This window comes from Phyllostomus hastatus, unplaced genomic scaffold (genome assembly GCF_019186645.2).
Source record: "Phyllostomus hastatus isolate PE091 unplaced genomic scaffold, TTU_PhHast_1.1 phas_scaffold_182, whole genome shotgun sequence".
In the NCBI taxonomy this organism is placed as follows: Eukaryota; Metazoa; Chordata; class Mammalia; order Chiroptera; family Phyllostomidae; genus Phyllostomus; species Phyllostomus hastatus.
The window spans coordinates 4,912,262-5,051,174 of record NW_025334013.1 but is presented as its reverse complement, the minus strand read 5'-3'; the positions used below and the strand labels follow the sequence as shown (position 1 = coordinate 5,051,174).

The 138,913-nt window shown below is 61.2% G+C and overlaps 2 protein-coding genes across 7 annotated transcripts; both read right to left on the bottom strand.

Moving 5' to 3' along the window:
- Positions 1–35,865: 35,865 nt before the first annotated feature.
- On the bottom strand, positions 35,866–93,500 carry SPSB1 (splA/ryanodine receptor domain and SOCS box containing 1). Of its 3 annotated transcripts, none has more exons than XM_045859004.1 (3): positions 93,318–93,500; positions 45,318–46,123; positions 35,866–37,877 (listed from the first exon to the last, which is right to left on the bottom strand). In XM_045859004.1, exons 2-3 carry the CDS (start codon positions 46,009–46,011, stop codon positions 37,750–37,752), a joined length of 822 nt encoding a protein of 273 aa, XP_045714960.1. In that variant the 5' UTR covers positions 46,012–46,123; positions 93,318–93,500; the 3' UTR covers positions 35,866–37,749. The 3 variants fall into 3 exon arrangements, with proteins under 3 accessions (XP_045714960.1, XP_045714961.1, XP_045714963.1); XM_045859005.1 differs by lacking the exon at positions 93,318–93,500 and adding an exon at positions 78,960–79,199; XM_045859007.1 differs by lacking the exon at positions 93,318–93,500 and adding an exon at positions 60,446–60,618.
- A 12,829-nt stretch (positions 93,501–106,329) lies between these two features.
- On the bottom strand, positions 106,330–137,266 carry H6PD (hexose-6-phosphate dehydrogenase/glucose 1-dehydrogenase). Of its 4 annotated transcripts, none has more exons than XM_045858994.1 (5): positions 136,698–137,266; positions 127,040–127,685; positions 125,851–125,968; positions 113,061–113,330; positions 106,330–112,261 (listed from the first exon to the last, which is right to left on the bottom strand). In XM_045858994.1, exons 1-5 carry the CDS (start codon positions 136,709–136,711, stop codon positions 110,895–110,897), a joined length of 2,415 nt encoding a protein of 804 aa, XP_045714950.1. In that variant the 5' UTR covers positions 136,712–137,266; the 3' UTR covers positions 106,330–110,894. The 4 variants fall into 4 exon arrangements, with proteins under 4 accessions (XP_045714950.1, XP_045714952.1, XP_045714951.1 ...); XM_045858996.1 differs by lacking the exon at positions 136,698–137,266 and adding an exon at positions 134,336–134,451; XM_045858995.1 differs by lacking the exon at positions 136,698–137,266 and adding an exon at positions 134,206–134,330.
- Positions 137,267–138,913: the final 1,647 nt, after the last annotated feature.

The following is a 138,913-nucleotide window of genomic DNA, read 5'->3' as shown; positions in this document are numbered from 1 at the left end:
CTGTGGTAAGGGACTGATACATGTTAACCGTTAGATGCACAAACGTGTTTGAATCTTACGACAGCCGAACTGCAGGTACATGGCTATTAGTTCCATTTCTCAGGCGAGAGAACTTCAGACAGACGAAGTGACTGGCAGGTTCACACAGGTAGCAGGTGGTAAGGCTGAGACTTTTCTCCAGTTTTCTCACTCTTTCATGAGAAAGACTGAGGTCTGAACCACCTCCCCCAGCTGCATTTTTTTCTCCTTCTCAGAGTCCACACCCCCAACCCCGACCCCGACCCCCACCCCAGGATGCTCAGCCTCCTCCTGCATCCAGGACTTCACCCCCTGCGTCTTCTAGCTGGACATTGCACACTTTCAGATCAAGGTCTTGACTCACCGTTTCCTTGCAGAAACGTACTTTGCGGAGCGGCTTCTTACAGGCAATTGTTTTTGCTGAGAATAAACCTGAGTCACTTCGTGAGAAGATTTCAGGTGTCTCTGGGGCTGTTCTATTTTAACCCGAAGAAACGGTACTCTGGGTGGCTTTGACAAAACAGTCTGGCCAGGGAGACACACATTATTGATTTAATGGGGGAGGTGGTCCCCCCGATTAAATCCATTGCTCTGGCCCTGTCTGATGGGAGAGGCAGCGTGGTGTGGTGCGAGTGTCCTAGTGAGTAGAGCTGTTGCCCGAGGAGCTTTGAGAATGCGGGTGCCAGAGCCCCACCTCAGAGTCTGTGAGCTACGCTTTGAGAAACACTGATACTGTGTCAAGAGACACGAGCCCTAAGTTCAAGTCCTGTAGTCAGCTGTGCGACCTTGGCAGAACGTTACATCGGTCTGAGCTTCAGTGCTCACGTCTGTGAAATAGGGACGAAGCGAATCTCACTTGCTCCATGCCCTGGTCAATGCCTTGGAATGTGGGAAAGGACTGTCCTTATGGCAGTGTTCAACCAAGTACTGTTGGGAGAGTCAAAGGAAGGCAGAGACCCAGGCCCAAGGCTCAGAGAAGTTCCTGAACTCCTTGGTGAGACGGGGAACCATGGGGCCCCCGAATGCTCGCTCATGGGCATTCCTCGGGTGAAGGCTGTTGGCCAGAGGGGAGCGGGTGTCGTCGCCACCTCCTGCACACTGGTCTCTGCGAACAGCATGGTGAAGTATGCCGGAATGTGTCAGGAGCTTGAATCAGTCAGGGCAGGCCGCGTAATGCTGCAGTAACAATCGGTCCTGGGTCTTGGTGCCTGAACACAAGCAGAGTTGATTTTTCACCCATGCTGTTGGGCCCAGCCAGTCTGCAGGCGGCTCTGTTCCACAGACTCGCTCAGGGACCCAGGCAGGCGGAAGCTCCACATGGTGGCCACGCCATCCGGAGCCCCTCCCTAGTCACAGGGGCCTGAGCGGGGCTCAGAAACGGCCTTTGTACTGCCTCTGCCTGGCAATGACATGCATCGCTTCTGTCCAATTTCATCGGCTAATAAAGGGCGCACGGCACAGCTGGGACGTGCAGGGGAGCAAATGGCACATTTGGTGAGCTGGCTGTCTCCGTCCCAGGATATCTGCACGACGAGGGAGATCTGACAACTCCTGGCCCAGCTTTCCAGCTTGGGCACCCAGACCGACGTCTCTTGGACAGAAAAGGAAGGGGCCCTTCTCCGCTGAGCGCCTCTGGCACCCTACGATATGAGCAGCTCAGCTTTCTGTCTGGTGGAGTGGGGTTTCCTTTGTTTGAGAATGTGGGTTTCCTCCCGACTTTTCCCTCATTTTTGCCTACCCTCAAAACATGGGGAGAGAAGCAGTCTGCCTCAAGCAGCCTGCAGCCTGGCCCGGGCTCCCGAGGGTGGAGAGGAGCCATTTCCCAGCTGGCCCAGAAATGGCCCAGGAACTCCCCAGGTCCTGGGGGCATGGGGCGTCGTGAGGCTGACACAGGGAGGAGGCAGAGTGTCCGGCCCCCAACGTCCCCCTAGTCCTAGCGCCCCGTGCAGAGCCTAGCCTAGCCGAAAGCAACCCAGATACCTTCAGAGATGGAGAACACTGGCCTGGAACCCAGCAATTTGGGGCAGCAGTATTTCTGGAGCACGCAGCTTGGGAATTTGCCTGAAGAAATCTTTCATTCCTAGAGCGTTGGTGGGTAAATGGCACTTATTTGTTTAACCTCAAATCAAGCCGCAGCCCCCATTTCTGAACTGCTTTGGAAGGGTTGTTTTAAAAAAGCTGAACCAGCTGAAAATCGTGGGTCTGGGTTGCTGGAATGGCTTCTCAGAAGGCGGCGGGCTCAGGAAGTGCCTTCGTTTTCCACAGAATGTGACTGGCAGTGGGGGTGGGGCTTGCGGGAGGGCTGGAGGCCTGGCCCTTCTCCCCGGAGACGGCATACTGGCTGCGGGTTCAGCCGTGGCCCTAGTCAGTGTCCCCTCGGGAGCTCAAGGTGGGAGGAAACTCAGGCAGAGTCCTCTCTGAGACCCAAACTAGATCCCAGCTCCGTATTCAACAGAGTGGAGTTCCTGTGTTATTTCTGTCCGGCCGGCCTCTACTTCCCCTCTTTTGGTAACAGAATGAGTCTTTCCCCAGGAGAACCTGTTGCATCGGTTCCTGCTTCGACCTGTGCCCTGGTTTTTAGCCACCCACCCACTTACCCCCTGGGACTTGGAAAAGAAGTGGGAGAAGGAAGGAAGGAAAGAGAGAAGGGAGGAAGGAAAGAAGAAAGGAAGGAGCTGGAAGAGAATCTTCCCAAGCGCCTTGGAAACCAGCTGCAGTGACTGTTCCGCTTTGTCCAGAGGAGGCAGTGCTGCCCAGCAGCGACGCTGACAAAAGCGAACAGGGCGGCCCAGCAGACCTTCGCCTGGTGCTCCTTTGAGAAGGAGCCGGAACAGACTCTCTGTGAACCCATTCTCCCTTGATGTCTCTGGGGTGCAGGGCGGGCGGGCTCCAGGCTGCAAAGAAGGGGAGAGTCTGCGCCAGGCCTCGTGCTCGGGCCCCACGATTCAGCCCCGGCTGGGGGCTCTGAGGCCCGCCAAGCTGCCGAGGGGCGCGCCTGGTGCGGCACCTCGTCTCCCACGCTGCCAAACGGGTCGCAAGTGGGGCTGAGAAATAACGTCCACAGCAGCGGCTGCTGCTACTTCTTTCCGACGAGACCGTTTGAGTGCCCACCCTGTGCCTGGCTTTGTGAGCGTGAGCTCGTTTTATTTGCACGATCCTAGAGGCGAGTTCTCCGACGATGGCCATGACCCAGAGGAGGGCGCTGGTGCTCAGAGAGGGGAAGTGACTTGCCCAGGCCACACGTGGGGGAAGAGCCCTCGCTGGGCCTCAGACTCCGGCCCCTGGCCTGGCCTCGTCTCTGTGCTGAATGTGAAACAGAGAGAACTGCGTTCTTCTTTCTCGCCTGCTGGCCCCAAGTTCAGACTAAGTGTGGCAGGTGTGCCGTGCCGGGACAGGCAGGGGACCTCAGCCATGCACCTGCCCCCACATGCACCCCTCAGACAGCCACCTGGCCCCCGGACGGAGGGAGTGCAGAGCCAAGCAGAGACCCACGGCCATCTGGGTCTCCGGGCAGGGTAGACACAGGGGTGGCTCCCTGTGCCCAGTCCGCTCTGGTCATGCCCGGCTGTGGTGCCCTGAAGCTCCCGTTGGAATCGCCCCTTCTGCAGCACCGCAGCCCTAGTCTGTGGAGACTGCTTCAAGGAAAGGACCCTCTTGGGTTGACATTGTAGCTGGCTTCCAGGAACACCGGCTTGCTCTGATTGGCTGGTGTGGACGGAGGTGCTGGTGGACTGGCAGGGGGTGGCGGGTGGGGGCGGGTCACAGGAACACTGACTCATACTCCACGCCTTCCCACTCGCCCGCCCTCCCGACCTCCCTGGTGGCGTCTCAGAACACCGTGCCCTCCCTGACCCTCAGGGAGGAGGGGCGGCAGGAGGGGGAGAGGGGAGACAGGGGAGGGGATGGCTGTGAGGTGGAGAAGTGGCCCGGAAAAGGGGGTCACGAGGGGAGCGTGCACCCTCGGGCAGGAGAGAGGACGAGCACCAGAGTGAACAGAGCAACGAAAAAGAGAGCAGAGGGGGGCCCTCAGATGGTTTTGGACATTCGTGACCAGAGCTGTTAGGCGGAGGCCCGGAGGGGTCCCAGGAGGCGAGGGCTGAGCTGCCCCAGTTTGGGGACCCATGTCGGCTTTTCAGTGGCTGCAATGCCACTGTCCGGGTGTGGCAGGAAGCTGGGCAGGGCCTCGGCTTGCTGGCTTCGGGCTTGGGTGTCTGTGGGGCGCGGAGAGCTGCTGCAGGTCGCCCCGCCCCTGGGGCCCCGAAGCTGTCCCAGCGGGTAGATTGAGGTGTTCTGATAACGACGCTGCGTAAGCTCTCCCGCCACTCAGCCTTTGCAGCCTGTGCGACTTGCGCAGCACTGACATGCATGACGTCATCGAATCACCCAGCCTTCCTGTAAGGGGGGTGCTATGCCCGCAGATGGGGAAACTGAGGCTCAGTGTGCCGTCTCATAGGAAGTGACAAGTGGTGGTACCAGGACTTGGGCCAGGACCATTCCCCTTAAGCAGTGTGTCACCCTGTCTCCGGGGTGGGGAGCAGGGCAGAGGCAGGGGCTGCGGCTGCTGGGGGCAGAGGTTGCCGGGGAACCTCCCAGGTGACCGTGGGCAGCGGCTATCTGCCAGCGAGGCCCCCGCCCTTCGCCAGCCAGCTTCTCCTGGTCGGGTAGTTTCTCCTCCTCCTGCAGGTCAGCAAGGGCACAGTGTACTCATCCCCAGGGCAGGGAGGGAGGCCGAGTGGGAGCACGCAGTGGGTATGGGTGTGTGCTCAAGGGGGCGTGAGCGTGCCAGTGTGAGTGCGAGAGGGCAGGGCTGCGTGGGGGGCGTGTCAGTGGGCCCCTGTGGGAGCGTGTGCACGTGGGGCGCTGCTCCAGGGAGCCCGCTGCCTCTCTCTCTGTCCTGGGCCCCGCCGCCGCCCAGGACAGGTTGGCCCTGCAAGACTCCGGCTGTGGCTTGGAGAGGGTGCCACAGTTGAAAGGGTCAGGCCAGTTCCCAGCTCCCCGGGCTGCTCCTGACCCCATCAGGCCAGTTTCCCGACCCGCCGGACTGCCCGTGACTCAGCTCTCCCGACTCGCTCGACAGCCCGAGGCTTAATCCAAACTCTCTCCTACCACAAACGATAGACACCTGGCCCCAGCCGCACCGGCGGGTGGTCGGACTGACCCTCCTGCACCTGGGAGCAGCCCGGCCTTTACCTGACTCGTTGACCCGGCTCACATCCTGGAACTCTGAGGCATCTGCCCGGAAGACCAAGAGACTAACCCCTCTCCTACACCCCACAAAAGCCTCCCTTTTTCTGCCGGGGGCTGCAGTGGGTCCCAGCTCAGCCTGACGCAGCCCACCTGTGGGAGCAACATCAAATAAAGGCACTTGGATCAGGCCATCTGGTTCCTCCCGCCGAGCCTCTATTTCTCGTGCATTTCTCACACCGGTTGCCACAGAAAAACGGGAACCTGGGAGGGAGCGGGGGGAGGCAGTGGCCAAGAGAGGCTGGGAAGGGTGGGGTGGCAGACAGGCCTGGCGACCTGAAGGCGAGTGACGCGCACGCCCCCCGGACCGGACTCCATCCATCATCACCGGGGCACCGCCTGCTCTCCACCTCCTGGGTTCCTCCACACCCGCCCCGGGACGTGCCTTCCGCCGCCCCACCTGCGGCACCCTGCCCAGCTTTGAGGACAGAGCTCCACCTCCGAGCAGCCGTCCCACCCCGTGGTGCAGGGGTTTCTCCCCTGTTGTCCCAGCTGCTCGCTCGCACAGACCTCAGCTCCGCAGTGACACCCGGGAGGCTTTCAATTCTCGTGTCCCTCCGCAGCACCCCGTCCCATAAGGCCGGGGCCGGCTCACAGACGACACCACTGCAAACAGGGAAAACCACGCGGGTGGGGGAGGGGAAAGCCTCTGTCCCATTTTCCCTTTAATACCACTTGTTAGGATTAAAGATGGGGATTTGGGAGTGAGACTAACTTGGGTTCAAGTTCACTCTGTTGCTTCTGCAAGAGGACGTCACCACGCCCTGTTATTTATGACAGCGCAGAATTGGGAGCTACCTATACATGCTAAAACAGGAGAATGGTTAAGTGAAGAGTGGCATTACCCACTGCGTAAATACTGGATAGGCATTTTATTATTTTTTATTTTTTAAAAGATTTTATTTATTTATTTTTAGAGAGGGAAGGGAGGGAGAAAGAGAGAGAGAGAGAAACATCAATGTGCAGTTGCTGGGGGTCGTGGCCTACAACCCAGGCATGTGCCCTGACTGGGAATCAAACCTGTGACACCTTGGTTCCCAGCCCGCGCTCAATCCACTGAGCTACGCCAGCCAGGGCTGGATAAGCATTTTAAAGGACGTAACCCTCTGATGACTCGGTGGTCACAGAAAAGCTTCGTCACAATGTACCATGATCACAGCTCCGTTAAACAACCAACCACCCTCTGACCGAAATGTCCGCACGAGAGAAACAGCAAGAGAAAACATCGCGAGATGTACTGAGGGTGAATTTAAAACTTCTCCTTTTCTCTTTTTATAATGAGCACGAATACTTCTATCAAGATTAATTATACTTTAAAAATATCTTTTTCCTTATCTTGGGAGTCGTATTTATTTTTTTGTAAGGCAATACCCATAAGGAAAAGAAGAAAAACATGTTAGCAGTTCGTGTATTTCCTTCCAGTCCTTTCTCCACGCATATTTCCACATCTATAAATAGACACTCGGTTGACTGGGGAAGCAAAAGCCCAAGGAATTTTGGAGGCGTTCTCTCTGGGCTTGGAGGTCCCAGTTCCCTGGAAATTGCCTGCAGCTGGGGGGAGAGCTAGGCCGCGGGCCCGGGCTCTTGGGGTGAGGCCTGCTCCCTGTGCAGACCCCAGCCAGGGGGTGGGTGGGCCCACCCCACCTTGGGCCCACCCGCCCCAACCTGGAGCTGCCCCTCGGACAGCTGGAGGACCAGCCCTCCTCTATGCCTTTCTAGGGACCTCTGTGCCACCAATTTGCCAGTTAATCCTGACCTTTCCGAAGTCTGAAGTCTCTAACCAGTGGGCGACTTTCCCTTTTCAAGTGGTTTGAGCAGTTGTTGGCCACGGGTGGGGGTTTCCGTCTCGGTGCCGCTGGGGGGCCCAGTCAGCAGCCCGTTTGCGGGGCCCAGCCCCACCCTACCTCACCCTGCTCAGGTTCTGACGTTTGCCCCGCGGCTTGGCCAAGGCCGCTTCCCTGGGCCCCTGGGAATCTGCTAGCAAGGTTCAGGTGGCTCCACAGTGCTTGCTGGTGACTCATGCACCCCCACACACTAGGTCAGCTCACCGCTGCCGGGCCTGGGGCCACGTCCACACACCCTTGGTCTGACAGGCAGCATTGCCTTCCTCTCCCTAGGAAATGCCACGTGCTGTGGGGGGCGGCAGGGGTGGGGGGAGGACGCAGGTGGGGGTGACGAAGGCGGTGCCTACCCCCAACATAGGACTGCCTCCCCCACCCCCGAAGCGTCCCATCCTGCAGCCACATCTGCCCCATGAATAAGATCCTGTGATTCAGAACTTCTCTATTCTCCCTCCCTCACACCCTCCTCCTTCCCAGGTTATGGAGTCTCAGGGGGTGGGGGTGGGGGGCACCTGACAACCACCCCCAGGCTCTCAGCAGCTTTCTGATAACCACAGCTGTTTCTCCTCGGTCGGCTGTGAACATGAACCCAGAGTCACCGGGTTCTGCCCTGAGCTGACTTGCCTTCGCAGCAGCCTGTCTCCACTTAGAAGGCAAAACAGGTCAGGCTGGCCAAGCCCTGCTTGCTGGGTCAGGCTGAGGACAGAGTGGGGAGGCTGGGCTGGGACCAGAGCAGGCGTGGGGGGCGGGGGTGGGAGGAAGCGCCCAGGGGCCGCCCTCCCGCACTGCCCTCCGGTGCCCGGCGCGGGACCGGGCCCGCGGCAGACCCTTCCGAGTGTTTGTGTGCAGTAGCTGCTCTTTCCCGAGCCCCCGGGGGAGGTGCACAGGACATGGTCACATGTTTATTTTTTAAGGATGAGAATTATTTTGGTTCCATTCTCTAACAGCCGAGGTCCATCAAAAGGCATCTGCTCAGCACCCTCTGGATGCAGAATATGGACTTTGTTTTCAAAGGACATAATGTGTCCTCCGGCCGTTCAACCCCCAGCCCAGACTTGGGGCGATGCTGTCCCTCACGTCTCAGGCTCTCGGCCCTGCTGGGGGAGGGAGGGATGCTTGGTGGGACCCGGCCTCGTGTCTAGGCTGGTGTGTCAGCATGTAAGGGAACCTTCTTAGCAACACTTCCTTTAATTCCCTCAGACACGCATTTTAGGTTGAGATTGTACATCCGACATCACTGTTAAATAATATTGGGTAATAAACGGTAAGGGGAGGCCTCAGATACAAAGACGCCCTGGACACTGATGGCTGAACCCACGAGGTGGCCCCTTGCCCGGGGGAAGGCCTGAACCACCCTCCGTGGCATGGTGGGACTCTTCTGATTTGGGGGATGGAAAGGTCCCCTCAAGGCTTCCTCAGAGACCGGGGGTCCCCTGGCGGGCTAACGGTGCAGCTGAAGCTGGGCGGGGCCCAACCAGGCCACCCCGACCAGGGGCCATGCTGTTTTTGTAGGCCCAGCGCCCCGGCCTCCTCTAGTAGCAGCACTCCTGTGTCCCCAGCATTTCCAAGACCCAGGGCTTCTCTCCTTGGGGTGGGGCCGTGACTCAGAACCTGCCAATCAGGGTACACACCCATGTCTCGTGCAGCGATTGGCTTAGGAATAAGCACATGCCCCCGGCTGGCCGATTAGAGCCCTCCCAGGTACTCCAGACACTTTTTTTTTTTTTTTTTTTTTTTGCTGGAGGTGTCGGGCACTGCTCTCTTTTCTGGGGGCTGCTGAGCTGGGAGGTTGGAGGGCTTTGAGTGTCCGATGACCCTCATTCCCTGCTCATAGAGAAGACTGTCTCAGGGATGTGAGAAAGATGGCGGCCTGAGGATGCCATTTCGAACTCCTGGATCTTGATGTACCTGAAGCTGTAGCTAGCTCTTGTGTGAAGTGTTCAGATAAAAACGAATCTGTTTCTCCGGTTCCCTTACGCTAGTAGGAGTTGGGTTCCTGGCACCGAGCGAGAGACAACCTGCAGGGGTTACTGCTGCTGCTGCTCTGCCCTGCTGGGAACGGTTCGGGCATCCTCCGGAGGAACCAGTTCAAGCTGATTTCTAAAGACGAGGCCCAGTATACCAGGTCTTGGCCCCCAAGTCTGAGCACACGTCCACAGCCACGCACATGAGCTTCTCTTCGGCTGAGCTCTGTGTGGTGGGCGGAATAACGGCCCCCTGAAGACGTCCACACTTCCAGAGCCTGCTGCTGTCGGCCTTCCGAGGCAAAAAGGATTTTGCAGAGGTGACCGGAGTCGAAGACGTGGGGTTATCGCATGTGACGTCAAGCATCCTTGGGAGAGGGAAGCGGGAGAGCCCCAGTCAGAGATGGAGCTGTGACAGCGGGCACAGAGGCCGGGGTGGCTGGAGCAAGAGCCAGAGGCCAGGAGGGCAGGTGGGCTCAGGCAGCTGCCAAAGGCAAGGCCACGGGTTCTCCCACGGAGCCCCCAAAGCAACACAGCCATCCTGACACCCTGACTTTATACCCGAGTGTTGGTCTGCCTGGCCCGCCAGAACCACAGACTAGGAGACTCAAACAGCAGAAATGGATTTCTTGCGAGTCTGGAGGCTGGAAGGCCAAGGCCAAGATGCCAGAAAATCCAGTTTTTGATGCGGTCTCTCTTCCTAGCTTGCAGACGGCAGCGGCAGCCTTTTCACTGTGTCCGCACGTGACATTTTCTCTGTGCACGCTCGCGCGCGCGCGGGCGTGTGTGTGTGTGTGTGTGTGTTCCCCTTTGGTGTCTCCTCCTCTTCTTATAAGCACAGCAGTCCTGTTGGGTCAGTGCCCCACACTTGTGACCTCACTTAACCATAGTTACCTCCTTCAAGGCCTTTCTCCAAATACAGTCACAATGGAGATTAGGGCTTTCACGTATGAAGTTCTCGGGGGCCACAGTTCAGTCCGAAATACCCTGGGCCACTGATTTTAGACTTCTGACCTCCAGAAGTAGAAGAGAGCAAAGGTACATTGTTGGAAGCCACTGACTTTGTGGTGATTTGTTACAGCAGCGATGAGAAGCTAATACACTCACCCAGCAACGCTCCCTCTCTCGCCTGCACGGCTGCCTCAGGACGTGCCTTCTGCCCGGCTCTCTCAGCGGTCCGGCTCCTGCCGGTCCTTGGGCGCCCAGCTCAGGTGTCCCTGAAGTTTTCCTTGGCCCAGTATAACTACCCATTCATATATCCGTTCCCCTGCCCCCAGCCGGGCCGGAAACTCTCGTCTCCCACTTGTTCCACCACGGACAGGCATGTATCAGGCACCTACTGTGGGCCGTGCAAGAACCAACACTCTTGCTGTGTGGGAGCTTTGTCCTGGCAGGGGAGACAGGCGTGAGGACAGAGGGCAGCATCCCCACCTCTCTCTCCCGTGGGTCCCCAGCACCCGGCAGAGCCAGGCTCCTGGCGGACGCCACAGCCGTTCAGCCAGTGAGAGGCACCGCGAGTGAAAGAAGGAGTGGGCGCCGGTCTGACAGAGGAATCCAGCTCCAGGTCTTCCTTGCACAAATCCCCACAGCTCACACGCTGGGAGAAGCCCAGACCTTGAGTCTCAAGGCTAGCGTTTGGGTTATGGAGACTCGACCCCTCCTTTAGAAATAGGTCCGTTTTGCGCTAGGGTGGCGTCCTGGCCAAGGACTACCTGCCACCGAGTTATCTTGGGAAGGCCTCCTCTTGTAACTTTGTTCTGGTGGATTCTACACGCTGGGGCTCGAGGTCTGGAGGCCACCCCAGACCGAGAGCAGTGTGTGCGCTGATTCCTGGCGCAACGACAACCCCCCCCAACATACCTGGGGTTCGGTCCTCTCTCACCTTGGCCCAGCTCAGGGCAACTGGTGCGGGTCTGAAACCTCTGGGCGGCACCAGAGCCGCCTGTGCTCAGGCCCCGCCCCTCGGCGGCTGAGCCTCAGCGTCCAGATCTATAACGGGGACCTAAGACCCGCCAGTCCTCCTGGGGCCCGGGGGGATGGCAGGTGCGTTCCCCGGAAAGGTGGAGGCAGCTGGGACCAGCTCGTGAGAGCTGGAGGTTCAGCGCTCGGGAATTTTAGGAACCAGTTGATAAACAGCCATCGTTAGTAATTAAATTCAACAAACTTATAATTAAATAAATGATATTAGATACAACGCTAATCAACACTCAGACCTTACCACGTCCTAATTATTTTTCTGCCCTTGACTGTTACCTGTGCTCCGGAGGTGGCTCGCATCTCTGGGGTCTCTCTGGTGGAAACACCGTGTGACAGGGAGTTCACACTGGCAGCTGGAAGTCAGCCACAGAGGTGTTTACACCATGGAAACGGACAAAATGCTCTTAGTCAGCGCTGGCTGTGTCCTTCTGTTGATTTTTTAGATTTAAGAGAGTGGTGGAGGAAACGTTCATGCAGATTAAACTCGAAAGCGAGTTGTGTTCCTAGTCATTACATTGCAAATCACACACACAAAAAATGTAAGAAAATATTCTTCCAGTATTCAAATACTGTTATCCAATACAGCAAAAAAAAAAAAAAAGGAAAAAGTTTGAACAAACATCTCCATTGTCTCACTTCCCCTGTTGGTTACTGTAGATGCAGCCGTCAGTCAGCGTGAGCGTGGGAACTGTGCTCACCCTCCAAGGACAAGAGCTGCCATTTTTCCCCCAGTTGCGTAGCACCCAAGCCTTGATTTGTAGTAAACGCATGTACGTGTCATGACGCGTGCATTCCCCGCCGGGGCGCCGGCTGTTCAACGCCGACCAGCGCAGCTCACCGTGTGAGCGTGGACGCGAGGTTTCTGAACGCAGAGGGCGCTCAGCGCGTCAGCCCGGCCGATGGCCCTGCAGCCAGGGCCCGGTGGGAAGCTGACGTGTGTCCGGGGTGAGGCGAGGCCTGGCGGTGCAGCCCCCCTGCCCTGAGGACACCTGGGGCGGGCACCCTGGGGGCTCCTGGCACACAGGCTGTGTCCCGGGTGTGGGTGAGGCATTTGAGAGCCCAAGATGAGACCCTTCCTGGGGTGGACACATCCACCCACATTGGAAGAGGGTCCAGAAACCCCAAGTTTAACCTGGGTTGAGCAGGTCGGAGTGGGCCCAGGCAGCCTGTTCTGGGTGGCAGCAGAGGGGACCTCAAGGGGTGCATTCAGAGTGACTCCAACTTAGAGGGCAAAATTTGGGCATCAGGTCATTTGTGCTGAATCATGCATTCAAACAGCATTTGAAAAGCATTATCATACAGCTTTATCTTTCTTGATAAACGTTGTTGATTATTTTTTGTCTTTACTGATGACTTACTGATAAATACTGTGTTCTGAGCACTGCTCTGTGGGGAACAGGACCTTGGGTGGGACACTTACAGGCTAGTGGGGGACAGTGAAGTGACCAGGAAACACGGGATCGACCTGGGGGTCTGTGAATGGGGTGGGAGGGTGTGTGCATTCTCTGAAATGGGGACTCTGTGTGTGTGTGTGTGTGTGTGTGTGTGTGTGTGTGTGTTTCAGGAGAGGGTTCCCTGGCCAGGGTCCCTCAAAGCCCAAGCACGTTGCAATCAGAGAATAAGTGTCACAGCAGAGGAAGGACAGGGTGCCAGGGGGCAGGCCTGGGGGGTCGGGAGGGGCTGGGGGAGGGCAAGGGTGGAGGGAGAGAGAGCGTGGTTGGAGCCGGTGGGGCGTGGGCTGGGGTGGAGACGGCGTGCAGGGCCTGATCAGGAGGAAGCGTCACCGCAAGCACTTGCTGAGCTCCAAGCCGGGTTCACACATGACTCCTCCTCGTAAAGCTCAGAAGCAACTGCGGGTTGGGTAAAAACCCCCAGGGGACAGGCAGCTGACACTTGAACTTCTAGAGGGAAGGAAGAGGGAAAGGTTCTCAAATGTCTGAAAATCTGCACTCGCGTGATTCCTATGAGGATAAGCCAGGTGCGAGTTTCAAAGCCTGCAAGACTCTCCCCTCCCTCCCACACCGGGCACAAGCTAGAACATCCTCTGTTAGGAACCCCCACACTGACCTGCAGGCCCACCCTGAAGGTGGCCAGATTTGGCGAGTAGCAACAAGACACCGAGTTATGGTTGAGTTCCAGGTGAACAGCAAAGTGCTTCTTAGCCCAAGCATGTCTCTTTCCTAGCACTCGCAACTCTGACACTTGTGCCGACGCCCTGGTCCCTGGGCCAGCACCCGCTCTCTCCCATCACCCCGAGGGCAGGCTAGCTGCTGAGCAAGCCGGCCTGAGCCAGCACTGATGCCCGGACCACCTGGACCACCTGGACCCCAGGTCAGGTCGGGACGAAGGAGGAGCTGGGATCTGCAGGACACAGGAAAGAGACCCGGTCCTCTGAGGGCAGAGCGATAATGGAACCAAGATCCAGCCTCAAACCCCTTAACTTCCACCCGCCGAGGGGTGAGCTGGGGTCCCCAGGAAGCCACAGGCCTAGAGGTCGGAGCTCGGGCTCCAGGTCTGGGCTTGAACCTCGACGCTGACATTTAAAAGCTCTGTGACCTTGGGCAGACACCTAGCTTCTCTCAGTCCTCGTTGTCCCAGCTACCCAGCGGGGTTACTATGCTACACGGAGCTGGCTGTGAAGGTCACAGCGGACAGAAAGTTCTCGGCACAGTACCTGGCATGTCCGGAGTGCTCAGCGAATGCAGCCATGGCCACACAGGCACCACTATTATATACATTATACGTGATGTGCTACTGTCTCGTTACACAAGAATGACTTAGCACAATGATAAGTTATCACGACAGGCTGGGCTTCGGTTTTGCTCGCCAGTGTCTTGACCGGAGCCTGGAGCATGGTGGGGGCTCAGCCGCCATATGCCGAGTGACTAAACGATGGGGGAAATGATGGTTCACCTGCCGGAAGCTGGGAAGGGACCAGGCACCCAGCGTGCCGGAGGTTGGCCCAGCCCACTCCCACCCGACTGGGCCACCCGGCATGGCCGCGGTGGGAGGTAAACGTGACACACGGGGGCGTGGACAACCCAGGCTGGAGTGTGTTTCCACCGAGTTCTGGGAAATCAGACTCCTTCCGAACAGTGACAGGAGGCCGTGGCATATCAGAACCCTGGCTCTGGTCCAGGGCCCCGTGGGGCTGAGGAGGTCGGGACCCCAGCCCTGCCCATCCCTCCGGGCGGATGGAGAGGACCTGGGGAGACGATGCAGGATGGGCGGCCACAGTGTCTGCTCCAGACGTCCCCCTCTGTCCTGCCCAGGCCGCACCTCTGCGGTGCCCAGCGGGCCTGGCTGGCATCACTGAGGTCAGAGCGCTGGTGTCGTGGTCATTTGGACAAAGGCACTTTCGAATCGCTGGGACTCAAACTGACACGCCCCACAAGCCCCAAACCCGGGAGTCTGCACCGAGGCCCTGACCGTCTCCCACTGGGGACCTGCTTCTCCCCAGGTCTCTGCCTCTGACAGTGGCACCTCTGTGTGCCTGGAGGTCATGTCACGACCCAGGAGTTCTCTGGACCCTCTGGCACCCTCTCTCCCCACGCACAAGCCAGCACCAAGGCTTGTGAATTCTGTCACCCGAGTCGGTCCCGAGTCCCTCCACCACCTGCCCTCTTCCTGGTCCCGCCCAGTGCTGACCGCCAGAGCCCCCGGAGGCCTCCTGGCCCCACCCATGCGCTGTGCGGCCTTCCCCGCGTGCGGGCCTGGGCCAGGCGGCCCTCCACCCGCTGCGCCTTCTCCCCTCTCCTCTCAGCTCCTCCTTGCTCAGCAGCCTGCAGGCGCCTGCTCCTCGGGAACAGCCGAGTGTCCGCGTCCCTTGCACACACGACGACATTTCACTCCTGAGTGTTGACACAAGGGTCTTCTACGATCAAGGGCAGTCTCCTGTATGAACAAATTCCATGTTTATTCCCAGGAACTTAACGGCAATGCAGAAGCATTATGTAACAGGCAATGCACAATTTAATTCTCTAATAGTCCCCAAAGTTGGGTGCTGTCCTTATTTTGCTTTAATTCGGAATCCAACCGAGAATGACACGTGGTGTCTGGTGGCACATCCGCTTTGTCTTCACCACCCCTCTGCAGCCCTTGAACTTGCCCTCCGCAGCCCTGGTCCTGCTCTGCAGAGGCAGGGCCAAGCCCGCCTTGGGCTTGGTTGTATGCCCCAATTCCCGAGAGTTCCCGGCACAGTTTTTGAACTTGAATCAAGGAGACAACCCAGGCTCGTGTGCTCGCAACTATCCTTTCCTTCCTCAACGAAACCTGTCACCTGGTGCATGGGACACCGCTGAGGACATCCTTCGAACTCTCACTCAGTCTGAACCTAGAAAGTGACAGTCATGGCAAGAGCGAGGGCAGCTTGCCTCCACCTGTCCTGTCCACCGGAGACTTGAGACTGTCCTTCTATAACACAGACGGAGGCCAAGGGCCGCCCAGGCAGGGGGGTGGGAGGAAGGGCAGGGTCCCAGGGGAGCACGTTTCCGGCTCTTCCCGGGGCTCAGCTCCCACTGTTGCCCGTCCCTCTGGGCCCAGGCTCTTGGCTGGGCTCCCAGGGGGCCTGAGCGGTTCAAGGTGAGGATGCAAAGCCAGGACGCGGCCGACAAGCGTTCCCGGGATTATCCACTCCCGGGGCCCTTCCTCCTCCGAGGTCCCCCCGCGCCGGCGAGGACTGGCGCACTGGCTGGAGTAACAATGGCTCGGGAACAGTCTCTGGAAATGCAGGAAGGCCCAAACGGCCTTGGGAGAGGGAGAGGTCATTCCGAGTCACCGATATTTACTGACACAGCCATGACTGTTCCTGGGACAGCTGTGAATCAGAGGAACTGCCGGGAATAGAACTCAAAGGCCAGACTCACACTGTCTGACCAGCAGCCCGCTGGTGTCCCTCCGTCACCTCTGCCCGGCAGGGCACCTGCTCCTGTAGCCGAGTGCACCCTGCCGAAGACGGAGTCCGTTTCTCCAGGCGTTCAACACATTCGAGTGTATCGAGTGCCTACTGTGTGCCGGACAGAGTTCTCAGCACTGAATGTGATTGTTTGGTCTACGTTTTTTTTGAACACCTACTGTGTGCTAGGCTTTGTCTAGATACTGGGTTCCAGTTATCTGTCCTTCATCTTTTTTTAGCATGCACTGTGTGTGTGTGTGTGTGTGTGTGTGTGTGTGTGTGTGCGCGCGCGTGCCAGGCAGGGTGGTAGAATGCTCAGCCAGGGCAACCCGGGGCAGTACGGTGAATCCCAGAGCCCGGCCCTGCCCCTACTCCCTTGGGGTCCTGAGGTTAGCTCGGTGGAGGGGCAGCCCCTCGGTGGGGGCAAGACTGGGCGATCGAATTCCAGCCCAGGCCGGGTGTCCAGGCCCAGCTGCTCACAAGCCGTTCAGCCAGGCTGGCTGTGGCTCTCACCTAATCCAGGGTACCCCCCCTCCACCAGAGTGGCCCCGTTGCTGGGAGACGCCGTGCAAAACAGCGCTGGTCGTTCTGCCGACCTGGCTTCGCCCCTGGCCCCGAGGGCCACTGCAAGGAGCCCAATCCCCTAATTAGAACCGGCCGGCTTGGCCCGCACCCTCCCCAGGCCTGAGCTGACTTCAGTGGCCATAAAACTTGCAAAGTCTTTCCTGTGTGCTCTCCAGGGATGCAGCCTGCAGGAGCCTCGGAGGCGAGTCACTTCCCCTGGCTGCGGGGCTGGCGCTCTTGCTCATGCCCCCCGGGGCCTGGCATGCTCTGGGCGCTGGGAAGGGACTGCTGAGCCAGAGAGCCCCCCCTCCGCCATGCCTCCCTCCTGCATCCTTGCCCCTTCCTGTTGACCCAGCCTGCCCCAGCTGACTCCCCATCCTGCCAGGCCGAGCCAGGGGGCGCATCCCCGGTGTTCCCAGCTTCTCAGGGCTTCCGGGCATCTGTGCAGACAGGTCTGGCCTGGAGTTTCTCCAGGGCAGGGGCTGAGATCTGTCTCTGCACCTCTGCACCCCAGCACCCACCCCGGGGTTCGGCACAGAGTGGGCTTCAGGGACGCTTGTTGATTGGCTGAACGGGAGGCTCGGGTGATGGTGTCAAAGCCCGTCTTGGGTCCCCTGGTTTAGGCAGGAAGTGCTCACCTCTCTCCCCCCACCCCCGGGGCTGGAGATATCAAAGGCAAAAATCCCTCTCCCTGCATATCCCAGAGGCTGGGGTGGCCTGGCCATCGGTGTCCCCAGCCAGGTGGACCAGACTGATTCCAGCTCCTAAGCCAACCTCTGTTCAAGCCCGGGCTGAGGTTTCCACTTGGAGAAGGTCCCCATGGCCGGACTGGCCGAGGACCCAGCTCGGAATCTCTGACTGATCCCAGCTGTCCGACCTCCCGTCCCCCGTGCAGAGCAGCGGCTGGCACTCAGTGGCCTCCCCCAGGTCTTCCTCAGCTCCGCCTGGGTGCGAGGAGGCCGGGTGGCCGGGACCTGGTCTGGCCCGGCACCCCAGGCTCTCCTGGTCCACCTTTGCACTCCAAAGCCCATGCCAGTGTGCAGAGTGCCAGGGCCCCAGCCCCCAGCAACAGCGGGCAGTGGCCTCCCGCAGGGCCGAGCCCGGCTGCGTGTTTCTTAGGAAGAAGGCTGCTCGTTCGTTCCCGAGCTCTGGGGGTGTTTGTCCACTCAGGAAGCAGCCTGGTGGGAGGCCGCAGGGGAGGGCTGGCAGCGAGACCAGGCTTCAGAGGGCTCCTCTGGGCTCCCCACTCGGGCCTCCGGCTGCGGGAGGCGCTGAGCCGCCAGCCTGGCAGCTGGCAGAACATGCTCTGCTTGCCTGAAGCTCTGAGCGGCAAACAAGGACGGTGCCCAAAGCAGCCTGCACATCGGCGGGACGGTGGGGTGCTCCCGGGGTGGCCGCAGGTTGCCGGCACAGGCAGGTCCGTGTCAGCATCTCCCCTGGGCAGGGTGGGGCGGGGACTCCCTCCCGACCCTCAGTATAGCTGGCCCTGGCTCATTCACAGCCACCTGTTCCAGGGACAGGCAGCCCGGCGCTTGCCGGTTATTTAGTTACTAATTTGTGAGAGCTCCTCCAGGGATAAAGTGGGGATTAGGTGGCCTCTGTGTCAGGATGAGAAGGAGGCGGGGAAATTCGCACTTTTCAAGCACCAACTGTATGCCTGATTGGCGCTGCGTGTTGGGGACCGATGAAGGAGAGCAGCTCCCGAGGGCGGGACAGAGTGAGGGGGCTGGGAGTCCAGGTCACCGCCCCCCGCCCCGCCCACCGCCCTGGCCCTGTGGGTGGGGCCCAACAGTGTGTCTGGAGAGTGGGGTCTTCAGTGGGCCGCATCCCTGGAAAGGAGAGGGGTGGGGAGAAGAGGTGCAGCCTGGGTGGAGCCTGAAGCTGTGCCCTTCTCCCAGCCTCTTTCCAGCTTCCCCACACTGGCTCCAGGCCCCCTGGCCTCTGTCCCCACTGTGATCCCAGCAGAGGCTATGAAAAGTCCCCAGCCCTCCCCCAGCCACCTGCCTGCCGGTCTCGTAGGTTCTCGCGTGACTCAGGAGGGCGGAGAAGCAGCCTGGATGCGTCTCGGCCTCCTCCCCGCTAACCTCCCTGGCCGCGGGCCAGGGTTCCCCACCTTTCCTATGGGGCCCGGATGGCCTGCCAGCTTGCTAGGTCCCGTAGGGCACATGGGATTTGAACCCTGCTTCCACTCAGGAAAAACCTGGTACGTCTCACTCAGGAAAAACCTGGCCTGCCCGAGGGTGTGGCCAGCGGGCCTTGGCCGGGGGCTCCGTGCCGACGGAGCCGCCACCGCCGTGCCTGGGCTTGCGGGGCCCACGCGAGGGCCACCTCGCAGCCTCGCCGACTTCGCCGGAGAATCACTTTCAATCTCCCTGGTTGCTGGGTCACTGGGGCCTGGACAGAGGACTCCGGGCTCTGGAATCCATCCCTGGGGACCCGTCCACAGGGAGCAGGAGGTGGCCTCCACCCCCAGTCCCACAGGACCTACTCCTCTTCCAGGAAAGAAACGGCCGGGGTCCAGCCCGAGCCTGGTGACTAAGCTGATGGGGCCTCAGGCCCCTGGGGGCGAGGTTGGTGGGACTCAAGGAGGCCCTGGCCTTTCGTGGAGTCGCCCCTGCCAACGACAGCGGGCCCCAGCACCCACCTCTGCCGGACCCTCCTTGGGCAGCGCTGTCCTGCCCTTCCTCCTGGGGACCGCAGAGACCACCCCAGGACACGCTCAGCAGGGCCCAGTCCCTGCTCCGCACACCGCACTGTGGGCCCGCCCCCCCCCCCGCCCCCCGCCAGGCCAGGGGAGGCTGCCAGGAATCTGCTGAATGTGTGAAGAGTCCCGAAGGTGCCAACTCAGGGAAGGGTGGCTGTCGGAGCCCAGCCCTCCTCTCCTCTCGTAAATCACTTCCCCTTTTCTAAAAAAAAAAATCTTAAAGCTCTTTATTGTGTCTGGAACGCTTCCCTGGGAGTCCACACAGGTGGGTCTGAGAGAGCCCTTTCTGTCTCTTCAGGGGACCCTCCTCCCCTGTGTCACCTTCCCGTGACTTCCCGGAGAGCGGGGACACTTCCACGCCGGGGCACAGAGTCCCCTGGGCTTTCTCCGCCCACCGGGCCTCTGCTCCTCTTCCCCTGGGGGCTTCTTAGGGCTGCCACTGGGCTGAGTGTGGGCCCCGTTTGCACAGCTCAGAGGGAAGGGGCAGCCTTCCGAAGGGCAGGATCTAACAGGCCAGAGGGTTCTCTGAGGGAGGGTCCAGTACTTGGCCACCAGGAGGAGGCAGGTCTTGAACGTAAGTGCGTGAGGGTGGATACGAAGCAAGTCCGTGCAGGGGCTGTGCCGGGCAGAGTAGCTGCTGGCCAGAGACGGCTGCGTCCTGTTAGCCAGAGCCTCTGTCTCTGCTACCTGGCACGGCAGGCCAGAGGGGCTTTACAGGTGGGACTAAGTTAAGGCCCTTGAGATGGGAGGCCATTCTGGGTTACCCAGAGGGGCCCGACATCATCAGAGGGGTCTCTGCGGCAGAGAGGCGGGAGGGTCAGAGAGAGACAGAGAGACTCGCGGCCTGGTGTTTGCAGCCCCCAAATCCCTACATTGGAGCCTGTGTAACCCCCTCCCCCACCTCATGTGGCTAAGTTTGGGGACGGAGCCTCTGAGGAAATAAATAAGGTTAAATGAGGGACGGTGGGGGACGTATATGAGATATACATGTGGTCATTCAGATGACCACATACGTGTTTGTCATATAATATATTTGTTTTCCTTCCCAGCCCCTGGCTCACCGCTTTGGGCATTCTTGGAATTTTCTAAGCGATGAGAATGAAACAAAAAATGTGTCTTTTGTTGTTTAAAGAGGTGACTTTTGGGAGGTGCTTGAGGGTGGGGGTGCTGGCTGCCCGTGGACTGGCCATGTCGTTCGAGGGTTAGGAGTTTCAGTCCCGCCCCTGACTCTGGGGAAGGGACGGGTTACCGATGGCCATTGATGTAATCAACGACACCTGTGCAATGGAGTCTCCATAAAACCCGAAGGGGAGAAAGTTCGGAGAGCTTCCAGGCTGGTGAGTGCGGGGCGGTGCGGGGAGAGCGGTGGTCTGGAGAGGGATCAGAGCGCAGTGTCCTTCCCCGTACGCCTCGCCCTGAGGGTCTCTTCCATCCGGCTGCTCCTGAGCTCACTCTTTCTACAATCGGCCCGTGGGCCAGAAAGGAGCGTGCTCCTCTGAGTCCTGCGAGCCGCTCTAGGAAATTAGTTGAACCCAAGGAAGGGGTCATGGGAGCCTCTGATTCACAGCCAGCCAGCAGGTCAGAAGTACAGGGGACGACCTGGACCTGTGATTGGCATTCTGAGTTGGAAGTTGGTCATTGGCACCTCCAGCCTTTAGCCAGGGGCTCAGAGGCACAGGTAACCTGGGCTCGTGCCTGGCACCTGAAGTGTGTGTGCGTGTGTGTTTGTGGGGGGGTGGGGGGGGGGGGGGGGGGGGGTGGGGGGGGGGAGTAGTCTTGTAGGACCGAGCCCTCACCCATGGAATCTGCTGCATTTTCCGGGCAGGTAGCACTGAAATTGGGTTGAATTCTCAGCCACCCTGCTGCTGTCTGAGCATTGTTTGTGGGTGGAGGAGAACTTCCCCCAGCCCCATCCCTGCGGTGGGACTGGGTACAGGAACCCAATTTAGAGGTTATCAGCGTGGGGCCCTGATCCGATAGGACTGGTGTCATTATAAGAAGAGATGTCACAGAAGTCACGTGCGTGCACGAAGGCTCTCTTTCTCCCCGCAACCCCCCCCCCCCGAGTGGGCGCCCGGAGGAAAGGCCGTGGGAGGACCAGTGAGAAGGTGGCCATCTGCGAGCCAGAAGGACGGTTTTACCAGAAACCGAATCCACCAGCAACTTGATCTTGGACTTCCCAGCTTCCAGAACTGTGAAAAATAAACCTATGGTTTAAGTCTTCCAGCCAATGGGATTTTGCATGGCAACCGGAGCAGAGATGGGGAGAGGGAGGGAGGGAGGGAGAGAGAGCGAGGACGGAGGGACGGAGGAGGGGGCCATGAGCCAGGGGATGCAGGCTGCTGTCTCGAGAGCTGGAGAACGCAAGGAAAGGGCTTCTTCCCTAGAACCTCCAGAAGGAACGCAGCCCTGGCACCTTGACTTTAGGACTGCCGGGCTCCGAACTGTAAGATAGTAAGTGTGTGTTGTTTTAAGCCATTTTTTTTGGCAGTGTGTGGCAGCAGTCACATGAGGTCTGCCAGCCCCGTCTGGCCTGTCTTCCCCTGTCCCTGGCGGCAGCTCCTGGACCTTCCTCTGAGAACCTCCTGTCCCGGTACCCAGGTCCGGGGCGGAGCAGGTGACCAGAAAGTAAGAACGTCAGAAGAGTGCATCTTCCCAGTGTGCACAGGCAGGTGGCCTGGAGCCCACCAGGCTTCCTTCTGGGACTTTTGCTGAAGCTGGGGAGGAGGGAATCACTCTTCCCACTGAGGTGGCCGAGGATGAGCGTAGCCCGGAGCGGCTGGTGGCCGCCATCTGGCCACTGCGGAGTGAGGACCTGCCTGGAGGCGGAGCCAAGCAGGGAATCAGGAACCCAGAACTGGGAGGGAGGGGTCCCGGGGGCCTCCTGACCACCGGTCAGTCCTGAGCCACCCCATCCTGAACTTTCTGACACGAGAACCACTAGATCCCCCATTTAGCTTAACCCAGTCCGAGATGTGTCTCTTGCAACTCCGAGTCCTCTACTAATGTCCCTCTTGCCATTTGTCCTGAGGTCTGTGTTCTCCGGTGGAGAAGAAAGGGCCAAAGCTACAGCCAGCAGCGGGGAATCGCCTGTAACCCCCGGCCTGTCTTATTTTGACTGCAGCTTCTTGAGAGCGTTTGCTGGGGGTGATTATGAAGTATTGCACGAGTCCTCCCAAGTTTGACTTGGGACCTTCCATGGGAACCCGGGATTGCTCCCTGCTTGAACGTCTTGCTCCCATCGCTGTATTTCTGGAAGGAAAGGAAGGACAACCCTTCCCAGGAAGCCCCTCCCTCACTTCCTCGCGACCCTCTTCTGCAAATGGAGACCCTCTGTTGTGATGTTCTCTCCCCTGATGGCCCGGGACAGAGGGAAAGAAAGCGCGTGGTGACTCTCTGGGAAGTCACATGGATGCCCACGTGATGGTGGGCAGAGAATAAGTGTGCCCTGATGCCAATGTCACCGTTATCGTCATCAGTACAGAAACGGGATGCAGCCTGGGGTCCGTCAAGGTCTCCAAAGCTTTGGTTTTGTATTCTTGGGGACAGAAGAGCCACAGTTCTCCCTTTGGGACCTGGGCGGGATGTCACTGTAATAACGATTATCTCGTGTCTTCCACTTGCCCCTCCAGACCCTGCCCCCACCTTCCCCTGCTCCCCGCCTCGGAGGCTGCGCTGTTGCGCTGACCGCGGGGAACTCCTTGCCGTCCATCGTCTGCTTGGGGAGCCGCCGCTTGGCAGGCCAGAGCGAGGGAGGGAGGGAGGGAGGGGACTGAGGACAGGGTCTTCGTTCTCCTGGCTCCCTCCCCTCAAGGCCTTGGTTCGTTCCCTGGAGCTGCCGTAACACAGTACCATAGCCTGGGTGGCTTAAAAGAACAGAAATGTGCCCTGGCTCGTGTGGCTCAGTGGATTGAGTGCTGGCCTGTAATCCAAAGGGTCGCCGGTTCGATTCCCAGTCAGGGCACATGGCTGGGTTGCGGACCAGGTCCCTGGTTTGGGGGCATGGGAGAAGCAACAACACATTGATGTTTCTCTCCTGCTTTCTCTCCTTCCCTTCCCCTGTCCCTAAAAATAAATAAAATAACAGAAATGTATTCTCTTACAGTCCAGGGGGACACTGAGTCTGAAATCGAGGTGTCGGCAAGGTCTCGGACTCGCTGAGGCTCTGGGTGTGGGGGGCGGTTCGCCCATCCTCTGCCAGCTGCGGGGGCTCCAGCTGCGGGGGCTCCAGCTGCGGGGGCTCCAGGTGTGTCTTGGCTGGTGGCAGCATCACCCCGATCTCCGCCTCTGCCTTCCCACGGCCTTCTCCTCTGCCCATCTCTCCTTGTGTCTTCTCTTCTTGCACCGTCACCGGTCCCAGATCAGGACCCACCCTGAATCCAGGACGACCTTTTCTCGAGATCCCTAACTAATCACGTTAGGCTGCATTCTGAGTTTCCGGGTGGACCTGAGTTCGGGGGGATACTGTCCAACACGATACCGAGGCCTCGTGGACTGTCGTGTCCCCGGACCAAAGGTCACCGTTCTCCTCAAGCTGTCCTGCTCTGTCTGGCTTATCTTTCCTCCTGGGCTCGGGGTGTCGCTGTCACCATGGTCCTTTCATGCTTCGGGGAGCCCGCCCTGGGCCCTTACTCTCTCCTTTTCTCTCCCGAGGTTCCCTCCCCCTGCCCCCACGTGAGGGATCCTGGAGGGGCCGCCTGTGGGGAGGCAGGCGGATGCAGGGACCCACCGGAGCCCTTCCCCTGCCTCCTTCTGTCCGCACGGCTCTCACCACCCCCATTTGCAGGCAGGCGCAGGCTCCGTGTCATCGGCCCGCAGCCCTGCAGAGGTACCCCGAGGCACTCCAGACCCCTGCTCCTGACCTTTGGGCTTCCTGACCACGGTCAGTGCCCTCCTTCTCTCAGGAAACCCCGTGTGCCTCTGAGAGGAGTCCTCCAGGGTGCGGGGACTCGAGGAGACTGAGGCCTGACCGCGTGGATGGCGCCAGACGCTAGTCCCTGCAGGGGACAGAAACCCAGCCCCACTGGCTTCCGCAAAAGATAACATGTATTGGCTCCTGGGCCTGAAGAGCCCTGGGGGTGCCTGGCCTGAGGTGCCCCTGGATTCAGGGGTGTGAACAATGACCCAAGGCAGCCCCGCGCCCTCTGGTCTCTCGGCTCCGCGTCGGACGGGGCTGGCTCCCTGCTATGGTGGCTGCCAGGCGGGATCCCGTCCTCAGCGCCGTGTGCCCCCGCGGAAAGAGAGCGTCTTTCCCAACAGGGGCTGCAAAATCCCAGGGAAGACATTGGGTGGGGCCCCCTGCTGGGCCGGTGGCCCCCACGAAGGAGTCGGGGTGTATCAGAGACTTCGGGACAAAGCAGGAAGGGCAAGCTCCGGCTTGGTGGGGGAGAGTGGACGGAGGTTGTGTCAGTCGGCTGCAGCCTCGAGGGGGGAGGGGACAGGCAGGTGTGCAACTGGGGCTTCTGCCTCCTCGACACGAGACGAGGTCCCCTGTGCAGAGGGCTGGGAGGAAGGCGGCGGGCGGCCTGTCTGGCAGGGGATCCAGCACTTGGGTGCAGTGTGCGGACAGACACCCGATCTGGTCCCAGGACTTCGGCCCCGTACACTCCCGAGGTCTGGGGCTGCCCTGCAGCCGGCCCAGCTGCCCCCCACAAAGGCTCCAGCGTACTGAGTGGGCAGGCCGGGGGCCTGTCTGCTGCACCCTCCTGTGTGACCTTGGACCAGCCCCTCCCTCCACCCTTTGGACCTCAGGGTCCTTTGCTGTCCTTTGTGGAAAGGACCACATGGAGTTTGGGTGTGAGCAGGTGGCCCGGGCCCCAGCAGACAAGGAACAGCACCCTGCCCAAATCTAAGGTCCCAGCCTCCGCGTCTCAGCCTCAGGCCTGGTACCAGGGCCACACCACAGTGGGCCCTGTGTCTCCCTGTCTCCTTTGTGTCCTCTCTGGTCACCGTGAAGTCCAGGCCACCAGTCCTATGCTGGCATTGCCTCCCTCAGCATCCTCAATAAATGCTAGAGACTCGGGAGCAAAGCAAGGAGGGCTCTGTTCTCTCCCGGTCATGTGTTGAATAAACATATTTTGTGCCAACGCGGTGCCAGGCAGCGCAGGACACGGAGAGGCGGAGGAGGGGCCGGACCAGCTCGGACTCAGAGCGGGCTCTCTGCGGACTCAGGCCCCGCCTCCGCCCAGTGAGTTGCCCTTTGGACAGACCTGCCCCCGGCTGTGTCTCAGTTTCCTCCTCTGTAAAACGAGGAGGGACGGTCGACCTCCTGGGTGCGCTCCAGCGTGAGCCGAGGCCGACCTCCCCGCGCCCTGCCCGGGCCTCGCTGCTAAGTTGTGGGCTTGGCGGGTGGTTTATGCAGCCGCTCCGAGGGGCCCGACTCCGTGGGTCGCTGCCCCCTGCTGTGCTCGGTCAGGCTGCTCCTTGCTGACCGTGGACTCACGGGTCTTCAATCACTTTTATTTTAAAAGGCGGAGGAGGCGTCTCTTACGTGTTTCCCCTTTGCTTCGGTTCAGCTCCTCCTGCGAGCTGCACTGTGGGAGGGGGAGGGAGACAAGACATGACGTGTGTGGCCTCATCTGCCCCAGTCCTTGCTGTCCTGTCTGGGGCCAGTGGGAGGGCAGTGGTCTCCCCTTTCCCCGCAGCCGCTGTCCCGGGCAAGGTCCGCCCGCACCCTCGCTCCTCCCTGGGTGCAGAACAGGAAGGACGGCCCGTTGCCTCCTGCAGCTTTGGTTTGCCCCCCGCCCGCCATCTCCCGGACGCCCCTCCTGCCTCTGCCTCACGCATGGACAAGTGGGAGGTGTGAGGATCATCCCAGGGGACAGGAGACCTCTTGTTCCTCCTCAGCACTTCCCCGACCCCTTTCCTTGAGGCCAGGGGAGGGAGATGCCTGGGGGGGGTGGCCTCCTGGTTAGGAGAGGGACAGTGGCCCCCAGAGTGTCTCTGTGTCACTGAGATGGGAATCACTTGGGGTGTAGGAAGCGTCTTGCTCACTCTCCACTTGTCACAGTGTCGTTACTATCGAGGGCTTGGGACAAATCCTCTTTTTGCTGCTGTCGGCGGGAGCGGGGAGGGAAGGGGAAAAGAGGAAAAAAAAATCCCAGAAGTGCACAGTCCCTTCCCCGAAGGCCTGGCCCGGTCTGAGATGGTCCCGGCCGGGGCTGGTCTGCGGCAGAGGCCCCGGTGGGAGAGCTCCCCTGCCCCCGGCACGGGCTGCTTGTCGTCTGGGGAGTTCCTCACCGAACATCTGGCCTCAAGATGCCATAGGTCGGCAGGGACCCCTAGAGAAGACGCAGGCACACCCCTGGCTGTCACTCCGGGGGAGGGTCCGGGCACACTGAGTTCACCCGTCCTGCCTCTTGCCTCTGTCTTGGCTCCCAGGGGCCCTGCCTTCTGTGGACGGAGAAGCCAGTGATTCCTCCTGGGAAGGCCTCCCCTCCCTGGGGGGCTGGGGCACTGGATCCGGAGTCCCCAGCCCCCACTTACTATCATGTCCTCGGCGAATCCAGCCCACCGCTTCCCCGTGGCCAGGATCCATCTCAAAGCATCCACCTCTTGGTTCTGTGCAAATCTCGTTCTCCTGCTCAGCCAGCGGCCCCTGGGGCTCCCCGAGCCCACACCAGAGGCCGAAATGAAGACCCCTGGCCGAGAAAGAGCCAGTTTTCTGTTCCAGAAACCTAATCGGGCGGGGCCTGGAGGAGGGGAGGGAGTGGCAGAGGGCTGCCTTGTCCAGGTGTCCAGGTTGCGCCCGGCACAGAGAAGCTTCTCCCACGGAGGCCTGGACACATTCTGGGGTCGGGGGGAGGCCCCTGCACGTTCCCGGCCCCCACGTGCACAGCTGTGCTCAGGGACACCCTGAGGTCCCTCCATCAGCCTGCTGCTCCCAGCCCCAATCTCCACTGTCACCGGGCAGGGCTTCGGGAACAAGCGGAGGCCACATGAGCGAACGGATGAAGGTGGGGCAAGGGACTCGGGGGGCAAATGGGTGACGGAAGGAGCGGACGAGCGGCTGAAGGTCTGCCTTGACTTCCCGGGCTGAGCGGGACCCAGGGCTCCGGCCAGCTCTGGGTCTGTGCTGGGTGCAGGGAGCGCCCTTGTTTCTCCCTTTAACCCAGGGGGTTCTGGTTCAGCGTCTGCAGGCTCCCCAGCCCAGGGACCCATGGGTGGCACGCTGACTTTGGAGTTCAAAGTTAAAGCCCCGCTGGCCACCTGGGTGTCTGCTGCCACGCCAGCCGCCACCAACCGCGTGGAGGGGGAGGTGCCAAGGAGCGGGCGGTGGGTGCTTTACTAGGGTCCCAGTCAGCCCCTCCAGGGACGCCTGACCTCCTTCTTGCCACAGGCTGTGTGGGCTGGTCGGGGCCCCCCAGGTTCAGGGCTGGGGCCTTGGGGGCAGGGAGACCAGCAGCCCTGCCCCAGTGAGCCTGCGGGGAGTCTGCTCGCCCCTCCCCGGGCTCTGGCGGGAGACTGGAACACAAAGCTATTTTTATTTATGATAGTGTCAGTGGGCTGGCCTCTGTCTAGACAGCTGGTGTTATCATTCGAGGCCATCCTGGAATGCGCAGCCCCATTTATTGAGAACAGAAGACAGTGTGCAGATTAAGCAGCTCATAAAAATAAGCTGGGAACAACGCTGGCCCGGGGAGCCCAAGGTAACCCGGCTGGGTCAGCTGTCTTGGACGGGGGTGTGTTTTCAGAGAAAACAAGGAGTGACGTGGCCCTGGGGAAGCCAGCATGTCCTGCTGGTGTTCCTCCGCGGAGATGCGTGTGGGAACTCTGGAGTCCCTCCCTCCCTTGCTAGTGGGGTGGCAGGGAGAGGGGAAGGGGGTGCCACCTCGCCTGGGACAGGCCTTGGGGAGCAGCTGAGACCGTCTGCAGAGACCAGCACAGTGGCCATTGCTGGTCAGCCCTGGTATCTAGGCTTCGAGGGAGAGCCAGGCTCTGGGGATGGGTCAAGACGATGTGTTCTGGGTACACATTTACCTCGTCATTCACTCACTCACTCATTCATTCATCCACTCATTCATTCATTCACTCACTCACTCACTCACTCACTCATTCATTGGTTCCTTTGTTTATCCCCTCAGTTAACCCACAAATATGTACTGAGCATTTACAACATCCAGGCAGTGACTCATGACTCAGGTCTTGTCTTCAAGACATTTTCAGAGGGCCATGGGGGGAGACAGACGTGAAAAGACAGACTCAGGTCCTGGAGTGACATGCTGGGGACTCGGGTACCGGGGCCTGTGAGGGACAGGCTGGCACCCCAGCGTGGACTTCCCTGCTGCCGGCCTCATCTCTTGCCGGTCCCAGCCTCTGGCCTGCTTGTCTGTAGCTTCAACCCACCTAGGGGTGTCGGGGCCCTGTCCCTGCCGCTGCTCCCTATGGCACCACAGCAGCACCACTGGGGTGACCCACCGACACCCCCAGAGCACCTGGGGGGGGCGGGTCACCGTGCGCAGAGAGGTCTGGGAGCACAGACCCCCTTCCGGGGACACTGCGCTGTGGGCTCCAAGTGGGCTCCGAGCGGCCACTGTGACTGCTCTCCCAGAAGGAAGTGGGGCTTGGGGGCCACGCAGATAGGCCCAGGCTCGTTTCGGGAGCAGAGAGCGCTGCTTGGTTTCGAGGCCGGAGCGCCCAGGGGAATTCAGAGCCGGGCCCTGCACCAGGAGCTGCCCGCAGGTGGGAGCACTGTACGGAAGCAGAACGAATGACCCAGAGCTCTGAGTATAAGCCTCCTTTGAGCGGCCGCCCGCGGGAGGCAGGGAGGCTGTGTGCGCAGACAGCACTGTTGTTTCTAGCGGAAGCAGTGTTGCCGCGTGCACCCCCAAGGCACGGGCTCTCGCTGGGCGCCGGACACGGTTCCCAGCCCCTGGCACAGGGCCGCCCAGTGAGGCAGGTCTATAGCCATCCCTGTTTTACAGAGGAACCTGCACCGCCGGGCTCAGTTCCCTCCACCTGGAAAACTCCTATCCACCCTTCAAAACCCTGCGAGGGCATCCCGTCCTCATTACCCGGTAGAGCCCATCGCACCCCCCACATCCCTCGAGTCCCACCTCCCACGTCTGTTGATCCGTGCCTACCCCTGAGGCCTTTGCTCAAGAGCTTGCTTTTTCTGAGTCTGAATCCCTGGTGTCCCCGTGTGTCTGGCAGGGACAAGGGACAGGATGTGTTTGCCAAATGGTGCAATGGATGCTATGGCACCTTTTCTCCTTACTCCCATGGGGCCTCCTGCAGGAGGTGACCTGTCTGCCTTGCCGGTGGCTAGGGCGGCTCAGGGACAGTCGGGCCCCCCCCCCCCCGAGGGGAGTCTGGCCTGAGCTGCTGCCTCAGCTCCTCCCCAGCGCACCCTTCCAGGAAGCTAGGGGTGGGGCATGCTCAGAGGGAGCCCCAGACTCCAGGGGTGGCTGCAGGGTGCTCGAGGACCAGACACAGGCCCGGAGGGAGGGCGCGCTCTGGCCCGTCTCAGTGCTTATCTCCCCCCTTTCCCATAAACAGATATTATAACAGTAAAACCTCGGGCATGTGTGGGCCTTGCAGCTTTTTAAGGCATTGCCCCATACCCAGGCCCGTTTGATCTCAGTGACACCACCGGCTGGGCCGGAAGTATGGTTATTCCCATTTTTTGGAAGGGGAAACCGAGGCTCCCAAAGGCAGTGTCCTGAGCCACAGGATCGGCGACTCACATTCTGAGTCCAAACCCTAGCACTTCCTGTCCCCTTGCCTGGGTGTCCTTGTACGTCCGCAGGGTGCTGTGGGCCTCACCCTGCAGCGGGCCGGCCTGGAGCTTCCTAAACCCCACCACCGTTGCTGGGAACCCCCAGCTCCTGGGACAGGGTGCCCTGCCCTGCTTTCTCTTTCTGGTTCTCCAGAGGGCTCCGAAGGGGAAGAGGGGGCGGGGCCTGGGCGGGCGGCGCAGAGGAGTCGGGGAGGCGGGTCCCCAGGGACCCGCGTGGAGCCCCCCGCCCCGCAGCCTCCAGGCCCTGCAGCGTGTCCCATCTGAGGGGGAGCCAAGCGCCAGCACGTTAGCGGAGGATGTTTTCCTGCCCAGTGGACAAAACAGTCCTGGTGCTTTCAGGAGGGGACTGAACACTGTGTCCACTTGGGCGGCGTTCAGGATTCCTGGACGGATACAAGTGTGCTTTCCCATGCAGCGAGGCTAATTACACAGGCGCCCCGCCCGCCCCGCCCTCGTCCCCACCCCTTTTCCCTTGTCACCCACTCGCTCCAGAGCAAACATCTGAGAAGGCCGTTCCAAGTGGCCTCAGGAAGTGGACACTTGAGTCATATGCCTCTTGTCACAGGCCTCCTTGGTGGGGGGAGGGGCCAGGACACACCCCCATGCCCGAGTCCTGCGAACCCCAGCAGTCTCACTTTGGGGACCTCTCTGGCCTGACAATGCTGGCCTCCATCCAAAGATCGGACCTACTGGTGCCTCTGGAAACTCCCTGGTTCACTGGGATTTCCAGAGGTTTGGGAACCTTCCAGAACCCACTGGATGAACTGGTCTCAGCCCTGGTCCCCTGTGGCCTCCCGTGCCCCATTTAAAGAGGCCGCGCCAGGTAGCCAAAGTGGAAGAAGTGGGTGGGACCGCCTCCCGGCGGGCGGCGCTGGCGTGTAGGGCCGGCTCCGACAGGTGCCTCATTGCAAAGCGGTCTGTGGGGTCTCACGGCTTGTTTTAGACCCTGCCTGTCCCGGAAGGTCCAGCAGTCGGAACATTCCACAGACTCAGGGTGCTCGCAAGACTCCCTGAAGCCGGGCCAGCTGCCTCCCCAGGAAGGTTGGAGGCTTTGGAAATGGACCTCCCACCCTCGGCTCCACGCGGGCAGAACAGGCTTGGGCGGTGGGGGAGGGAGCGGCAAGGACGCTGAGCAAAGGCCCCGTGGGCCAGTGCCAGGGCCCTGAACCCGCCGGGGCAAGCTGAACTCCGGCGGGAGGCAGGCTGCTAACCAGTAAGCAAGTTGTAAAAACCCAGCTCAGACACAACATCTGGCAGCGGCTTCAAATACTTCTCTGTCTGAAGCTGGAGCCGCTCGCGGCCCTCCAGTAAATCAAACCATGTGCAGAGAGGAGCCCCGGGCCGACCCGAGGCACCCCGCTCTGCCGGGGCCCAGCCCTGCCTCCAGTCTCCCCGGCTCTTTAAATAGCCCGGGGTCCGCATTCCATTTCCTTGTACGCTCAGTTCCGAGCGGGCCCGCCTGGGGCAGCTGCAGGGGTGCGGCTGCCACCCTCCGTCCCAGAGAAAGATGGGGGCGGGGGGAGACGGGCACTGAGCCTCCACGGGGACCTTGGCGTGTGGGACATCACGTCCCCGGCTCAGCCCCTTTCTGACGACTCCTGAGCCATGCCGGCGCCTTCCCAGTCCCTGGAGCTGCTCAGAGGGACACCCAGAGAGAGGGCTGCCACACCCTCTGTCCGCTCACGAGTGTCACGTTCACCGCACGCCCTGGCCAGACACTGACCCTGTGGGTCCTGCGCACAGCCCGGGTGCCCGCCCCGGAGAGGAACGTCCGTCGCTTCCACAGTGGATCGGCTCCCGTGGGCACGGCCGACCGCGGGGGCGGGGGGGCAGGAGGAAGGTGATGCCGACGGGGAGGCCTGGCAGCCGGCTGCTTCCCACCCTCGTCGTTTCACACATCCTCGCGGTCACCCCGCGGTGGGGACTGTTTGGATCTTGGCTCTAAAGGTGTGCAGGGGCACCTCCGGGTGCTCACCCCAGTATCCGTGACCGTGACCTCTTTGGAAGAGGGTGCTAGCCGATGACACTGAGTTAGGGGTCTCGCGATGACTTCATCCTGGTTGATCCACGGTGGGGGACCCTCATGCAGGGACAACAGTCCTTCTACGACAGACAGGGAGACCCAGAGGGGAGAAGGCCACGCGGCCAAGGTTGGAGTGACGCGGCTGCAAGCCAAGGGGGAGCCACCAGCAGCTGGAAGGGGTGGGAAGGGTTTTCCCCGGAGCCTCCCCAGGGGGCATGGCTCTGCCCACACCTTGAGTTTGGACCTCTGGCCCCCAGAACTGTGGGACTGGACACGCATGTCTGACGCAGCCACCCCGTGTTGGCAACTGGTCGCCACCGGAAACTAACGCCGGGGGAAAGCGGGAGTCAGAGAGCCTGGCCCAGGAGAGGCCGCACAGCCCCCCAGCCTCCAGGCACAGGGCAGTGAGGACGGGCTGCGCGTGAAGCCCGGGCCCCCTCCCCCACCACGCAGCCCCCACGCGGCCCCCACGCACGGACCCGCTAGAAGGAGAAGTTCTTTGCTTTTTGGCCGAAATTCATCCCACCTGTGGTCATTGGCAACCGGGATGGCCGCTTTGCTTAACCAGCCATCGGGAAGGACCTTCACGAACGTGCTTTGGTTGAGAAATCTCTCAGAAGGTGGGGCCCGGGGTGCAGGTGGGAGGGAGGATGGAACGTCTGCGAGGAGACGGTTGCAGGGAGCCACGGTCCTGGGTGGGTGCTGAGCGGCTTCTGTGTGGACGGCCCCGCCGGACAGCCCCTGGGCAGCGGTTCTAAGTGGTCCTGCATGGCGTCTCCGAGCTCCGGGGTTCACCTTCCAGGACTCACTTCCTCGGGGAAACCGAGGGTCTGGGGGAGAGCCCACAGCGGAGGTTCCCTACTCCCCCTCCAGGAGCCCCCCTTAAATTCACCTTGCTCATCCCTCCGACAAGCCCTTCCGTGCCTGGGGAGATGCTGGTGGCGCAGCCCCAGCTCTCCGGGCCGTCACCTGTGCTCTGAGACCCGGTGCAGACAGAGCCGACTGCCACCCCGGTGGTGGGGGGGGGGCTCCAGGCTCCTCGGGGCCACAGTCCCCCTGAGGGCCTCTGAAGGAAGTGGGGACCTGCAGGGGGTCTGTGTGGGCACAACTCTGCATATAATTCCGGGGCCCCAGGGACCCCCGGGGCAAAGCGTCAGAATCCGTTCCGGGTGTTTCACCGTGCAGAGGCCTGGGCCCCACCACTGCATCAAAGTTTCTGGGGTTTGGCTTCCCCCCCGCCAAGGTCTCCCGGTGATTCAGGTGCAGGAGGTACTCGTGAAGTTCAAGTTAAGGCCCCAACGCAGGTCCTGTCCCTCTGACGTGCTTCTCTAAGACGCCTCCCTAGGGACGGCTGTAAGGTCCACCCTCAGGAGAGTCAGGGAAGGGACACACGAGGCCTCTCTGCTTTTCCTGCCTGTAAAGCAGACCAGGGAGAGGGTGCAGCCGGGCCCGGGGGACAGACAGACCCGGGGCAAGGTCAGTGCCGCCTTCCATTCAGCCAGCTGCCCTCAGTCTGGGCTTTTCCACTGGGAACACCCTCTGCCCAGGAGAATCATTATCAGACGGGCTGGCAGCGGCAGCAGCTGCTTCTCCAGCCCGGGAAGAAAGGTTCAGAGAAGTGTTAGCTCTCTTAAAACAACAACAACAACAACAACAACAACAAAAAAACAAGAAAGAAAGAAAAAGAAAAGAAAAGAAAAGTAAAAGTCAGAGCCCTGCTGAGCAGGAGGACACGGGAGGTCGACGCTGGAACAGGATTTCACTAGGACCCCGGGAGGACGGGAGGGCGGGAGAACAGCCCGGCCAGCGCCCGCCCCGCCAGCAGCTGGGCCCCGAGAAGCCCCGGGAGGGCCGTGAGTGGCTTCCTCTGGGCTCGTCGGGCCAGGACATCATTTGTTGATTCTAGAGCCCAGTCCCTAGCTCATGATTTCCTCTCCGGTTGCCATGGCCCCGTACAGAAAACACAGCAAACGCCTGGCCCCGGGCAGCTCATTTATTTCAAATATTCCTTGCAGCTGGACTCCAACCATGCCTGGGTGTCTGGACTGGAGCATGAACTAATTGCTCTGTCTTCGGCCCTCTCCCTGGCTCCCCCGGCATACTTTATGGTTCAGTAAAGTCCACACTGCTCATCTCACCGAGCGGGGGGGCGGCAGGAGGAAGGGTGGGAGGGCCGCCATGTGCAGGACCTGGGCGGTGGGGTGCGGGGGGCTCTTCCCATCGATGGCCAAGCCCGAGAGGCTGCTACCTGCTCGAAGGCAGAGCATTAATTGCATCCACATGGGCCAGGATGCAAGACGGTTTTATGAAGACCGCTCCCTCCAACACAAAACCCCGCTCCCCCAGAAAGTCTCCAGGCTGCACAAAGGCCCTTATTTTCCATGTGCTTCCTACACCCTCCCTCCCTCCCCCCACCGCCTGACCCCCGCTCCCGCTGCCCCCCCGCCCCGGCGGCCCCCTTCAAAGCAAGTCGGAGTTCCAACTACAACCCAGACATGAACTCCAATCTAAAAATAATTTCAGACCACCCTTGTCCTCCAAACATGTCTAGGGGAGGCATCTGGGGGTCCGTCTCCCAATGCCCACCTTGGTCTTCGGAGACGGTACCCAGGACGGAAGAACGTGCATCCGAAAGTGGGTTTAGGGTTGTTTGGTCCGTTCTCACAGACCAGTGCCAGCCTAGGCACTGCCATTTTTCCAGAACAGAAAGCAGTGCAGGAGCCTTGAAAGCAGGTGTTTGCTTGCACACTCGCTAGCACGCCTGGCCGGTTCTGAAACCTCATCTCACCCTTGCCACCCGCCCGGGAGACCGGCCCGTTCTGACAGCCGTCCGGGGAGGCTCGTCCGAGATCAAACAGCTCGCGAGGGCCGGAGCCAGCGTCCGGACCCAGGTCTGACTCAGGAGGCCGTGTGCTTGTCGCCGGGCCAACCCACCGCCACGCTGAAGGAATTTCCCTTTACCCAGCAACTTTTCGGGAGAAAGAGCTGACGCGGTCCCAGGGGTCTCCAGACCGCCTTCGGCAAGGCCGCTCGGAGAGTTTGAGAAAACAGCACATTCCTGGGCCGGCCCCAGGAACATCGATGCGTCTGTCTGAGGCAGGGCCTGGAAACATGCGTTTCAGCAGACGCCTCCCAGGTGGCGCCGGTGCAGGTGGCCTGGGGAAGGCTGGCCGGGCGGCCCTCAGAGAGAGGGACACAGGACTTTGGTCCCAGGGGTCTTGGCCTCTGGAACCAGGACACTCCCCCCGGCACCAGCAGACCCTGACATGCCTTTAGAATTAAAAATGCCCACGGGGAGCTGGATGCACTCTTAATTCTTTGGAAACGAGTCATGGCATGTGATCCTATCCAGCGCATTTCTGGACCGTTCTCTTTATCACTTACCAATCCTCTAAATAAGCCAGACTTCCCTGCTTTCTCTGCTGAGGGGTGCGTGTGGGGACCCTGCACCTCCTCAGCGTCGCTGTGCTCGGGGACAGACGCAAAGGTGTGTGACCGTCTCCTCCCGCCCACTGCCCGCACGCAGCCTGGGCTCCCCCACGGGCCCCCGTGCCGGCTCCTACACGCCCACCCAGGTTTCTAACACCTGGACAAGCCTGAGGCCCCTGTGGACACGGGGCCTCCTTTCTGTGAGGTCACGAGTCCCCTGGTCTGGGGGGCCAGCTCACAGACTTCTGATAAGGGATGGGACATTCTGGGATCCACCTCTCCAGGATCTTCCTGGTCCTCTGGGTGACTCTGGCTGGCATCCCTCCTCCTGCCAAGGGGCGGGGCAGGGGGCAGGTGATCACCTCGTTATCTGTCGAAAACTGTGGGCAGCGGAGCTGGCTGGACCCAGGCGGGCTCAGCTATGCCTCCTTCCCTTCCCGCAAGGCACAAAGGAGAACTCAAATGTGGCTTTGTATTTTAACAAACTTTCCTTTATTAGGTTACTGACTATTATCAACCATCATAAAATAGAATGGGAGTTTCCAAACTGTACAGGCCCCAGGGCTCTGGGCTGAGAGGGGAGAAGGGTGGGCTTGGGGTGGGGGGGGAGGTGCCGGGGCGGCGGGAGTGCCGAGAGACGACCGAGCGCCCTGTGACGCGGCCGGTGGCTGCGGGAGGTGCTGGGTCAGGGCCACCAGGCTGGATCTGCGAAGTGAGCCTCTCCCGTGTGCAACATTCATCAGAACAGGACCCGCCCTGGCACGGGAGCGAGGAAAACCTTTACGAGTCTTACAGGTAAGGTCCCCGTGCCTGGAAATAAAAAAAAAAAAAAAAAGCCAAAACCCTCACAATAATAAGGGGGTAATTTACATTCCTCACCCAGTCTTGGCACCAATTTTGTGCTTTAAAAAATATATTCCACTGGAAGACTTTTTTTTTTAAAGGTACCCTACAGCAGCTGTTTAAAACATAATTCTTACGGACAAATATATATGCATATATATTAAACACTTTAAACAAATAAAGTTATCTATTGTACCTGTACAGAAATGAGCTGAAGCCAGACTCTCAGACAGAGTTGACCTCGAGATACAGAAATGCGGTGGCCGGGGCTTGGGGTCTGCTACATGGGGGGTGGGGGGGCTGCGGCCGGGAGGGGGCCTCCCTCTCCAGCTGACCTCCTGTCCCTAGTCCACCTTTCCGGCGTGTGATGTCAGGGGCGCTTAGCAGAGACTGCGTGGGCTCCCATGAGCGCAAGTGCACCTCCCCCAGGGTCTCCCCCCCTCGCCCTGCTCCTGGCTGCTCAGAAGACAGACACCCCCACTTCCCTCCTTGGTTCGGTGCTTCTATGGGGTGCAAGGGGGAAATCTCAGCAGGGAAGCAAGACCTCCCCCCTGCCCTTAAAGCCACGCAAGACCACGGAAATAAAACCGCGTGCAAAGGTGGACGAGCCGAAGTGTAAGTAACCAGCAGAGACACAGAAGCCGCGCCCGCTGTGGAGCCGACCCCGGAGGCGCTCCTACTGCACGTGAGGCTAACGCTCCCCGAGGGGCCCACTCAGGGACTCGGAGCAGAGCCCCATGGAAACTGTAGGTCAAGGGACCCAAACAGAGACACCCACGCCCACGTGGGGACACGCCATAGACACACAGCCCGGTGAGGAGGACAGGGCAGGCACACACATGCGGGGTGGGGGGGAGGTGCGGGGGCAGCAGGTGGAAGAAAAGCAAGAGAACACTCCGGAGAGGTGACCACGACGAGGCCCCTTTCTAAATGGAATAAATAAATGGCTTTTCTTATTGTTAAAAGAATAAATACGGGGTCTGGGGGCGCCGGCGGCGGCGGGGCTGGCACCGAGAGCACAGCCCACGGAAGGTCCACTTCGGGTTGCGCCTGTTGCTCTGTCCTTTCTGACGTCCTGAGCTTGGCTGCTGGGACATGACTCCTCGTCGAAGCACCTCTTAGCACCCCTGGGGTCTGCGCACGGTGCCGGGCCCCTCTCGCCGGCCCGCCCTGGGACCCGGCAGGTGGAGAATGCCCGTGCGTCCCCCGGGAGCAGATGGGCACTCAGCGCCGGGCTTCCTCGGAGTCCACTGTGTCTTTCCCCAAGGAGGGGCGGTGGCGCGGCACGCAGGGACCTCCCGCCAAGGTAGGGCGGGGGGGCGGGCGGGGGGGCCTGTGTCCAGAGCTGTCCGTGTTTGTGTCCCGAAGGATGACGAAGAGGAGGAGCGGGGCCTTCCTCACACGGCAGCAGCAGACGGACGCCCGTCCAAGGTGCAGCGGCGGCGGCGGCGGCAGCTCAGTGAGTCCACCCCAGGTGGCTGTCGTGCGGCGTGCGATCCTGGGCGGAGGGTCACTGGTAGAGGAGGTAGGCCTTGAGGGAGGCGGGCAGCGGCAGCGCGGGGATGTCCCCCAGCCGCTCCTTCCCCAGGGCCAGGCGCACGGCGCGGCGGCAGAGATCCATGAGCGGCACGGGCTCGGCTGCGGAGGGGAGGAGAGAGAGAGGTGGCGGTTAGCGCGGCTGTGCACGGGTCTGCGAGCAACACTCACAACAGGGCAGCGCCACCGATGGCGGCTTCAAGGCACAGCTGGTCACTCGATACTTTTCATTGTGAATGAACTATTAACAGCCAACACAGAACCCGCTCTGGGCCAGGCACCTCGGTCAGCTCCCAGCAAGCACTAATGTAACTCATTTAGTCCTCACAGTGGTTTACAATGGCTGCAGAATGCAGCAGAGGGGGGAACAGAGGGGCAGAAGGCCCGGGGTCGCATTGCGAGGAGGAGGAGACGACAAAGCCAGGACCCACCCCAGGCCGCCCCTGCTTTTCCGCTCAGGACGCCCAGAACCCCACACCTCCAGACCCCACGCCAGCTCTCGGGTGGGGACTCCTCTTGTGTCAGCCCAGCCGCTGGCGGGCACTGCTCTCATCTTCATTTTACAGCGGAGGGCACTCACGCACAAAGCGGCCCCGGCACGCCAGGTGCCTGGATTTGAAAGAAGCTTCTACCTGCAGCCTGCGAGGGCACCGGCGTCCTGTGTCCCTGGGGCTCTGTGTGGCCCGGTCTCAGGTTAGCTCTCCGCCTCAGGAAGAATGTGGGAGGCGTTCCCTGCGAGGCCCGGGGCTCTGCTCGCCCTTCCTCCCACCGCTGACTCTTCCCTGACCTCTTCTCTGAAACCTGGAGCAGGTGAGCGTGGCCGGAGCTGCCCGGGGCCACCCCACGGTGCCCAGGACAGAGAGTCGCCAGGAACGGACCTGTGTCTCCACCCACAGTCTCCCTGGACCCTCAGTCTCCTTTGTGAACCTACAGAGATGAGACCAACCCCCCGCACCACACACACAAAATAAAAAACAACAAGAAAAACCCCAGCATTTCCCTAGAGAGTCCATTCCACCAACAAAAAGTGGATTGAAGCTCTTTAATATCCACACCGTGTCTCAGAGTATTAAAAGTAACATTTAACATTGTTAAAGACCAAATTATCGAAGACCGAATCCTGCGGCCCGGGGTGGCGAGGAAAGGGGGAGTGGCTGTGAATGCGTCTGGGTTTCTCCAGGGCGATGAGCGTGTTCTAGAGTTGACTGTAGCGACGGCTGCACAACCGTGAACGTGCTGGGGGCCGCCGAGCCAGGCATGTTACGCGGGCGAGTGTGCGGTGCGCCAATTACATCTCAAGCCAATTACATCTCAACCAATCTCGAGATGTCATTTAAAATGCACTAGCTTGAGATATTTAAAAAAAAAATCTTAGAATTGATCGCCTATTTGCTGAATTCTAGGCTTTAAAAGAAGACCACCGTTTTTCATCTCTCGTGGGCCCTCGCGGGAAGGCATTGAAGGAGTGAATGGTTTTCACGGAGAGCTTTGAACTGGGGCCGCGGCTGGAGGCAGGAGGATGAACGAAATGACCCTGCATCCTTCGAGGCCAGGGTCCCACAGACTCGTGATGAGCAGAGCCGGGGTTCTCCCCCTGCCTGCTTGCAGAGCCGTGGGCCTCCCTCATCACAGAGCATCCTTTCCTGGGTGACCCCAGGTCTGGCTCCTCGCTTTGGCTCTACACAGAGGATGACTCCTCCCCCTCTGTCTCAGCTTCCCCCTCTGTGAAGGTGTGTAGTTGGTCTCCAAAGTCCCATCCAGCTGAGATCCTGGAGGCGGGGAAACAGCAGCCCTTGGCTGCTGGACCTACTGGACCTGCTGCTGAGGAGCAGCGCCCCCACTAGACCACGCGGGGGAATTTGGAGGCGCATCCTCTCCCCGCCCCTCCCCCCCCCAGGGGCTCGCTTCCCTCTTCCCCCAGCCCCGCCCTCCCCAAGGATGCAGCTCGGCCCCCATGGGGAGACACAGGGGCTTTCCCTGGTGGCCTAAGGTACTTGAGAAAGCGTCAAGAGCCATTGACCGTGCCCGAGAACCTGCCAGGCTGTGGAGTGAGGGCTGAGGGGTAGTTCCCATCACAACCTCTCGGCTTGAGGGGTTGCTGGTCAACTCGCGCACAGCCTTACGGAGAGACACCTCCAAACAGCAGAGACCGCCCCGGCCGGCGTCCCACCCCCTCCCTCAGCTGGTTTGCGTCACAGCACCAGGGACAGCTGTGGCTTGTGGAGCACCTACTGTGTGCCTGCCGGGGACTGCGGTCCCCGACCTGCAGAGGGGGAAACAGGCGCGGGGATGGGGGAGTCAGGGTCCAAGGTCTGAGAGCCAAGGGCTAGAAGCGGGGCACCAGTCCCCGAAATTCTCAAGCGCGGCTATTTCCATGCCAACACGAAGAGGGAGCTCCCGGCAGCTCTCCGCCGTTCACCCAAAGGGGCGCAGACCTACCGCCCCCTCTGCTGCCCCTCTGAAAGCAGCGGTGGAAGGGGGGCTTCCACAGGCTGACCAACTTGGTGCCACCCTGAACAGCCAGTTCAGGAGAGGGGAGGTCTGTGCAACTGGAAGGGGCGTGTCCTTCCATGCCAGGTCTTCCAAGATGGGCTACGGGGGTGGCAGCTGACAGCCACACTGATGTTACGAGCTGAAAATATGACCCATCACCCACACATCCCCAGGGTGGGTCTATGCTCAGGGACCTCAAGGACAAAGAGGTCACCCCCCCCAGCCCCGGCCGACCTTGTAGGAGCCAAATGGTGACGCACGGGCCACGGTCCGATTACTTCTCAAAGGCCGGGCAGGCCGAGCACACTCTGGCCGCAGAAGCAGACGTGGGCACCGTGCCGCGGACCATGTCTGTCCCGTGGGATTTGGTGGGTCGCTAACAGGACCCAAGAAGTGCCCCCTCTCCCCTCAATCCTTCTGCCTGGGGGGGCTGCGGCCTCTGTATCCAGCCCCCTCCTCGAGGCTGGGGGCCCACTGAGATTCCCCCGAGGGTTTCCAAACACAGGGCAGAGCTGACCTGATGACTCCTGGCCGCTCTGCCATCTCCCGAAGCCTGTGGCGGGGGGGGGGGGGGGGGGGCTGACTCATTTACATAGTTCAAGTGAGTCACTGCGGGGGGGGCGGCGCCCAGTGCAGACACCAGGAAGTAAGTCAGGGAGCTACTCCTGGGAGCGGAGGGTTGAGGAACTGGCCAGTCCATGTGCCGACTTCCTCGTGTCTAGCAGACACGGTTACTTGGTGGCCCCAGTGCCGCAGCCTGTGGCTCTCGAAGTCCCCTGAGACCACAGCACAGCCTGAGCTCCAGAGCCCGACCCTGGCCTAGTTCTTGGCTAAATGAATGGGCTTTGGGTGGGCAGGTGGGGTCAAAGACCAACGTCTCACGTCAGGAAGTGCCCCAAATTCAATGATGTCCCCGCCCTCACCTTCTCCACTCCAGTCACTGGCGTTGTGCTTATTCCTGCAAGCAGCAGCAGTGAAAATGCTCCCGGAGACGGATTCTAGAAAGTTCCTACGGGGCAGCCATCCCGGGATATGTGGGCATTTCCCTTTCCATTTAGCAGCTCTTACAAAAAAGCAGTGAAACAAAACACTAACCCTTGCGTTTGCCAACTAGGGGAGAATGCCTGACACCCAGCCGGGTAATGTGGGCGCCCTTGTTCTCTGGCCTCCAACTCTGAGAGCCCACCGTCCCTGTATGACCAGCCTTTTGGGGGGCATAGGGTCTAGAACAACCCCGTCCCCCCACATGGCCTTTCCCCCCAGAAAGAAGCCCCTGCAGGGTGGGGTGGTCAGTCTCCCCAGACAGGATCCCCCGCTAGACCCGGCTGGACTGGGGGTGCAGCAGGGAGGGGCCGGCATGGAGTGAGGCGCCCCGGGAGGACACCAGGAGGAGGCCACCAAGTCAAAAGACTCCTGAGGAAACGAGCTGAGCCTTGACCGAGCCCGAGGTCACGACAGACCGCACCAGACTTACCCGGGCGCCTGAAAGGGAGAACTTGAGAATGTCTAACTCAGCGAAACCGCTCCCGTGGTGAGGACGCCTGCTCCCCGTGGGGGCGGGCAGGGGGACTCGCGGGTCAGGGACTCTCCCTTGGGTGACGGTGGTCTGCTGCTTGCAAACAGGCCTTTTCCTGCTGCATCTCCAGGGAGGGGGGCAGGCGGTCCTGGGGCTCCAGCTGGGCTCTGTCTCCCCACCCCAGGGACACCCCCTGCCCTTCTCCCCGGGAAATGACATCGCAAGCTGTCTGGTGGCGGTCTGAGCCCCAGAGGTCTCAAGCCCCGGAGGAGGAGTCAGAACAAGCGGCCTGTGGTCAGAGCTGCCTGGGGGGTGGGGGAGGGTCCCCGGCACGGGGCAGCGACTCTGTCGGGAGCGTCTGCCCGGCGTGCAGCGGGAGGTGGGCTGGGGGAACCATGCGCTCACTGCAGTCCCAGGCAGGGTGCACCCGGGGGTGACTGTAGCTGGCCTGCTCCACAGACAGCTGCTCCCGGCTGAGGTGAGGACCCAGGTCCCAGGTGGCCGGGGTTGGGTGCGGTGGGGTGGAGTGGGGGAGGAGGGTGCAGATGAGTTCCTGGGTGTCCCAGGGCGCAGTAACGGATCAGAACTACCTACCTCCAAGGCTTTGAGAGCAAAGCCCACCCCAGGCCTGACTCCAGGAACACCTGGCCAGAGCTCCCACCTGTCGTGCCCTGCTCCCTGGGTGGACCCCAGACCCAGTCTAGCTGTGACGTTCCTCCCTCCTCACCTGCCTTGGAAGGTAAAGCACACCCTTCCGGGCAGAGGACTTAGGCACCCTCTGACCTCACCTGACCGGACCCCGCCATCCTAGTGCTGGGCTGTCTCGTCTCCCCCCAGGGCAGTGGCATGGGGAGGGGCAGGTCTCGTGGGAATGGGCTCTATCTGCTGTCTGCCCGACTGTAGAGGGTGGACTACTGCCCGCCCCTCACCCAAATTCAGGACCACCTGGAACCTCCGAAAGTGACCCCATTAGAAATAGGTTCTTGGCAGGTGTCAGTGGGTAGGAGGAGGTGACACTGGAGTAGGGTGGCACTGAAGCCAGTGGGCGGTGCCCTTAGAAGAGGCTGGGGCGGGAGGAGGCGCAGAGGGGACGGCCACGTGACTGAGGAGGCGGAGGTGAGCGATGCGCCTGCAGGCCAAGGACTGCGGGCAGCCGGCAGCGGCTGGGGGAGGAGGCATGAAGGGGAGTCTCCCGGGAGCCCCCAGAAGGAGCCGACCCTGCCAACACCCTGACCTCAGACTCCTGGCCTCCGGGTCGGTGAGAGAAGGCACTGCTGCCGTTCCCAGCCCCCCGGCGGGTGGCCTTTCATTCCCACAGCCCCCCGACACGAGCACTCCACCCTTCCCGCTCCTCTCTAAACCGCCGCTCGGCCGGGTGTTGCACCCCTCCCCCCCCACCCCACCCCCGCCCACGCGCCTCTCGTGGAGGTTTCCAGGGACCTCCTCGTCCCCGAGTTCATGGACAGTTCTCAGCCACCAACACACCCCACCTGGCGTCGCCTTGTCCTTCCTGAAGTCCTTCTCTACTTGGTGTCCAGGGCACCCACCTTGCCTCCAGCCCCACGGCTACTCCGCCTCCCCTCCTTCCCGTCCTTCTGACCTCGAAGCACTGACGCACCCCAGGGCACGGCCTGAGCCCTCTCCGTCACCCCTAGGGGATCTCAGCCGGGGGTCACACCTCTAAACCCCATCTGGCCATAGATGCCTCCCCGCTGACACCGTCCCAGACCGTGTCTGCAGACTTACAGGGCCGTCTGGACCTGTCGAGTGAGAACCAGCCCCCGTCACCTCACCCCTGGGCAGTGGCCATAGCTCCTCCCTGGGCAACCAGTCTTCCCCCAACGTCCATGTCCCAACAGCAGCCTGACCCTTCCAGGATACAAGGTGCCCTCTCAATAGAGAACCGAGGCGTCAGGAAGAGGCCGAGGCTGGCAGTTCTGACGCACGGCCCCTCATCCTACCCCCCACGCATGCAGTGGGCTGAGGACGCTGCCACACCTCATGGGTTTTCCGGTCAGGATCCTCCAAAGCTAACACCGTGCAGAGCGGGGCCGGGCCTGGACTGGGGAAGGCGAGAAGCCACGCCTGGCGTTATGGTTCTGCTGCCGGGGAGGGGAGTCCTCAGCGCTGGTCACGAAAGCCGGAGGTGGGTCCAGGCCACGGGCACTCCCAGCATTCCCCCAGGGGCCAGCTCATAATGGGGTGCTCGACAGCCCCCTCCTGGCGCACCCCCTCCCCTCAAACCTGAAGGTCTGGAGACTGCAAGCCCAGAGTAAGCGTCTGTGCTCCTGACACCGGGGGGGCCTCCCCACCATCTGTCCGGCAGCGGGGGTTAGACCTTGGGGTACCAGGCCAAACCTGCTGCTCAACAACAGTCAGTACACGTGGGGGCGAAGCTTTGTAGCCCACCCGCTCTGCAAGGCGAGGTCTGCGGACGCTAGGAGGGACCCACGGTGAGGGGCGTCAAGCATAGTGGTGGACGGCTTCGGAGTTCCAGGACCACCTGCCACCATGGGCTCCCAGCCAGGTGGCCCCAGAGCCCTCCACCTCCCACACGAGGACAGTACTGTCACACGAGTTGTTTTCACACACGGGCTAACAAAGGCCACTCCCTTCTCCGAAGGGACAGGCGGGAAACGCTGCCGACTCGGCCCGTTTCTGACTCACGTTCTCCTCTCCAAAGGCCCCCAGATGCCACGACCGAACAAGCCCATCTCAGGGAACAGTGCCCCGGGGGAGCCCACGGAGAAGCCTCCAGCTTCTACTGGGGGAGAAAGGCCCTAAACCTGCCCAGTGAGCACGAGAAGCTGCTGGCCTACAGTTACGTGGGAGGACCGAGAACTGTCCAGGCTGCACCCCGCTCCACGATACCCCGGCCGCTGTGCTGGGAGTCGGTCAGCTGCAGAGTAGACCTCAAGACCGGTCAGCCCGAAACACCTGACCTTGGCCGAAAGGCCGAGAAGCAGTGGGTCACGTGGAAACAAACCACATCTATCAAAGACCATCCATCATTTATTTATCGTTTTATTCACCATCCGTCCACCTATCCACCCACCCATCTGTCTTTCATTTATTCATTCATTCATACACCCACCCATTCACTTACCCACCTACCCATCTATCTATTCATTTATCTATTCGTTCATCCATCAACCCATCCATCCACCCGTCTTCTGTGTATTCATTCATTCATGCACCCACCCATCTACCTACCTACCCACTCGCCACCCATCTACCCACCCATTCACCCATCTACTCATCCATCCAACCACCCATCCACCCACCAAACCTTCCACCCATCTCTCTGTCCAGCCCCGCATGAGGTGCTGCCAGGTTATCTGGCAGACTCCAGCTCGAATTTTTCACTTAACCAGAGGCAGGCAAGAACCACCTCTGAGGATCTGAACGAGTTGGGATGTTTGCCCAAAGACATTTTAATTCCAATGACCGCCCAAACTCCTGGCCAGGCCCCCCCCGCCCCCCCGGGACCCCAGGGACATAGGCAACCTGGGGACAGTGTAGAAGACACTTACGGTCAAGTCCGTTCAAGTAGCGCATGCGGATCTCGCAGTGGCCCCAGACGGCACTCACAACAGGATACAGTTTTTTGCCCTTGAGTCCCCGGAAAGCCACTCCCATGTACTGTCCGTCCACAATGAAGCTCAGGGTCCCGTCGTCCATGTCCAGGGCCACGAGGAAGGAGTCGGGGACAATGAACGTCTCGTCCGGCTCCAGAAAGGCCGGGTACGTTTTGCTCGGTTGGTTCTTGCCGTCGTGGTAGAGCCGGTTGCGCCCCAAGTCCCAGCCCCAGGACTCGTGGTTGTTGCCCACGAGCGTCGTGTACCCGACGGAGTGCAGGGGGGCGTCGGCCGTCGCCACCCCCACCACGGCGTGCGTGCCCCGCTGCCTCATGGCCCACGTGATCTGCCACACGTGGAGCCCCCGCGTGTACCCGACCTTGCCCCGGATGGCGTCCGTGCTCTGGGCCACCGGATGCCGGTGGAAGATCAGCTTGTCGTCCTCCTTCACGAAGACGTTGAGCGAGCGGTCATTGTTGTTCCACGAGTGGAGCAGCTGGACCTCGTAGGACACGGGCGGCATGTCCAGCAGCAGGTCCAGGCGGGTGGGCTTGCAGTAGTCCAGGCCCTGGAGAGCCTGCTTCAAGGGCCGGTACGTGGGGTCCCTCATGTCCACAGTCTTGATCCCTCCGGTGACCTTCTGACCCATGCTGGCCCGCTTCACCTGGTCACCGACGCCCGAGGCAAACTCATCAATCGCACGGCCTCTGCTCCCGAAGGCTGCCAGGCGCCTCTGCGCGTTGCGGAGCGGTCAGGACGGCCTAGTGGGTGGACAGAAAAACAGGAGGCGGGGTGAGCGGGGGCGCGGGGACATGGCGAGGGAGTTAACGAGGAACGCAAGGGCCATACAAACAGGCTGCCCGCGCTGTCACGCCCCAGCGGTCTGGGCTCTCAGTGCACCGGACACGGGGCAGGCGGGAGCCTGGGCGCATCTGGAAGCCCTGCTCTGCCCCTGCAGCTGTGTCGTCCTAAGGGAGAGGGGCTGCCGGCCCGGCGGTCCGCATGGAGGGAGGGAGGGAGGGAGGGAGGCGTGGGGGCTGGCGTTGCACCCCACTGTCGGGTGCACCACGCACCTAACTGTGGCTCTTCAGGGCAGAAGGCCACGTTGGCCCAGATCCGGGAGTCAGCCCATGCAGTGGGCATGTCCCCTGGTCCTAGCAATGGGGAGCCTATTTCCTGTGCCTGCTGCTTCGGGAAGAGGCGAAGCCCCGGGAGGCAGCAGAAGCTCTTTGGGATGCCAGCTCCCTGCTCTTCCCTCTTGCAGCACGGCCGCCTCCCACAGCCTCTGGCTCTCACCAGGGAGGGGAACCCTGGGGTGGACAGCAAGTTCAACTCGGGGGAGGCAAGGGGGCTCAGCCGGCAGACCCCGAGGCTGCAGCAACCTCCCCTGGAGGTCCCACGTCCCACCACATGGACCATAACGGGGAGGACGAGAGGTGGGAAGAGGGAGGAGACGATGGGGTGCAGGGTGAGAGAGAGCAAGGGGGAGGGAGCTCTCAGGCTGGCAGGCCTGGGCCTGGGCCCACCTGTAACTCCTGCTTGGGCCGCAGCAGGGATCTGCTTTGTCTGTGCAGCGCTAGAGAGCAACTGTCTCAGGCCGTGCCGACGGGACAGTCTCCATGCAGCCACCCAACTCTGCCTTGTAGCACGAAGGCAGCCACAGGCAGTGCGTAAGTAAATGAGCATGGCTGAGTTCCAATAAAACTTTATTTACAAGAACAGGCGGAGTGCCGGCCAACCCCTGAGCTAGACGAAGGTGTCCCCCCCGCACCAGCACCCCTGCACATGACCTCTGCTGCAACGGCGGCAGCAGGAAGCATAAGACGCCTACGAGGAGGAATCTCGAAGCAGCAACATCAGTCCGACCTTGGAACAAGTGATGAGGAAAGACAGCGTGAGCTCACAGGGGTGGGCCCTCTGTCTGTCCAGGTCAGCTCCACAAGAGCCCGCCGCCTGCAAGGCCGGCTGCGAAGCAAGTCCACAGAACCGGTCCTTGTGTAAGCTCCTACCCTCCCAGACCCCCGTGCCAGGAACCATCCGGGAGGGCGGGCCCCTTCCTGCCCCTGCACTGCACAACCTTGAGCGGAGGGAGTCTCTGGGAGGAAGAGGTGGGAGGGCAGATGCGGCATCACCGGGTGCCTCCACACAAGGGCAGCTCAGGGCCCAGCCAGGAGCCACGTGGGATCTGCTGCTTCTGGGTCATCTTGCCATCTGAGTCACCTCCTAGGTGGTCAATCGCTGTGGCAACCTGAGGGCCATTCTTGACTCGCCTGTCACCTGCCGGTCCCCACCCTGTGTCCAAGCCAGGGTCAGAGCCACCACTTCCTTCTTGCTGCCTTCCTGGTGTCCACACCCGGCCGCAGGCCCGAGAGGCCCCTGAAGCCATCCAGCTGCCTTCCCCTGTCCATCTCTTCTTAAATGTGATCTGTCCTTCTGCATGCCCCCCCCCCGGGGAGCTCCTGTCACCCCTTTCTTGGGGACTGCGGGCACACCCACAGCCATGTCCCCTGGGCACACGGGGGCGGAGACACCTATTGGATGCACCCACTGTTTTTCTGCACAAGCCACGGAGAAGTGGGGCGCTGGCTGAGAGCTAGCGGTGAGAGGGGACGAGCCGTGTGGGATCCACAGGGTTAAAAAAGGTCGAGGGACACGAGAGGATGCGGGGTGAGTGTCTGAGACACACAGACAGATCCCCAAACTGAGATGTGCTTCTCGGCTCGCAGGTGCCATCTGGGTATAAAACAGCCGGCATCACCTGCCACCCACTCTTCCGGGGTCTACGGAACCTCATGGCTCTGCCCGGGGACATGTGGACAAAGACACGCACTGAACCACGAACTCCAGCAGACTCGGAGAGGAGGCCGCCCTTCAGATGTACTGAATTAACATAAAGTGTAACGTGATGCTGCTACATGTTAAAAAGCAACTCGGAGAACAATACACAGAGCATGACCCCATTTCTGTAAGAACAGGGTTCTTAAAAAGCTTAAAAAGCTTCTCTCTGTGGGCTTTTTTTCTTCTCGTGGGCTCAGGCTGAGGGCTGGAAGCATAAGCCCCAAACTTCTCACGACGGTTAATCCTGCACGGCGGGGTGGGGGAAAGTCGGTTCCCTTCGAATACTTTTTGAACAGAAACTTGACAAAAATGCACCTATCACGCGCATGGTAATGATGATTTTTAAGTACCCAAAAAGGAACGCAAGGCTGAAAAACACTGATTGCACACCCTGCCTCCACAGAAACCAGTTGTCCCTGGCGCGATTCCTATCGGCTGCCCCGGCTGTCCGCGCCTTTCAGCCAAGCACAGGCGCAGGTTTCATTCACCCACCAGGATGCACGCTGACTCCAGAGTCGGCGAGGGCGTTTAAACGTAAAAGTGGGAATTCCCAGCTGGAGCTCCGAGGCCATCCGAGAGAGGGACATTCTTTCCGCAGTGATTTCTCCCGGGACATCCAAGGACACTGTTTTCTAAAGGACAAGTGTCCATTTGCCCAACAGCAATGGGGAGGCTGTCCGTCTCTGCCAGCCCCATGCGAGAAAAGGGCACACTGGGGAATCCGAAACCCAGCCGCACGGGCTGCACGGCGGCCTGCGCTCCCCTCTGCAGGGCCAGGAGTGGGAGGGGGGCCCGGGGGCGGGGGGAGAGCAGTGACTGGGGAGGGGCACGAATTCCCACCCTGGGCTCCAAGAGGACGGCAGGCTCAGCAGCACCTGCCCAAAACTCCACGCCGTCCCTTTGCCGGAAGCCCCAGCTCTGCAGTGCGCCTGCCTTCCGAAAAAACACCTCCTCAGACCGATTCGCCCCGGGGCCCCGCCCCGCCTAAAACCGATCCTTCTGTTCTGCGAGAAAGTTCACAGCACGAAATGTGCGTGGGGACTGGCGACCACACAGCCTGGGGGACCAGCCCAGGGCACGTGTGGCAGAGGGATGGCGTAGGGGTGGGGGCGGGGGACACTCGGAGGAGGCAGACACCCAATCACCTCCTTTTGGGCTCAGTTCCCCCCTCAGGGCGACTGACCCCAGAACAGTAAAACCATTGTTTTGACTCAAGACGGGGAAAGAATGAAATTCAGGATGTGGAACAAGGTGACCTATTTATAAAGCCGCCTTTCACCTGAAGATCAAACGTGCTCCCTCCCTCCGCCGCCCCACCCCGCCTCCCTCACAGGTGGTGGCGGCCCAGGATTTTGCAAGAGAAGCTGCCCCGGGCGGGCGATCTGTGATTAGAGCAGAACCTGGGTGCCGCTGGTCTGCCTGCTGGTGAGGGTTCCGGCCTCCTGGGAGCCGTGGCTCGCCAGCACGCTTCAGTGTGGGAGCGCACTCAGGGCGTGTTCCGTGCCAGCCGGGCCGTGGGCCCCCCCCCCCGCCCCGCAGAAGGTGCCACCGACAGACAGCGGGGCGAGTGCTCTGCCCTTACAACTCCCTGCCCCAGCCCACCTGTCCACGGAGCTGTGTCCTTGCTCAAGCACAGACACAAGAGCATCGGCCCCTAGAATCAACAAAAAAGTATCGGACCCTTCCGGAAAGTTCTGACGAGTGATTCTGGAGAGAAAAAAATCCCACACGGCCGGTCCAGAGCTCTAGCCTCTGACCTCAAAAGACCAAAATCGCACCTGCCGTAAACACCTACGAAAGGACCCAGATTACTCATACGGCACTTTCAGAAAGGGCTCGAATCGGTTGAGCCGCGCCCCTGGGAAACCAGCCTGACATTCATACAGAGACTGAAAATTAAAGCACAGAGTCACGGCTGCGGCCTGGCCAGGCTTGGGACGGCCACGGGCTGTGCCTCCTCCGGACCAGCCGCCCTGGGCTCAGAGGCCTTCAGTGCCACACAATGACCCACAGAGACCTTCCAGAGGGGCCACCCGGGCAGTGGCAGACAGACACGCCTGCAAGTGGCAGGGGGGAAGGGAGTCTCGGTTGCGGGCCCCCGACATCACCCAGCCTGGGGTTGGGCGTCTGTCTCGCTGGGCCTGTGTGGTCCACCCCACAGAAAGGAGGCAGGAAGACAGGGCAGGGGGCAGTGCCATGGCCACCTCCATCGGAGCCCAAGGGGAAAGGCTCGGGGACAAGGGTCCCTCCTTGCCCCTTCCTGGCTGGGGACAGACACCCTCAGTCCCCCAGGTGGACTGGGCGGCCTCAGTGAGCTCACTCCAGGTGCCCGTTACGTGAAGCTCCTGCCCGCTCCTGCCTCCCTCTGACCCTGGAGGACGCCCGAGAGGATGCGATCCTGAATGCCAAGGGCAGGAAGGCGCTCAGCCAGGGGAGGCCCAGGGAGGCCCAGATTAAGGCCTCACAGGGCGGCCCAGGGAGCCCGGCCCCATCTTGGAGGAGCATTTTGGGAGGGGAGGGACCTAGGGGCATCCTTGCACCTGCTGGAGAAGAGGGCGGGGAGGCAGGAAGTCCCCCATGAGGCCACAGCTCCAGCAAAGCTGCCTGTGGGCACACAACTTCAGAGCCCCAAATTAGATACCCCCCTAGGTCCACAGCAGCTGGGGCAGAAATCCCATAAACTTTCTACAGCAGGGAGAGGCTGTAGGGACATTCTGAAGTCAGGTTCACAAGAGTGGTTCTCAAAGTGCGGTCCCCGGGACCAGCTGATCAGCAACACCTGCTGGAGCGGCAGTTGCTCTGGCCCCACCCCGACCGATGCATCAGAGACTCTGGGGGTGGGGGGCACCCAGTGGTCTGCATCCCAGCGAGCCCTCCAGGGGCTGGGGGCATGGCTGGTTGAAAGGAAGAAAGGACTCCAGCTCAACACGTGGAACCTGGAATCCACGTTAGGTGAGAACAGTCAGGCTTGGATTGATAACCACGATGTTTACAACTTCTTGTTCTATCTTGATTTGAAATATTTCACAAGTTATATATGCTCCTGTAAAAGCTCGATCCAGAAATGGAAGAAGTATAGACGGAAGTATCTGCACTTCCACTCGGGTGCGTGGACACCGGCAGACACAGCAAAGGATCCGCCCCACAAAATACTCCCCGGCCTGCTTTCCGCGGGTGGTGACACCTCAGCGCCTGGGTCGGTTCCACGCACAACATCCCATCATCAGGGTTTCTGGAACTTTCCCTTACAGACGGACACCTGGCTTGTTGGACGGTAATGGCGTGGAGTTAAGAAGTTCTCCATAACGAGATGGCCCTGGCGTAGTTTCTTTTTGTGTAGTTCATGGCCACCTCTCCTCTCCTCCCCCTTAAAATCTTGGACCTCAGCAACACCCCGCTCCTGCGCCCCACTGTCCATTTTTAACAGAAGAAATCGCATGTCCAGGCGACCCACCCTCAGGCTTCCCGGTCTTCGAACCGACCGTGGCGGGCTGACGGCGTTCAGGAGCTTCTGCACGGCCAGTTGGACTGCAGGTGTGTCCACTGGGCCTGGAACAGACCGCAGCCAGTGAACTTGGAAAGGGTTCTAAGAGGACTTGGGCAGTGTGTCTCCTAGTGCAACCTGATCGCCACTCCCTGCGGGGTTTTTCAGAACTGGACGGGACGCCAAGGGCGAGGTGAACCCCTGGCCTCCGGGGCCAGTCGGCACGGAGAGGACTCGGATCCGGAAGCCACCGGGCCTGCAGGAAGCTCCCTCTCCCATGCGGCCGCCCCTCCCCTCCCACCCAGTCGACCTCGACCGTCCCGCACACCTGGGCTGCCAGCTTGGCAAGGGGTGGCCTCGGCAGGTCCAAAGGTAGCAAATAAATGATCCTGAACTTCTAGGCAAGCAGAAGGGTTTGGGTGCCAGGTTCCCGTGGCACCAGCTGGTCCCACGGGGGGCGCAGCAAGGACACAGGGAGAGGCCCCCCCCCCGCCTCCCCGCTGGCACGTCTGTGGACTGGGACGCAGCCCCTGAAGGGGCTGGCCGGAAGGGTCCCTGTACTCGGGACGAACAGGTTGGCTGCGTCAAACGAACCGAAGGACACAACTGTATCTGCCCCCAGGGTAAAATCTAGAGAAACTTTATACAGGCACACTCAGGGAAAGAGATGAAAAGGGACTGGAAAAATGAAAATGTCTGTGTTTAGAGTGATGAGCTTGAGTTTCCTTTTCTTTCAGATCTCCTTACTATCATGTTACTATTGTTGCAGAAAACACACATGAATGAACTTAAATGTCCGTCAACGCATGCACGATTGGATAAACCAACTGCGGAACCCACGTACGGGGGAACATGATTCAGCCACGAAGAGGAGTGAAGAGCTGACGCACGCAACAGTGCAGGCGGATCTCAGAGACTTGCTGCCGAGTGAAAAGGGCCAGATAGAGCCCTGGCTGGCGTGGCTCAGTGGATTGAGCGTGGGCTGCGAACCAAAGTGTCCCAGGTTCGATTCCCAGTCAGGGCACATGCCTGGGTTGCAGGCCATGGCCCCCAGCAACTGCACATTGATGTTTCTCTCTCTCTCACTTTCTCCCTCCCTTCCCTCTCTAAAAATAAATAAATAAAATATTTTTTTAAAGTTATAAAAAAATTTATTATATTAAAAAAAGGCCAGATAGAAAAGGCCACGTTGTATTATTTAGATGAAATAACCAGAGTAGGTAAATCCATGGCGATAGGAAGCAGCTGAGTGGTTGCCAGGAATCAAGGGTGGGGGAGGGGCCACGAAACGGTGCGTGAGTGCTGATGGGGTCTGGGCCTCTTCTGGGGGGAATGTTCTGGAACTCGATAGAGGCGGCGGCCGCACAGCATTGTGACTACTAAATGCCCCTGAACTGCACTCTTTAAAGAGGTTCGTGCTACCTTCTGTGAATTTCACCCCAACCAGTAAAAAAATCACAAATAAGTGAAAAATGTCCATCTTTGCAAACCCTGCCTGGCAGGAGGTGCGGTGGGAAGGGGCCGCCGTGCAGAGGGAGGCCCCAAGGTCGCCAGGACCGGGAGGGCGGTGGCGGCGGGCCTGTCAGCAGGGTTACACGCAGGGACCGGCTAACGAGGTTCGTATGTGCGGAGAAAGCCTTCCAGAGCTGCGTCAGCTCCCCGCCCCCGCCCCCTTCCCCTTCCTGCAGGAGAAAAGTGCAGAGCTGTGGTTTGGCAGCCCCGCGGCCTTGAGACGGCACCTGTAGATCGCATTTCTCTGGAGGAATCCGGAATGCGTGCCTGCATCTCCGCGCCTGCACCCAAAATGTGGTCTAGGAGGGGCCGGCTGACACGCACCAGGGCCACGGGCCAGAGCATGTGGACATGGAAGAACCTCTGTCATGGTGCATCATGTGTATGCACACTCCCCACTCCGGGAACAAGGGGGGCTGGGATTCCCAGGCCCTGCTTGTCCGCAGAGCAGGTCAACACCCCGAGGGCGCCCGCCCCCAAAAGCAAAGGCCCCACCTGGTGCTGTCAGGAAGCCATCAGAGCCTTCAGGTCCCGCTGGTCCCTCTGCCCATGACGCCTGGGGCTTTCTGTCACCGGTGATGCCACGGCGTGGGGCTTGGGCCAGGCTAATGCACGTTTTGCCTGCACCTGTTGCCGCGTGGAAACCTGTCTAACGGGGTTGGGTTTCTGTGTTCTCACCGAGATCGCGCCTCATGGACCCAGAGCGACCCATGCTTCTCGCGCCTGGTGCCGCCAACTCCCACAGGCCCCTTCTGGCAGACTCCCTGCCAGACGTGTCTATAACAGACACCCGACAAATCCCAGGCGCCTGCTCACCCACCCCACAAGCACCTGCGGGGCCCCAGGGGGCTAGCATGGGCTTCCCAAGGCCCCTTCTCTGTTCCTTAGCCCCTGAATATCTCAACAGAGCCACGGCTCCGAACTGCAGGCCCCACACACCCCACCGGCACTCGCAGAAGGCACCTCCTCCAGCGGAAACCGGTAGGAACTGACAAAATCGGCAAGGGGGGGGTCACCTGCGGAAGTGATCCCACCTGAGAAGTGGTCTGATAAGCGCTTAAGAAACACCTGGGTCCGAATGCAACTCAGGGATGTAAATCAGTCCACAGACGTCTGCCAGGTGCCTATCACACACACCCAGGTAGAATGTGTTGCCCTCCTGGGGCCTGTGGGCTGGTGGGACACAGATAACCATCCAAACAATTAACACAAGCTTCCGGGGCAGAGGCTTTTATCTGGTGAGTCCACTGTGGCGGCCCCAGAGCCTGGAACAGTACCTGGAACAGAGCAGGGGCTCAGTAAACGAGCACTGAATGAGTGAATGGCTAATACAGGCTCAGGTGGTAAAGTGTTCAAGAAAAACGAGGCCACGTAGTGAGGGCAAAGCAAGTGATGGGGGTGGAGGGCAAGGGGAGGCTTCTCCGATGCCGGGATGTGTGAACAGAGACCCGGATGAAGGGCGGGGGAAAAGCATGGGGCTGTTGGAGGAGAGGAGCGTCCTGGGCAGGAGGAATAGGACGTGCAAATGCCCTGAGGTGGACGCATGGAGGACGGAGAGGCTGTGGGGGGGGGCGGGGGGGGCGGGACAGGATGAGGGCGGGCGCACCAGGTGCCGGGGGCCAGGAAGGGTTGGATTTTGTCTACAGTGCGACGAGAAACCAGCTGAGGGCTCTGAACAGGAGGGCTCTGATGCAGTCTGACTTCTGTGCCAACAGAATCCCTCTAGGTCGCTGTGTCGAGAACAGGCGTGACCAGCTAGGGAGTCAGTGCTGGGGTGCACCTAGGACTGGGGGGTGGTGGAAAGCCAGGATCCACAAGGATGGGGGCCTGATCCATGGGCCTGAGGACCCCAGCTCTCGTTAGGTCTGCCCCTGTGGTGACAACAGAGATATCGGGCCACAGAGCTAGAGGCACAAGTCACGAGCGCCACTTGCCAGTCCCCTGACTCTGTCTCGGTGCCTCCTACGTGCTGCTTTAAGAGGCGGACCCACACCCTCAGCACGCCCGACTGCCCTGCCTCGTACTGAGCGCGACCGGGGCCCCCAGGTTTGCATGCCCGTCCCTGGCGGGTCTGGCAGATGTCGCCCCACGGCATCAACGCCGGGTGCCCTGGGAGGAAATCCAGCTCCTGAGCCTGCAAAGTGTGGGTGAGCTCTCCTGACCCCCCCAGGGCCCAGGGCACCCCTTGGGATCCTCATCTGAGCAGCCCCGCTGCCTCTGCCCAAGACTTCTCGGAACCGGGACAGGGTCGATCGAGGGCGGCTCGTTAGGGGCCTACCAGGGCGTACACGTCACAAGCCGAGCGACCCTGGGCAAGTCCTCCAACTTCTCTGAGCCCCAGGCTGCTCTTCCAGGCACGTGGGGGCGATGACTGCCTGCCTTGCCTGTTGGCTTTAGGGTTAAATGAGAAGCCCACGGAAAACTCAGCCCTTCACAGAGAGCCAGCGCCGGCGACGTGCCCCCGTTCAGTGGTCTGAGGGGGAGGGGGAGGAAGTGGGGGGCAGGGGCCGGGTCCTCGTGAAGGAGCTCTCTGCCCCCTCCTCGGCGGACCGCGGCCATGCACACCCAGACACCCGTTCCCCAGCCCACACGCAGCGACCTCTGCAAAGAACAAGTGTGTCCCTGGCGCTCCCCATCTCAAGCTTGTTAACGGCGACAGAGACACCCCACGGGAAGCCCTCCACAGCAGCGGTTTTGCCTCCCGCGTGCCCCCCGCCCTCGCGCCTGCCCCAGGAAGGGGTGGCGGCTGCGGCGGTGGGTCTGTGGGTCCCAGGCGGGGAGGGGGCTGCCACGGCTCTGTGCGCTCCGAGGCGAGGTGGCTGAGAAGTTTCTCAGGAAAGCAACTTGGATCTGGAGCGGTTCTGTCCCACTGGTCACTTCGAAGAACACGAAAGGAAGTAAGGGTAGGTGGGAAATAAGGAAACCGGACTGGTCTCTGTTTAATGGGCTGGTCCAGGATGGCAGCACAGAAGAAGGCGCCTCCTTGCCCAGGACCGGCCGTTCGAGCCAGACCGGGTCCCCCCGACACCGGGTCCCCCCGACGCCGGGTCCTGGGGACACACAGGGCCTACAAACGCACGCTTCCCGCACCCGCCTCTGCAGGGCTGCGCCGTGACACCAGGCAGGCCGTGCCTACCGCAGAGGGGCTTCCTCTGCAAGCCGGACTTTCCCGTGAAACAAAGCCATGACACCTTCACAGGCGGAATGGGGAGCAGAGGCTGCGACCCGCACTCCTCAATGTCAAGGCAGGCCTGCTCCGTCCCAGCCAAGGGCAGCTAAGACCACAGGCCCAGGTGTGGGGACCCCTCCCAGCGCCCCCTCGGCCGCGGCCAGCCTTGCCGTTCCCAGGAGCCTCAAGCTTTCTCGTGGCCGCACCTGTCACTTCACTTCAGCGACCCCACCCGACCGGCCCCCCATCCATCCAGGACCTGTCCTGGTCCTCTTGGCCACAGCCCCTTCCCTGGTCCATGACAGAGGCTCCTTCTCAGCGCGGCTCCTTCTCAGCGCAGCTCCTCCGCCCCCCAGAGCTCCCCCGAATTACTCCAGCACCCTGGGTCTCACCAGAATCTAGAAGGCCATCCGTGGCTGCATGCAGGTCACCTCTTGGCTGAGGTCCACGGCCCCGCCTGAAACCCACCCCCCACGGCCCGCCGGCCAGGAGCCTCCCAGTCTCCCAGACACCTACCGGGGATCTGGAGTTCTGGAATGTTCCGGGCCGGTGGCTGGGGGAAGTGCCAGGAGAGAAGCCCTAAGTCCTCAGACAGGGGGTGGGGGGGGTGTTCTGAGAGGAGGAAGGCAGCACCTGGCGTCCAATCTGCTGGCTGCCGGGCCCCGCTGGGTCCCCTGACCTCCCTCACTGGGGCCGGCTCAGCCCTGGCCTGCACAGCTCCTCCGTCACCAAGGGGAAGCGGCCCTTGGTTACCACCAGCCCGGACAACACAGAAGGCCAAACAAACCCTGGAGCCGCTCCTGCTCCTCGGGCCGGCTCCTCGCTGCTGGGAACAATGACAAGGTAAGCGGCCAGTTCTGCAAAGCCCTCCAGCAGGCAGGCTGCAGGCCGAGGGGAGGCTTTTGGCGACCCGAGCCCTTCCTCCTGCCGCTGCCACTGCAGTCCCGGGACCCAGGGGCCCTCCCTCTGCCCCACTCGGGGACGCTGAGAGGAGCGAGGCTAGAAGGCACAGACAAGGCCGGGCCCACGCAGAAGCAGGGCAGAACACTGCACCCATCGGTATGGCCATTAAGTCACATTTTCAAAAGGACAGGTGGGCCCCTGGCAGGTGGACAGGTGGACGGGGGCCATCCCTGTGGAGCCCAGCCCAGCCTGCAGGGCGGACCCAGGGGGCGCGCTGTGCCCTGAGCCTCCTGCGAGACCCCTTTCCATCAACAGCCGGCCTGCTCGTCCCCAAGCCACTTGTCACAAAACGAACAGAAAACCCGCCAGCAAACGTAAGATGCCCTGCTCACCGGGTTCCAGATGGTGCTGGTGGGTGACTGCCAGGACCATGACCCCCCCACCCCGGGGCACAGCCTGGCCACTGACCCCCACTGTCTCCTGGCAGACCCCGACACAGTGACACACCTCCTCCCGGGGAACAGGGTGCCCCCCACTCGGGGGAAGCCCATGGCCCCCCGGGCCCCGGCTGGGTCCCAGGTCTCTATGAGCAGAGAACAGAGGGGGCCCTGAGCCGAACAGGGCAGAGGAAGAGCCCGGCGACACCACCCCGGCTTCCCAGGTGGCAGTGGGGCATGTGGCCCTCCCCCTCGTCAGCCTTTTCTGGGGACAGACTACTGCCCTTGGCTGGGGAATGTGGCAGCCGGTACAAACCCCCAACAAACAGGAGGAGCCACCAGAACACCTGTCTCACCCTCTTGAGGTACCCCCACCTCACCCCACAAGGCATACAGGTTCAAGACCCCCCAGTCCTGATGAAGTCAGGCCGGCCCCGGGCTAGAAGAGTCCGCCCTGGCTTCCAGGGCCTCCCAGGGGACAGAGAGAGGTGCACACACGCACACACACACACACAAAGAGAGAGACAGAGAGAGAGAAAAACCCACAGAGACGACAGAGACACAGAGAGACAGAGAAAGAGATGCAGAGAGAGGGAAACGGACAGAGACAGAAATGCAGCGTGAGGCTGGCAGGGAAGCAGCAGGGATGGGAGGTGGCAGGGTGGGGGCCCCACAGCCTCAACAAGTGTCAGCTGGGGCGCCAGGTGGCCGGAGCATCCAGATCGGGAAGGCCCGTGCTCGCGGCCGGGGCCAGGGTGCAGGGCAGGAGGTGGGGGGCCCCTCTGCCTGCCCCTGGCCTCGCCCTGCTCTCCCACCCTCGCCCTGCTCTCCCACCCTTCGAAGAGGGTTTCCCGTTCCCACACAGGGAGGTCTGACGATAAAACAAGTCGACAGCCTCCCTGGGCAGGCAGGCCCGTCGGCTCCAGGGCTGGAGAGCGGCTGGTGGTGCCAGGGACCCGCCTGGGGAGGAGCAGCCGTGGCAGCTCCGTTGGGTGAGGTGGGCACCTGAAGGGGCCTCCTTCTTTAAAAAACAAATCAGGTCCATTAGGAGCAAAGGCCTGGCTCACCTGAGAATCAGGGGACAACCTCCCAGACCCCTGCTTGTCTCAGAGGGACGCGGGGGGGCCACGGCCGCACCCCATCCTACCACGCCTCACACAGCTGTTCCTCAGGGCCTGGGGGCTGAACTGCAGGAGTTCTAACCAGAGGTGGTCTCAGACCCTGACTCTGCCGTGCTGGGAATGGAATGGAGTATTTTTAGAACCACCAGACAGAAACGGCCAGAAAGGCCCCCTCGAAGGCCCCCTCGCCCCTCAAATTTGACTCAATGGAGGTGTTTCTTCCAGACTTGCAGGTGTGGACCTTGACCTTGGAGGAGGAGTGGAAGGGCCAAGAATCACTAGACCACGCGATGGCCCTCCTTAGAGCTCCCCTCCCCCTTCTCCCCTTTGAAGACCACCCCCTGAGCATGGCAACCCTGGCCGCTCACCCACAGCAAGAGCCCAGCCGGGGAGAAGTTGCTCAGAGGTGTTCTCCATTAAAAAAAAAAAAAAGCCTCCCAACACAGCCTTGCCCGTTTTTAACCACCAGGGACCTGTTCGGCAAACGGGACGGCCTGCCCAGCATGGCAGAGGCTGGGTGGGTGGGGGACAGGGAGAGGCGCAGGCCGGGCAGGGTGCGGGCAGAGGACGTGCCCCTCGGGGACCCTTACCAGGGGCTGGGATCTCAGAAGCAGAGATGCGCGGAGGGAGGAGGCGGGGGCAGGAGAGACGCCCGGCCGTCAGCGCTGGGGAGGGGTACTTGGGCAGTGGAGGGCGGTCAATAATTAGGGAGAGAGACAGGGCAGGGGACAGAGTCTGGAGCCAGATGGCCAAGGCCTTCAAGGGCCATGACAGGGAGTCAGGACTCGGGCACGTGAGCCCCACAGCCCTGTCCCCAGGTTTCCCTGCAGAGCCAGGAGCACTCTGGATGAAGAGCCGATGTCCCCTCTTTCCACAGAGCAGCTGCACTCGCGTGGCCTAATGGCAGGTGCCGGAGGGACGAGGGGCAATGGCTCCACAAACGCACGGCAGACGCCCCTTCATGGTCTCGAGGGAAGGGGACTGTGGCCGAGGGGGTGGCCTCCTGTCCCCACGCCCCAAACGCTTCCTTGGATGCTCCCCGCCTCCCTCTGGTCTTTCATTTGGGGGAGGTAGGTTAAGAACCGAGAGGAAAGAACTAGAAAATTTCCTTTAGATAAGGAGAAGATGGGAAGTGTGTTCACAACACAAGAAACGCCACTGGGAACCGACAGCCCGAAAACACTGTTAGTTCCTCCTGCAGAAGCAAGAACCATAGTCCTGACTCTGTAGACATGCGGGGAGAATCCTAGGCAACAATGAATGTCCACGAAGAGGCGAACAGGTCCCAGCACACAGTAGGCCCTAAGCGACACTGGCTGCTTACAAAGCCCTGACTACGTGGGGGCACTCAGGACGCTTTGCCCTTGACACGTGTCGGTGCGTTAGATGCTGGCTGTCATCCCCACTGTGCCCTGTGATGACCCCCTTCCGGCCACCGACCACGGGGCCGGAGGACCACCGCTTTCTTTCAAAGCACGGAGGCGCCTTCAAGGTCACCTAATACAAACGCTTTGTCTGTGAAATGGGGCAGCTGCTGGGTGGACAGTATGGCAAACCCTCCAACAATTAAAGGCAGAAGTACCGTAGGTTCCCGCCCTCCCGCTTCCGGGCGTACGAACCGGAAAGAGCTGGAAGCAAGGTCTTGCACAGACAGGTGTGCACAGCAGCGGCGGCGTGATCCGTAATCACCAGAAGGTGGAAGCAGCCCGAGCGCCCGCTGATGGATGAACGAACAGACAAGCGGCGGGCAGCCGATCCGCACAACGGTGTCATTTGGTCTGAGACGAGAAGGATGTTCTGACACGGGCTGCAACACGGGTGAACCCTGAGGACGCGTGTGAAGGGAAACGTGTCCGTCACGAGAGGACAGCCGCTGCAGGGGTCCACTCACTGGAGGCTGCTACGGGGGTCACAGTCACAGAGGCAGAGAGTGGGCAGTGGGGGGCCAGCAGCAGCAATGGCGAGTTAGTGCTTCACGGGGGACGGAGGCATGCGTGGCTGTACAGCCCCGTGACTGCTTAGGCCCCTGAAGCAGAGACTTAAAGATGGTTACAATGGTAAATTTTCACGTTAGGTGGATCTTGCCACAATGAAAAAAGGCTTTATTTCCTATGAAAAGAAAAGAGAAAAACCTGAGGCTCAGAAAAATTCCGTGAAGAAAGGGGGTCCCCCTCTACCCTGGGGCCACTGGAACGGTGCTCCGGGGCCTGGCCAGCCGTCCCCGGACGGGACCCACCCGCATCTTCCAGCTGGCTGGCGGCCCAGCTTGCCCACACACGGAGCGGCAAGCCGGCCCACGCAGAGGCAGAACGTCACCCTTCACTGGGCTCCCGGGCTCCTGAGGCCTCTGGGCCCTCACAGACCTGACGAGGAGACTGGCAGGAAATAGAAGCGGCCTTGAAAAAGAAGGTACGTGTATGAAAGGCCAAGCCCAAAATGGCTAAGGCGCTGGGACAGGTCGCTGTCCAGGAAATGACTCATGTCTCCACGGGTCCCTCGGGGCTGCACTGGGAACAGACGCTGCTGCACCGGGGAGACCGCAGTTCTCAAGAGGAAGGCCGCGTCTGGCGGATTCCCCCAGCAGCCCGTGAACCCGACGGGCCGGCTTTGGACACCTGGGGTGGCCGGTGCCCAGCACAGCCCACGAGGGCAGCTCGAGCCACGCTGGCCGGTGAGGAGCCGAGAAACCGGGGTGCAGCGCCGCAGAGCCCCGGGTGCCAAGGCCGCCCCGTGTACCCAGCACCCTCTCCTGCAGCCGCCCACACTTCCTGGGGCCTCCAGCACCTTGCACGCACTCGGGCTGCAGAACGCAGCGAGCTGACTTCACGTCCCAGCCACTTCAGGGAAAGTACTCTTCCGAGGTCCCCACCTCCTAATCGATACATTGAACGGCGGCGCAGAAAAGCATCTTCTTGACTTCCCGACCGCGCTTGAAGCTCCCGGCCTCTCTCTGTGTGACCTTGAAACTCGGTCCCCGGAGTGCTACCCGCCCTGCTCTGCAAGGCTCCCCACCCCGCTCCTTCGCCAGCTCTCCCTCCTGCCCCTAAACACAGATGTTGTTCTTGAGGGGCCCTCCCTCCACGGGTTCCTCTGCTCTCATGGCTCTGGGGAGCGTTTCCTCTTGAACTTGACACATCCACCATCAGTCTTCTTTCTTCCCAACCACAGCTTATGTGCAGCATTATCCTGCATTAGCGTCAGATGCACGGCCCCATGGCTGGGTAATCTTGCACTCTGCAGAGCGGCCCAGCAGCAGCACTCTTAGTTTAAGATTTTATTTATTTATTTTGAGAGAGAGGGAAACATCCATGTGCGAGAGAAACATCGCTCGGTTATCTCTCGCACACCCCCGACCGGGGACCTGGCCCACAACCTGGGCATGTGCCCTGACTGGGAATCGAACTGGGAACCTGTTGGTCTGCAGGCCGGTGCTCAGTCCATTGAGCCACTGCAGACAGCATCACGCTTACGGCAGCCCTGCCCCCCGGGCACACCGAGCACTCCCCCGCGGGTTCAAACACGGCCCCCTCCCGGCCTCTACACCTTTGTGATGTCCGGTGGGCCACCCAGACTCAATCCCCTCACCTCCCTGGATTCCTGCTCCTATTGGCTTCTCACCGTACCAGCCAAAGGTAGGAATTCCTGCGTAATCGCCCAAATCTGTCCCCATCCTTGCTGTTCGGTCTTCATCACCCACGAGGCTAGTGCTGCACGATTCCCAGCCGGTCCGACCGGCCCAGAGCATCTCTCGGACCTCAACCCATCTCCCTAAAACGCTCTCCCTAAGACACACTTTTCCGTTTTAAAAAGCTGAAATTCAAAAAGGCACGAAAGAGACTCCTATTTTCAACACCTAAAATGAACAGCTGTCAACAGTGTGTTCCCGTTGCTGCTGGTCCTTTTATTGCGCAATCACCCAACGGCCAGAGGACTCAAACGGGCAGTTCGGAGGAAAAGTCGGCAAACGAAAAGATGCCCAACCTCCGCAGGAAACGAACACAAAACCCAGTGACAATCAGCTATCCCTTGCACCCCTGCATTCCTACATCCCTGGCACCTGAGGATCTCAGGTGATCCCTCCCCGTCGACACTCACGCACGTGCCTCGTGCGGCTTCTTCGAGACGGGCGTGTGACGGCACCGGGAGCAGTAAAGCCGTTTCCATGCAGAGATGGCACCCGCTGCGGGCAGGGAGGAGACCTAGCGTGTGCCCACGTGGCTCTGAGCTGACGCAGGTTTGGGGACCCACCCGGTGATTCCGCTCCTGGGCTCGGGCCCACAGCACTGGAAGCACCCGGACTAAGGACAGGGTGTTTATTACTTTCCGTCGCCGCCACGTCCTGCCTCTGCAAATCCGGTGCATGGCCATCGGCGGAAGCCCGTCGGGTGCACAACTGGGACGCGTCTCTCTGCACCGTGAATTCTCACGCAGCAGGTGAAAACGCAAAGGCAGGACCGCAGTGGAGCTGAGCTGGGGCATGTCCACGTGCATTCGCTGAGGCGAGCGGGAAGATTACGAAGGGGGAGCCCGTTTTCACAAAATAAGGGTGTCTCCCAAGAAGCCTACGTCTACATGCCTGGGCAGGCCGGAAGGCACGGAATTACTGGGATGGCTCGCTCTTTGATAAAAGATTGATGTTTAAAAGAAACCTAGACGATTCTAGGTGCTGGCAAGGATGCAGGAAAACTGAACCCATGTGCGTGCACTACTGGTGGGAATGTAAAATGGGGCAGTGGCTGGGGTCCTCAAAAACAAAAAACGGAACTACTATACGACCCAGCAATGCCGCTCGCTGCTGGGTATATTTCCAAAAGAGTTGGAAGCAGGGTCCCAGACAGATGCTTGCTCACAACAGCCAAAAGCCAGAGGCAACCCATATGCTCGGTGACAGGTGAGCGGATGATCAGCATGTGCCCCTTCTTACAGCAGCACGTGACTCGGCTTTGAAAAGCAAGGACAGCCTGACACACGCCACAAGGTGGAGGAACCCGGAGGACATTGTGCCGAGCGCAATGAGCCAGCCACGGAAAGACGCGAGTGGCAGGGTCCCGCTCGCACGAGACACCGCGAGCAGTCAGAAGTGCAGAGACAGAAAGCAGAGAGGCGGTTACTGAGGGCTGAGGGGGAGAGGGAAACGAAGAGTTAGGGTTTCATGGGGACAGTTTCAGTTTTACAAGATGAAACAAGTTCGGGGGGGTAGGGGGTGGCGGCGGCCGCACGACACTGTGACTGTGCTCAACACCACTGCTACGATCTACGATGGTGTTACGGCCTGGACGCCTGCGGCCCCACCGAGCGTCCTGCACTGGCAGTCCTGGCCCTTGGGGCGCCGGTGCGAGGTGACCGGAGCCCCCAGGCACAGGACTGCCAGAGCAAACGCCAAAGAGACCGCGGCTCTCCCGGCAGGGGACAGACAACGAGATGGCTGTGCGCGAACCAGACAGGACCCTCCCCAGACGGCAGGTCCGCCGGCACCTTGACCTTGGCTTGTCCAGCCTTCAGAACTGTGGGAAATAAGTACCTGCTGTTGCAGCCACCTTGTTGTCTACGGTCTTCTGTCACAGCGGCTCCGGATGACTAAGACGAATGGTAAATCTCATTACGTGTATCACCACAATTTTTTTAAAAAAGGAACAGAAAGACATGCTTCAGGTTAACAGCAGTTTGGGACGGGAGGGAGAGAGGCAGCAGGGGAAGAGGGCAGGTGGGGTGGTTGGCGGACACGAAGCCGTGCCCCAGCCGCGCACACGTGAAGCCACGGATGTGTGCGACCCGTCAGCACGGCAAGGGCAGCGTCTGGATGTCGGCGCGGGCACCTGAGGATCTCAGGTGATCCCTCCCCGTCGACACTCACGCACGTGCCTCGTGTGGCCTCTTCACGACGGGCGTGTGACGGCATCGGGAGCAGTACAGCTCTTTTCATTGCGGAAAATGTTACCTGCAGAAAGCAACTGACCCCAAATTTTTCCCACGCCGCACCGACAACTGTGAACATTGCTGACTCAGACCGAGTGTGTCTCCTGGGAGCATCGGGTGGAAAAAGCCCCCAGAACGTGCACTTGTTCTGCTTTGCGCCCACATGTGCGAGATCTCCCTGGGGACGCCCGGGCTCTGATGCCATCAGTGGCCTCCTCCTGGCTGTCAGGCGTGTCCAAAGACGGGCACCAAAGGCTGTTCTCACACTGGCGTTGGCCCACGTGGCCCCAAAAAGGCTTTCTCGAACCCTACGCCTGCTCTAACAGCTATTCCTGCCCCCCACCCCATGCCCCCGTTCGGCTCCCCCCACATGCTCACGCTGGTTTGCCTTGTCTATGCACCTGGAGGCCGTCGCCCAGAACCACGCAGACCCTCCGGAACCCCCGTGAGACCGGCCCCCACAGCAAACCACAGCGGACTGGCTGACTCAGCAGCCACAGCCCCTGCTTCCCATGACCTCATGTTGGACCGGGACGCCAAACCTCAGTGTCTGCCTGCTGCCCTCAGACCCCGAGGTTCCTGACGGCCTTCGGCGAGAGCGGACGTCCTGGGTCCCCACCATGGTGGCGCGGGCCCCGTGCAGACCGTCTGCTTCCTCTTTGTCTGCACACACGTGTGGCCACCTGCTCCTGGCCGCGGGACCTGCCGCCCGTCACCCTGGGGAACGTTCCTCCCTCAGAGACTCAGGGAGTGAACCCCGGAAAAGACTCCAGAAGCTTGCCAGCGTCAAAGTCTGGAGGATGAAATGTCCGTAGAGGGACACTGCCCACAGACGGCCCCCACGTCCCTGCCACTGCACAAGGCCACACCCAAGCCCACGGTGCTCCTGGCCACCCGTCCCAGGCCGAGATATGGGACGTTTCCTGGACTCCGGCCCTGACATCTGGCCGAATGTCAAGTGCAACTTCCGAAACACTCTCCACCCTCACTGCCCTCTGCACCTGTCTCACCCACCGCCTCATACCGCCTTTCCAGAACATTCTATCACTCCCCCCTGCAAGGTCCCCTCCTGCCCTGGCCTGAGGTCCTCTGACTGGGGCACACACACCCTCCGTCCATTTGGGGTCTTGCCTTCCCCCTCCTCGCTACTGTGCTCCCCGCCCTGACCCCTCAACCGAGGGCACCTGGCCTTAATGCAGAACTGAGCCGCCGCCGCCGCCCCCGGTACGGTTCCATACCTCCAGGCCTCTTGCAGTGACCTGCTCGGGATGCCTTCCCCGCCGCCCCCTGCCCCCCTGCCCCCCTGCCCCCTGCCCCCCAGGGGACGCTGCTGACCCTGTCAGAGCTCAGAGAAATCCTTCTGCCGTTTACCAGAGGATCCCAGCAGATGCGGCCCCACGCCCGCTGTCTGAGGACAGGCCCGGGGCTCTGGGCGGGGTGGTTTCTCCCCCAGGGGACACTTGGCCAGGGCCGGGTGGTCAGAAATGAGGGCGGGGGTGCTGGTGGCGTCTGGAGGCCAGGGTGCCACTAAACATCGTGCGGTACAAGGACAGCCCCCACGGCAAGAATGTTTCCTGCCAAATGTCAGCCAGAAACTTTGAGGCAGAGTGAACTTCTAAGGTCACAGCGTTGGCCATGACCCCTGGGACGACATCGGCTCCGGGTGACCAGGAGCGCAGCCCAGAGCACCCATGGCTGTGACCTCGCATCAGGACAGGCTGGGCAGGGGCAGCTCAACGCCAGGGGTCTGCCCAGCCAGGCGGGAAGCGCTTAGCTGTGACTGTCCCAACACGGTCACCCGCCCCGGGCAGGGCGCTCGGCGTCCCTGGGCCCTCGGTTCCCACGTCCAGGAAATGAAGGGCCGAAGGAGATGGGCCCTTCCCCAAAGAGGTCCGGACAGGTTCCGACGCACCGGAAAGCCCCCGAGTTTGGGACAATAACTCCCCTCCCAGACAGTCCCAGCACCCACCAGCACCCCCATGGCCCTGAGAAGTCCTGAAGGACCAGGCTCCGCAAGTTCTGTGTGACTCTGGTGGTCCCCACGCGGGGAGAGAGGGGGCCGTGCTCCTCACAGCCCATCGCCCCACCTCCCGGGGGACACGGGCGTGGAGGGCCCCAATTCCCTTGCAGCTCTGCTGCTTCCCGATTCTAGGCCGGGCCGGGCCCTGCCTCTTCCCACGGCCCCGCTCACCTGGTTCTTAAGGAGGTGCAGCTGCATGCGCTACACTGTGATGTGCGGGGCTGTTTACCCGCTCCAGCTGTGCAAACGCTCTGCGAGGGCCACACCGTGTCCCCGAGACCCCCAAGAGTAGGTCTGACTGGCACACGCATTCATGAGCCCCTGGGGTGAGGGGCTTGGTTTCTGGTGGGTAAACTTGGCCAGCTCTGAGCCCTGTGGGGCCCATCCTCTGAATCTAGACCAGGGGTTGGTGATCCATGACCCACGTGCAAATCCAGCCCTCTGCCTGTTTTTGTCAATAAAGTTTTATTGGCACTCAGCCCTGCCTTGTTGGTCAATGAGTGTCTCTGGCATTCTCACTCGCTGGCTCTACCAGCAGTCAAGTTGTCGCCACGGAGGTCATATGGGCCGGGAAGCCTAAACGTGTGCTCTCTGGCCCTTGGAGTTGGCTGACCTTGGTTCTAAACCTTAGAAAGTTTTGTCAATTCCTGAAGAAACACGGCCAAACCCCTCTCCCAAACTCCCCAGAACTCGTTCACCAGGCTCAGGCCCCCATGCCCACGGGCACTGGGTGACATGTCGTGCCCAAAGCACGGGGGGTGTCAGGATCCTGGGGTCGGTCCACCCACGCCCAAACCCGCCTTCTGCCACACCTGCACCCCGCTCACCCCCGCACTTCCCTGGACCCCCGCGATGCCCCCTTCCTTCACAAACCACAGCCTCGCTGACGGCCGCTGACGGCCTTTTCTGATTACGCACCCAGTGAGCAAACTTTCCAACAGGTACCCCCAAAAGTCCTACATTGTGCAGCAGCCCCCGCATCTTGGAAACATACCCCAGACAGGGGCACCGTGCCCGTCTCTTCTCCGGTGACCGGCAGGGGAGCTGATAAAGGCCAGGAGCCCTCCCAGTGCCCTGCCCTGAGCAAGGCCCCAGCAAACTCTGGGAGCCGGGGGAGGCTGGGGGCTCGGGACCCAGCAGCCACCCCCACCTGGCAGCAAGCAGGAAGGGAAGGATTAGGGACGCCCCCAAGTCCCCCCGCCCCCCCCCCCCAGAGAAGGCGCCAGTTGCCTCCCCAGCAGCAGATATCAGAGCCATGCAGGGGATTTCTGTGTTTTGAGTCAGAGCAATAGTCTTTCAAATTAAACCAGCACGGCTGCAGGGCAGTCCGGAGGGAAAGCCCTTGGAAATGGTGGGCGGGGCGATGGCTTCTGCCAGGAGAGGGGGAGGGAAGAGGGCTGAGGACCGGCTGGAGGTGGTGGGGGGGGGCAGGAGGGCAGGGTGCCCCTGGCCAGTGGGTGCCGTCCAGGGGGTCTCAGGCCACCCCCCCAGTTCCCACACCGGGCCCTCCCGCCCTCCCTCCAGTCCTCCCAGGCAGCCCGCCCACCCGGGAGAACACGGGGCCTCGGGCGGCCAGTGCCCCGGGGCAGGGGATCAAGGGGCCAGCTCGCCTTCCCAGCCATTCGGTGGCCCGTGGCTACCCTGTTCGAGGGGTGGTTTGGGGCAGCCGCTCGGGCACCACCCCCCGACTTCCTGTGGGCCCGTCGGGCGGCCCTGGGTGCTGCACAGGTGAAGTCTGGTGGCCCCACAGCCCGGGGCCGAGGGACAGGCTCCGAAAAGTGACAAGTGACGTGAGCGGTGCTGGGACTAACCACAGGGAGGTGCCTCATTGCCCAAGGCACCTCACCCGCACCCACAGCCCAGGCAGGCGGGGAAGAGTAACCTCAGCCCCGCAGAGAGCAGGACAGCACGCCGCCTGACCCCTCTGACCCCTCCTCGAAGGCCAGGGCCCGCCCAGCCACACCCTCGGGGGCTGACCGTGACCTCCCGGACCCCAGACTCCTCCTAGCATCTTCCCTGCTTCCCCAGACGCGTCGGCACAGACAGGAGGACCCAAATACAGCTCCCCTCGAATGTTTATGGAGAAAACAAGTTCGACCGCGGGGAGCCGAGGGCCAGCCTGGGAAGCAGGGCCACCCAAGTGAAAAGGCAGACGGGCTGCTCCCCGGGAGACGGCAGACGGCTGCTTTTAGAAACACGTCCGCTCGGCAGCCGCAAACCTAGCGAGAAGGAGGAAGTGCACGGAGCAGCTCTCTGGATAAGACCGGCGAGAGGATGCCGGGAGCCAAGCTAATGACAGGCTACGACTCCGCCACCCAAATGTGTCCAGACGGCTCTCTAAGGAGCGGGGCATCTCGGAGCGCGAGGGCCTTGCAGGAGGGAGTGGCGGGGGTGGGGGAGGTGCCAGGCTCTGTGCCGAGCTGTCCTGGGGTCCCAAGTGTCCCCACCCTCCCCACCGGCCTCCACCCAGAGCCCCCCCCCCCAATGGTGGCTGCCTGTAACTGTCCGGTGGCCATTCACGAAACACACAGGTGACCCTAGCAGGCTTACTGAGCGCCCACTATGCGCCAGTGTCACAGGGCCACCTCAGGGACAACTGAGATAGGACAGTAAGAAGCTAGGACTATTCCTGGGTGAGTGGGATAGGGAAACTGAGGCAGAGGGCTGCACGCAGTGGCCGAGCAGCCAGGAGCAGACGATCATGGAGGGGATGGGGGGGGGTCACCAGGGAAAACTCGGAAAACAAGGACGTCGCCCCCAGGGTGGCCTTTCCTCCCCAGAGACCACACCCAGGCCTCGGCTGCATTTCGGCCCCAGGCCCAGCGAAACCTCAAAAGCAGGTGGGAGACGCCAGGACCAGCTGCAATGACTGAAGACCCCCTGCCCCAGCGCTGACCAGTCAGCAGAGACCAGGCCCCTCTCCTCCCCCCTCTTCTTCCTCACAGGCACTCGTCTCCTAAACTCCAAGGCCATGGGCAGCTGGCAGTTTGTCCCCGGCCGACCCCCTGAGCCTGTCCCCAAAGCCCCCTTTACTCTGCCTTCCCAGTGAGCAAAGGCAGTCTAGCCTGGGCTCTCCTGTTGCTTCATCGATGCTGAGCCCCCCTCCCACCTTGTGTCACTGTCCCCAGCTTTCACACACATGCCCTCACAGTCGCCTGGACTCGCGTTGTGAGATCTTCCCAACACGGAGTCGAGCGCAGCCCCACGCAGGGCCGGGCCCCTGGCCGGGAACACGGTGGTCGCGCCGCGCACAGGAAAGTGTTTTATGGCCTGGTTCCGACCGCCTTTCTGGCCTCGCCCCCCGCCCCCCACCCCCCACCACCGCCGCCCTCCGTGGCATGACACGCGAACGCGGGGGAAGGCTGTGCGCCATCCCTGACAAGAGGGGGCCGGTATCCGGCCGCCCTCGCCGCACCTGGCTCCTCCTGAGCTGGTGATGTACCTCGATCCTGATGCGGGGGTCTCCTTCCTTCCCACTCCCGGCCCCGGGCTGTGGCCCTACTGTCTCTGGGCTCTGGGGGCAGTGGGGACACACCCCAGTCCACAGTACCGCCCCACCCGTGACAGTGAGAATGCCGGCCAGTCAGAGCCCATCCTGGACGTCCACTTCGCTGGCCTTCTGAGGAAGCCAGAGCAAGGAAAGCAGATGCTCAAATAGAGAAAGAGGCCATTGCCAATGCCAGAGTTTGAGCCTCTTGATCCAGCTGTGCCTGCAGCCCCTTTTCAGCTGCGTGCGGCTTGGCATACCCGTCACGCGGGTAAGGCCGTCTGGATGGGGCTTTCTGTCCCCGACAACTGGAAAAGTCCTGCCTGACTCACAGCCAGGCTTTCAAAGACTTCGCTGTTTTGCTCCTGCTGCTTCTCCCTCGTGGAGCTCCTGGCTGCCTTCTCAGGCGCCTTCCCAGGGAGACTCTGACCCTGGGCTCGGGCTCCCTCTGGGCAGCTGTCCTGACCTCTCCGCGGTAGCCCTTAGACACCTCCACATTGTGTGCTCTTAACACCCGTGGGTGCTTTCCCAGGTCTGCAGGGCCCCTCATTCCTTGAAAACTCAGTCCTCGAGTGTGGCCAGAGCCCACTCCTACACAGCCCAGGCTGTCCCTAGTGTGTCAGGCCGGCCAGTGTCCAGACAGCAGGGGACAGCCAGTCCCTTCCCTCCCCCCGCCCCCAGCTGGCTGCTTGTTCCTGGAAAACCCCGAGTCAGCAGTGGGAGCAGAGGTGGCTCCACCGGCGGCTGGGAGCTGAGCGCTGGGGTCCCGCCTGGCACGGACCTGCCCGGGAGGCCCCTCCCATCACAGCCCCTCCCTGACGCCCCGCCCACTCAGTTTTCCAAGAAACAATGTGTCTGGTCTGGATCAGACAATGCTGGCCCCGAGACACGCACTGCAGACTTGTCCCAAACATGACCGTCTGGCCGGGTGTCAGCTCTATCTGAGAGGTCAAGGGGCACAGGAGTTATCATCACTGTGAGCTGTGGCTCCGGGCGGTCAGGCCTGTTCCCAGGGAGAGCCTGGGCGCTCCCACCCCTCCCCCCCGTCGGGAGCCACACAAGGTTCCCTTTATGGGAACGAGGAGACCGGGCACAGGCAGTTTCAGCCTCGGGGAAACGCAGGTTTGGGTTTTTTCCCCGGGCACAACTGGGCCTTTGTTTTGGCTCTGCCCGTCCCCACCGTCTGGGCTGGGCTCCCTGTGGAGCACACAGTATCCAGGACCCAAGCCCCCCCAGCCATCCCTTCCGAGGCCGGGCACAAAGAGACCCCACGGAGGACGGCAAGGGACATGCACCCCACACTGAATGCAGCCCATGTTCCCACTGAAACCTCACAGAGGACCTACTATGCGCTGAGCAGTGGAATCGAAGTGGGACCTGCTGTAGAGGTGGGTGACCGACGTGACAACAGCGACTCAGGGTACAAGTCACCGATGCGATGAGTCACCGGGAGCCCCACTGCGCGCCTGCCTGCCGCGGAGAGAAGAACCGAGCGCCGCCCCCTGCAGCCTGTTGCAGCTGCGTCAGACGCGTGTCCACTTGTGGAGGAAAGCGTCCACGTGTGATTTGGGTCCCTTTACTTGGGCGCACAAAAAAAGAGATGGCCTAAAAAAACTAGGAACAAAATTTATGGGGGTGGAAAACAACCCCCAAAACAAACAGGGATTGGGACCCAATGGAGCCACCAGGATGCCCCAGAAGGGGTTCGGAGCTTGAGTCCAGGCGGCCCAGGGGAGACTAGTGACCAGCCTGCATGGGACCCCCCTCTCTGGAGTCTGTCTCCTGGCTCTTCTTCTTGCAGGGCAAGTCCCCCGATGTCCCACCGGCCTCCGGGGCAAGGGCCTAAGAGGGAGGGAAGGAGGGAGGGAGGGAGGGAAGAGCCCGCAGTCCTGTGGGGTGCGGCCCCTGCCGTCTGCGAGCACCTCGGCAGAAACCGATTCCTCGGCTCCCCAGGAGCCCGGCTGTGGGGCATCGGGGGGTGAAGGGGGGGTGCACAGGACACCGTCTCGCTGCGGCCCAGGAGGCCTTCGAGATCTGCAAGGGCCGCTTCCCCAGGTTCTGCCCAGCTTGGGCTCTCGGCGCCTGAGACACGGGGGCAGCCAGAAACCACCCCCTTGGAGGAAGACAGGTCTGGCCTTCCTCCTCTGCTTCGTGCGCCTGTGGGTTCCGTGAAGCCTGACGATGAGGCCCCAGTGAAGCCCTCCACTGCAGACAGGGCTCCAGGCCCAGGTGAGGGGCAACACGGCCCAGCACTGCATTCCGGGTACCGCCGAGGTGGCGGCGTGGGCCTTGGGGGCCAGCCTCCATGCCCGAGCTACGCAGCGTCTTGCAAGATCCACCGTGCTCTCTGCCAACAGGCCCTGAAGGGACAGGTCCCCAAAACCAGTCGGGGAAGACACGGAAAACCCCAGCAATTCTGTGGAAGAAACATCTGGGGAGGGGTGCCGGAGGGGGGCCAAGTCCAGCCGCCGCCAGCCCCCCCTCGGCGGCGCTGGGCCAGTCTGTCCCATGCAGACAGACAACGCCGCCGCCGGCCCAGCCAGGGCGCTCCACGGAGGGGGGAAGGTCGGAGGCTCAGACGGAGGGTCAGGAGTGTGGGTTTCCCCGCTCCGAGATGGCACGCGGAAGGGGGGCCGCGGGCAGGACCAGTCGCTGCAGGGCCAGAGCCGGGGAGGGGCGGCCGCCCTGCTGCCAGACACCGACTGCCCCGCCACAGTCAGCATCAAAGAGTGACGGCCAGACACTGTCACCACGGGGAAGGTCACATGTCGGTCAGTGCCACCGGCACGGGAAGGGAGTGACCTCTTTCCAGGGCCCGTTCAGGAACCTCCCTGCGAGGCCAGACGTCTGACGCAGCCAGACAACAAAGGGAAGGGGGCCGGTGGGCCGAGGTGTCTGGATGTCCGGCAGGCGCTCCCCTCCATCGCGGGGCCCTCCGCTGCACCCCGGCCCCCCGCGGGCCATCAGGGTGGCCACGGCGGGGCCCAGCGTACTCCACCACTCGCCACCTTGCACTGGCTCTCCCGACCCTCCAGAATGTTCTGCCAATTTTCAGCCTGGTGGACCCAGATTTGTTTCCGGCCTCCCAGCTCAGGACCCCGTAAGCCCACGACGTCTCCCCAGCACACGTGCTGTTTCTCATACGGCTCTGAGGAACCCTCGGCACACCGGGCCGCACTCCGACCCCCCACCCCCCCCGCCCCCCGTCAGCCTGCAGGCCAGAGCTGTTGAATCCTACTTGACAACACACGCCGGGGGGACTCGCCATCGAGACTCCGTTGAAAACCCGTGAGTGTGGGAGGCAGGCACGGGCTTTGGGGTGGAGAACCCTGGGTTCCCATCCCAGCTTTGACCCTCCCCTGGCTATGACCTGAGATTTTCTGGGGAGGCCTCAGTTTCCCCATCTGCAAAATGAGGACAATGACCGTATCTGTCTCACGGGGGTGAATCCACATGTGGCTTTAAGGGGAGATGATGCCGGTGCACACGCATCCCGGTGTCTGGTTCACACCGAGTGTGCATTAGAGAGAAGCTACAGAGACGCGCCCGAGACAGAGAACAGGGTGCTGGGGCCCAGGGACTCAGCCCCAGGGACCTGGATCCTTAGTGAAGAGCCCATCCATGCCCTTCCAGGGTGGGGGCTTGGGGGCCTTGAACCCCTGCCCAGTGCTGTTCCCAGGGTGAGGGACCTGGGGCGGCCTCTGCCCATCCGTATGACAGACACATGGTGGCCGTTCCTCGCCCGCCAGGACACGAGGCTACATAGCGAGTAAATGGACAGCTAGAGTCCAGAGGGGCCCGCACATGGCCGGCCCTCGGTCAACGGTGCCCAGCGGCACTGACCTTGCCGCTGCTGCACGCGCCAGCCCCACTCTGCCCCGACGCTGCCCCCCGGGCACCCGCTGAAGCGGAGCGAGCTTCTCCCGCAAACTTGGCGATGACCAGGCCAGCCTCGTGCCCCCGTCCGGTCTCTTGTGACTCAGCGTGAGTCACGTCCTCACTTCCTGGAGTCAGCCGCACGTTCCGGCGACGATCGGGACAAGTCACTGAAACACGGTGACCCTTCCCCTCGACGGGGCTCAGAGGTGACGAAATGCAGCCTCCACCAGCGGCCGGGTCTGCCTCCCTCCCGGGCTCACCAGCTGCTCAAACGGCTCCGGCTCCGGCACTCATCGTCGGCTGCACAGCACGTGTTTGCTGAAGGTCCGAGGAGGCGGACGGCGGAAACACGTCTCTGTGCATGCCACGGTGATGACGGACAGGTCAGGGCGCATGCAGATGAGGCGGCGCGGGGTCTGCCCTCTCCCGAGAACGGGCCCCGTGGTCGCAGGCCACCAGGGCCGTGCAGGCCACGCAGGCTTTGTGACGGGTCCCAGCTCCCCCTTGCACGCACCACGAGCCCGGGAACGCGACGCAAAGGAATCGGCTGAGCCCGAGGAATGTAAATGCTTGCGGCCCCTGCCTGCGATGCTCTGCAGACTAAACGAAGGTTTAACTGTTGTCATCTTTGTGGCCAGGGGAGGCCTGGGTGGAGGAGGTGCAGAGGGAAGCAGGGCCGTTTCCAGAACTGTACCTTCCCGGCCGCCTTTTGCGGCCGTAGTCCATGGCCTTGGCCTGGCCAGTGGCTCAGACCCTCAGGGGTTGGGAGACAGGATCAGAGAGCGGAGAAGTCAGATGCCCCATCTTAAAGGGGGAAGGGAGGTCTTCCACTAGAGCCTCAGGATGACCCCTCCTGGTCACACCAACTTTTCCCATAATCCCGTCCCAGTAAAACTGGCCTCCCAAACAGCGGTGATGAATATGAAAAGTCCCCCACAAGGAAACAAGAGACACAGAGCCCAGCCTCCAGGTCACCTTCGGAAGGGAGGTCCCGGTCAGCCTCCATGGGGGGCAGCCTCCATGGGGGGGCAGCCCCCTGGGAGTGCGGTCAGACCCTAAAGCCGGGATAGAGTGGTGGCCGAGGAACACCCAGCTGCTTCAGCCCCTGTGTGGGCTGGGCGCTGTCCCAGGCTCAGGGGCTGCTGGACGAGGGAGATGGAGCCCCTGCCTCATGGAGACAGTCAACAGTCAACAGACAGCCACAGGCTACGAGCTTTGACCAGCTATGAGCTGGGTCAAAGATGCTCGCTTTTCCATGGTCATGAAAAGGCTGGCTAACTCATTCATTCATTCATTCATTCAACAAGTTCCCACCGAGCCCCCACGTGTCCCCACCACTGTGCCACGCAGGCACCAGGGCCCAACAGTGACAACGGAGGTCTCTGCCCTGGAGGGTGTGTCAGCGACCCCGGCCCGTGCTGCAGGTCTTCCACTGAGCCCCCGATCCCGTACAAGCCCCCAGCAGGCACCGAGCCCGGGGACCAGCCCCAGCTCCGGGTCTCCATCCCCCTTGGTGCCGCAGGGTGCACCCATTTCTCCTGCTCCGCCGCCTGAAATGCTTGCCAAACAGAATGTGTGTGTGTGGGGGGGGGGGTGCGTGCTTCCCCCAAGTACCAAGGATAAAACACCGAGCAAACCCACTGCAGATAAACCACCCCAGCAATTACGTGCTCCGGGACCCCCAACCAAATGGGGGGCAGGGACGCCCCACAGGTGCATACACCTGAGGCAGCGCCAGGGGAGGAAAGGCCAGAGGAGGTTCCAGCCATCCAGCTGGGGTGGGCGGGGGAGATACCGCAGGTGGGAGAAAGGCAGACACACACCTGCCGGTGCACGGAGGGAGTTTCTGCCCAGGGACGACAGCGGCCCGTCCTCGCCCCAGCCTGTCTCATCCTCGCGGCAACCCCCCACCCTAGAACAATGCTGGCACCTCGTAGGTGCTCAGGAAGTACGTGCAGGAGGAAGTTCTGCTGGGGACATTTAAGAGGGGGATAGAGAGAAACCCAAGTTGGGGGTGGGGACCAGAAACAGTGGCACACAGACTCCAGCCTGGAACAGGGGACACTGGCCCTGTCCCCTGAACAGGGACGTCTGGCTGCCACAGTTGAAGCCACTGTGTTCAGTGGGCTTGAACGGACGGATCCCTTCCTCCCTTCTGAGGACAGTGCCCTGCCGCTGACCCCAGGACCAGGAAGGCAGGTGGCTGGCTGGCCCAGGGCCAGGCCCAGCCAGGGTCTGCCTGGGAGGTTTGGGGCTGGCTGCCTGCGGACAGGAAAGGCAGGGAGCAGCTTCCCACCCCAGGGTCGGCGGGGGTGGACTCAGGAGCTCACTCAGAGCGGCGGTCCCGTCTCTGGCCACCAGGCTGGACAGTGCTCTGAAGTCTATCCTTCAAGACGCGGCCTTACCAACACCACCCTGCCCGCACCGCACCGGCCACACCTGGGCTAGAATCCCTCGCCCCCACCGCCCCAGCCCAACTCCCACCTGCCCCTTCCTGGCCCCTGCGGCCGCCTCTCCCTGGGCCAGAGGGGCACCTGGGGCTGCTCCACGGTACGGCCTCCTCCTGCCCCAACAACGGCCATGCTTCACCCAGCCCCTAACCCACAGTGTCCCCCCTATGTCCTCAGCTGGGCTTCAGGGGGGAGCGGCAGCGGTCCCACGTCCCGAGGAGGGGGTGCAGCGGCGGGGCCCCCAGGACCTGGCCTCTCCTTCCGCCCTGCCACATGAGTCTCACGCCCATTTTTATGGATGTGGACACTGAGGGTCAAAGAGGCCCAGTAATTGTCCGGGGTCCCGGTCAGAAGTTCTCACCGACACTCCTGTCCTCCTAGGACACTGGAATCTGACAGTGGTGGTGGTGGTGGGGGCCTTGGGGGACAGAGAAGAGCACGACAGGGAGGCCCCGTAGGCCACAGGTGACGGGTGCTGTCCTGATTCCCCTCCTGCTCTCCCTGGGCCTCAGGCAGGGCCTACGGGGTCAAGGAGAAAAAGCAAAGGGGCAGAGGCCCAAGGGGACAGACAGCAGAGACGGCGCAGACCCGGGAGGGACCAGGGTGGAGGTGGCAGCTGAGGCACCAGGGTATCCCCAGCTGAGGAGCCAGGGGTGCATCTGGGTCTTTGGGTGCCCGGGTCCACCCTCACCCCTCGCCCGCTGTCGGCCCAGACCCCGCCCCCCGCCCCCCTCATCGGGCCACAGGAAATGCCGTCCCTCCCAGACTGGAGCTTCCAGAACCAACGCCGTGCCTCCCCGACCTGCCCGGAAAGGGAGAGTGAGCACAGCTGTTTCCTGCGGTCCCCACCTGGCTTGCCAAGGAGCCCAGACTGTCCAGCCACTTCCCCTGGCCCCCGGGGGACCGGAGTCAGAGCCCGCAGGGGTCCTGGCCGCTCCAGGGCAGGCCCCGGGCCCCGGGGAGTTCCAGAAGAGCCTGGTCTTTCAACACCGCCCCCCCCCCCAACCCGCCACGAGACAGCGATAGGGCCGGGCCTCCCCTGGGTCTTCACCTATGTCCTTGTTTCCCGTCTGTGTGCCCCACGAGGCCCCCAGTGCAGGACACAGCCCGGCACACAGAGGCTCTAGCAGACGTGTGGAATGCATGGAAGGTCACAGAATGAAAAGTGCCACCCAAGGAGCTCGAGGAACTGCAGAGCTCCGGAAAAAAGAAAAATAAATGGGTTCCCTGGACCCAGGAAATCTGTTGCACAGAACTTTGAAACAATCTTTTCCCACTTGGTGGCCTAAAAACCCCCTCCCCCGCCCACACACACACTCTTTTCTCAGATACCTGAAAATCCTGGAGTCATACTGATTTTTATGATGACGTTTATTAACTGCTCACTACACGCCAGGTACCATCTAAGCACCTGGCGGTTCTGCGTACGCACGTGCCCTGACGCCAGTGACAGAGCTCTTCCCTTCCTCCCCACCCCCAGTTCTTCCATATCTGAAGGTCCAGCTTCAATGTCACCTCTTCCAGGAAGCCTTCCTGGATTCACCCGAGAAGCACAAACCCTTATCCTCATTAAAATCCTCCAGAACTCCACTTATCTTTCCTTCTATTACCCTCTGCCTAAAATGATCTTGTTTGAGATATTCTGGCCTATGTGCTCTCTTCCCTTCTAGCAAGCACAGGAAGCAAGCTCTCCAAGGCCAGGATTAAGGTTTATCAATCCCAAGGCCTGTTCCCACCCCAGAGCAGGAAGGAAGACGGAAGGTGAGGTCCCGGATCCCAGTTACCGGAGGGACTGCCCCGGACAGCTCACCCACATCCACCCCCTCCATCCACGAAGTACTCCTTACCCACCCCCATTTCACAGACGGGAAACCGAGGCCCGGGTTGCAGAGGTAGGAAGTACCGGAGCTACACTCCCGCCACCTCCACCTGCCTCCCTGGCCGGGCCCCTAGCTGCTCCGGCCGCCACACCCAGACCCCACACGGCTCCCCGGTGGCCTCCTCCGGAGGAGAACCCCACGGACCGGAAGCTGCACATGACAGACCGCCTGCTGTGCTCTGAAGGGGCGCATGAGCTCTAAGATACCACCTATGCCCAGTGGCTGCCCCAAGCCCCCCGGCGCCCCCACCCCCGCGATGTGGGGCATCGTGGAGACCCCAGGACCCTGCTTGATGCCAACACCCGACCCTGCTCGGCTGGGCCAGCGCCCACCCAAACCAGCGGCGTGCTCACATCACCTGGCCGAGCCTGTGCGCGGAGACACACATGTGTACACACACACACACACTCGGCCCCCCATTGTCCCCCGGAGGCTGCCTCTCACCGCCCCCCATCCCCCTGGCATGGAACACGCCTGCGGGCACCACTGTCTCCAACTCACCGCAAGCAGGCAGCCCGGCCGGCAGGGCGGGAGGGAAGTGTCTGTCTCCTTCCCAGCCCAGCTCCCCTGGGAGGGGAGCGAGCCCAGGGAAAACGAGGCTGGCGGTCTCACCTGCCACCTTTCCTCTCCCCCTCCAGGCTCCCCCTCCCCTGCCCTGCTGGGCAGGGCTGAGTAGGGCAGAGCAGGGGGCCACGGTGGTTCCCTGCGCAGGACCCGGTGGCCGCTGCACCTCCCTAACCTCCCGCGCCCGGTCCCCACGTATAAATGACTAAGCGATTTCCACCTCGGAGCCTGCCTGCCAAGAGGCCCCGCTGGCTGCGGAACTGTGCGCCAGGATGCCCGGAGTCACACGCACTGAAACCCATAATTGGTGAGTCCTCTTCTTGGGAAAGAAAACCCCCTCCATGTTTTGTTTTGTTTTGTTTTCCCCTTAAATGAAACAAATCCACCCACATAGTTACTGGAAACTCGAACATGTGAAACTGAACCGTTGGCAAAGAGAATTAGTCAGCAACATTGTGAGCAGAGGTGCGGGGCCCCCCCCCCCACCCCGGGAGGTTCCCGTGCAGGAGGGGAGCGTGGCCTCCGCACCACACGGCAGGGGATGCACGGGCATGGATGGGAGCAGGAGGCATCGCCCGTCCCGTGGGCAAGTTCGCCTGCATGAGGTCAAGGGTGAAACACACGTCTAAGGGCCCCGGTCACCACAGGTAACAGGCTTAAAAGTCCCGGCTCAGGAATCTGACCCTCATTGAAAGAAATCCACGCCATCCTCTCAGTGGATCCTCTCTGAGCCTCAGTGTCCTCATCTGGAAGATGGGGACACCAGAACCTACCAGGGGCCTCGTCGGGGCCACCAGACACCCACATGAAGCACTTGGTGCCCGGCAGCCACTGGGCAGCCACGGACGCCGACATCTGCAGGGGAGCGAGGCGCGTGGGGCTGTCTCAGGGCTCGGTCCCCCGCGGGGCAGTGAGTGGAATCTGCTCAGTTGGTTCCCAGCCCTCCCACCGTCCCCAGGACACAGCAAGGCGAGGCGGGGAGCAACCCCGGCGGGGCATCAGCAGGCCCAGCTCCGGCTCCGGCACCCTGAGCCCCAAGCTAAGGGACCCCACTGGGCTCCTTGACCTTGTCCTCTTCATCTGTACTCAGAGGGCACAGACATTTAATAATGTGTTGTTTGTTTTAAAACAAAGAAACAAACAAACAAGAAAAAAACCAACAAAATTATTCACCCACGTTTTTCAAAACTCTGGATTCCCAGCTTCTCCTAGGGGGAGAAAGACATGGACGCTATCAGTGCACTGGACGCTGCTCCTCCAGGTAGGAGGGGCCACTCAGGACAGTGGGTTCCACTCTGGCACAGTCCTCCCCCACCCTACAGCCTCCCACTGGCAGCCAAGTTGCGCCTTCTTCCGGACCCCTCGAGGCACATGAGTTTGTGACCCAGTTTAAAACCCTAATTTCATGTACGAACATTAACATGAGCCACTTTTCCCTCAAAATATTCACAGGAAGTGTCCCTCGGGAAGGTAATTCAAGTCTGACACTTCAGACTGATTTTTTCTTGCAGAAAAACAAGGCGGGGAAAGAAGACCCACGCCCCAGTCTGGCCAGGGGGAAACCCGGTGGTGATAAGGCAGTAATTTTCTGACATTCTTCGTGGGGTTCACTAGACAAAGAGCAGAGAGGGTATCGGGGGGCCTGCCCTTCATTTCTCCAACTTCCCTCCTCCACCTTCCCCGGGTCTCCCCCTCTGGACACACGGAAGGTGGGCAGGGGGCGTCGAGACGCCCCCTTCAGGAGGGTCCAGGGGCAGCTGCCTGCAGGACGGGACGCCCCCAGCTCCCGCAGCTCAGCCCTCCTTCTGGGTTACTGGGGCGGGGGGGGGCGGCCGGGAAGGCAGGGTCCGGGGGACACAGGCAGATCCGTTCACGGCCCAGCAGAGATACAGAAAATGTCAAGTAGACACTGGAGAGCATGTTCAAGCTGTCCTGGTCACTCCTGAAGGGAAAACCACAGGATTCGGCACCTCCAGGCCTCTGGCCTCTGCAATGACCCTTGGTCGGTTCATCCGGCCTCCACCGCAGGCCTGCTCGGGGCCGGCCGCCGAGACATGGCAGGGGCACGTGCCCCCGGAGCACCCGGTGCCATCCGCCACACCTGTAGGGCACAGTGGACCTGCACAGTAGCCCGGTGACGGCTGCCTTCTGACCCACCCTCCCCAGATCACGAGCCTCGCCACACTCAGAGGCCACGCAGGGTGGTGACTCAGAGCACAGGCTGAGTCTGCGTCTGGCTTGACCCCTCGGCAGGGTGACCCCAGGCCAGGTCTTTGACCTCCGTGTTTCAAGTTTCCCCATCTGTAAAATGGGCGCGCCGAGCCACACCCAGCAGCACGCTCAGCAGGGATACACAAGCGAATGGGTGGGAAGTGCCGAGAACGGGGCCCGGCACGCGGAGAGGGTTCGATGAATCTTAAGCGAGCAGGTCTAAACCCAGAAGGAAAAGGTGGCCCGTGTGCACAGGTCCTCTGGGGACACGACGGCCTTGGGCCCAGCTTGGGACAATCGGTGTGCACGGTCACCGGCTGCCTTAACTTGACACCCCCCACCTGCGCTGCCTTCAGTAGGCGCTTCCCCAAAGTGTCCTGCTCAGCGTGAGGAGGACCAGGGCAAAACGGTACAGTCCTCACGAAATGCAGCCCATGAGCGCTCCTCTAGAAACCTCCACGACACCCCTGCCTGCACGGCTCCCACACTAAGGGGACGAGGGCCGCTGCCCGCCCCGCCCCGCCCCCGGCCCCCATGGCACAGACAGCAGGCGTCAGGGCCGAGAAGACACGCAGCCCAGGATGGCGCGGCGGGCTGCCCAGCTGGGCACAGTGACGAAAAATTGTCCAAGCGGACATCTGCCATGGGCGGCCGGTGACTTATTCTGCTAGAAATACATCCTACCTTCGCTCCTGCTGTTTCTACTCTGAACCTTCAAGAGAGCAAACCACGGCTCCCCCATCCAGAAAGGCCGGGTACTACCTGCTTTGTTCTAGAAGGTTTGGCGAAACAGTGACACCGAGACAAACCCTCTCTGGCCTCAGGAGGTTCTACATAGTCTAAACAGCTAGTCCATCTGGCAGGGACTGAAGGGAGGTCCGGCTGCAACAGAAGACGCCCCCGCCCCACGGATGCTCCAAACCCACTTTCGCAGGAAGAAAACACAGATCACATCCCACACCCCAAAACCTGGTGGCTGAAGCCACCTGGCACCCGACACCCAGCAGCTCTCGCCGTGGGTGCTGCCGGTTTACCCTACTGTTGACCTGTGTCTACTCCCCCCAGCGACTGAAGCATTTTGGGGAGAAGGCAGAGCCAGGAGGGGGCTGGAGAAGACAACCCCCAGTCTGCCTCTAGGAGAGTGGCCCCCCAAAACTTGCTTTCAGCAGTTCAAATAATTTCTCCCCTAAATGAAGCCTTATGCAGAATTCTACCCCCTAAAAAAAAAAAAAGGAAGGTCAAAGTCAGACTGCTCTGGTTCCGACGGCCTGTCTCCCCACTCCAGCCGGGCCGGGGAGGTGGCGCCCACACACCTGCTCACCCCAGAGCCCGGCCCCACTTCTGGGGTTCCCACGGAGCTCGCTGCCCCTGGTCGGAGCTCCCCAGGAAACCAGAGCACGGTTCAAACCCCCAGAGCACAAGAGCCCCCACTGACCGTTTCTCGGACTTCAGTGCCTTCCCTAAGCCCGATCTTTCCAGAACAGAGACGGTCCGGTCCGCGCGCCCGGACGAGCCGGCCGAGGACTGGCACCCGCGGTGCAGGGCGATGCAGGAGGGGGCCTCCCCGCACCAGTCCCAGCGCCTGCACGTGCTCAAAATTTTCCATTAAAAAAAAACACCCGTAAACGCTACAGCAAAGCAAAACCTCCGTGGTGGCGAGACACCCTCTGGCGCGGGGGGGAGGAGCCCCAGTCGCGGCTCGGGACTCAGAGGCTCAGACGCGGTGGCCTCCCGGGCCGGTGCTGTCTGGGCGTCTCGGTGCGGGCACCCAGACGGCCCAGACAGAGCGGGCATTCACGGAATATTGGCTGGATGATGAAGGAATGAAAAAATAAAACCCAAAAACCTCTACCCTGAGCTGTCTAGACGCCCCGAGTGTGACTGGACAGCCAGGGCGACAGGCTTTTCGGGGACCCCAGGGGGCAGGCGGGGGAAGAGGGACCTGCTGTTGTGAATGGTTCAAAACTGGCCCAGGAGGAAGGATACAGCTGGGGGCGGGGGGGAATCCCTGCCTTTTGAATAGCACGTCTCTCCAGAGACAGGAAGTTTTGTGAAAGGGACGCTGACATTTACATGCAATTGAACATAACCAGAACACATTTCACACTAGTGTTGCCCCTTCGGATGATTTTTCCAAGCTTCACACATGCTGGGCCACTTTTCTCATGATAGCTTCTTCAAGTCCTCAAACGGAGAAGACCCTCAGAGAAGCAACAACCCTCCCAGGACCCCCTCACCCCCATCTTCAAAGTGATTAAGCAGCAGCTTTCCAATGCCCAGGTCTTCCTTATCTACCCCGGGGGCTCATCCCCCAGAAACCCACGGCAGTGCCCTCCAGACCTCACCTTGCACGAAAGCTGCTGCCGTGCTCGGAATCCTGTTTACCCGTGGGGTCGCTGGAGGCTCCCCGGGACCCACCTAAGAGGCAGACCTGCCAGCACGGCCCACGTCCTGTGTGACCTTCCCAAAGTGGGTGCAGGGCCGTCCCGGGAAGTCCCCAGCTCCCCCTGCCCCTGGAAAGAGTCGGAGCCACAGGGCGGCCCCGCCCCAGCCAGAAACCCCAGCCGCAGTCAGACTCACTGCAGCCTTACTGACCTGCCAGGAGGGCCCCCAGGGCGTCTGGGGAAAAGGCCCCGGGGAGTTGGGCAAAGGGAGGCCTCCGGAGTGTTGAACCAAGGAGGCACGGGCAGAGGGAAACAAGGATTTCTAGTTTCTCCATGCCTCTTAGGAGCAATTTGGGGGTGAAAGACTGGGGTGGGAGAGGGGTGCCAGGGTACCCTGTGCCCACTGACAACCCCTGGGCCCGGCATTCAAGGCCTCCCCCCCACTGTACAGCAGCCTTCCTGTGACCCTTCTCACCGTGGCCAGTCCTTCTCCCCTGGGGTCACTGCCACTGTGAAGACCCCCCACCTAGAACAACCCCCCTGAAAGGGTTACATGACCGCCCCTGGGCCCACCCAGCACACCTGGCAGTGAGCTTGCAAATTCCACACACACCTGCCGCCTCCACCTGCTCCACCACTGACTCTCGGGGCCCAGGCTGCTTCGCACACCTCCAGAGTCACGCCCGGCGGGCAGCGCGTGCCCGGTAGTGGAGGCCACCGTGTTCCACACTCACAGTAGAAAGAACACAGGCTGTGGGGTCCGGCCAGCGACACGTCATGCAGGTAGCCGTGTCACCTCCGGCAGCTCGGGAGACGCCCCTGAAGGGCACGTATCTCGTGCACGAGTGGCGAGGTCAGCCCCGACCCACAGGGCGGTCGGGAGGGTGAGAAATCCACCCACGGCGTGAGCGCTGGGCCTGGCGCGCGGTGAGCGTTCCTTGGATGAGGTTAAGACCATTTCTGGCAGAATCACACTCAGAGCAGTTGGGGGTCGAGCCACCCCGAACCCCACGTGCGGCTGAGGGGGGGGGGAAGGCCGGAGAAGGACATCAGGGTCCCCAGCACCAAGGGGCCAGTGCTCCTCAGGCGGCGGCAGCTCTGGTCCGCCCCCATGCCTGGGACTACCCCGCCGTCTCCTTTACACAGGCTGTCCCCCCACCCACAGTCACGGCACCACGGCTCTGGGGGCGCCGGGGCCAGCACCCCTCACCGCTTGAGTGCTGGTGACGTCAGGGGCGGGCAGAGAGCAAAGGGCACCACTGCCAGCTGGGTTGACACTGGTGAGGGCGTCGCTGCCTTGGAGAGGCAGGAAGCTCTGGGTCACACCTCAAATGACACAGAGACGGTCCACACCCTTCGGGGCTTGACTGGTCTCCAAACACCGGGAGAAAAGCAGAAGAGACCACGACCGGCCAGCGCTGAAGCTGCGGCCCCAGATGGGCCAGCAGGACGCAGCCGTCAGAGAGCAGCCCTGGACACAGCCCCACCCCCAGACGGCCTGGGGGAGGGGCCCCACAGGTCCCAGACCCCAGGCTCAGGGCTGGCGTCCCTCCCAGAGATGGTGGGCGGCGGGGGGGGGGGGGGGGGACGGATGTTGCACCCAGGGAGCTTGGGACCAGGTCGTGCCTGGAAAGTCACGTCACAGGTTCCAGAATTTACCCAAAGACCAGTGGTTGCTGCTGAGGAGCTCCAAGAAGGAGAGTTGACATTTGACATTGTCGAGGGTTCATTTGTAAAAGGCCGCCGGAAGAAATTTAAAGCAATGAGAAGGATGGCTAACTGCAAGATGACAAGGGGCTGAGTCTTTGGCGGCGAGGACGATGACAGAAAGGCAGTGTCTGCAGTTCAAGGTGCCCGTGTCACACCAGCTTTAGACCAAGCTGCGCGGCCCTGGCAGTGGTAACCCTGCAGTGAGCGGGGAAGGGAATCCAGCTTCCCTCCAGGAGACACTGGAGCCGGAAGCCAGGCACCAGGGGTCACAGGGCGGGTGGTTCCATGCACGGGACGTGTCCGAGGCAGGCAAACCCACGGGCTGAAAGCAGACTGCTGGTTGCAGGGGCTGGGGAAGGGGTCTGGGGAGGGGGGCCTGGGGCATGACTGCTAGGCGGGTACAGGGTTCCCTCTTGGGGTGATGCAAATGTTTTGGAACGAGACAGGAGTGGTTGCAGGACACAGTGAATGTCCAGCCGTCCCTCCGTACCCGCAGAGGACTGGCTCCAGTTCCCCTGTGGAAACCCAAGTCCACGGGTGCTCCAGTCCCTCGTATAAACTGACTGGGTACTTGTTTGAAACCTCTGCACATTCTCCTGCCTACTTACGTAAATCTCCTCTAGGTTACTCGTTCTGCCTAATACAATGTAAGAGCTCTGTAAATAGTTGTTACACTGTATCGTTCGGGGGATAATGACGAGAGAAAGTCTGTGTGTGTGCAGCCAGAGCCAGGCCTGAATGCACAGTGCGCGTCGGCAACCACGTGACTGCTTTCCCGCCCTGGGCGCTCTGTGGTTGGCTGACTCCGAGGGTGTGGAACCCGGGGACACAGAGGGCCGACTTTATCGGGTGGCACCGAATTGTTTGCTTTAAAACTACTCTTTTTCTGTGATGTGGCATTCACCTCAATTAAAAACAAACAAACAAACGGAAAAAACACCACCATTAGCCAGTGTCACAGAGTACACCAGCACGCTAAGAATGCTAAGAGACCTCCTGCACTTGACAGTCTCCTTCGAGCCACGGATCCCATTTCGGCTGGGGCACCACCATCTCCTTCCTCACAAACCTGGGGCCGCTTCTGCCTGTCCTCGGTCCCACGTGTCCCCATTAACCCTGCAGGAGGACGGGCTGTCCCCACGCCTCCAACCCCACTGTACGCGGCCTGGAATGCTGCCCCAGGTCAGAACCTGGCTATTTATAGCCAGCGCTGCAGGGAGCAGCACCCCCACGAGGGAGGCCCAGGCACCCGAGGCCGAGGAGGCGAGACAGTCCACGGGGAAGAGGAGTTGCCCCAGGGGCCCTTAGCCGGTGCCTGAGAAGTCCAGGTCGGAGGACCCCATCAGGAGCACCCCTGGGTCCCGGCCCCTCTCCACACGCCGCCCCCCCGACCCCCGCCATCCTCCTGCTTCTCTGCCCTCACTCAGCCCCACCCCAGGCCCTGCTCACTTCCCACGTCACCATCCCCCCCCCCCAGGAACGCCCACCTGCCTCTGTCCCTCACCTGCCACTGTCGCCATAATGCCTTGAACCCTGCCGTCCCAGGGCCTGTGTCTCCCCAGCCACACAGAGACGGAAGGTGCCCCTCCATCCTTTGTATCCTCAGCCCCGGCAGATTGGCTGCACACAGTAGGCGCTCAATACATGTGAGTGAAAGAATAAATGACAGGCGGCCCAACACTAGTGCACAAGAGGAACCTTGCCTTGGCGCTCCTACCTCCCGCGGGGCCACGGGGCGCTCTGGTCTGGGAAAGGAGAACCCGGCAGTCAGGTTCTGGGAGGGAGGTGCTGCCTCCCGCCCCGCCCCGCCCCTCCCCACCCCCAGCACGCCGTGGGCCAGCGCCAATGCACGTGACCTCACCGCCACCCCATGAGGTGACACCCACCCTGCACGGTCCAGCCGGCCGGGGCTACGCAGGGAAGCCTGTGACCGGGCCGCCCAACTGGAAAGCACTGGTGCGTCCTCCGAGGCCAGGCCTGGGCCTCTCCGAGCCCTGCTCAGAGCCAGCCCGCCACCGGCCTTGGCTGCGCTCCTCCGCCCAGTGGGTATCCAGCAGGAGCCTACAGTGTGCACCGAGCACCGGGGACGCAGTGATGAACAAGGTCCGCATGTCCTGGCCCTGCTCTCCTGGGGCCCACAGTCCAGCGGGACAACGGCCAGCTGCCCACGGGGCCTCGCGGGGGTGAGTGTGTGCCTGGCTTGGGTGACTGTTGGCGCGAGACAGGGTCACGGGAGCAGGCGGGTCTGGGAAGAGGGGAGGCGTGAGGAGCTCGGGTTTTTTTGTTGTTGTTTTTGTTTGTTTTTTAAAGATTTTATTTCTTTTTAGACAGAGGCGAAGGGAGGGAGAAAAAAGAGAGAGGAAGACATCCATGTGTGGCTGCCTCTCGCGCACCCCCTCCTGGAGACCTGGCCCACAACCCAGGCGTGGGCTCTGCCTGGGAATCGAACCGGTGACCCTTTAGTCTGCAGGCCGACACTCAGTCCACTGAGCCACCCCAGCCAGGACAGGAGTTTGGGTTTTAACAGTCAAGTGAGGGAGGCTTGTAGGCCCTAGACAGACATGTGCGGGTCCGCTCGGCATGAACTGTGCGGGGCGGGGAGTCTGCAGGGGGCAGAGTTGTGGGTCGCAGGATCTGGACCCCGGGGACCACAGCTGGGAGGGGGCGATGGGGACAGGAGGCGGCCAGGCCGAGGGGGCGGTAAGGAGGGGCTGGGAGACCGAGCAGGAAGGGCCAGGGGCCTCAGCAGAGGTGGAGGGTGTGGGGGGTGGGGCTGCAGATGCTCTCTAAGCAGGGAGGGTGGGGTGGGGGCAAGGGCACCAAGGCAGCAGAGCCGGGGAGCAGATGCCTGCTGAAAGTGCTGTGCATGCTGGGAGCTAGGACAGTGCCCTCCAGGGGCTGCCGGGGAGACCTGGAGGCGCCAGGAAGTGAGGGAGTGGACCCTAGGTGTCCTGCCCTGGGAATGAGACTGGGCTTCGGCCCAGGGGGCCGCTCCTCCCACTCTGACAGCAGCTCCGGGGGCTCAGTGGCCCCTTGAAGCCAGACCCCTGGGTCTCCTCGCCTGAGCCCTGGCTCCCAGTCCCCCCTCCCCCAGCTCCCCCAGCGTCCCCCAGCAGCCTCAGCACGTCTCTGAGCAGCTGGAGGGGCAGCAGCCTGGGAGGCTGGGCCGGTCGCCTCAGGGCAGGGCAGGGGCCCACAAAGTCCACCATCAGAGCCCCTTCAGCCCCACAAGCACCCCCAGGTACATGCTGAGCCCCCTCCCCGGGGCCCGTAACTCAGGGAGCGTGATAGAAAACCAGAGACCACCTGTCCACAGGTGGAGGAACAGAGGACCTCAACGTGGTCCACCCACACTGTGGAATATCACCCAGGCTTAACACGGAAGGGCGTCCTGACGCCCGCTACAACCCGATGGCGGCGCCGTGCGGAGGGAACCGCGCCAGTCGCAGAAGCAAGTCCTGGATCCCGCTTCTCCCAGGGACCTCGAGTCGTCACATGCACAGACACAGAGAGGAGACAGAGGCCAGGGGCTGGGGTGCGGAGTGGGGGTCCGAGACTCTGTTTCTCAAGATGAGGCGTCCTGGAGACAGGCAGCAGCAACGCTCAGCCCAGCCCTGTGAATGTACTTCGTGCCCCCGAACTGCACGCTTACAAACGGTTACAATGGTAAATACAATGTTGCGTGGATGTTACTGTGATCTTAAAGAGACAGGGGAGTATAAAACCCCTAAACCAGAGAGCCTTCCCCGGTGGCTCTCGGGCACCTTGGTGCCCGGCGTGGAGACCCCTGCACACGCCCCTCTCGTCAGAGGCGTACTGCCCCCGAACAGGCAGGCCCGGCCACAGCACTCGGTCTGAGGACACCAGAGCAGAGGTCTCCCGGTGACAGTGCTGGGAATGAGGGGCCCTCCCCTGAGCACGCCTCAGCTCATGCCAAAGGCTCTGTGGCTTTGAAAGCAGGTCCCTGTCTCCAGCCCAGGCCTCTGTCCCTGAGCCCCAGGCCTGGCTGTGGTCCGGACACATCACCTAAACCATTTCCACCTGGACAAGGTCAAGGCACCGCCATGCCCTGTGTCCCACCTCTCTCTAGGGGGTCACCATCCGCTACGACCCCCACCCTAGCAGGGAACATAAGGACATCCGCACCTGTTCACCCTTCTTCACACCCACGTCCAGCTGATGACCGCACCTGCTGACCCCACCTTGCAAGCGCCGCCGGCCTGTCCCAGCTGGCAGGAGACACGCGAAGTAACGCGAGGAAACGTGTCAATCATCAGAGGCCCAAACGCAGGCCCAGCAGCTGCACGCAGCCACCTGCGGCCTGTCTGGTGCAGCCGTGCAGACCTGTCCCCAGGCAGACCCTAGAGGCCCGCTCAGGGTGGCGTTTCTGTCCCACACGCCCTCGGTCCTGGCCCAGAGCACCCGCTGCCTCCCTCGCTTTCCCCGAGTGCCCACGAGCCGCGGACGCTCCCACACTCCCCCACCCATCGCCCCGACGGCAAATTCAAGCCGGTTAAGCTGGAGTTTAGGTCAGTCGGGCCCAGAGCCCGTGACAAACCATTTTCGCATCCCCCGCCACCCAGCCCTGACTCAAATCAGCACGGCGGGGGCGGGGCCAGGCTGTGCCCAGGGGAGTCACAGGCTCCCCCCTGAGACTCGATGCGCCCCTTAAATGCTTCTGAGGGGGTAGTTACAGATGGCCAGACATCAGCGTGAGACTGGCTTCCCAAGAACACAGCCCGAGTGTGTGCACACGTGTGTGCCTGAGTGTGCATGCATGTGCACCTGGGTGTGCACGCATCTGTTCACACACGTGTGCATCTGTGTGCACACATGTGTCCATGTATACATGTGTGCACACGTGTGTGTAGACACTTGAAGCTGGTGAGAGAACCTTATATATTCTTCTCTCAACTCGAAACTGTCCATAATAATAACATTTTTCATGTAAAAAAATTATGTACTTCTTTGAAAAAAGGCGAAGCCTATGGCAGCGGCACCCTCACTGTGTCCATCAAGCGCTGGGGCGCCCGAATCGCAGCGAGAGCTCTGCTGCCTCCCCGGGGAGTGGAGGCGGGGCTGTGGCTGAGTCACGGCCCTTCCAGCCTCAGAGGCAGGTGCCCGGGGCTCTTCGGAGAAAACGCGGCTGAACCTGTGGAGGACTGATTTCACAGCCAGTACTAGTGCACGCTGTAACCACTCCTGCCGTCATTATTACCACCACCACCACCACCACCAGCTTCATCCGCAAACAAGGTCACGGCCAGGAAGCGCTTGGCCCACAGCGTCTGACACCTGGCTAGGAGCGGGACTTTCACCCTTAGGTGGGAGGGACGCTCTCAGGTGACTGGGGCGGTTGAAAGTCCAAGACGGGCTGGTGGGGAAGGACCGCGGTAAGTGCCCGAGGCAGACAGAGCCACACCTGCTCCTAACCCCATACTTCAGTCCGATAAAGATGCTCCTTCTCCAACTTCTCAGGAACAAAAGATAAACTGAGTCCCGCATACCACGACCCATTCCTTGGGAAGGATTGGTGTGAGATTCCCAGACTAAACTTGTGAACACCGTAGGGATCGGGGGGTCGGCTCCACGTGAAAACGGATCCGCAGGCACGTCTCTGCTCACCCAGAAGCCGGGGCAGGCGCCAGGGACCCGGCACCGCGCAGGGAGGAGAGCGCCCACTGTCCTCGGTGAGCAGGGGCCAGCGCTGGCCTCCACCACGCGGACCGCGATCCTCCCGCCGCTGATCACAGGAGAAATCCGGGGGCGGCGGTGCTGACGCCCCAGGGGCTGTGCGAGCGTTAAGCAGTGACCCTGGAGAGCCCAGGGCAGGGTGGCTCCAGCCTTGCTGGAGTGGCCTGAGGACGCAGCCTCACCCAGCTCCACAGGGACAGCCCTGGGCGCCCCTGGCAGGCCCTCTCCTCCCTAAGGGCCCCGGGACCCCTGACCCCCAACCTCCCTGAAGCCACATGGGTCCCTGCTCATGGCTGTCAGAGCCACTGCAGTTGATGTGTCTCTTTGTCTCTGCTCCCCTGGGAAAGGAAGGGAAGCTACTGCGTCGTGAGGCCACTCCACACCCCACCCGTGCACACACAGGTTCTCTCTCTGCCCCCTGCTCTCCTCGTCTACTGGGTAAAGCACTCCCTGCGGAAGAAAAAGCACCGAGAGAACAAGAGACGTGCTCAGAGGGATCTAATCCAGCCCGTCGCTCTACAGCTGTGGCAGCCCGGGTGCCTGGCCCGTGACCCTCAGCGCCAGGGACAGGAGCCACCGACAACAGCTGGCGTTCCGGAGCCCCGGCTGTGCACTTCGGGTAGGCCGGCCCCCCTCTCTGGGCCTCTGTTGGGAAAGAGAGACCCTGGAAGTAAGATGGGGCTCCCCCAGCTCCTCGATTCCTCCCAGGGGAGAAAGCAGCCTCTGCCCCTGAAGCTGAATCCGGCGCTCCCACCGTCCAGAGTGGGAGCGCCAGGAAGTGCCGGGGCAGGGAAGGGAGGGGCAGCCGCCCCCTTCCCTGCTTGCTGTCCCCCTCCCCCGCCCCAGGACAGTGCGTTCTTCCCAGGACACCAGACTCCAGTCACTGGGATGGCACTTCTACCATCAACACCTGTAAAGCGCACTCATGACCAGTTTCGGATGCTACCGGCTGGGGTGTTTAATTAAATATTACTCACTCAGGAAGCAGCCCTGCCAGCTCACCCCCAAACCCACAGCTCAGTTCGTTTTCAGAGAAAGAGAGGGAGGGGGGAGGAGCTGGCTGCACCCTCCCCAGCTGGCACCAGCGGGGCTCCCGGGCCCAGAGCGTGGTGGGGTCTGGCACAGCCCAGGGTCAGGGACCGGAGGTGCCACTGCCACGTGACCGTGGATGGCACACGGTCACCCCACAGAGATGCACTCAGAGACACACGGACACACGCACACAAATGCACTCAGAGACACACGGACACACTCGCACGGATGCACTCAGAGACACACACACTCACACAGACACAGATGCATTCAGACACAGAAACACGCATGCCTCAGACACACATATGCACACTCACACACATTTACACACCTACTCTCACACCCACACAGATGGGTGCACAGAGACACACTCACGCAGACATCACACACGCAGGCACACACCGCCTCACTCGTGTACACCCCTTGCAGCGGGACGGCAGGCCAAGCGGGGCGTTAGTTCACATTCCGAGGAGACTCGGCCGTGAACTTGAGCAGCACCATTACCAAGTCCCTGCACACACTCGGGGACACAGGGATCCCACGGTTCCACCGGCCGACCAGGCTGCTCTGGTTTTTCCGTTTTGATTGATTTCCTGACATAACACTCGGCTCTCCCTCGGTTGCCCGGAGAAGCCGCGGCGGCTCCGGGGAGGCGGGCAGGGTGGCGCCGCCCGGGTGTCGCCCGGCGGACTCCCCGGGGGAGGCGCTACCAGCCGGGAGGGGCAGCACCGAGGGGGCCAGTCCGGCCGCGCTGCAAACGCGAGCCCCAACTGGCGGGAAAAGCGAAACTAACTTCGCGGAGCGGGAGGGGCTGGTCGGCGCTCCCGCCTCTGCCGCGGGGACTGTCGCGGGAACGGGGGCCCTGGGGCACCCCGGCACCTGGAAGTCGGCGCGGGCCCCCGCGCGCCCCAGGCGCCTTCGCTGGATCTGCAGCTGCGGAAGCTCCACCTCAGGCGCAACGGTCGTTGCGGCGCTGGGACCCCTGCCCCGTCCGCCCCCGCAGGTGGGACCCGTGGACGCCGCGAGCAGCCCGCACATGCAACGGCAGCAGCGGCGGCGGCGGCGCTGGGCGGCGCCCGACCCCATCTCCCGGGACCCGCGGCGAGAGAAAGCTCCCCGCGCCCCCTACGGTCCCCAGTCGGGACCCCACCGGTCCCCAGCGCCCAGCCCCGCTCCCAACCACTAGGTCCCCAAGTGCCGCCACCCCCGCGCCCACCCCGCCCGGTCCCGCAGCCACCCGGTTCCCGCGCCCGGCCCTGCCTACCGCGCCGGGGAGGCCGCTGCCGCCGCCCGCTCTCGCTCTCCGGGGCCGAGAGGCTCGGGGCGCCCGCCGCAGGGAGCGAAGTCGCCTCCTCCTCGCGGCCCCGGCGCCAGCGCCTGGAGCCTGGTTCCTGCTGCGAGCGCGCGGCTGCCCGAGCGCGACTTCTGTGCAAAGAAGAAAAGCAACCCAAGGATTTAAAGTGAAAAATGAGAAAAGCGCCGGGGGCCGGGCCGGACGGACCAGATCCCGCCCTAGCCCCGCCCCGCCCCGCCCCGCCCCGGGGCCCGAGCGCGCGGGCAGCTGCGCACTGCTGGGGCGCCCGGGGGTCTCGGGGCGCGGGGCGGTCCCGGCCCTGACCCCGCAGCGCCCCGTGGGTCTCGCGCCCGCTCGGCCGACCCCCGCCGCCGTCCCCACTTCGCCCCACCCGGAGGCCTCCGGGGCGCTGGAGGCCGCGGCGGAGCGGGCGCGCGGGGCGGCGCCGAGGCGTCGGTCCTCCGGAGGCGTCTTTGGGAAACGCCGGGCGGCCTGCGCTGGGCCAGAGGCCGGGGTTGCAACACCCGCCGGCCTCCGCGGCCGTGCCAGGCCCCGGGAGAAGGGGGTGAGGGGCTTACTAATAATAATTTTTAAAGTCTCTCGGGAGAGGGTTGTTTCAGTAATCCGGAGCAAGGCCTTGCTTGCCTCATCTGAAGTTCCCAGCAGTTTAAAGTTCCGTAATTCTCCGGGACTGGAGAGGAGTCTGCGGGCCGGCGGATAAGCCAGGGACGCCCCCGCCCTGCCTAAGCACCCCCACCCCCACTTCCCCTCTTCGGTGCCCACAAGGGACGAGGGTCTCCGGATTCTCGGACCCCAGGGCCCAGCGCCTGATGGCCCCAGGCGCACAGCAGGCTGCGGATGAATGCCTGCGTGCAGGTCCCCATCCCCAAGGACTTCTTTCATACAGAGCGCTGTGGCTCTAGCTCACCAGAGGAATGTCCCTCCGCATACTCCCTGCATAGCTGCCACTTTGTACCCTAGAACGGGAAAGCTTTTGAAGACATTACTGTTTTAAGCCCAAAATCGTACATTCCTCCACCCCTCGCTGTGTGTAGGGTCCAATGAAAGGAAACGGGGAATTAGCATGATTGGAGAAGTTCTTATGAACAATGTGGTTTCTAGTTGTTTCATCTTCACCAGCACCGGTAAGGGCGGGACTGTGTAACTCATTGTGAAGAGGAGGAAGCAGAAAAATGGCCAGAGGCCCTTCCCAGCACAGCTCTGAACCCAACTGAACTCTGTTAGTTCCCCAAGTTCAATGTCTTCTCACCTCACTGTGCTGTAAATCAGTTTTGCATCATATATATATATATATATATATATATATATATATATATATGCCCTGGCTGGTGTGTCTCAATGGATGGAGCGCTGGACTTCGAACCAAACGGTGGCTAGTTCGATTCCCAGTCAGGGCACATGCCTGGGTTGTGGACCAGGCCCCCAGTAGGGGGCACTGGAGAGGCAATCACACATTGATGTTTCTCTCCCTCTCTTTCTCCATCCCTTTCCCTCTCTAAAAATAAATAAATAAAAAATATTTTTAAAAGATTGTGGCTCAACTGGCCGCCATGGGCAGAGGGGCCTGAGCAGTAACTCGGGCTGTCCAGCTGACACACCTGGTTCAGGTGCTCTAGGCTAGTCAGGTGGGCAGCCACTATCAGCAACCCAGGGGCGCTTGGAATTTAAAAGGGCACGTGCCTCCCTTTAGTCACTCTGCAGTTTGAGAAGGGTTCCTCATCCCAGGACTCTGGGGCACGGGGCGGAGCGGGGGCGGGGGGGCACTGAGAAAACTCGGGGTGGCGGTTGGGGGTGGTTCCTTCCAGGTTGCCGGTCGTACCCCAGAGTCCAGGCTTGAGGAAGCGTTGCGCCCTCTGCACTTCATGTCTCTCCCTGGAAGGTGGAGCCGCGCGCCCTGTGTTGTGAAGCGTGGAGAGGGCGCCCCTCACCAGGTGCTGTCCCCGAGCGAGGTGGCTTCTCTTCTCATCCTGGAGGACACGTCACGGGACAGACGGGAGCGGACAGCACAGACGTGATTCAGGGGGCAGGGTCTGTTTGTGCGGGGCCAGAGACCCCACCTTTGGTGGGGACCCCGACGGACGGTTCCCCCTTTGAGGTCCCCAGCGCTCCCCCCCCACCCCACCCCTGCAGCATTCATCTTGAAATCCCAGCTCTGATCCATTCAGGTAATTAGGTCCCGCCGACCTACATTTCCCAGAGGAAGCCCTGGGGAGCGAGCCTTCCTAACCTCCCGGGCACCGGGCAGGTGGGCAGGATGATGCGGGAAGCTGGTTGTCCAGCAGAGACCCTAAGGCCCGGAGCGGCGTTGAGCAATCGTGAGGCCCAGACCAGACTGTGTCCCTGTGTGCTCATCCTATCAGTGCTGATACTATTGTTTGTCTAAGAGATACATAATCTTACGATAGGGTGACATCAGCTGATAAACACCATCCAGGAATGCGCAAGCTGACTCAAGTCTTCAACAAGTACAGAATCTCTCTTGCAGAGGGGTGAGGAGGAAGCGGGGTGACTCTTGGCTCCTGGTGGTGCAATCCCCCCAACTCCACCCCCCACCCCCATTTCACCACTTATATCAAGTACAATTTGCTCACGTCTCTAATCTGCCTCAGGAAAATGACAGGGAGACATGAGAAGATAGCACCCGAATGTCAGCTGCTTTTTCTGGTGATGAAAAGTCTGTCCAGAGATGTCCTGGGTGCCCTCTGGGCCTGCAGAGCAGAAGCCTGCTGCTTTGCAAGCGTGAGGGACTCCATCTTCCCCGAGTCCCTTTGTCCGCTGGAGGGAATGAACAAGGGATTTGGAACTAGACAAACCTCACCCAAACCCCAGCCCTGCCATTCATCGGCTGTGTGACCTTGAGCAAGTTGCTTAACCTCTCCGAGACTCAGTTTCCTCATCTGCAGAGGAGCTGTACATGTTCCCCAGAATTTGAAGGGGGTTAAATAAGGGGGCAATCATTCGGCAAAGATTAATTGAGTGCACCATGTGCAGGGGATTGTGTTAGAATGAAACCAGAGGGTTTTGAAGAATTTCAAGATAACAGGCACGGTTTACATGTTATTACTGATAATCATAAAAAGAGGTTTCCTAAAAAAGCATGGGGTCTATTAACACAGAAGTGTGGCAGGATCCACCAGGACAGAAAAAACACTGAAGAGTGTTAATAAAATGTAGTCCCAGCCTGCATCTCTAACATAACATTTTCTTATCTCATGGAGTGAAACGGAAGCAGAGAGGCCTTTATCTTACAGAAATGAATTCGTGCCTGGCTTAATTTCACAGGCTCTTTGGCCTTGAAACGTCTGTGGGCCCCATGCAAGATCCCGTATTAGACAGTGACACCTGCTGGCCAAGTGGGATATTGCAGTGCAGCTCTATTGGACATTGCCACCCTTCAGAAGGAAGGGACGATGCCATGGGTCTGTGGCTCTAAACGAGACCCTGGGTGATAACGAGGCTTGAGGAAAGTCCCTATAACTTTGAAAAGAAGTTAATAAATGAGGGATTTTGGACTTGTGTCAACAATCATCTCGAAGTTCTCCAAAAACACTTCCAGCGAAAGGAACCCTTTCGGTGATCTCGGTGACTGTCTTAACTCTCTGCGAGACGTTCCCAGCAGCCCCTGGGGGCCTTCGCCCGCCCCAGGGCGTCTGCGGTGTTCGAGCAAAGCTCCATAAAAACAATGCAATAGCGCCCCCCACCCCCACAAATATCCAGCCTTTCTGTCCTCCAGTGTTTGTGTATTCTCACTAAACACTGAGAGAACAAACGTGGAACAGAGCTGCTGGAGAGCACGCAGTAGACGGAACAGACTGGCCTCCCGGCCTCAGGAGAGCCTCCTCTGGAGCTGGAGAGACAGACAACACCCAGTAACGGGGCCGTGTCAGACGGTCCCGAGGGATGATGAAGAATCGTCTTTGCATGGACGTGCTCTGAGGCCCACTCTTTCTGTAGCCGGACAGAGGTCTGCACCTGTACGCTAACGTTTCTCCAAGGCTGGCTCTGTGCCGGGCACCGGGCGCTGTTCCTTTACACACACCGGCTCACACAGCCCTCCCGTGAGGTGGGCACGAGGACTGTTTGTATCCTAGGACAGAAGGGTCTTCCACACTTGGTAGCACTCGTTCCTTGGTGCCAGGAGAGACTTTCCCGGGGGGGGGGTGCCGCCATGCCCCCCCACAGAGGGGAAGTGCCCAGACCAGAAAAATCGCTTGAGGCCACTTTCAACAAGCAGCAGGTACAAAGCTCCACAGGCAGTGGGCTGAGCGAAATGGAAAATGACTTCGCAAACTCAGTCCCCGTGTTCGATGCTCTGCACCGGAGCTCAGACCTGGAGGCACCAGCTAACGCGCTTGTTCCCTGATTTTCTGTGACGGGGCTCCTCCTCCAGAGGCGGTTACCCACGTGCAGGGGGAGACGTTTGCCGAGGCACAGGCAGGCGCCTCCTTACTCGAGGGCGACACAATGATCCGATGGTTGTTGCCAATGAGTCAAGTCATCCTGCTGAGCTGAAGCTGGTTGCTGCGGAACCGGCCAACTCTCCTACCGTGAGGGACGGATTTCTGATGGTTCGCTCGCTGGCACTCACTCCGGTCGGCATGAAAGTGCTCCCTGCGGAGGCAAACCCAGAATCACACACGCCTGCCTCCCGGGAGTCCGCGGTTAGGGCGGGGTCAGAGATCTCCTGGGACGAGCCAGCGGGAGGCTGCACTTTTGTTAAGAAGAAGGAATAGGAGAGTGAGGAGAACGAGGAGAGCGAGGGCACGTGGTCCTCTGATTCCCCAGCTGTCGAGGCAGTATGTCACTCAGGCATTAAGGCCATCACCGAAACCTGCTGGTGTACAGGTGCGGCCAGGAGCTGTGCAGAAGGCGCCAGACTCAGGGACAGTGTCTGTGGACCCGTCCTCTGGTCCACAGGTGCGAACATCATTGGGCCAACGCGCATTTCACCTATGGAAAGGCTGCCTGAATACATGGCAACGTCAGCAAGCCGACGAACGGCCCGTTTCCCCTTGGTTGTCCCACGGCGTTTCGTACACAGTCTAGATTTTCGAGAGACCACGTTTTCCCACGCCAGGGTTGGATTAGAGTGAGTCAAGCAACGAGGTTAGGTGGGCTTAGTACCCTAACTTTACAAGGTGGGCGAATGGGACCACTGAAACGCACGGTGGCGTTTGGAATTCCAGAAAGATTACTTGCGGGATGAGCTGAGGGGTCGTTACTGTCTTGGACAGATCTTGTGGTCAAGGGCATTGTCCTTCCAAGACAGAGGGCGGGAAAATAGATGGAGGATCAACGGTAAGAGCAGGGTGTGGGGGCCGGGGCCGGCCCTTGGGGGACAGTGTCTTCCCTCCAGTGCCGCCTGCTTCAGCTCTTGCTCATCTTTAATTTCCAGCCATGGAGTGTCACACCCATTCGGGGTCTGGTGCCTTCTTTAGATGTGCCACGGGGACCCAAGGGGTCCCTCCCTGGAGTTCGGCGGCACAGGGGCTTGTCCACAGAAGAACCTGAAGGATGGTAACCTCGTCACAGCGCGAAGCTTAAGGGAGTCCTTTTGGGGGTGCCTTTCCCAGTAAAGCAACTTCCGGGACACAGAAGTTGTGGGGCTGTCGTGTTCCCGAGCGCACTGCCAAATCACGGCCATTTTCAACCGAAGCAGTCGGGCTTGTACAGCCTTGAAGTGCGTCCCCCTTGATCCACTGCGGAGTGAAAGAAGCGGCGGCCAAGGGCATGGGACGTCTGTAGTTATCTCAAAAGGTCGGTTCCTGGGTCCTGAGGGGCGCTGCCAGGGGCCTCTCTTCCTATGGGGTGCCACCAGTGATGGGGCGGCGGCGACCTAAGATGCAGAAGAGCTAGCCACAGCACTTTTGTCCACTCGGGTTGTAACGAGGCCCATAGGGCGTTCCCCTGAGCCCGAGGGCTGAGGGCGGGGAGCAGGATGAGAATGTACGACCCACTGCCCAGCACACAGTTGTTGAAGCACCGGACCAGTCAGGTGGGCTCCCCGATCTCTGTGGAGATGGAGAGGGGCTCCCCACGTGGGGATCATCGTTACTAACAGAATTCTAGCCACCGAAGAGGCAGTGAGTGGTCTGCGAGGGAAGGCGTCAGCCCCGTGAAGAAACACACACTCGGTGACTGAAACACGTCCACCCATGAGACGGGGGAAGGGCAGGAACCCCGTCCGCCGAAGCCCAGAGGCCCACAAGGCCACTTGACATTTCGGGGGGCAGGGAGAACAGGCCTCCCTGGGCCGTGTTTCAGGCCCATGGGACGAGCAAGGCAGGTGCTTCTTGTAGGGTTATTAGTATGTCCCCACAGGCACTGGCTCACGACCGCTGTCATTGTGTCAGCGTTTTAAGGCAGGTACGGTGGGAAGGGGTGGGAATCTTAGACTCTCTGGTAGGACCCATTTGTTACTTGGCCACATCAGAGTTCTCTCTCTCCTTCTCTCTCTCTTTTTCATCAAACCAACAGTTCCTAGACTTCCGATATTGGGTTTTCCTTTCTGAGATCAACCGTTGGGCATTTCTAGTCAATTTTTCTTGGCTGGCACCTCGGGGAGCATTTCTTTGGACCATGACAGCTGTCTGGCCAGTGGGTCCTTTGTGGGTGGCGTTTGGGTGGAAATGTGGGTGAGGCGGTTTCTTCAGCCTCTAGGGAGTCCAGTGTGGTGTGCCCAGGGATCTTAACAACAGCCAAGGTAGCTGGCAAGACTCTGGGGTCTAATGGATTTGGGGTGTCAGAGCCACTGAAAACCGTTTCCCCTTTGGAGGCAAGGAGCCCTCACAGTCTCCATCGTATCCCAAAGTCACGGGCTGCCCCAGCGGCAAGCCAGCTTTCGGTGTAAATGTTTGGAGCTTCTCCCGTGGCTGAAGCACAAGCCCAGGTAAGAGTGTATACACTTCAGCCCTGGCCCGGCCGCGCGGCTGGCCGGGGCATCATCCCACACACCAAACCGCCGTGGGTTCGATCCCCGGTCGGGGTGCACGCGGGAGGCAACTGACCTGTGTGTCCCCCACATCGATGTTTCTCACTCTCTCCCTACTTCCTCTCTCTCTAAAACCAATAAACATATCCTTGGGTGAGAACTTTTTAAATAAAAAAAATTTTTAAACAAGTGTATCGAATGCAGCCGGTTGGGCTGAAGTGGCCAGAGGTAAGGGCGCTGCCTTGCGGACTCGGAAGGAGTTGCAACAGCGTATACCCAGCGCGATGTTTCCTACTTTTCAGCCCTTAAGTAAGACCCATCGCTGACCCATGGGACATCTGCACTGATTGGAGGAACTTCCTGTCAGTCATCATGGGGTGTTGAAAGGTGCTGTGTCGGCTTTAGGCAGTGACTAGGGGAGGGGATGTGAAGGATTAAGGTTTCTACACGGAGAAAGAGTTACAAGTAACTTGTGCGGGTTGCAGCACTAGTACATGATAGAGCCTGGATCCAAACCCAGGCTTCCTGGCTCAAAAGTCAGCAGCTTAACCACGTCGCTTCCTAGATTTTAGATGCTAGGTAACGTCAAAAATGGAAGCAGCTATGAAACAGTAGCACGAGGAGGCCACGGAGGAGCACGGCAGTAGACCTCTGGAGGAACGACTATCAGGAATTGAAAGCAGTCACCTGTTGGGGTGCAGCACCCGGGGCGTGGGGAAGGCTACGGCAGGAAATTGCTGGAGGGGTTGTTTTTCTCTATTTTAAAAAACTATTTGCATGCATTATTTTTATTTAAATGCAAATCAGGTCAGGAAAAGGAATTTCAGCCCCCGGCTGGTGTGGCTCAGCTGGCTGAAGCGTCGCCCCCGTACACCAAAAGGTTGTGGGTTCGATTCCCGGTCGGGGCACATGCCTGGGTTGCAGGTTTGATCCCACTCCGGGTGTGTGCAGGAGGCAGCTGATCAATGTGTCTCTCTCTCTCTCTCTCACTCTCCCTCCCTCCCTCCCCCTCTTTCTGAAATCAATAAGCATGTCCTCAGGTGAGGACAAAAAGAAAGGAAAGAAAAGAACTTCAGAAGACATCCTTCCTCCCCGAGGCAAGCCTCTGGCCAGCTCCCGGTGTGCGGTCCACACCCGTGGGTGCTCGCTAGCACGGGGCTGCACACCACACACGGTCTCCCTCTGCTTCCCTCCACTTAACAGTCTGTCTTGGGGACGGCTCCCGCCAGGGCACAGCGGTCGGTCTCTCGCTGGTGTTCCACGCACGGCTGTGGCTCAGGCCAACTCAGGCCTCCCGGCTGCGGGGCTCTAGGTGAGCTCTTCCCTCTGCGTCTGAGGACCCCGTGGAGCCGGCCACCAACACGTGGGAGCAGAGCCATCAGGCCCAGTGGCCTCTCGTCCCAGGCAGAGCTCAGAGCTCCAGCACCTGACGCAGAGGGACAGGTCCCGCCCCGGCCACTGCCCACTGTTGGCACAGGCCCATGGAGGATCTCAGGGAAGGTGAAGTCATAAGCCAGGTGGCTCTGGGTATCAGAGCCTCCCAGGCCCTTTCTCAGGTTATGGGTCATTGGGTCGCCCTTTTCCTCTGATTCCTAAGTGCCCCAGAGATGCCCAGTGCTTCTCTGGATGAATGGTGCTCGGGGATACTGGGCCCGCCCAGTGCCAGTCAGTCCCTCCCAGCCTCCCCTGGGAATGCCCCTCCGGGGCGGCCTGGCCCCCTCCCTCCTTGTCCTCCACGCCGTGCTTGCTCCAAGCCCCCCGGACCCTCAGCCGCTCGGTGCCGGGGAAGCTGGGTCTGGGTGAGGCCCCCACAGTGCCCGCCGTGAACCCAGAAGGAGGAGGTCTGGGGTGGAGTGAGTCGAATGTCCTTTCTATTTAAAGAAAACAAACAAGTCAATATTTTTAGGTGCCAGCTAAGAAGCGGCTTCCTCTGCACAGGGTCTGTGTCTGCCATGTGGCGGGCGGCGGTTGCCCCCGGGCCGGCTTGGGACCGACGCCGACATCTGGTTTTAAGTGAGGGGTCTGTGTGTCTCTCCCCGTCCAACCAGTGGGTTTGCCCGGAGCTCCGGGAGGAACTTGCAGGAAATTGGTGGCAATTTGAACCCGGGCTCCCTCTGGCCTCTGATTCTACCCTGGTCCCGGACCACCCAGGCGGCTGGCACTCAGCGGGAGGGGGCTGAGCCCCGTCCGGAAGCTGCATCTCGGAGCCATGGTAGCAGATGCTTAAAGCCAGCGCACCATCTGTCAACCTGTGTTTCTCCGTGCCCAGCAGGGCCCGTGGCGGGGAGGCGCCCCAGGCCACCCTGCCGCTAGCCTGTGTGGGGTCACCTTGTCTCCCCGGGCAGCTGGGAAGGACACGGGCGTGGCAGCAAAGGCCCAGAAAGAAGCTCTGCGTCCCCCAGGGACTCGGGGCTCTGGGTGCGGCTGGTGGAGGTGGGGTGTGCACATGGGCTGAGGCCGGGGCCCATGGCAAAGCAGGTGCAGGGGAGGGGGCCCCCACCCGCTAGGGTGCTGGATGGACAGCTTCCTGGGTGAACTGCCTGTACGGCCGCCACCCTGACGGCCCAGAGGGCACTGGGAGAAGGCCGGGGCCTCCAAAGGGCTTCCAGGTCACTAGGTAGCAGCAGGTCCCCCTGGGCCTGGGGGCGCCTTGGGGGTTGCATCCCATGTGGCTCCAGCTGCTGGTGGGGGAGCGGAGGCCCCAGAGACTGGCTGGGGACGGCTTGTGTCCTGCACCCGTGCTTCCTGTCAGCGGCTCCCAGCTGGAGCGCCCTTCACGGAGAAGCGTCTGTGACGCCCCCCAGGGTGGGCAGGTGCCCCACCTGGTGCCCCACCGGGTGCCCCCACAGCTCCCAGGCAGCCTGCGATCGCCTGGGTGCTTGTCTCTTTCCCCACCAGACTGGCGGCCCCGGGCAGGGAGCCCCTCTGGCCTGGGCCCTGTTTATCCCCAAACCAAGCACAGTGCCTGGCACATAGTAGGTGCTCAATAAATCCTGTGGGGTGGTGTGAAGTCAATTGGCAGCAGTTACTGAACACATAGTCTGCAGACCCCAGCCAGCTTTGCCCGGAGCCCCGCTGTCCCCACCCGCGTCGGGCACCCGGGAGCCCACCTTGCCAGGTGCTCAGTGCCCTTGCCAGACTCCCATTTCCTGGGTGCGGGGCCGAGCGCCTGTCACCCTTGCATAAGTCAGAGCCCCCGGGTCATGAGAGACATGCAACTGGGAGACAAACAGACCTGGTGGGTGTCCCCCCACGTCCCTGCTTTTGCAGTGGCCCGTGTCTCCCGCCGAGGGTGCCACAGCGAGGGCCACTCTGAGTCCCCTCCCAGACAGCAGGGTTCATGACCCGGTAACAAAGTTCAGCGGTCAAGTTGGGCCCGCCACCCCGCAGCCAACCCACACGGCTGGGATTTGAATCCGCAGCCCAGCTCTTAGCCTCACGACATGCTGTCCTGCAAAGGCCAAGAGAGCGGGGACCCCGAGTCCTTGCTCCTGACATCCCGCTGGGGGGCCGAGTGGACAGGCTACTGCTGGCTGTTCGGACAGGCCTCGGGGCAGAAAGGAAACCGCTCCCGGCAGGGGCCCCCCTGGGAGTGCGGAGGGGCGGGCAGTGTGGGCAGAGCTGGAGCAGAGCCGGCGGGAGAACCGGGGGAAGGGAACAGAACCGGAGCCCCGGGGGGCAGAGACACACAGGGAGGCTGGGCTGCACAAACTTCCTTCGGGACCAGGCCAGTGCAGGCGACCCTTCCCAGGTGCAGTGATGAATCGCCCCTCCCACCTCACTGCGGTCCCACTGAGGGATCCGACAGGAGCCGGGGGCCAAGGGAGCTGGGGATGCAGCCCAGATGCGGGGAGCAGGACGGAGCGGCGGGGAGCAAGGAGATGGAGGACGGGCAAACAGAAGACGCCCTGCTGCGCCCCCCTCTCTCCCTGGACCTCCCGGTGGCCAGGGAGGGGGGCCGGAGGGCATCTGCCCTCCTCCCGGAGAGGGGCGCGAACAGTACCCCGAGAGGGAGCAGTGGGGTGCCGGGAGGGCCAGCGCCACAGGCCCCACACCCGCCAGGCACGCGCTGGGCCCCGGGGGTCGGAGCCTGGGGTGGCCTCCTCCCCCTCCAGGCTTGGACACGGGTGAGGCAGCGTGGAGGCGGACGGACCGACAGACGGAGGAGGTGCCGCAGGGCCTGGTGCACAGGCACACCTGGGCACAGGTGTGTTCGGTTGCCTCCTGGGCAGCGAGCAAGCGGGTGTTGGGTTCCGGTCCTAGGCAGAGACGCTGATGCTCAGCCGCTCTAGACGTTGGGGACAGCTGGGGGACACACCCTGGGTCCCCTCCTGTCGTGGGGCGCTGCACCCCCTCACGCTCCCCAAACACCGTTCTCCAGGGCAAGGCGCCGGAGAGACCCGGCCCTGGGAGGAGGCCCACAGAGCCGCTGCACTTAGCTGGGGACACCCCGGAAGGGAGCCACGGGGTGAGTCCTGGGGTGTGCCGTGGGGAGGGATGGGAGGAGACAACGAGAGGAGCCCCTTCTCTTCCAGGAAACGCGGGGCCTGTCTGGGAGATGCCAGAGCACTCCTCCTCAGGACACTCTCCACCGAGGGGCCGCCCAGGGTGGGGGGCGGAGGGCCGTGGTGGGACAGCGGCAGACTTGGCCTCAGAGGGGAGGCTGCAGCCAGACCTCGGCCCCCTGCTGCCCTGGGTCACTGGAGGTCACACCTCGGTGACCGCCGCACAGCGCCTGCACGGCTCCCCACCGCCTTGCTGGCGGTCCAACCGGCCTGGAATGTCTCTCCAAACAAGACCCGGGCGACTGCGACCTCCATCGTCCCTGGTCCTCATACTGCACTTCCCGTGGAGACCCTCCGGGGCAGCACGTTCGGTGGTGCTATTTGCAGGGAATCGCACCGTGGCTAAGAGCGCAGAGGCTGGGGTGGCCGGGAGTGCGGGAGGCGCTGGGAGTGGCCGCAGCGGCTGGCTGCGGGGAAGCCAAGGAAAGCACTCGGTCCGTGTGGATTTCTGAGCGCACGGCCACCTGCGCAGGCACCTCCCCTCCCGTGCCTTTCTGACCTCGCTCTCAAGGCCCGGTGGGTGTCGGAGCAGACGGCCGGCCAGACCTGGGCTTCTGGGATGATGTGATGATTAGGAAAACTTTTGGGTGGATGTTCCCGTCTCCGGGACACGAAGTGACAACGGCCAACACTGTCATTTCTACGAACGAGAACGCCCCAGCTTCTGAGGGCCGGTGGGCACTGAGCTAGCTGTTCAGAGCTCTGATGCCCGTCAGCTTGCGAGGCGGCGCCCTGTGGGCCTGGGGCAGCATCCTGTCCTTTTGGGAGGGACCCTCTGGGTTGTCTCGACACCCCAGGGATGGACAAGCACCCCCTACCCCCCCCAGAGATTGGTTCAGAGACGGGCCCTCTCCCTGTTCCCAGAAGGAAGGGCTTTGGGGGCAGGAATCTGATTAGAAAGGGGAGCTGGGTACTCGCCTTGAAGCTGCACTTGACAAAGACTGAGAAAATCTGTTCACAGCTGAGAACTGGGGGACGGGAGGCGGGCGGCGAGGGAGGGGGCAGGGAGAGGGCTCCGCAGGCCCCTCCTGGCGCTGCTCTGACGCTTGCACCCCGAGGTCCTGCCGCCTCACTCGGCTGCCTCACCACCCCGCCATCCCAGGAGCCAGACACAGGCAGAGCACGTGACGGGACCCGCCGCAGCACCTGGTCCTGCTGCTTCGAGATGCCGCAGCGCACGCCCTCGGGTGCTGCCCTTCCCCACCCCATGGACTGCCAGGAAGACGGGGAGCACCTGTGAGAGGGGTTGCCCCCGGCCGCTGCCGCCACCCCCAGGAGGCCCAGGGGGCCCAGGAGTGCGGCCGCTTGGCTCAGCCGAGCCCGGATCTGCCCTGAATCCGGACGGGGGGGGGGGCCTCGCTCCAGGACTCCCCCGACCTCCCCCTCCTCCGAGCGCCCACAGCAGCGCCCCAAGGCCCGCAGCCCACCGCCCTCCGTCTCCCAGACAAAGAGGGAAAACACGGGCTTTGGCAAAACAGGTTTATTGTTTAAAAAATAAATGTTACGTTGGACATAGAAAAAGTCGTTTTAAAAACTCTGAATGTGTCTCATTGTGTGAGGCATCTGTAAGTGCCCAGTATTTCCATAAAAAACCAGGGGCAGTTTCTCTCTCTCTCTCTCTCTGCAAGAAGGCACGGGCTCACTGCTGGCTCGGCAGAGAGAAAATTTTCTCAGAGGGGGGTTCTCCGGCCCACTGTCTCCACACCCCCCCCCCGCCCCGCACAGGGAGTTTCCCCGGCCCCACTCTCCCCGCCTGACCGAAGCCCAGCGCCGAGTTTCCCAGCAAGGGACGGAGAAGGCAGGGACCTGAGGCGGGTCCCTGGCAACCTGCCTTCAGGACCCACCCCCACCCCCCCACCCAGGTGTCTTGCTGGTGACTGCCCCTGAGCACTGCGCCAACTTGGCCTTCCTGACAGGGAACAAGGCACAGGTGGGCGGCAACAGCCCTGGGACCCAGGGGAGGCCCTGCTGGTATCTGCCCTCACCCTGGTCTTCTGAAAGCAGAACCAGGGGGATGGAGGAAGCGCCCTTTCTCATGGAAATGTCACCTGAAAAAAGCCAGAAGCACCCCAAGTGAGCTGGGGGAGCTGCAGAGGGAGGGTGGTGCCCAGCAGAGCGGCTGTGGGGGAAGGGTGTGCATGTGTGTGTGTGTGTGCGTGGGTGTGTGTGGGGGGGTACACCACAGCCCACATCCTTCACTGCAGCAAGTGGTTGGACAGGGGACCACCCTGTGAAGGCCCCTGTCTTTTGTGAGGTGGGTGGGTGCAGATCCTGTGGGCTGGACACCGCAGCCACCTGGCCGCTGGCCCTTCCTGTGACCTGTTCGTTCTCCCACATGCTGCCAGGCCGCTCCTCTGCTGGGGGACGAAGGGCTGCAGGGCCCTGTCTGCTTAAGATGAAAATGCAGCCGTGCGAGGATGAGGCCGACGCTGCTTGTGGGAGGCTCCATGCAGTTTTGCTGGGGCGGGGGCGGGGACGGGACTTGTTTCTGAAAACTAAAGAGTAGGAAAGGTTTGAGGATGGCCGTTTCTCCCTTCCTTTCTGTCACACTGTCCCCAGCTCTCCCTGCCTGGGCTGGCTGCACGGTGGGGACAGGCAAAGCTCGCAGAGGGACCGGGGAGACCAGCCTGCGCATTCCGGAATGACAGCCCCCCAAGGGGTCTTCGGGAACCTTCGCCCACAGGCAGAGAGCCTGATCACCCTGCTAAACCGGGATGGGAATACAGCATTGTCTGCGGAGAACGGGGAGCGGGAAAGATCAACAAGACAAGACTGCGTTAGCCTGCGGTTAGCAGAGAACTGTGTTCCCAGATCGAAATCAGATTCTAGCGCATAGCAGCCTGGAAAGTCCCTCGCCTCTTTCCCGACAACACGTGGCGAAGCTGCTTGCTCGAGAGATGCCCGTTTGACAAGGCCTCCCACAGGAGGGGCCCCTTTGCCCCTACAGGGCTCTGGGTCACGGTCATTTGCAGCGAGCACCCCAGGGCTCCTCCTGGGAAGGAGGTGGCACCGAGGGGCGGCTGGGAGGGCACGTCTGGAATCCTCAAGACCCGGCTTCCATGCCTGGCTTAGAGAGACAGGCCTGTCGTCTTCAGACTTGTTTCGGTTTCAAAATCATCAGTACATGAGGGCCTCCCCCTCCCGCCCACCTGGCAGGGTAGTTGGAAGGATTCAGGCAAGGCCACGCTGGACAGAATGCTCAGTGTCCAGCCTGGTACTTAACCCCCACGTCACAATCACTCCCGGGCTTCTGATTAGAGCTTCTTCACCACCCTCCCTCTCCATGGGGCTTGAGCACCCCACCTCCGGGGCTGAAGCAGCACCAGCTCAGGGCCCGGGTGGCCTCACTGGGCTGGGCGAGCCACAGGCATGGGGCTGTGGGACTGCCAGACCTGGGTCCCAGTCCCAAGGTGCTCAGCTGCGTCCCTATGGGAGCCAGGCCCGAGCCCCCACCGCCCCTCCAAGCCCGGGTCCTCGGCTTGTGGAGCAGGGCAGAGCTGGATTCCGGCCGTGCTTTCCAAGCTGAGTATCAACTCGAGTTAGCAGATTACAAGCAGCATTTTTTTAATGAAAAATAGAAAAGAGAGGGTACCCCATGTCACGGCCCTTGTGCTTGGAACAGATCTCTGCGGGACTCAGGATGTCCAGGGTTTCTGGCTGTGCACTGTGGTCCAGAAAGTGTGGCAAGCCGCGGTGGGGCTGGCCGGGTTCTGAGACTCTCTCCTTCCTGGCGCAGGGCGGAGGGAAGCGGGGGGAAGGGAGCGGGTGGAAGCGAATGCGGATGATGTCTTCTCGTGGCCCTTTCAGACGTGACTTTAAGACAGCAGTGGATGCTGGGAAGGAACCCTTTGGCACCTCTGCGCCATCCCTACCCCCAGATGCAAGCTCTCCACAGACAGAGGGTGCATTCTGAGGCCGGGCAAGACTCTTAAGAACAGGACGTGCCAGGCTCCGGCCTGCAGTGACTCACGATTATTCAGAAATGGTGGCAGCTCACCCTTTCTCCTGGACTGAGACTCGGGCCTGTGGAGGCTGCTTTCTCTCTGGTGTTGCAACCACAGAGGAAGAAATTCCCTGAGAACAGCTGGGGGAGTGAGTGCTCAGGGCCAAGGGCGCAGGCAGGCAGATTGTGAAAATGCAAGTACAACAGAGGGGGGAGGGCGGGGGCAAAGGGGGAATTCCTCCGAAGTCAGATGGCGCTGGCCTGTCGGCAGGGATGGTGCACGAGCGCCCCCGTGTGGCCACGTGTAGCACCTGAACTGCAACCACCTGGGTCCACCAGCATCTCTAGAGCAAAACAGCTAGGATGCTGACCTCCAGCAAGGGAGGAGACTTCCCGACCGCGGTACTGCGACTCTGTCCCGCCAAGCTCAGCTCTCCTGGTATACAGAGAGATGCCCTGTCTGGACCCGGCTGCTGGAGGCCAGAGGAGGCGGAATTTTAACAAAGAGTGCCCCGGTTCAGGCACCCCTTCCACAGGCTCCCATCTCAAACCAGAGCGATGATTCCTGGACATCCGCAGCCCTGAAGACGGTCTGACCCGTCCAAAGTGAGGACGCAGGTTCTGTGATGCCCTGCCTCCCGGCAGAGCGCCCTCAGCCTGACCCAGGTGTGTCACCTCTGCCTGGTACACAGTGTGGGCAGGGGATGGGGCACGGTCCCATGACTCTGGGGGCATGACTCTGCTGGAGGCTGAAGTAAAAACAGACACTTCTGATTTTTTAAAAGCATTTCAGAGACACCCCCTGGGGGTCCCAGAAAAACAGGTAACACGGGCCCATACTTCTCAAGGGCAGAGCACCCAACCTATTCTCAAGGAGAAGCTGCCGGCGTGTGCCCTGAGTCTCCCAGCAGGGTGTCCGTGGTGACACGGGAGGTGGCAGAAGGGGCCCGCAGGCAGGAAGTGGGCAGGCTGGAAGCCACCTCGAGGTAGTGTGAGAAAGGCGGGCGGTAGCCAACGCTACCGTGCGCCGTGGCCGCCCCCCAAAAAGGCCTGGCCCCTGTCTGGTCAGATCAGTGTCTGGATGGTCTGTGGCTCGACGACACATCTCTCCCCCCAAGAAAGAGGGGACTGGGCCTCCCGGTAAACAAGAGAGGGCACTGGCAGAGAGTGGGCATACCTGCCAGGAAGTCCCCTGAGACGCAAAGGCCCCTCTTAGAGAAGGGCTCCCTGGAATGGCCTGAGCACCTGCGCCCCGCGTGTTGGACAGCGGGGACGGGGTCCTCCCTGAGCAGCTGGAGCACCTGAGGCCCCCCCCCCCCCGCCCCTGACGTGGAGAGTGCACCTGCCGAGGAAGGGCTCCCAACAAGTCACAAGGTTTTTGGCACTGTGGTCACAACCTGGTATTGGTGGCTGTGTCATTGTCATCGTCCTCCACCTGTCTGCGAACGGAGGGTCTGGGGGACAGCCAAGGCACAGAGCCGGCATGGGGGGGGGGCGGTGCCCGCAGTCAGGGCTGAGGAGGAAGGGACCGGACACTCTGAGCCGGTGGACAGGACAGGAGGCGGAAGGTCGGAGGCTGGGGAAGAAGGGGCAACAGGAAGCAAGGGCCGCAGCAGCCCGAGCGCCCCGGACGGCGCCCGGCACCCGCTCGGCCGGCAGTCCTTTCTCTCCGCCGTCCACTCCTGTCCACTGGGCCAGTCCGCAGGCCCCCCCACCATCCGACAGCTCCCTGAGGCCGACCGCACACCTGCTTCTGGGGCCGGGGGCTTCCACGCCCCCGTCCTGCTTTGTGCTGGCGACGTTCAGGTGTGGCTGCTGCAGGTCTTCTTGTCGGGCGGATGCTTCCCTCCTGCCGTGGATCTGAAACGCCGCTCGGGCCTCCGTGGCTTCCTTCTTTCTGCGTCTGCCCACCACAACCAGGTGGGGGCCATCAGAGGGACTGGGTGGGGCAGGGCCTCCCCCAGGGCCTGACCCCAAGGCGTCGGATTCCAGAGCGCTGGGGCAGGCGGGCAGGTGGCAGGACTCAGAGGGGAGGGGACAGGGCGGGCGGCAGACGGCACGCGAGGGAGCAGAGGGCGAAGGCACGGTCATCCCAGGAACGCCTCGTAGTCCATGTACCACACCAGCTGGCCGGAATCGGGCAGGATGCCCGAGATGGGCCACTTCTTGGGCTGGTGACCCACGCGGCTCACCAGCAGGGTGATGTCACGCTTCAGCTTGCCCATGACCAGGACCGCCACCTTCCTGGCGCGGTTGATGAGGGGCAGGCTGAGGCTCATGCGGTGGTGCGGCTTGACGGGGCTCTCGGTCAGCACGACCAGCTGCTCGCCGTCCAGGCCGGTGGGCGACTGGGGAAAGAGGGAGGCCGTGTGCCCGTCGGTGCCCATGCCCAGCAGCACCAGGTCGAAGCTGCCGTTGGTGACCAGGGCCGAGATCTCCTCAGCGTAGGCCTGGGCGCCCCGGTCCTCCTCGGCGCACAGCCGCCGGCGCAGGTGCACAGGCATGGGGTGGACGTTGTAGTGGGGCACCCAGACGTGCCGCAGCAGGTGTGTCTGCAGGCCCTGGAAGTTGGACTCGGGGTCCCAGGGCGGGACGCAGCGCTCGTCCACCAGCCACAGGTGCGTGTGGGCCCAGGGGAAGCCGTAGTGCCCGGCGGCCAGCTGCTGGAACAGGGCGACGGGGCTGGAGCCGCCGGAGAGCGCCAGGTGGAACTGGCCGAAGCGCTGCACCGCCTTCGCCGCCGCGGCCTCGATGTCGTCGGCCAGCTTCGCGATCAGCTCCTCGGGCCAGGCCGCGACCAGGGGGCTGTCTCGGTACGTGGCCCGGAGGACCTGGAAGTCACTGGGCCGCGGCGGCGCGGAGCCCGGCCCCGGCACCAGCTGCTCGGGCTGCTGCAGGCAGAAGGCCAGCTCGCTGCCGCGGAACTCGAAGTCCAGCAGGTGCCCGTTCTCCGCTCCCCCCGGGTAGAGGCGCGGGGCCTCGCGGGCCAGGCCCTCCAGCAGGGGCGTCCAGAAGACCCAGGAGGCCAGCAGGTTCTCCGTGGTGATGAAGGAGTCCTTGCGGCCGTGGAAGATGTGTGATATGAGGGTGGAGTAGGCGTCCTGCTCCCGCACGGGGCCGTAGGCATAGAAATCAGACAGAGGGCGGCCAAAGAGGCGGACCTCCGGCCGGGCCTCCAGCTCCTTCCAGCTGCCGGCGGGCAGGGCGGGCCGGAACAGGGTCCGGCTGACCAGCACGGCCGGGCTGCCCAGCTCGCCGTGGCCGATGTAGAAGACGATCTGCTGGGGCAGGCACCGGCTCCGGTCCCCCACCCACTGCTTCTCGCTCTGGGCACAGAACGCCCGGTTCTTGAACAAGACCCGGACGTAGCCCACTCTCTCGTCCAAGGCTTTGCCCGACATCAGGATGAAGGGGACGCCCTCCCAGCGCAGGTTGTCCACGTGAACCAGGATGCCTGCGGTGACAGGGGACAGCCCGGGTGACGCTCCGGCACAGGGCAGCGGGGGCTTCCCGGCCCCCCACTCCACTTTCCTTTCCGGCCTTCCTGCCAGCCAGCCCTCCCCCTCCCCACCCCCGAGCCCCTCTTCCGGGCACCCACTGCACCGGGACGCCCCCACCGCACCGGGACACCCCCACCGTCCACCCTCCTGTCACCCTCTCCCCAGCAGAGCCAGACAAGCACTCGGGGACCAGGGTGCACGTGTACCCCTCCTAGGCTCACAGGCCTCCGAGAAAGGAGAGCTGGCTGAGTCTCCGACCGGGGGCCTCTGAGAACAGTCTCACGCTGGGGGCGGGGGGCGGGGGGACGACGGACACACCTGAAGCAAGGTCAGGTGCAGGAAAAGGGAAGGGGTGGCGCGCAGGCAAGGACACCCCTGCAGGGGGCGCTGACGTCCAGACACCAAGTGGCCTCCTGACTCGAGTTCCAAGCCCGTGTCCTCATGTACTGTCCCTGCCGGACCTTGGGCAGTTTTTCACCGTCACCGGGCCTCGCTTTCCTTCCCTTTAAATGGGGACAACAAGCCTACCTGCCCGGCAGGTGTGTGCGTGCGAGCACTAGATGAGATGATGCCTGTGAAGTGCCTGGCACAGAGCAGGTGCCCGGCCCACGGCTGCTGCTCGTGTTCTGGGGTCCCTGTCTGCAGCCCCAGGGAGCACCCCCGCTCTCCCAGAAAGCTCCACGAAGGGGGGACGGTCCAGGGGACGCAGCCCGCAGCCCGCAGCCCGCAGCCCGCGCCGGCCCCCGAGCCCACCTGCGAAGGTCGGCGTCAGGCTCTGGAAGCCGTCCGGCTTGTGCAGCTCCCGGCGCACCTGCTCGCTGTACGCCTGGTACTGGCCCAGGACGGCGCTGCCCCTCCGCAGGCCCCGCAGCGCCTGGAAGGCCTGCAGCTTGTGCTGCAGCACGGCCGCCGAGCTGCTGGCGTCGTGCGGCAGCTCCATGGCCACCAGCGTCAGGATCTCGGTCAGGTGGTTCTGCAGGACGTCGCGAATGACCCCGTACTCCTCGTAGAAGCTGGTGCGGCCTGAGCGGGGGGAGGAGGAGAGAGGGGAGGAGGCCATGAGGCAGGTGTGGGCACCACGCCCGACGTCCCGAGGGCCACCAGGACCCCGCCTAGCGCCCGCATTCCCCAGTCCAAAGAGCCTACAAGAAACCCTCAATGAGAGCAGGGAGGGGGTGTCTCTGGGCCGCCCCCCGCTTGGTGAGGGCCACTGAAGACAAGTCAGACTCTTTGGGCTTCTCCGGAAACAGCGTGGGGAGGGCTCTGGCCCCAGCAAGGGCCAGGCTGCACTCACGGCACGCGGCTGGCCTCCGGGCCTGCCCCCCGGCGCTCCCCCTGCCCAACCCAGGGCACTGTCCTGGCTCTGGGGCCTGACAGCCGCTGACTAGTGTGACTTCTGCCTCCTGCTGACAGACAAGTGCCACTCGTGACCAAGTGCACAAATGCACCAGGGAGCCTGCAGGCACCCAGGACACAGCCAGGTAGGTCCTTGCCCCCAGCTTACAGGGAGGGGAGTGGGGAAGGAGGAGAACGTTAAGCCAGGAGGGAAACTGAGATGGTGCCGGAGGGAGCCGGAAGGTCCCTTCGTCGAGACCTGGAGAGTCAGCCCTGCAAAGAGCAGGGGGGCGGGGGGGCACTCCGCAGCCAGGGGTCTGGAGGGGGACCCAGAGGGAGAAGACAGGGGAGGAGGGGCCTGGGGCCCCAGGTGCGGAGGCCGAATGCGCTTCTCAGTTCAGGGGGAGCCACCGGAGGGTGCCACGCAGGAAAGGACGAGTTCTGACGTGTATTTGGGGTGGACTCCGCCCCCCTCCCCGGCCTGCTGTGGGGGGAGCAGCTGTAGAAGCACCGAGACCCAGGGGGAGGCTTCAGGGGCAGAGCAGGAGCTGCAGAGGGTGGGCGACGGGCTCATTCTGGAGTCAGCACTGACCAGGCTTGCTGAGCAGCATGGAGGAGCCCCAGGGGACTCCTAAAATCGGGGCCCGAACAAAGGACAGGCAGGGGGACACCTGCAGGGCAGGTGGACGGAGAGGAAGCCGTGAGTTCTGCCTGTTTCAGGTGCATTTCAGCTTAGGACACGCAGGCAGAGATGTCAAGCTGGCCAGTGGCCAGCTCGCTGCAAGGGCAAAAGGGTGTAACACAGAACACCCAGGGAGCACAGAGCCCAGAGATGACACCCCAACGCCTACGGCGGCCCGGCGCAGGGGGCTGCGACATTCCACACGCCCCTCCTGGTGCCGCTCACAGACCCTGCGTGGCCCGAGACCCACGCCTGTCCCTGCTCTGCACGGGAGGGAAGGGTCGGATGCCCGGGGCTGGTTGGACACACTTCTCGCTCTGCTCCCTCCTCCAGAGCTCAGCGTTAGCTCCTCCTGCAGCCGTGCGCCCAGCCACCCCGCCATCCTGCAGGTCTCCGCTCCCCAGGAGACACCACTGACCTCGTGGGCCCACCCTCCTGGGGGCCCTGCCTTCTGCCGGTCCCCCCAGACGGCTCAGTGCCCGTTTGCCTCTGCCCCACCAGGCCCGAAGCTCCATGGGAGCAGGGGCTGCGTCTCAGCTCACCGCTGCGGCCCAGGCCCCTGACAGAGTGCTGGTCGACCCTGAAATGCCCTGCAGCGATCGGGTGCATGCAGAATGCCGTGGACCAGGTGCAAAACCAGGTCGACAGGGAGAAACGGGAATGCTTCCATAAAACGAATTCTGGAAACAGGATGGGAGATGACCAGAAAAAATAGGACTGCGACAAAGGAAACAATATCCCTGGACATCGGAAATGCAATGGATGGGTTTTACGTGTTAGACACGGTTGGAAAGAGCAGTTATTAGACGCCAGACCCGAAGAGATTATCCTGAGTGCAGGATAAAGGGGGGCTGAAACAGCCCCTGCGGGCTCCCCCGATGTGACTCCCCTTCGGAAGTCCACAGTACAGTGTTAGCGGGTCAGACACACGGGAGAATGACAGAGAGGAGAGAATGAGCTACACAAGATCTGGAACAATGGATGAGGAGATGGGGTAGAATTTGGGGAGGGACACAGGAGACAATAAAGTTCTTTTAAAAAGATTTATATTAGCCCTGGCCGGCGTAGCTCAGTGGATTGAGCGCGGGCTGCGAACCAAAGTGTCGCAGGTTTGATTCCCAGTCAGGCCACATACCTGGATTGCAGGCCACGGGGCCACGGCCCCCAGCAACTGCACATCGATGTTTCTCTCTCTCCCTCCCTCCCTTCCCTCTCTAAAAATAAGTATTTTATTTTAAAGACATAAATAAAAATAAATATTTATTTTTAGAGAGGGAAGGGAGGGAGAAAGACAGGGAGAGAAAGATTGATGTGCGAGAGGTACATCCATCAGTTGCCTCTTACACGCCCCCAACCAGGGAGCTGCCCTGCAACCCAGGCATATGCCCTGACTGGGAATCGAACTGGCGACCCTCTAGTTCATAGGCCAGCACTCAATCCACTGAGCCACACCAGCCAGGGCTAAAGTTCTTTTTTTTTAAAGATGGGTTTGTAGGTACATGATATTTGTTATGCCTTAGTTCTGTAGAGCTTACACTTATTTTGGAAGCACTCTTTATCTAGTCACTAATTCAAACAAACAGAAAGAAGCGGCTCCTTGTTCCAGCCTGCCTAACCCAGCACACTGCTTTATAGCGGCCTCCCTGGGTCCTGGCCGCCGGTCCCGAGCCACCTGCCCCGACCACCAGGCTCCCATGCAACTCAGCCGGCCGGGTGGCAGGCAGGACCTGCCCTGAGGTCAGCCCAGTATGCCACACCTGACGGCAGTGCCGGTGTGGGGGCGCGAAAGGGGGCCAAGGAGCCCTCTTGCAGGAAGGCGCCCTTGGCCCTGGGGTAGAATTCTGACTCTTCCATTCCCAGCCGGAGTTCCGCACCTGCCACCTCCCCACACCACCCCCCAACCAGGGTGCACCCCTGAGAGTGCAGGACGACCCAGCCCTACCATCCGGCTCAAATGCTCGAGGCGCCCCCCCACCCCCCCAACTGGGAGAAGGGCGGCTGAGCCCCCAGCCCCACAGGGTTCTGGTCCGCAGAGTTCTTGCGGCATCGCAGAGGAAACGTCGGAAAAAAGAGACTGGTACCAACAGTGTGGGCACCTCCATCTGCTCGCCCCTCCTCACAACAGCGACACCTAAGGAGGTCCTGCCGTAACCCCTCTCTGAAATACAAGGAAGCTGGGGTTCCGAGAGGTTAGGTAACTTGCCCGAGGTCACACAGAGGGTTAAGGCTCAGACCCAGACAGTCAGGTCGGCCCCAGCACCCGCAACCCCTGCCACTAGAACGGCTCCCGTTGAACCTCCTGCCACGCCCACCGGACAACCACACAGCAGAGCGCCACGCTCGGTGTGGCACCGAGTGGCACGGGCACCAGGGCTTGCGGAGCGGAGCACAACCGCCAAAGCAGCAAGCTGGGCGGGGCTTCGGGAGGATGGGACTAGGTCAAAGGTCAGGACCCCCGAGCCTCAGTGGCCAGTAAAAATGTGAGGAGGAGGGGGCAGGGCTTACGTCCCTCAGCTGGTGCCTCCCAGGAGGTGAAGGACATAGACATTTGGATCATTGAGGGTAATCTCATGATTTTTAATATATATATATATTTTTTTTTTTATCCTCACGGAGGACATTTTTTTTTCATTGCCTTTTAGAGAGAGAAAAAGGGAGAGAGGAAGGAAGAGAAAGATGCATCGATGCGAGAGAGAAGCATCGATCAGCTGCCTCCCGTATTGAACCTGACCGGGAATGGAACCCGCAACCTTTCGGTTACGGGACGATGCTCCAGCCCACTGAGCCGCACCAGCCAGGGCTGCTCACGTGGTTTCTAAACGCGCACAAACAATTCACATTGGGAAGACGTCTGTGTGTCCCAAAGACATGCACGTGTGGGCTGACTCTGGCCCGGGGCCACGTCTCGCTTGGGGTGGACGGCGCCAGCCGGAGGGCAAGGCTGCAGCCCTCGGTTCGGATGACAAGCCCGGCCGGGCAGAGGCAGCCGGTCGGCGGTGGTGGCTCTGAGCAGCAGAGGTCGAAGGCGGGTGGCAAGGGCCTGGGACACGCTGCCAAGGAGTCGGAGGAGCTGTGCAAAGTGCTCGGCCTCGGCCAGGGAAGGAGTTCCCAAGCCCTGGCTGGCGTAGCTCAGTGGATTGAGCGCGGGCTGCGAACCAAAGTGTTGCAGGTTCGATTCCCAGTCAGGGCACATGCCTGGGTTGCAGGTCACGGCCCCCAGCAACTGCACATCGATGTTTCTCTCTCTCTCTCTCTCTCTTTCCCTTCCCTCCCTAAAAATAAACAAATTAATTAAATCTTTTTTTAAAGAAAAGAGTTCCCGAGTGATTCAGCCACTCCACTGCCACGTGGACCCAAGAGAAGAGAACTCGGGTGTCCACGCAAAGACCGGCACACAGATGTTCACGGCCACGTCGTCCACCACAGCCAAAACGGAGTCGCATCCTCAACGTCCAGCAACGGACGAGCACGTCAGTAAAAGGCCGTCCATCCACGGAACAGAGTGTCAGCCGGCAGCGAAGAGCAGTGTCGCTCTGGCCCGAGCAACGGCGCGGACACCCCTCGGAGACATCACGCCAAGTGCATGAGCCAGACACAGAAGCCACACGCCACGGGACTCCATCGACACGGGACGTCCAGGACAGGCCAAGCCACCGAGGCAGGAGGTAGACCAGGGGCGGCGAGGGGCTGGGGAGACGGGAAGGTCAAGGATGGCAGCTCAGGGGCCCCGGGCTCTCGGGGGTGGCGAGAATGTTCTACCGTGGACGGTGGTGACGGCGGCACAGCTCTGGGAGCACCCTAAAGCCCCCCGAACTGCGTGCTGGGAATGGGTGACTTGTGTGATAGATGAATTCCATCTCAATAAAACTGTGTTGGGTTTTTCCTTTTTTAACATTAGAGCAGGCGCTGGGGAAGACCAAGCCGTCTAGGACCCCCCAAGGTGAACATCAGAGAGGGGCTGGCGGTGGTGGCGTCCAGCGGGGCCTGACCACGCGGAGCAACAGAGACAGGCAGCCAGGACTCCACGGCCGAGTAAAAACGGGGTGTGGGGGGATGGGCTGGCTCGGGGAATGGTGGTTCAGAGCCGTGACCTGGAGTGGGGGGCTCCAGCCAGGCTGCCCGCTCGGCCACGTCTCAGCCCCGTGATCCCGGGGGCAAGGGCTCCGTGTCCCACACGAGAGAGGAATCGTCAGGGCACCTCCCAGCAGGGCTGCTGCAGGGTGATAAGCGAACACGTATGCATACTTGGGAGAGCGCCTGGCACTGACCAGCACTGACCAGCTGGCCAGCACTGACCAGCACTGGCTAGTGTTTTTATCGCTACGGGGGGCGGGGGGGTGGCTACAAAAGAGGGGCCAGCAGCCAGGCAACTCGGAGAGCGGCCACCGCTTGGAAATGAGAAGCGAGAAAGGACAGCTGGTCTCCCGGGAGAAAAACGCAAGGACGGTTTCCGTTCGGCACGTGCTGAGTCTGAGGAAGTGGTTCCGTGAAAACACCTAAAAGGCGGCTGGAGGCGCCAGCTGGGACCGGCACAGGCAACGAATGCTGCCGGAGAGACACCAGGTGTCATCGGATCAAAAGTGCCATCGCCGGTGAAAGAATCTTTATTTCAGAACCACAAAGGAAAAAAAAAACACAAACGGGCTGCCCGTGCAACTATGCCCCACCCCCCCGTCAGCGGGGAACCCAGCTTCAGAGATGTCCAGATTTGTGGGGAAGGGGGTCTTCGGCTCAATGCATCGCGGCAGCAGAGTCGAGAGTGTGGAGAAGGAAGCCTTGAGAACAGATGAACTCTTGATGGAGAGAACGCCGCGGCGTCCTGAACAGCCCCGGTATCTGCTTACTATTCATTAGTTGGGCAAATCCCTAAGTGGCCCTTTTCCTATTTTTATCCTCCCTCAGCCCGCGGGGAGAGAGTGTGCCGCACGGGGCTGCTGCCCGCTGTGGCAAAGGCAGCTTCCTTCATCCCTAATTTCAAGCTTTGGGGGGTGGGCCGTGTTCAGCACGGCCCACGGATTGGTGGATTTTGATCCTTGCCCGGCCAGCTGTATCTTTTCAGAGTTCAAGTGCAGCGGCCACAGCCACAGGCCTGTGCCTCTCAGGAGGAGGCCATGAAGCTAAGCACAAGATTGGGGGTGGTACGTAGGAGGGGTTCCGGGGGGGTAGGGCAGGGGTGGCCCAGCCTGGCCTCTCAAAGACGCCCCTGCAAGCTGGTTTTTCCTGGTTACCACCAGTTACTGGGGACTGATTGTTTTTTTTGTGTTTTTTTTGTTTTTTCCCAAAAACGGTCTCTATTGACCCCTAGCGTCCTTTTCTAGGTTGAAAGGTGAGAGTTAAAATCCACTGACGTCTGAACAAGGACGGGACAAAGCACAACCAGGGTGGACACCGGGAAGAAAGGCCCCTGGACACTGGGCCTCCCCCACGTTTGAGTGCAGAACTCGTCCAAGACCACAAGCGGGGAGACCCACCGCTTCGGCCCTCAGTGACGCTGCCCCTCGGACCCCCGTGGGTGGCACCCCACGGATGGCGAGGGAGGTCCGGTAACAGCTGCAGAGTCGACTTGACCCCGTGCCCTATTCAGTCCACCTCAGAAGCATACTTAGAGCAGGGCTGTCAAACTCATTTTCACGGGGGGCCACCTCAGCCTCGCGGTGGCCTTCCAAGGGCCGAATGTAACTTCAACTCCCTAACAGTTTAGGAGTAGTTGCATTTGTACAGTCCTAAAATTATTCCAGACCTTGGAAGGCCACCGCGAGGCTGGCGTGGCCCCCGGTGAAAATGAGTTGGACAGCCCTGACTTAAAGGGGAAAAATGTAAGACTCATAAATGTTCTAGAATTAGATCTCGGTTGCCCGAGTCCGTGAATATGTTTACAACTCCTGAATTGTATATTTTAGAAGGGTCAACTTTATGGCATATGAATTATATCTTATATATTTTTAAAAGATTTTATTTATTTATTTTTAGAGAGGGAAGGAAGGGAGAAAGAGAGAGAGAAACATCAATGTGCAGTTGCTGGGCGTCATGGCCTGCAACCCAGGCATGTGCCCTGACTGGGAATCGAACCTGCGACACTTTGGTTCGCAGCCCAAGCTCAATCCACTGAGCTATGCCAGCCAGGGCTTATCTTATTTTTTTTTTTTTTGAAAGTTCACAAAGTGCTATTTAAAACAGCAAAGACCAGAAACAGCCAGAATGCCTAGACTCACGGAACAATTCCTACTGCTCTGTGGGATGAACAGAACTGAACAGAAATACGGGGCGACCGAGAGGCGGACACTGTGCAGACTGTCCATGATGAAAACATAAATGCACGTATGCGTGGGGGGGGGGAGAGAGCGTCCGGGGAAGAGTGGCCGTAGAGCTGTCGCAGACTGGGTGCGGAACCCTGTACAGCCCCTCGCCAGCCACAGGTGCGTCACTCGGGGCCCAGAGACTGGGTCCACAGCTGCCTCCGGCCCTGCCAACGTGCAGGGAGAACTCCACGTCCATCTGTAAAGCATTCCCACGAACATCATCTGATTTAACCCCCCGGACAGCCCAAGAGAGACGCAACGGCGGGTCATGGTCACTCGAGGAGGCCTGTCTAGAAGAAGTCCGGCCATTGTTACTATATCAAGAATGGCTAGCCCTGGCTGGCGTAGCTCAGTGGATTGAGCGCAGGCTGCGAACCAAAGTGTCGTAGGTTCGATTCCCAGCCAGGGTACATGCCTGGGTTGCAGGCCATAACCCCCAGCAACCGCACATTGATGTTTCTCTCTCTCTCTCTCTCTCTCTCTCTCTCTCTGCCCCTCCCTTCCCTCTCTAAAACTAAATAAATAAAAAATCTTTAAAGAAAAAAAAAAGAATGGCTTGTGTGACATCCATGTAACCTAGCAGCCCAGGGGAGCGGACTGGAATGCTCAAAGGTGAACAATGACGACTTCACTGTACTGGTCAAGGGGGGCGTTAGATGCCGCCACTGAGTGAGCATGCATACTGTGTGGCCGTCGCATTCAAAATGACTGAGCGAGCACAGCAGTGAATCTGCATCAGATTTTGCGTTCAGTTTGAACATTCCTCCGTGGAAACTATTTGGATGATTCAGAAGGCCGCAGCTATGGGCAACTGGGGATGGGCAGCTTCATCACAGCAATGTGCGCTACTCATGTATCATGTTGCATGCAGTTTTTTTGCAAAACATCAAATCACCCAGGTGACTCAGCCCCCCGCCACCCAGATTTGGGGCCCTGCGACTGCTGGCTTTTCCCAAAACTAAAATCAGCTTTGAAAGGGAAGAGATTTCAGACTGTCAATGAGATTCAGGAAAATATGATGGGGCAGCTGATGGCGACTGGGAGAACCGTGTGAGACCCCAAGGTGCCTGCTTTGAAGGGGACTGAAGCGTCATTGTCCTGTGTACAGTGTTTCTTGTATCTTCTTCCATAAACGTCTCTATTTTTCATGACACGTGACTAGAGGCCATCTGGACAGACCTCGTATAACAGAGACGGCGCTGAGGACCACACCTTTGGACCTGGGACCAGAAACCCTGTGCTATTGCCTCCGCGTTATGAGAGATCCAAAATTTCCCAGTAAAAACAGGGATTTAAGCCCTGGCTGGTGTAGCTCAGTGGATTGAGCGCGGGCTGCGAACCAAAGCATCGCAGGTTCGATTCCTAGTCAGGGCACGTGCCTGGGTGGCAGGCCATAACCCCTAGCAACAGCACATTGATGTTTCTCTCCCTCTCTCTCTCTCCCTCCCTCCCTTCCCTCTCTAAAAAAAAATGAATAAATAAAATCTTCTAAAAAAACAGGAATTTAAAAACACAGTAAACTGAAAACTAGCTGCAATCCCCATGAGTATCTTCTGGGATCACTAACAATAAAAAGAAGGGGGCTGGGCTGAGCAGAGAGCTGTGGGCTGGCGGGGAAGCCTGACAGCCGCCCGGAGCTCCTCCCGCAACAGCCCGCAGCCGGCAGGGGGCTGCCCTGCTGCGTGAGCCCCGGCCCTTCCGGACACACCAGGCTGGAAGGCAGGACAGCTGGCGTGCACCTGGGAGGGTCCTGGCGGCCTCGTCCCTCAGCGAGAGGCACGGAGCGGTCGCGCCAGCCCTCAGAAGGGAAGGTGCATCGCGCCCCTTCCGCAGTGTCAGGACAGGGACCCTCCCGAGCCAGCCTCGGTCTGTTGGGGACCTAGCCTGCTTTCGGCAGAGCCTTTCCCAGGGAGGGGCTGTGACAGGGGCCAGCAGGGGCCATCTGCACGCAGAAGCCAAGTGGCCCGGCCAAGGTCACTCCCTAGTGCTGCTTCAGGAGACCCGGGTACCGGGGTGTCTGTGACTCCCTGGGGCTCACCGGGTGGGGACGGGCCAGGAGGGCGCCCCAGATGAGCCAGAGGGAGCTGCGTACTGGGGGACTGGTGGGGAGAGTCCTTTTTCCTTTCCTCCCCACCCTCCCACGTCTGTCTGTCTGTCTGTCTCCCCCCACTCCCTGCTGTCCATGCAGCAGACCTGCCACTGCAGCACGCTCCCCTGGGCCAGAGGCTGTGGCAGAAAGGAGGGAAAAACCACTCACCCAGCCGAAAGGGAGGGAGCCGGGGAGCCGCCTCCACCCCGTGGATGTGAGTGCGTGGGGGTGGGGACACCCAAAGGACCTTGCCGCCCGCAGGCCCCTTTCCCAGGGCCCACGGCGGCTGCTCTGACCGGAAGAGCTCCTCTTCCAGGCCTGGCTCACAGCCCCACCCCCTCCCAGCGCTCCAGGGGCCGGCCAGGCTGCCAGCGGGACCAGGTCAGTGCCTCCCCGCACAGGACCCAGTGGGGGCTGCACAATGGCCACCGGGAGGGAAGGGAAAGCTGGAGCGGGCTGCCAGGGTGGGGGTGGGGTGGGGGTGACAGCTGCAGAGGGAAGACCAGCCACACTTTGCCCTTTGGCTAGTGGGTCAGAATGCGGGCCCAGAGCCTGCCTGCTGGCCACGCCCAGTCCCACTGCAGCAGGCACCAGGACCTCCAGCAGGAGGCCAGTCCTCCCTCCTGCCCGCTTCCGGTCCCCAACCCCGGGAGAAGGCACGCTGAGGCCCCCATGTGCTGTGCACGGGGTCTACTGGCCACGGCCCAGGCTCCAAAGCAGGACCCGGAGGGGACAGCCAGGATCAACGCTTGGGGCACCAGAGCTGCACCAGGCCACCTCCTCGGGATGTGAAGAATGCCTGTTCTTCTGGGTCCCAGTGGGGGCGAGGGGGTGGAGACAGACAGACAGACAGACAGACAGAGAACTCACTCTGTCGCCAAAGGACGGGTGTCCCAGGCCCCACTGAGCACGGTAGCAGGAAGTCGCCCCCGTTACATACTGTTCTGGGCCTGAATGCTCAGCTGGCAGGTAAACAGGCCAGCTGGGGCGACCCAGCCGCCAGGACGGCTGCAGTCCTCTGGCCACCTCTGACAAGGGCAGGGGCTGAACCAGCCCCCCTGTGTCTGCCCTGCTCCGGGTCTCTTGGCCGCTGGGCTGAAGGCACCGTGGACACTGCAGTGAGGCAGCCGGGCCTGAGCTCCGGCCACAGCCTCAAAGGCCTCCACGCGCCCTCCCCCACGGTGCTGACACACACAAGGAGATCCTCCCTGCCCCAGGCTGGCCCTGACAGCCAGACCTGCCCAGGCCCCTGCCTGTCTTCCTGTCTTGCCTTCTGTTTTCCCCTCTCCAAAACCCGAAAGAACCACTGCTACACGTCCCCTAGCCCCTGGCTCCACAGGGATCCTGCAAAGAAACCCACAAACGGCAGCCGATCCAAGAAGCAATAAGAGGTAACGGTGCCCACTGGTATTTCCAGATATCACGGATCTTCTCCAACCCACGGTGGGCACGGGAAGGAGCTGCCAAAAATAGGGGGTGGCGGGGGGAGTCCTGGCGGCCTAGCCCTGCCAGTAACCAGGCCAAGTTCAAGTTCCAAGCAGAGCCAGGTGCTGGCTCCCACAGCAGGTGTGGCAGGGTTCCTCCCATTGCGCCTCACGCTCTCAGCGCTGGGTCTGCAGCTCATCTCCCTGCAGACAGAGCAACGTCAAGGCCCAGCACTCACTCCTGCCAGGACATCAGACATACACAGGCACAAGGAGGGAACCCACCAATGGCCCGAGCCCTTGCTGAGGACAGCAGCACAAACCTGGAAGGGCTGGGGGCATCCCGAGACCCCCAAAGGCTCACTGCAGTGGGGACCTCTTTTCCAATAAGGGTTCCCGACTGGAGAAGCCCAGCTCTGCTCAAGGGCAGCAGTGCCCTCTGGGCTGGCTCCCCGAGTCCTGCCTGATGGCTCCAGCCCACCCTACCCCCCTTCCCTGCCCCCACAGAGTTTGTCCCCATACATTCTCCCCCCAGCGAATCGGTGAGGCATCGGGGCACAGAAGTGGGGTCCCCTTGCTCTCTGTATCTCTGGAGAGCGTCTAGCTCTAAATATACATCCAAAGAAGAAGGGAGAGAAAGCTGGAGAGACACCAAGAGAAAAATATAATTTACATTAAATTATTTAATTTAAACAATAAAAAAGAGGAAAAGGCACAGAGAAAGAGGCAGACCTCCTAGCCCCGCACCCAGGCCCTCGGGGGGTCTGGGGCCCCACCCCACCCAGGCACACGCTGCGGGGTGCGGGTGGGCGGGGACCCTCCTTCCCAGGCTGCGGGTCTGGTCTGCAGGGAGCTGCGTGTCGGGTGCAGAGCCCGGCGCTGGAGCCAGAACGCCCGCCCGGGACCTGGCCCCACCACTTCCTACCGGGTGACCTTGGGCACGTCACCAAGCCTCATCTGTCCGTGGAGGCTAATAACACACCCACCTCGTTTGGCTACTGGGGGGATTAGGACACGAGAAGAATTTGTTTTCGTGATTGCCTTGCGTGTGGACAGTCTCCATGCTCAGAACATCTGAGGACGCCCCAGGGCGCCAGAGCTCCCGGGGGCCTCATCTCACGGAGGAGGAGGTGACGTGCCCAGGCCACCCGGGCGAAGGCAGAGCCGGGCCGACACTCGGGTCTTCCGACACCCGGGGCGACACTCCAGGGGTGAGCCCGGAGCCCGAGCGGGGGGTGGCCCGGGCCCTGCGGCCTGCTGGGACAGACGCCCAGGATGGGGGCGGGGACAAGGAGGAGAAGACCGGGAGGGGCAGTGAAGGGAGGCACACAGCACGCAAGTGCCACTCGGGAGTGGACCCTGCCTAGCCGCCCCGCAGAGGCCCCCTAGAGGAAGTGACAGCTTCGAGGAGGGTTAAGAGCGGGCGGGACCAGCGGGCGAGGGGGTGTGCTGGTCACCGGGGCCAGGGAGCCTCCTGCCGCCTGAGCCACCAGCACTCCCTGTCGGCCAGCGACCCGGGGGTGGGGGGGGCCACGTGTGCTTCACCAGACCCCCGCTCCCCGAGGGCAGCCAGGACCCCTCTCCGGTCTGCCTGCGGGCGCCCCGGGGCTCCGCGCGGTCGGCGCACACCGGCAGGCGGTGGCAGAGGCGCCGGCCGGCCCAGCGCGTCCGCCGACGCAGGGCAGGAGGAGGGCGAGGAGGCCCACGCACGCACCTTCGGCGTCCAGCGTCTCCTTCAGGACGACCTCCACCCGCTCCACGTGGTGCCGATTCCAGAGGCCGTCCAGGGCCTTGCGGTTCTGGTCGCGGAAGGGCAGGATCTGAGCCACGGCCTGGCGGGGAAGGACACTGGTAGTGCGGCACGCTCCTCCCGGCACGAAGTTGCGGTCCTGACTCCCAGGCAGGCAGGGGGGCCCCACGCCCGCTGGTCCCCGCCCCGGGAGGGCGCTCGGGGCCGCGTCCCTGGACTCCAGGGCTTCCCGGCCCAGCGAGGGTGCTCAAGCACTTTTAAGGGACCTCCACGGGGCGCCCAGATTTCTAGTTTGCCGGGAAAGAAAATGTTTAAGGTTATCTACCATCTGTCACCATCGACCTTGAACACCAGAAAGCTATCGTCACACCAAAACTGGAGTAAGAAAAGCTTCCCATTGAAAACATCCAGTATGTAATTTTTTTTTTCATTTCCCCATAAACAAGTGAAACTCGCACCAGGACAGGCGCTGGTCTGCGGACCACTCTGGGCACACTGCAGCCCCAAAGGGGGGCCGGAGCGCGGGGCTCCCAGCCTGCTCAGCACGGGAGAGCGCAGCTGCACACTCCCTGCCCGCATATCGGGGGACAGACGTCCTACAGGGGCTCCGAGGGCACGCTCAGAGTGACCTGGCCAGCTGACACGTACCCTCGCCCAGGTTGGCGCCCCCCCCGTGCTCTGCCACAGGGGCCTGCCCGAGAAGCCTGGATGGACCTGGGGTCCCTATTCAGTGTTAACACCTTGTTACCAGCCTTCTGGCCTGAAATGGAACTCGGGAAGAAAGCAACACTGAAACACAGGCAGACAGGTGTGGAAGAGGTGGTTCGCTGTCATTCCCACAGCACCCCCCAGCTGGAAGCCAGGTCTAGCTCCCAGGGGGCCTGGGCCCCCCCCCCCCCCCCGCAGAGGGGACACAGGGCACCGCTCAGAGAGCAGGGCCCAGCCCCTTCTGGGCAGCAGTGGGCGGGACACGTGGGCAAGGGCCGCCCAGACCTGCTCACGGCTTTTCCTCAGTCCTCTGACCTTCACCATGACCCTGGAGCTCCGATTTCACCTGCCTCTGGGCCCCACTCCATAGTGAGTGGTGCGGCCCCGCCCACGGGGTTGGCCCCGCCTACTCCGACCCCAGCAGGCTCTGAGCTGACCTGCTCACCTGCTTGCCCAGGTAATGGTCCACCCGGTACATCTCCTCCTCCTGGAAGAAGCTCCCAAGCTCCTCGGCCAGCTGCTGGGCTGAGAGGTAGTCGTGGCCGAAGGGTTTCTCCAGCACGACCCGCAGCCAGGCGTCGGGGCCCGGCCGGCAGCTGCTGTTGATGCTCCGGGCGATGTCCGCATAGGCGAAGGGGGGCACCGAGAAGTAGAAAATCCGGCCGGCCTCCCGGAGGCCCTCCCGCTGGACCAGGGCCTCCATGTCCTTGCTCAGGGCCAGGTAGTCCTCAGGAGTCTTCAGCTGGCGGTACTGGCTCAGTCGCTGGAACTGGCCCTTGAGTTCGGCACAGCGATCAGGGGCCACATCCTTGGGGCAGGAGAGGGACTCCAGGACCTTGGCCAGGACCTCTTGGCCCTGCTCGGGGGCCGTCAGAGCAGCCCCGTGGAAGCTAAAATGATGGCCCTTCCCCGCCTCATCCAGGTACAGCTGGAACAGGCCCTGCCACAGGTACTTCTTGGCCAGGTCCCCAGTTGCTCCCAGCAGGATTATGGAGACGTGTTCCTGGAGCTCCTGGGCCTGCAGGCAGCCCAGCAGGGCCACCCACACGGCCACTGGGAGCATCTTCCAAAAGCCTGGGTGCCTAGGGTGCCTGGGAAGACACACAAGGAACAAGGAAGGGTCAGACACGGCCCCGGTGGCTGCGACATGGGGCGAACACACTCCTGGGCCACCGAACACTTCCTGCCTGGCAAGACACAGCCACGTGTTTCTCAGGAAAATGTTAAGAGGCTCACAGCCTCCCCCTCCCTCCCTGGCAGCTTGCTTCTGTTCCAGGAAGCCAGTGGGTAGAGAGCCTGCAATGTAAACAGGGACTGTGCCCTGGAAGGCGGCAGGCCACCGCGAGAGGTGGGACATTTTTCTACAGGAAGGCGGCACGGGCCACGGGGGAGGCCCACGGGGCTGCCGTGGGATTGGAGCCACGCAGCTCGTGACCAGGGCCAGGCTGTCGCCCTGCACACCAGCTCCCTAGGCCACCAGGGCAGCTCAGGGACGCGGCAGGCCCTCAGATGACGCCGGTCACCTCCCCTCACACCGCTTTGCTCCTCCCACGGCCACGGGGCTCTCAGACAACTTGCTTTCAGACTGTTGCTACAGTGTGGGAATTACAGACACAGAACCTGGGACCCAATGGCTGAGGCTGAATCCCAGTGACACAACCTCTCTGTACCTCAGTTTCCCCGATGGAAATGGGAGTAACAGAGGCCCCCACATCAGAAGGCCGTTACAGGGTTATGAGGAGTTCACTGTCATAATGTGCTTAGGACGGTGCCTACCGCCCATTCAGTCCCATGTGAGCGGCAGCGATTATTGCAGGATGGCAACAAGAGCGGCAAACGCGGTGCATGCGTGCGTCAGGTCTCACCGAACACGGGCCAGGGCCCTGAGAAGACCCAGTGGAGTGGGTATCACCCTCGTCGCCCTTCTGCGGGTAGGACAGCCGAGGCTCAGGCAGGCGAAGGTCCCCAGGTGAGAAGGTAGGGGAGCCGGCCGGGCACCAGCCTCCCCGGCCCCTGAGCTGACCACACAGCGACCGTGCGCCGCGGCCTCCCCACGGGGGGGCCCGACACCTCGGCTGGTTTTCAGCCTAATCTGAAGCGGCCGATGGGGGTGAAAAGCGAGAGGCCTTGGGCCTGGCACAGAGGCATCGGAGGATCTGCTCTCTGCGGCCTTCCGGTCTGGCCGAGGCTGTAAAGCTTAATGGGCTCCATTGGACGCCACGGTTCTCCCTTCCTCCAGCTACCCACTGGGGCCAGGGCTTCCAGGGGAGGGCAGACCCAGTGAGGAAGGAAGGAGCCACGGTCAGCAACTGGGTCTCAGGAACAGACAGGGGAGCGGGGCCCAGCCCGGGGGGCGCTCACGAGGAAGGACTGAGATGACCGGTTAGCGCCTGTTTATGTCCCTGACAGGCATTCGCCCACAGGAAGGATGAACAACACCCTCCACAATGGGGCCATCATCGGGTTACACAGACAGTGAAATCCAGGTTTAAAGACACCACAGAAACCACCCTGGCTGCTGTGGCTCAGTGGGCTAAGTGCCGGTCTGTGAACCAAAAGGTTGCAGGTTCAACTCCCAGGCGGGGCACCTGCCTGGGTTGTGGGCCAGGTGCCCAGTAAGGGGTGCATGAGAGGGAACCACACACGGATGTTTCCCTCTCTTTCTCCCACCCTTCCCCTCTCTCTAAAAATAAAAAAAAAATATTTTATAAAAAAGAAGAAAGAGCCCTGGCTGGCGTAGCTCAGTGGATTGAGCACGGGCTGTGAACCAAAGTGTTGCAGGTTCGATTCCCAGTCAGAGCACATGCCTGGGTTGTGGGCTGGGTCCCCTGCAACCGCACATTGATGTTTCTCTCTCTCTCTCTTTCTCCCCTCCCTTCCCACTCTAAAAATAAATAAATGAAATCTTTTAAAAAAGAATAAAGTAGATATTCTATTAGAAGAAGAAGAAGAAGAAGAAGAAGAAGAAGAAGAAGAAGAAGAAGAAGAAGAAGAAGAAGAAGAAGAAGAAGAAAGAAAGAAAGAAAGAAAGGAAGAATGAAAGAAAGAAATCACAGGAACTGACAAGGGCGCTGCAGGCCTCCCTCACCCCCTGCATCAAGGCCCCGGGTCGGCCTCCTGACTCTGACCCCTCCCCCACTTTTCCCTGCGCTTCGTCCTCATCTCCCTCGAGACCTACCCCCCCCCCCCAACGAGACGGCACCAGTCAGTAGCCAAACCAAGAGGAGGGTCCAACAATGGCGTTGGCGCCGGGCTCCACGAGACACCGGACACACACTCCTCACGGAGCTTTCCCCTGGCGAACCGAGGGACCCCTCGCTCCTCCTGCCCTCTTCCTTCCTCTGCGCTCACCCCCCTATCAGGAGCGACCACTGGACCCTTCCGCTTTCTTCTCCTGCTTTCCAAGCCCTGTCCCTGTCCCTCCAAGCATGTCTTTCCTAACTGGCAACCGCCCCAGTCTGGAGGGAAGGAAGAGCTGCAAGGTCAGTGCGGGAGGCAGGCAGCGAGAACTGCGAGGCCCAGGGAAGAGCCTGGGGAGGGAGCGGCCGCCAGCTGGCAGGCTGCGCCTCGGGGCTCCTGGCCGGAGAGTTCTGGACGCGCCTGGTACAAGCAGCAGAAGGAGCTCAAGAGCTTCAGGGGGGCCTGGGCGGGCAGGGGAGAGAGCCCCAAGGGCCAGAACCTCTAGCCCCCCGCGCCAGAAGACCGCGCAAAGCCCTCTGTGTAATGCCCTTCTGACGCGGAGGTCTCCCGGGCTAGCCCCCCTCGTCCTCTCCTGCGCATGTCCCCAGAACTCCCTCGAGCTAGCACATCAGAGCCGCCAGGTATTGCAACAACGTTGCTTACTCTCTGCGGTTGCTCAACTCCAGGGACCGCGTCTCTTTCCTGACCCCGTGTGGGCGGTGTGTGCGCGTGTGTTTGGTTTACTGCCAGTTTTTTAACCTTAACAGTGTTTCTCAAACTTCAATGTGTATCTGAATCTCTTGGGGATGGTCTTGAAACACAGATTCCGACGCAGAGAGTTCAGGGAAGGGCCTGAGAGGCTGGCGGCTTGTCTGAAGAACACCCTTGGGATAGCGAGACGCGGGAGTGCTGTGCATGGAGTCCAGAGCGGCGGTTCTCGCCGGAATCACCCCGCACCTGCCTCCCGCTGCCGTCGCCGAGGCAAAGGGCTCCAGGCTCCGGCGGGGGGCAAACAGGGGATCTTTCGAAACCGCCTGCCGTGGTTTCAACCGGCCCGTCCCCTGCAGACTGGCCGCTAACTACGGAGAGCTTGATGGCAATCCCTAACGGTCAGTTCAACAGCCCGCGTGTGCAGAGGACAACGTAAACACGCTGTGTCCCTCGTTCCTCGGACCCCACCCCCCGGGGAAGGAGACTCTGCGGGGACGGACACTCGTCGCACAGACGAGAACACCGCAGGCGAGGCCGACTGTTGAGTCACGAAGCCCGAGTCCCCGTGTCCATGCAGCGTGGCATTTGGCGCAGAGGACCTGGGCTCAAAGCCACCTCCGAGCTCTATGACCTAATTCAGTCACCTAGTCGGGCTGGGTCCACGTCTCCTCGTCTAAAAAAGGGGACGCCAGGTGGCCGCAGCACGTCCCCTGCGAGGCTCCACTTTGGAAGGTTTTCCTGAAGCCCTTCCTCCCGCCTCCTGGCCGGTCCCGAGAAGGATGGGGCTGTGGGAGGAATCGGCTAACATGACGAACTTGCAGTCGGCCAAAGGCACGGCAGCGGCGCTGTCCCTGCTGACCCTGCTCCACACACCCTCTTCTCGTTTTCATGAACAGACAGAAGGCCCTTAGTGAAACATCTGAGAAGCTACAGGACCGGGCGGGCAGCGCATCGGGCTGTGAGCCAGCACGCGAGGTGGTTCTCACCGGTCCTGCCACCAAACCGCCTCGTTGCCTGGAACGCCGCGTCTTTTACCCCGGCTGCGCCTCTGCGGCCTCATCCACCGCCTGGGAGAGACTGAGCCGCAGGGCCGCTGCCAGCATCTCCTGCCCTTAAGCCCTACGTTTCCCAAGGAAAGGAGATCACTGTTATCCGAGAGACACCCACCACCTTTCTGGAAGGGCAGTTAAGCGCTTGCAGCCCCAGGCCACGGCAGCGGGCCAGGAGAACACAGGGCTGGCACACAGGAGGCAATGAGCTGGTAACCGAGTCCTTCGGAAGTTAAGACAAAGCTCTTTGGAGCCGCCCCTTCCGTGCTCAGGAGAATGCCGTTTCATTCACACACAGCGGTGATGGTTCAAGACACGTCCTTCCAGAAACACACCTCACTGCAAAGTGCAGGCCGTGGGGGCATCCTTGGGGGTGTGGGGGTCTTCCCCCTGACGGGGCTGCTCTTGGCTTCGGGACTGACAGGGCACATGCCCACTGTCCAGGCACCCCCGCCACTGCCCCCACCTGCAGACCGAGGGCTTCCTGCCCAGCACCCCGGGGACTCACCTTTGCAGCTCGGCTCTGGTAACATCCACAAAGCTGTGGGCACTGCCCGGCCAGGGGATTTGGGTCAGAATCAGGGTTCCCGTCTCTGTCTCTGCCCAGGCGAAAGGGGCAGCTATGGGGGGGGGCACCCACAGAGCCGTGCCTGCCCAGGCCCGGCGCAGACCCAGCTTGTGCCGGGGCCAGCGGTTTCTGGCGCGCCCCAGGGGGAAACGGCTCTGGCCTCTGTTCCCAGAAGCCAAAGGGCGGGAGAGGGGCTGGGAGGTAAAGGTCAGTGGCTGTGGCCACCCTGCTCCCTTGACTTCTGCTTTCTGTTTGCCGGGCGGGGAGGAGGGAGGTTTTCTTCAAACCACAGCCCAGGAGTTTGGGATTTTTAAAAGAATGTGTAGGAGTAAAACAAAGGAAACTGAAGATCCTTTTCAACTAAAGGACCAGGGACTGGGCCGGGTCTCTTCTCTACTCCCTGACTCTCTTGCTCTCTCCTTTCTCCTGCTCTTTCCTGTCTGTTGGGGCCCCTCTGTGCCACCCCTCCCCCCTCCTCGCCCCCGCACATGCAAGCCAGACGGACCTTCAGCAACGACCGCCCAGGGCTGGACTGGGGACCAGTGTGAGATCGCGCACTAGGGCCCTTCTTCCTAACCCGAGAGAGTCCTTATTCCCATCCCCTGTTTAGTTCCCACCTTGGGTCCCAAAGACTCAGGGGGTGTGCTAGAGCCGCCCTGTACCTGCCCACAAGATTCAACTGCTAAATTTTCAGGAATTGTTCCAGCCAGCTGTTAAGCACAGCCATTATTAACCACGGAAGTATACACACTTATAGCTACACCCATTGTATTTGTAGCACAGGTCATAAATACTCCAAACGCATGACTTCCTAATTACTGTGCTACATGTCACTACGAGCCAGGCTCTTGACATTACTTTCAACTATTGTATCTGTAAGAAGAAGATATTCTGTAACATGTGCTTGAAGTTGGCCCGCTAGCGGTGTTTACCAGCAGTCATTGGCAAAGGCTGCAATCCAGCCCTCCCCACCTCCTGCCCCCTGCAGAGTGGGTTGTTACACATTTACCAGCACAACTGGCCTGTCTGCCAAGTCCATGCTTCCCCGTCTGGACTTGCTCCCCTCAGCTCCACGCTCAGACCACCAACTGCTACCGTGACACCACTAGTTGCACGTCTGCCGCTTTCCACGTTGAAAATCAGGTTGAAAATCAAACGGACGTATCTCCCAGCCTGCTCCGAGCGCGGACTCCCCCACTCTCAGCACAAGGCAGGTCTCTCCATCCACCACTCGGGCCAGAAACCTTGGGGTCCCCAGCCCCCACAAACCCTACAGTTTCTATCTTCAAAATTGATGGGGAAAACGCCCGCTTCCCTCCACCTCCCCCCGCGGCACTCTGGTCCTGGCCACCACCATCACCTCCGCCTGCCCTGCTGTCAAAACCACCCCACCGGCCTCCCCTTTTTCTCCCTCCCTGAACCCAGCGGTCCCTGCCCAGGCCAGACCACATCTTTCTTCTGCTCAGTGGCCTGCAGGGCCTGCACGGGCTGGCCTCCCCCTGCTACCTCTGTCTTTTTCCCTGCTTCCCCGCCCCCCTCTAGGCCCCAGACACCCACCCCCCTGCCTCAGGGCCTTCGTACTTGCTGCTCTCGCTGCCTGACCCACTTTTCCCCGCAGATGTCCACATGGGCCGCCCCCTCACTGCTTCGAGTCCCGGCCGTAATGTCACCTTCTCAGTGAGGCTTTCTCGGCCGACTGTGTAAAACTGTAACCCTCCCACCCCCACGCCATCCCCTGCTTTATGTGTCCCCCTAGTTCTAACACACTGGGTGAGAAAAGGACGTTGATTTTGTTCATTGTCTGCCACCCCGCCCCTCCAGAGCGTAAGTGCCAGTGAGGACAGAAGTGTTTGTGCTTCGTCCACTGCACATCTCCGGCCCGCAGAACAGGGGCCCGGCACACGGCGGGTGCACCCGAACACCTGCTGAACGAACGAATACACCGGTTTGCACAAGACCTCTGTCGCCTGTGCCTGAGCTCTCTGCACGTGCACCACAACACAAAGGAACGAACCTCGAGTGGAGACGAATACATGACATTGTACATATTAGCAGCAGCTTGCTACCTGTAACAATACTATTAATCATAAAAGAGATACTTACAGAGTGTTACACTGCACATGAAATGCTAGTCTAAGAGTCAACGTGCATCGTGTGACCACTTGTGAGGGAGGCATTACTATTGTCCCTGTTTTTAGAAGGAGCAGAGGGTGCAGGAGGCAGAATCACTTACTGCAGCAAGACAGGTGACAGGATGAGGACAGACGGGCAGAGACTGGCTCCAGCGCCAACCGCCCCTCAACCTGCCCATGCCTGACTGCAACCCCCTACGGCAACATGTCTAACATTGTAGCAGTGCGGCCCCGCCTTCTGGTCCGCTAACACACGGGAACGTCCGCGGTTTAAACAAACAGGCTCCTTCTCTTGCATAAGCTCCGGGAGCTGGGAGGCAGCTCCGCGCCCTGAGGTCAAGGTGTCCTGAACACCGACTGCTGTACACGGCTAACAGTGACTCACTCCCCTTCTCCCTTTTGACGTCACGAAAACATTGTGTTCAGGCCCGAGTTGCTTTGTGAAAACCTGGAAGGGCCGCTCCGTTTCTGGCGAACAGGTGCCGTGGGAGAGCCGAGCCGTGTGACCTTACGCAGGCTATTTAACCTCTCTGTCCCTCCCTCGGCCACAGAGTGGGAAAACAAGTCGATAAAAACAAAATGAGACGCTCCGCATAAAGCACTTGGCACGGTGCGTGGCATGGCGCGGGCGCCCAAGAAACATTAGCTCCGACTGTTATGAAACCAGTAGCATCGTGAGCGAAGGGGCGTCTCTCGCTGGCTTCTTGGAACAGCTGCGCGGCCGACCGGCCGCCTCACAACACAGGACGTGCCAAGGAACAGCCGGCTCACCGACGAAAAACGCACCAGACGTGATGCTGAGATGGTTAAGTCCCCACCCAGCCCTGGAGGGGTGGATAACCTGGCCCGAAGAACACAGCCAGAGGGCGAACCTCTCACGCTGTAGCCCTAGGCTCTTGCTTCACCACTGAGGCCCTTTTCTCCAGCTGTAAAATAGGAGTCATCCCCTCCTGGTAACCCCTGGCTGAAAAAAAAAACACCACCCAGATCACGGCTGCGGACATACTCTGGGAGACAACGCTGGTGAGAGCTCTCCCAGACAAAGAGCCACCTGGCTCCCAGCGCTGGACAGTGGAAAAAGCAGCACCGGACGTCCTGCTCTGCCCTGGGGAGGGCCTGACAGGCACCAGGGGAAGTCTGCCAACCTGCGATGACATTTGTCTTGTTCGAATGCCATCAATAAAGTGAGAAGTGGCCGGGCCACAGAGGACCAAGGTGCCTCTTGGTTTCCCTTTTCTTGCCCACAGATTTAACTATTTCCCTTTTAACTGGCCCAAACCCATCTGACCAGAAGAGTAACTTAGTAACTCCAGACGTGGGATACAACTGACTTGAATGTTTGCCTCAAGTGGTTATTTGTTGAGCAATCATGTACCTCAAAGAAACAGTTGCACAAAACGCTCTTGCAAAAGCGAGCTCTGTTCACGCCAAACACAGAGCATTTTTCTCTCTCAGGTGCTCCTAAAACTTACCAAAAGATTAGCCCTGCCCTGGCTGGCGTAGCTTAGTGGATTGAGCGCGGGCTGCGAACCAAAGTGTTGCAGGTTTGATTCCCAGTCAGGGTACATGCCTGGGTTGCAGGCCATGACCCCCAGCAACCACACATTGATGTTTCTCTCTCTCTTTCTCCCTCCCTTCCCTCTCTAAAAATAAATAAAATCTTTAAAAAAAAAAGGTTAGCCCTATAAGCTCAGAAATTCTTTCAGCCATCCCTCTCTGCAAAGAATGCAGAAAACAATTTAGAATGTGCCCACTGTACACCAGTTTTCCCTCATCTGCTACATTTGGTGGGCCATTGGCCTAGCGGGGGTGGGGTGGGAGCCGCACGGGGTTGTGGGGGGCAGGGAATTCGGGCTTATGATTTTTCCAGTTCTCATTTCTGGCAAAACTTTCCAATTTGAGTGAGCTGATTTTCAGAGCTCTGGGCCTGTTTGCTTCTGGAAAACCATTCGTTGGGTGTATTGGAATCTCTGACTGAAACCTGAGGGTTAAAGCCGAAGATTAAGCAGATCCCATGAAAAAGCAATGAGTCCCTACTCGCGGTGAACTCAATTCCAGAAAGCCTAGGAAGGGACCCCACTGGTCCCTCTGGACTCGCCTCACAGGGGCCGGCCTGCCTGCCTGCCGCCGAACCACCGACAAACAGAACCTGTGCCCAGGGATCTGGCCGAGGTGGACGTGAACAATTAATTTATTTTGCAGAAAGAGGGTGGGAGGAGGTTTCGGGCAGGCTCTGGCCCAGCCTGGTTCCCAGCGGCTGCAGGCTGGCGGGCGGTGGCGAAGGTGACTCTTCCCGACAAAATGCCCAAGGGTTTAACAGCCGCGCGTGGCCGGCCTCCCGGGCCCGCGGCCCGACCCACCGACCTCTGGTCCGGCCCCGCGCGCGCGCGCGCAGCCGCCATCCGGCCAGAAGGAACGCATGTGGCCAAAGGAGCCGGAGAGAAAGCGGGAGAGGCAGCTTACTTCGTCTTAGCCATCAGAGCCGGCCGCTGCTCCGCGGAACGTCGGGGCGGCGCGTAGAGCGGGGCGCTGCTGCCCGGGCTCAGGCCGGGGCCCCGCGCATGGTCTTCCGCGGGCCTGGGCTGACCCGACAGGTGCGCGTCACGCGGCCCCGCGCCTGACGCGCGATCGGGTTTCACCAGCGGAACCGGGGACAGCGAGCGGGGTGGGGGGTGGAGGGGGCGTGAGGCCAAGTTCAGCCCGGCCGCCCTTCCCCTGCCCGGAAGCGCGGCTCCCAGGGCCTCACACCCAGGCGGCTTCCGCGCGCGCGCGCAGGGGTCCCCTGGTCCGGGTTGCGCGCGCGCGCGGGGAGGCCCCAGGCAAGGTGCGCGCGCGCGCGCAGCGGGACAGAGCCCGGAGCTCAAGGCGGAGACGGAGACGCAGACGAGGCCACGCCCCCTGGCTCCGGCGGTCCCGGGAGGAGCAGGCGGGGCCTCCGAACGAGTTCCCAGTTCCTTCAGATCCGCGGCTTTCAGGAGCAAAAGGGGCGGGCAACTGGCCGGTCCTCCCTCCCAACCGCAGCCGGTCTCCCGCCCGGGGCTCTGCTGTGCATCGTAGGGGCTGCCTTGTGAGACACACGAGTGGCCGAGGGAAGTGGTCGTGTGCAGAAGGAGGCCAGGGAGCCTGGTTGCTGGCTCCTCCCCAGAATCCCGCACGAGCTGTGGGAGCAGGTCACCTGCCCTCCCCAGGCCTTGCTTTCCTCTGCCTGGGTGGCTGGTCTGATGGAGCAGCTTGGTTCACCCTGTTTGCAACACCCAGAGTAATGACCTAGGGGTCAGAGAGCACGCCACTGCCACGACTTCGCCAGGCAGCTCCAAGTCCCTGCTTTTCCCCCGTGGCCTGAGGCTCGGTTTCTTCACGCGGGCCAGAGGGCAGTGAGCGGGTGCCTGCCCCGCGGGTTACCGGGCCTGGGATAAGTGCTCAGTAAGCGGTAGCCTGCACTCCTGCGGTTTCATTAGCAGAACAGCAAAGGTGAAGAGGGCCCCCTCTCTGCAGGGTGACGGTGAGGTGGATAAGTGCACCCAGTGGGTGGTGTGCCGGTCCTCCACCCCACCCCTGACCATTCTCTCGCAGTACCCGCCTCCCCCCGCCCCGCAGCAGCCCTGTGCCCACTTTTCTCCCAGCCCCACGGCGCTGTGAGTGCACCCAGTGGGACCCCAGCAGTTATGGAGACAGCTGCTCCTTCCTGTTTCTCAGCAGACCCTCAGTGACCCTGGGTTAATTAAGGCAGGGGCAGTGCTACCCTGGCCAGCCAGACTACCTCCTGGACATAGATCCCCCATTCCCACCCTGTGCCTTCTCCAGACCTACCCTCTCCCCAGCCCAGACACAGGAGGATGCATGCCCAGCTCTGCCCAAGAGCCCCAAGATGGATTCTGGCCAGAGCCCGGAAACGTGTAGCAGGTTTTATTTCTGGAAGGTTCTTGCAGAGGGAGAGGGTCAGGAACCAGCAGAAGGAACTGGGCAGTGGCCAGCAGGACTAAGCAGGACTAAGCAGGACAACAGGCTTGATGACCACACAGGATGTTGGGCAAGAGGGTTCCGGGAAGGCTGGGGAACCAAGGGGGGCTGGGCGCCCCTGCCATCAAGGCCACGGCCATCTGGGGGCCTGCAGTGGGCTGTGCACCCCGGGAAAGGTTTCAGCCATCCTGAGTGGGGCCCGTTCAGAGGATGGAGGAACCCGCTACCCAGTGGCTGCCTCCACACCTGGAAGTGGCAGGAGGGCCTAGGTGGGGGCCAGCCAGACCAGCCTGGGCAACATCAGGACTCTCGGTCCAGAGGCCTTGCCATGCTCTGTAACCCTGGGCGCGCCATGCACCCACACAACTATGCAGACCCAGGCCAAGGGAGGCACAGCAGGGAGCAGGCAGGTGCCCAGAGGCCGAGGCGAGCAGAGGGACCCTTTCCAGATGCCCGCACAGCCGTCACGAGATGCTCGGGCACCTTGAAGGCGTCTTTGAAAACACCCCCAAGCCAGTCCATTGTGGCCAGCTCATTAAAAAAACATGTGTGCTCATGTACCCGTTGGTGGGTGGGGACTGAGGAGGGGTGGAAATGAACCTAGGGTGTCACACCTGTTCCCCCATTGGCACCGGGGTATCTCTATTTCTCTGGTCTCCCAGCCTCCTCCCCATGCGGTGCCTTCTCCCCCAACCCGGCCTATTGCTTCGCTTTCTCTC

What these genes read in the sequence shown, in the direction of transcription:
- SPSB1 (XM_045859004.1), bottom strand. Translation starts at nt 46,011, where the DNA reads ATGGGTCAGAAGGTCACCGGAGGGATCAAGACTGTGGACATGAGGGAC. An exon ending in CTACTTGAACGGACTTGACC is followed by an intron (nt 37,878 to 45,317) that starts GTAAGTGTCTTC and finishes TCCCCTCCGCAG; the next exon opens with CCGAGCCCGTGCCGCTCATG.
- H6PD (XM_045858995.1), bottom strand. Translation starts at nt 134,279, where the DNA reads ATGCCTCCCTCACAAGTGGTCACACGATGCACGTTGACTCTTAGACTA. An exon ending in CATGTGCAGTGTAACACTCT is followed by an intron (nt 127,686 to 134,205) that starts GTAAGTATCTCT and finishes GTGTCTTCCCAG; the next exon opens with GCACCCTAGGCACCCAGGCT. An exon ending in GGAGACGCTGGACGCCGAAG is followed by an intron (nt 113,331 to 125,850) that starts GTGCGTGCGTGG and finishes CCCCCCGCTCAG; the next exon opens with GCCGCACCAGCTTCTACGAG.